Here is a 109636-nt window from a genome sequence, read left to right on the forward strand (position 1 = left end):
TGCTCCGGAACAAGATGACCACACAGGCGAGGCGCTGCCGCAGAAAATCCTCCATGGGCCTGTCCACTACCTTTCTGACAGCCTGGAAGCTGCTCCTCCCAGAAGAGGCACTCACAACCCTTTAAGAACCTGCCCAGACTTGATGAGGGACAAAAAAAATCAGACTCCAGATAAGCAAGACAGGATAGGGTGTGGGAGGGATGCCTACACCTGAGACAAGACATCCTTATCTTTTTTTCCATTTCTTCCCAGTTGCTGGGTTCCACATAGAGACATGTGGTGGTCGCGGTGGGGGTGGAGGGTGGTTTTTTTTTTTTTTTTTTTTTTTTTTGAGACAGAGTTTCACTCTTGTTGCCCAGGCTGGAGTGCAATGATGCGATCTTGGCTCCCCATCACCTCTGTCTCCCGGGTTCAAGCGATTCTCCTGCCTCAGGCTCCAGAATAATTGGGATTTCAGGCATGCGCCACCATGCCTAATTTTGTATTTTCAGTAGAGACAGGGTTCATCCATGTTGGTCAGGCTGGTCTCAAACTCCCAACCTCAGGTGATCTGCCCACCTTGGCCTCCCAAAGAGCTGGGATTACAGGCATGAGCCACCATGCGGTTCAAGCGATTCTCCTGCCTCAGGTTCCCGAGTAGCTGAGATTTCAGGAATGCACTACCACGCCTAATTTTGTAGTTTCAGTAGAGACAGGGTTCCTCCATGCTGGTCAGGCTGGTCTTGAACTCCCGACCTCAGGTGATTCTGCCCACCTCGGCCTCCCAAAGTGCTGGGATTACAGGCATAAGCCACCATGCCTGGCCAAGGGTGTTCTTAGCTGGAGGTTTAGTCCAAGTCCCTGAATTTATAGACAAGTAAATCCAGAAGAATTACTTGACAAGGTCTCTACGCCTCCCCCAAGTGAGAGAGGGGGTCATCTGTTTTCCCAGGGCTGATACACCACACTGTCTTTCTTCCCGAAGACGGAGGACTGGGTGAGGAGGCGTGGGGAAAGGAAGCACGTGCTGTCAGCTTCCGCATTCTTCCTGTCCCTAAGGGAATTCCATACAGTCTCCTTTTTTTTTTTTTTTTTTTTTGAGACGGAGTCTTGCTCTTTCGCCGGGGCTGGAGTGCAGTGGCCGGATCTCAGCTCACTGTAAGCTCCGCCTCCTGGGTTCCCGCCATTCTCTTGCCTCAGCCTCCGGAGTAGCTGGGACTACAGGCCACCTCGCCCGGCTAGTTTTTTGTATTTTTTTAGTAGAGACGGGGTTTCACCGTGTTAGCCAGGATGGTCTCGATCTCCTGACCTCGTGATCCGCCCGTCTCGGCCTCCCAAAGTGCTGGGATTACAGGCTTGAGCCACCGCGCCCGGCCCATACAGTCTCCTTAACTGAGTCCTGCCACATCCTTTTGAGCAGGTGTTCAAGTCCCCGGTGAAGCCAGCATCAACAGCCCCCTAGCCTGCTCCTCAGGCTGCCCAGAGTGCCCCAGGAAGTACGTAGAGACAGTCCCAGCTTGATGCCCTGAACTTTCACTAGGATTGGTTTCTAACTTCGTTCCCTCTCTCCCTGGCCAATGAGCCAGCTTCACTGTGAAGGTGTCAGGGACATGAGAATCATCTACATTTATTACCATCCCTTGGACTCTAATTCTCAGACATCTAAGGCTTTAAGTAGCCACCATCTTTCTCCCACCATAAGTTAGGGCTCCAACTCCTATCTTTCTGCCTCCCACTGGGTTCAACTTAGCTCAGTAACTGAGTATGCACGGGATGGGGTAACCAGGACTGCACGGCATGTGATTAACTCACACCCGGCCGGGCACGGTGGCTCAAGCCTGTAATCCCAGCACTTTGGGAGGCCGAGACGGGCAGATCACGAGGTCAGGAGATCGAGACCATCCTGGCGAACAAGGTGAAACCCCGTCTCTACTAAAAAAATACAAAAAAACTAGCCGGGCGAGGTGGCGGGCGCCTGTAGTCCCAGCTACTCCGGAGGCTGAGGCAGGAGAATGGCGTAAATCCGGGAGGCGGAGCTTGCAGTGAGCTGAGATCCGGCCACTGCACTCCAGCCCGGGCGACAGAGCCAGACTCCGTCTCAAAAAAAAAAAAATAAACATAAAAATAAAAAATAAAAATAAAAATAAAAAAAACTCACACCCTGCCCTCAAAGCCTTATGCACTGGGGGAGCTCCTTCCTGTCACTCTTTGGCATGAACCTTTCACTTTGGTCAGAAGATTCCTGTTCCATGGACACACAGCCTACCCGTGTTGAGTTTTCATCTCTTTTCCATCACTCTGCCTTTCTCCTTAAGCCCCAGCATTAGGGAGCTTGTTACAGTTCTGAGATAGTATGCTGTTCCCCCTGCCTTGTTCCTTCCTGGTCTGTCTGGCCAACTCAGCCTCCAAAATCCACTGCCATTTACTGCAGGTCTGCCCTGCTTGGACTTCAGTCACATTTCTACACATATTTGTCATGTTATATTTTGATTTGTTTAGAGCTTCCCCTTCCTAACTTTGCCCTCTTCCAAACTTAGACACAGAGGGCAAGTAGGTTTCATGCTCCATGTGCTGGGGACGCTCGGCCCCGTCAGGGCTCGGAAGCAGGTGGGAAAATGCATGCTATTGATGGAACTGGGGGCTAGCCTTCACCTGCTTTATCTTACTACTTATTGGTACATTGTCTTTTCAGGGAAATAAAAAGGCCTTCAGTGTGTTTGGAAGATCTTGTTTTAGAAGACCTTGTTTGGGCTGGGCGCAGTGGCTCATGCTTGTAATCCCAGCACTTTGGGAGGCCGAGGCGGGTGGATCACCTGAGGTCAGGGGTTCGAGACCAGCCTGGCCAACATGGCGAAACCCTGTCTCTACTAAAAATACAAAAATTAGCTGGGCGTGGTGGCGGGTGCCTAAAATCCCAGCTACTCAGGAGACTGAGGTAGGGGAATAGCTTGAACCTGCAAGGCTAAGGCAGCAGTGCGCTGAGATTGTACCATTGCACTCCAGCCTGGGCAACAGAGCAAGCCTCAGTCTCAAAAAATAAAAAAATTTAAAAAAGTAAAATGAGATCATAAGGGTAGATTCTAATCCAATAGGACTGATGTCCTCATAAGAGGAGGCAATAAGGACACAGGCCAGAGATGGCCATTTGCAAGCCAAGGAAAGAGGCCTCAGAAGAAACCCACCTGCCAACACATCTTGACTTCGGACTTCTAGCCTCCTAGATGTGAGGCTCATTTCTGTTGTTCAAGACACCTCGTCTGTGGTGCTTTGTTATGCCAAGCCCAGCAGACTACTACATCTAAAACTGAATTCTTCTCCAAGCCCAAATGGGAAACATGGGAGGGAGAACATCTCATGCTGTCCAAGGCAGCAAGTCACCCATGACCCTTCTCCCTGTGTGCCATGTCAACTGGTCACTAAGCGCTGTGACCAACCCTTTTACTCTTCCCTCCCCCATCTCACTGCTGTGGTCCAAGCATTGGTTTTTCACTTTGATTACTACAACAGCCACTATCCCTCTACTGTACTGTGCCCAGAAATCTATCTTCTTGCAACTGTCAAGCAATCCTTTAAGGCAGTATTTCTTTCTTTCTTTTTTTTTTTTTTGAGACAGAGTTTCACTCTTATTGCCCAGGCTGGAGTGCAATGGTGTGATCTCAGCTCATCACAACCTCCGCCTCCCGGGTTCAAGTGATTTTCCTGCCTTAGCCTCCTGAGTAGCTGGGATTACAGGCATGTCCCAACATTTCCCGCTAATTTTTTTTTTTTTTGAGACGGAGTCTCACTCTCTCACCCAGGCTGGAGTGCAGTGGTGCAGTCTCAGCGCAAGCTCCGCCTCCTAGGTTCACGCCATTCTCCTGCCTCAGCCTCCCGAGTAGCTGGGACTATAGGCGCCTACCACCACGCCTGGCTAATTTTTTGTATTTTTAGTAGAGACGGGGTTTCACCATGTTATCCAGGACGGTCTTGATCTCCCCACCTCATGATCCACCCACCTCGGCCTCCCAAAGTGCTGCAATTATGTGAGCCACCACATCCGGCCACAACCAGCTAATTTTTTTTATATTTGTAGTAGAGACAAGGTTTCTCCATGTTGGTCAGGCTGGTCTCGAACTCCCAACCTCAGGTGATCAGCCCACCTCAGCCTCCCAAAGTGCTGGGATTACAGGCGTGAGCCACCGCACCCGGCCTAAGATTTCTTAATTTCAATAGTATTGACATTTCTGGCAGGATAATTCTTTGTGGTGTGGGATGTCTGTTCTGTGCTTTGTAGGACTGAGCCACATCCCTGGTCTCTATAGGCAACACACCAGATCATCCCTACCGGCAGTTGCAACAGTCAAAAACGTCTCTAAACATTGCCAAATGTCCGCTGGAGGGCAAGGGTCCCAGGTTGAGAACCACTGCTTTAAGGACGGGTTATCTCTAAATGCAGGCACCTGAATGCCACTAAACATTTTATACAGGAGAAAGTTAAAATTTCTTTGCTCCCCACAATGGCCCCCTAACATCTAGAATCCATGGCTCATAGGAGGTGCCCAACAAATATTTGAAAAAGAAATCCAAACCAAGGTCATTCAGTCCTGTACCTTTTTCTCTAGTTCCTTCCTCCGTTCCAAATTCCATCTACAAGCTAGTCGAGATCACCCAACTATAACGTGCTCGTGTTTTCCATATTTTTTCCTGTAACAGTCTCTGCCTTGAACCCTGCCCTGTACCCCAACTCATTGTCAGTATCTGGTGCAAGTGCCAGTCCTCCTGGAAAGCTCCCCTCGTCTTGCCTGAGGCTTCCTGTGGCCTCCAGGCACTGAGCATATGTCTCACCCACTCTACTGAGCTTTAAGCAGAGGGAAGACAGAAAAAGAGCAGCTTCCTCACTGCAGGTGGGTGTACTAGTGCAGGACACTGAACGCCTAGAAGCAGCAACATGAGTCACATCACAGGATCTCAGATCTGAAGGTGGGGATACAGGGTAGAGCTGAGAATAGCACAAGTCTTCATGAAGGAAAAGTTAGGCCCCAAGATCCTGTCTTTCACTTTATACAAGCAGACAACTAATGCATCCAACAGAAAACAAGTTTACACCCTGGGGCAGTCAAATCTAAAACTTTGGCCTCAGGTACAGCTCAGGCTACACTCGATCTTAGCCAAAAGGCCGAGAAGCGATACAGCTCAGGCTATAGGTGAGGAACCAGACTGAAAGCTGGGCAGAACTTACTGAGAGTCTGCCCTACAGAGAAAAAGAAACAGTCAAGGTCTCCTGTCCCATCTATGCATTCTTGGAGGTCAGAAATTGTTGGATTTCTAATAGGGACCGGGCACTTTGGAGGTCCTCTGTCTTCTCTTAGGCCACTTCCCCTTAGTTTTCAGTTCTGCATCACCAGAGTAACCACCCTCCTCTACAAGGACTCCATGGAGCCAGCTGAGCATGGGGACCTGGGTCTTGGGGGAGTTATAAATGGAAGCCAATGTGACCTGCAGGAAGTCATCTAGGTTTAGATCTTGTTATGGCCAGGACTAGGACTACAGTCCATCTGCTGCATCCTCCAGTAACAACATCCGTGAGAAAGCCAGCCCAGGAAGGGCAATGCTTACCTATGCTCATGCTTTCAGTAGAACAGTCGACCATTGCACAATATAGGTTTGAGAGGCATGGGTCCACTTAGATGTGGCTTTTTCAATACAAGTTGCATTGAGTGTGCCTGCCTTCCCTTTTACCTCTTCAGCCCTCTTTTGCCTCTGCCACCCCTGAGATAGCAAGAACTCTTCCTCTTCCTACTCAAGGTAAAGATGAGGATGAAGACTTTATAATGATCCATTTCCACTTAATGAAGAGTAAATAAATTTTCTCTTAGATTTTTCTCTAGCTTACTTCTTATAAGAATGTGATATGTAATACATTAATAATATGTTAATTGGTTGTTTATATTATTGGTAAGGCTTCCAGTGAATGGTAGGTTATTAGTTAAGTTTTGGGGCAGACAAAAGTTATACGTCGATTTCTGACTGCAAAGGGTCAGACCCCAACCCGTGTTGTTCAAGGGTCAACTGTGCTTGTTAAGACTCCAACAGTCTCTAACTTTCAGGTCACAACCCCAAGACAAAGAATTTCTCTTCTCCATCCTCACCCTATCAGAGGTTCCATAGTTTGAAAGGAACCCAAGCAAGGCTCCCAAGGGACTGGGCCCTATCTGGGTTTGGAGGTGGGGAGGTGGGAGGTAAGGTCGGGCAAAGACTGAACAAAAACGCTTCCTGTTTATTTCAAAAGTACAAAAAGAAGGATGGGTCATAGATGAGAACATGACTTACCTTCCATTCTATCTGGGGGCCAGGAGAAGAGGTATGGCAGCTGCTAAGTTATCCAAATAAATCGTCGAGCTTGCTACTCTCAGCTTTAACTGACTCATTCTATCTGCTATCTAATCACAGGAGAGTGCTCAGGGTTAGGAGTCCAACCCTCACTGGATGTTCGTCTTCCTGTGGCATGGGGCATGTGCTCTAGGAGGGGTGGTCTCTCTCCCTGATGGATTAAACTGCTAATATGTATGAATTCATGGGCCCAGTGAGAGGAAGAGAAGGAAAGAAAACATCAGCTCACTGGTTTCTGGGTGAAGATACCGGCAGAGCAGACTAGGGGCACCTGCCAAACATCAACAGATCCAGATCCGTTAATAGGCACTTTATTTTATTTACTTATTTTTTGGAGACAGAGTTTTGCTCTTATTGCCCAAGCTGGAGTGCAATGGTATGATCTCAGCTTACTGCAACCTCCGCCTCCTGGGTTCAAGCAATTCTCCTGCCTCAGCCTCCTGAGTAGCTGGGATTACTGGCATGCGCCACCACTCCCGGGTAATTTTTTGTAATTTTAGTAGAGATGGGGGTTTCAACATGTTGGCCAGGCTGGTCTCGAACTCCTGACCTCAGGTGATCCACCCGCCTCAGCCTTCCAAAGTGCTGGGATTACAGGCGTGAGCCACCGCGCCTAGCAATAAGCACTTTAATAGAGCAGGTTTCTTGAACCTCTTTCCCTTCCTTCTGTGCCCTTATTCCACCTCTAACCCCAGTACTAGAGGAACCAGTAGGTTAGGAGTCTCCTAGGAACACCTCTGGAGAAAGACTCTGGAGTAAAATAGAAAAAATCAACCGCTATAGCAAGGGCGACTTGTGTTGCTTACACGAAAGAAACAGGGCACACGTAAGGACACATACCCACGTCAGAGCCATGCTATTAGCGAATTAAGACAAATGAACACAGTAGGTTGAGGCCCTTGTCTTTTGGGGACTAAGGCAAAGGGGGAATACAGCCAAGCAGAAGACTGTCAGACCTCTCTGCTCAGAAATGCAAATACAGAGGAAAATGGTAAAAAAGGAAGAGGGCCAACACGTGGGGACTGACCAGTACACAGGGCCACAGCCTCTCTGGAACTAAGCATGCAGTTCCACGGTAGGGGCAGTCTGTGACCCTGGGCACTATGCTGTAGGCTCTGGGATTCCATCCTCTTGGCAAATACCCTCCCAGGGATCAAGGAGCAAGGCTCACAGATGCTGGGAATAAGTCTCTAGATTAACACTAGCAACCAGTTTCCTGAAGCCAAAGCAAGGCCACGCACCACTGCACTGCAGCCTGGGCGACAGAGCGAGACTCTGTCTCCAAAGAAATAAAATAATAGGCCGGGCGCGGTGGCTCAAGCCTGTAATCCCAGCACTTTGGGAGGCCGAGACGGGCGGATCACGAGGTCAGGAGATCGAGACCATCCTGGCTAACACGGTGAAACCCCGTCTCTACTTAAAAATACAAAAAAAAAAACTAGCCGGGCGATGAGGCGGGCGCCTGTAGTCCCAGCTACTCGGGAGGCTGAGGCAGGAGAATGGTATGAACCCAGGAGGTGGAGCTTGCAGTGAGCTGAGATCCGGCCACTGCACTCCAGCCTGGGCGACAGAGCAAGACTCCGCCTCGAAAAAAAGAAAAAAAAAAAAAAAAAGAAATAAAATAATAATAAAAGCAGCCTCCTTGAACCTGGACTGTTCTAGAAGGGGCCTTTTGTTTAGCCATTAACTACTGCCAGAACCTTCTACTAATACATTGATCTCTGAAACCACATGTGAGCAGAAATGGTATGCCTCTAGAACAATAGTTCCTAATTTCCTCATTAGGAACTCCATTGAGAATAAGAGATATGGATCTTCTTGACTAAAAGTCTCATAGGCACTTTTAAGATTTACTTCATAGCCAAGCATGAGGTGGTGCCTGTAGTCTACCACATGGGGAGGCTGAGGCAGGAGGATGGCTTCAGCCCAGGAGTCCAAGGCTGTAGCATGCTGTGACCACATCTGTGAGAATAACCACTACACTCCAGCTCGAGCAACACAGCGAGACCCTGTCCCTTAAAGTAAGTTGTTTTGAGGCTGGGCACGGTGGCTCATGCCTGTAATCCCAGCACTTTGGGAGGCCAAGGTGGGCAAATCACAAGGTCAGGAGATCGAGACCATCTTGGCTAACACGGTGAAACACCATCTCCACTAAAAATACAAAAAATTCTCCGGGCGTGGTGGCAGGCGCCTGTAGTCCCAGCTACTCCGGAGGCTGAGACAGAAGAATGGCGTAAACCCGGGAGGCAGAGCTTGCAGTGAGCCGAGATGGTGCCACTGCACTCCAGCCTGGGCCACACAGCGAGGCTCTGTCTCAAAAAAAAAAAGAAAAAAAAAAAGTAAGTTGTTTCGCATCTTCATAGTCCCAGGCTGGAGATCACTGTTTTTTTGTTTTTTGGAATCCTATTTCTTGGACCCTGTGTTTGTAAGGCATCAAGACAGAGCCCTCAAGTCTAAGATGGTTGCTGTGGAGAGGCCTGTGGAGACAACCTCTACTGCCCTCTCTTGGTCATCAGACAGGAGGAGTGGTTAGAAGTGCTTGACTCCTTGTGGCACTGAAGTCCAGTAGTTTCTGTCCCAGAATGCTGGGGGCAGAGAAACTTTTGGCAGCTTTCATCAGAACCTCCAGAAGTCTTACTGCTCCTCGAAGTGGGCTGGAGACAAGGGGGTACACATAGGGACCTCTGTGAAGTTCTACAGCCTGGGTGCTGAGCTGGCGAAGAGCTGTCAGGGTGGTCCGCTCACACGGGAGGGAAGCAGTGCCAATCCTATACTAGACATGCCCTGGCTGGAGGCCCTAGCAGCAGAGGCCACCCTGCCCTTTAACTTAGAAAGACATCAAAGGAAGCTGAGAAGCTTAAAGATGGCCCACTGCCTGGGCGGAATTCCACATCACTTGCAACACTCATTGTATTTGTAGGGGGTCAGGGAACAGTGGAATGAGATGCACAACTGTGGTGCGAGAGACCAGGTATTACACGTGCCAGGACCCCTAGAACTCCTCATGCTCATCCTCGCTGTCCAAAGATTCTGTGCCTACTTCATAATCCTTCTCCAGGGCAGCCAGGTCCTCTCCGGCCCAGAGAGCTCCTCTTCCTCCATGCCCTCGTCCACATACCAGTGCATAAATGCCTGCTTGGCATACATCAGGTCAAACTTTGGGTTGAGGCGGGCCCAGGCCTTGGTGACAGCTGTGGTATTGTTTAGCATGCAGACTGCCTGCTGCACCTTGGCTATGGCACTCCCGGGCACCACTGTGGGGGACTGGTAGTTGATGCCAACCTAAGAAGAAACAAAGAAGTATAAGCACCTGGTTCTGTGTTTCCTGGAAGGGTAGTACAGGGATCCCCATAACTGGGGAAGGGGCATTTGTCAACTTGTAAGAAACAAAGATAGAGGAAGATGATCGCCACCACAAGGAAACAAGCAAGTCTAGAATGAGGGAGCTTCTGCAAGACAAGACTAGTGCCTTCACAGTCACAGTCAAGAAAAAGAGGGCCAGGTGCGGTGGCTCATGCCTGTAATCCCAGCACTTTGGGAGGCCAAGGCAGGTGGATCACCTGAGGTCAGGAGTTCGAGACCAGCCCGGCCAACACGATGAAACCCCGACTCTACTAAAAATACAAAAAAAATTAGCTGGCCTGGTGGCAGGCACCTGTAATCCCAGCTACACGGGAAGCTGAGGCAGGAGAATCGCTTGAACCCAGGAGGCAGAGGTTGCAGTGAGCCGATATCGCGCCATTGCACTCCAGCCTGGGGGATGAGTGAGACTTTGTCTCAAAAAAAAAAAAAAAAAAAAAAAAAGGAAAAAAGGGTGGACTCTTATGCTAATAGACAAATAAGCATAATGTCTGCTCCTTGATTAGATCATGATTGAAAAATTGACTATAAAAAACATTTGTGGGCCGGGCACAGTGGCTCACACCTGCAATCCCAGCACTTTGGGAGGCCGAGGTTGGCTGATCACTTTGAGGTCAGGAGTTCAAGACCAGCCTGGCCAACATAGCGAAACCCCGTTCCTACTGAAAATACAAAAAATTAGCCGGGCGTGGTGGCGCATGCCTATAATCCCAGTGACTCGGGAGGCTGAGACAGGAGAATTGTCTGAACCCTGGAGGTTCGGTGAGGTTGCAGTGAGCTGAGACGGCACCACTATACTCCACCCTTGGCAACAGAGCAAGACTCCATCTTCCCCCACCGCCATCCCCCCGCAAAAGTAGTGAGTTTAAATGGGTCAGTAAAGCAAAAATAAAGGAAACAGATCTAGATGTTAAATCCAGGTAGTGGCTATATGGGTGTCAAATGAACTAGTATCCCTACTTTCCTGTAGCCTAAAAAGTGTTAAAGTTAGGGAAGCTCTCCAATTAGACCTACTTTAACCATGTGTCTACCCAGAATATGTTGTTTTATTTTTTAAGAAACAGGGTCTCGCTCTGTTGCTGAGGCTGGAGTCGGGGGTGCAATCATAGCTCACTGCAGCCTCGACCTCCTGGACCCTGGTGATCCTCCCACCTCAGCCTTCTGAGTAGCTAGAACTATAAGCACACACTAGCACGACTGGCTAATTTTTTTTTATATTTTGTACAGATGGAGTCTCACATTGCCCAGGCTGGTCTCAAACTCCTGGGCTCAAGCCATCCTCCCACCTCTGCCTCCCAAAGTGCTGGGATTACAGGCCTGAATCACTGCACCCAGCCCAGAATATATAATACATTTTAGTGTTTCTCATCCTCAAAAAAAAAAAAAAAAGTCAACTTCCCATTAGTGTCTCTGGGGACAACAAGCTGAGCATGTCCTAAAGGCAGTCAGTTCTTCCTTTAAGCAGCTAAAGATCTTCCTAATATGGAAGCAGAAACAGTCTGCTTCCCAAAGATATCCTACCCTTCATTTCCATTTCTGAGCTACAGGACAACTCTTCCACACTAGCAAGCAGCTATTATCCCTGCCTCTCCTCCTATTGTGGTCATGTCCACAGCAGTGTCATGGGGCAGGAAAATTATACATGTTTTCTAATGCCACAGGTACCATCTTCAATCTTTCTGGAGCCTTACCCTAGAACAAAACCCAAAAACCAAACTAGGTCATATGCCCAGCACCCTGGGAAGGTCAACCGGTAACAGGGTGGGGCATAAATGAGTGCTTCTTCCTCATGACTGCAAAATGAAGAGAACGCATTCACAGACGCAGAACACAAGAAGCCTTTGACCTTCTGATCCACACTTTCCCCATCATCTGATAATGGGTCTCTCTGGCTTCTAAAAGCCTTCCCTTCTGAGCAGGCGCCATAGCATGTGGTTATGTCCCTAGCACAAGTGACGAGGAGGCCATTCTCCCCAATGTGACTGGCAGCCCTAGGGAACGCCTTTTTACCAGGCTAAGTAAAATGAAATGGATACTTTTCCTTTCATCAAGGCAATCTTGCAAGTAGAACCCACCCTGGCTTACAGTCCAAAGGCCTGGTTTCTAGACCAGCCAAGATCTATCTAGCTAAAGGCATCCTCTGGCAGGGCACAGTGGCTCATACCCGTAACACTTTGGGAGGCCATCGTAGGTGGATCACCCATGCGCAGGAGTCTGAGACCAGCCTGGGCAATATAGTGAAGCCCCACCTCTACAAAAAAATACAAAGTTAGCAGGGTGTGGTGGCACAAACCTGTGGTCCCAGCTACTGGGGAGGCTGAGACAGGAGGACTGCTTGAGCATTGAGGTCGAGGCTGCAGTGAGCCAAGATCATGCCAGTGTACTCCAGCCTGGGTGACAGAGTGAGATCCTGTGCATTTGTTCCTCACACCTGCTCTGCAGGAAGCTCCCTTCTCAGCAGGTATACAGGCTATGTGCTAACTGCCCTTTACCCCACTTGCCTTGAAACCTGTGGGACATCAGTCCACAAAACGAATATTCACTTGGTTTTAATGGTGGTGATGGTGGCATTCTCATTTTTGGGCAGCACTTCTCCATGGCAGAGCATGCAGCAGGCCATGTACTTGCCGTGGTGAGGTTCACACTTGACCATCTGATTGGAGGGCTCAAAGTAGGCAATAGTGATCTCTGCCACTGAGAGCTGCTCATGGTAGGCCTTCTCCGCTGAGATAATGGGTGAGTAGGTCACCAGGGGAAAGTGGATGCGAGGGTAGGGCATCAGATTGGTCTGGAACTCTGTGAGGTCCACATTGAGGGCACCGTCAAAACGCAAGAAAGTAGTGATGGAGGACACAATCTGGCTGATGAGCCAGTTGAGGTTGCCATAGGTAGGGTACACGTTGTGGCAGCAGAGATCATAGATGGCCTCGTTGTCTACCATGAAGGCAGTCTGAGTGTTCCAGTGTGGTGTGGGTGGTCAAGATGGAGTTATAGGGTTCTACAACTGTCATGGACACTTGGCGGACTGGGTAGATAGAAAATTTCAACTTGAGGCTGGGTGTGGTGGCTCATGCCTGTAATCCCAGCACTTTGGGAGGCTGAGGTGGGCAGATCATCTGAGGTCGGGAGTTTAAGACCAGCCTGACCAACACGGAGAAACCCCGTCTCTACTAAAAATACAAAATTAGCCAGGTGTGGTGGCACATGCCTGTAATCCCAGCTACTAGGGAGGCTGAGGCAGGAGAATCGCTTGAACCTGGGAGGGAGAGGTTGCAGTGAGCCGAGATTGGACTCCAGCCTGGGCAACAAGAGTGAAACTCCGTCTCAAAAAAAAAAAGAAAATTCCAACTTGAACTTCTTGCTATAGTCAACAGAAAGCTGCTCCATCACCAGGAAGGTAAAGCCTGAGCCAGTGCCATCCCCAGAACTATGGAAGATCAGGAAGCCCTGAAGCCTGGTGCACTGGTCTGTCTGGAGTAGGAGATAACATCACTACTCTGGCCTACCAAAGTGCTGGGATGGCAACACCCCATCTCTACGAAAAAATACAAAAATTATCTGGGTATTGTGGTGTGCACCTGTAGTCCTAGCTACTCAGGAGGCTGAGGTGGGAGGACCACTTGAGCCCAGGAGGTGGAGGTTGCAGTGAGTTGTGACTGCACCACTAGTGGCACTCCAGCCTAGGCAACAGAGCAACTCTCTCAAAAAAGGAAAAAAAAAAAAAAAAAAAAAAGAGATCAACTACAAGAGGTTTGGAGTTCCTAGGGAAAAGATGACTTGGAAAGGCAGTGTTGTGTATATACAATGGTAGGGATGAGGCAGGACACAGGATTTGCAGTCAGAGAGCCAGGCCCTCTCTGTTTTGTTGCCATGCCCCCTAGTTACAGCAGAGTGGGAGTGGTGGTGGCATCCTGTTGAACATACAGATTACCAGGCCTCACCCCAGACTGGAACCCAGGAACCTGCAGCTTTAACAAGTACCCCACGTGATTCTGATATAGCTATTCCTTGGGTAAGAAAATCATCAGTCTATACCAGACACATGGGTAGTGACAGTATAAAAGAAGTCTAACGCTAGGAGGTTTTTTGTTTTTGTTTTTGAGACAGAGTCTCGCTCTGTCGCCCAGGCTGGAGTACAGTGGCGCCATCTCGGCTCACCGCAAGCTCCACCTCCTGGGTTCACACCATTCTCCTGCCTCAGCCTCCTGAGTTAGCTGGGACTACAGGCACCTGCCACCGCACCCAGCTAATATTTCATATTTTTAGTAGAGACGGGGTTTCACCGTGTTAGCTAGGATAGTCTTGATCTCCTGAACTCGTGATCTGCCCGACTCAGCCTCCCAAAGTGCTGGGATTACAGGCGTATGCCACCACGCCCGGCCCCTAGGAGATATTTTGTTTTCATTCTTGAGGAAGGGAGCACAGAATCAGGTCACTTCCAAGTCCTCAGTCTCTACTGAGCAGCAGAGAGTAGTCTAGGCAATCCCTCTACAGCAACAGCACCAAAGTCCTGGCTCACAAGTAGCCTCACTCGTAGTTCTCAGTGCCTCAGATAGGGGAAGGGTGAACTGGAGAAATGGTTGAGCGCTCAACAGGAGCCCCTCCCACCTGGACAGATCTGCGTAGGAGTCTAAGAACAGCAAGCTGAGCTGCTGTAGAGATAGATCAAAGATCAAGAAGGTTTGGATCAGACAGACTTGGCAAAGTGAGGAAGCACCAGGGCAGAAGCTTGAGTCCACAAACTCAAGGCAGAGCAGGTTATTCAGGCTTCCAGCCCTAGAACTGCACCCAAGACAGAAAACATATATCCCCTTAGGAGAGAGTGAATGGACTGACAGGCCAGAGGAATGATGTCAGGTGCCAGCCCAGGCTCCTGGTTGCCTCCCAGCCAGGAAGAGGGTTAAGGATGCAATGACTTCCTGTACGTGCCGGAGGCCTGCTCACCAGTTTTCCGATTCACTCCAGCACCAAATTGATGATCTCCTTCCCTGCAGTGTAGTAGCCACAGGCATAGTTGTTGGCAGCATCTTCCACGCCAGATATCAGCTGCCCAGGGTGGAAGAGCTGCCTATAAATGTCAGTTCTTACCCTATCTTGAGGGGAAGAAAGAACAAAGGTAAAACAAGCTGGTTCATTCCCCAAGGGAACGCCAGACACCAGAACCTTTGCTGCTAAGCCTCCCCAGGTACAACTGCCCAACAGAGTGATGATGCACAGCGTCCCAGAGGCCCACGTCTTTTTCTTTTCTTTTCTTTTTTTTTTTTTTTTGAGACAGAGTCTCGCTCTTGTTTCCCAGGCTGGATGCAATTGCGCAATCTTGGCTTACCACAACCTCCTTCTCCCGGGTTCAAGCAATTCTCCTGCCTCAGCCTCCCAACCAGAGACCCACTTCTAAGGCCGGGTCCTGCCTGGGCCTGAGATGGGGAGAGCAGGTGGCACCTTCAGTGGTCCCTTCCCTCTGATCACAGCCACTTCATTGTGCTGGGTGAGGAATCAGAGTGGTGTTAAGGAGAATCTCACTTCATTTTTGAATGGGGTAAGAATACAGCCCAGTGTAAATTTTCACCACAGAAAGAGAAAAAAAAAAAATAAAGAATACAGACTAATGAAGAAACCCAGTCCACCATTTAACATCTAAAATAACAGCTTTAAAAAAATGGAGGAGGGGTAGAATTGTCATGATTAGGGAACTGAGGAGACCCACATGCAGAAGGGAGGAAGCAGGAAAGCCCCCGGAAGCCAGCAACGGCCAAGTTCATGCAGGCCCACATCCTACGTGGGGGCCTATTTCAGTTAAGGCCGAGCAGGGGCCATCATGAATGTTCTCGGCTCCCTGCTTCTTACGTAATGGGCCGCCCTCAAGAGTCTGAGGACAGGGAAAAGCAAGTTTTAAATTTCTGCTTTTACATCTGCTCCTTTCTGCAGTCTGCATTCTAGGCCTGATCCCTGACTCCTATCTGGCAGTTTCCTGGCAGAGCTGTGCTAATGATCTTCCTCTCAATACAGGAAGCCTCCAGGACCCCCTCTGAGGACACAGTCTAGACAAAAGCAATAGACTTCAGACTTCAATGCTGTTCATGGCAGGGGACTGCTTGCATCTCAAGTATTTTCCCCTTAAGCAGACATTGGCGCTAGCAAAAACTATGGCCTAGGGGAAGGGGCCCCCACTCTTCCATCCACTCACCTATGACAGCAGGTTCCAGGTCCACAGACAGCCCAGGATGCATGCTTGCCAGGCTGGGTCTCCCTGAAGAAGGTGTTGAAGGAGTCATCGCTGCTCTCCAGGGCCTTGTGGCTGGGCATGGTGCCACTGGGCTGGATGTCGTGCTTCAGGCAGTATAGCTCCCAGCAGGCATGGTCCATCTGCACTCCGGCCTGGCCCACATGGATGGAGATGCACTCACACCGCAAGGGTGAGCCCTGAGTGGTGCAGAGTGAAAGGTGGGGACCTGAAAAGCCTTCTCTGGGAGCACCCCTTGTCTTTCCTCCCTAAAGGCTGAAACTTAGTGTTACCTAGTCCAAAGTTCAGACGACTGGCCGGGTGCAGTGGCTCACACCTACTTTTTTTTTTTTTTTGAGACGGAGTCTCGCTCTGTCACCCAGGCTGGAGTACAGTGGCGCGATCTCAGCTCACTGCAAGCTCCGCCTCCCGGGTTCACGCCATTCTCCTGCCTCAGCCTTCGAGTAGCTGGGACTACAGGCGCCCGCCACCTCACCCGGCTAGTTTTTTGTATTTTTTAGTAGAGACGGGATTTCGCTGTGTTAGCCAGGATGGTCTCGATCTCCTGACCTCGTGATCCACCCGCCTCAGCCTCCCAAAGTGCTGGGATTACAGGCTTGAGCCACCGCGCACGGCCACACCTACTTATAATATAATCCCAGCACTCTGGGAGGCCCAGGCAGGCAGATCATCTGAGGTCAGGAGTTCGAGATCATCCTGCCCAACATGGTGAAACCCCGTCTCTACTAAAAATACAAAATTAGCCGGACATGGTGGTGGGCGCCTGTAGTCCCAGCTACTCGAGAGGCTGAGGCAGGAGAATCATGTGAACCCAGGAGGCAGAGGTTGCAGGGAGCTGAGATCACAACACTGCACTACAGCCTAGGCAACAGAGAAAGACTCCATCTCAAAAAAAAAAAAAAAAAAAAAAATCAAACCAAAGAACCAAAATCCAGAAGACCCAGTTCTCTTTCCAGGCCTTCCCATGCTTAAAGCCAAACCACCTCCAGGCCCTCATTTTCCTTCATTCCCTCAGAGCTTAAGGTGGTTATGCCTAGGTTTCTGGGGCAGGAACTAGAGAAAGCCAAAACCAAACAGCCAAATCCCACTGCACAATGTCCTCCTTGCTGTTTGGGGTGGCTTGGGAAAGCTCAGAGTCCTGTATTCCAAGACAGGCCCACCAAGAGCTTCTAGACTCAAGCACCGGGGCCTAGAAGAGGAGGTCTCCCATGGGCAGCGACTGTCTCCCCAGCATCCCAAAAGGGCAGAAGACTAAGTTCAGACCTGTGGATCAACTGAGGAAGCAGTCTTGCAGTTAGAGCTAGCCTTCTGAAAGCTCACCCACAAACTCCCCTTTTGGGGGGACAGGCACCTATCCTAGACACCTGTCCCTGCCAACTGCAGTACAAGCAAGCTAATCCATGCAAGTACTCCTTAATTAAGCATCACAGCGGAGACCAAAAGACACACCCCACCTTTCGACTCTTCACTCAGGTAACTCCTATGATGGATAAACCCTCCCTCCCATCTTCTGGTCCTTCACCCCAACCCACAGTCTAGGGGGATCAATTTAAAAGGGCCGCGCACCTCCCAGATGTAGAAGGGATCTTCTAGGGTGACAGTAGGCAACAGTTTAACAGTCTTAGGAACTACCCTCCAAGACAGCCTCAGAGCCTTTAAGGGGGCTGAGAGCAGAGGCAGTGATCAAGAGGTTTCTGGGAGGCACAGGGACCTCTGTGTACGCACCCCAAGTTCTCAGGGTTTGATTATTTGTTTGTTTGAGACGGAGTCTCGCTGTCTCCCAGCCTGGAGTGCAGTGGCTCCATCTCGGCTCACTTGCAAGCTCCGCCTCCCGGGTTCAAGCGATTCTCCTGCCTCAGCCTCCTGAGTAGCTGGGACTACAGGCGCCCGTCACCATGCCCGGCTAATGTTTTGTAGTTTTTAGTAGAGATGGGGTTTCACCGTGTTAGCCAGGATGGTCCTGATCTCTTGACCTTGTGATCCACCCGCCTCGGCCTCCCAAAGTGCTGGGATTACCGGCGTGAGGCACCGCGCCCGGCGTTTTGTTTTGATTTTTTTGAGAGTTTCACTCTTGTTGCCCAGGCTAGAGTGCAATGGCGCGATTTCCGCTCACCGTAACCTCAGCCTCCCGGGTTCAAGAGATTCTTCTGCCTCAGCCTCTCGAGTAGCTGGGATTACAGGCATGCGCCATTACGGCCGGCTAATTTTGTATTTTTAGTAGAGACGGGTTTCTCCATGTTGGTCAGGTGATCCGCCCGCTTCGGCCTTCCAAAGTGCTGGAATTATAGGCGTGAGCCACCGCGCCCGGCCAGTCAAGTTCTCAGTTTTAACAGAGGGACCTTAAGTCCTTGGGTACCAAACAGGAGAAAACTGAAGAACATTGTTTTCAAGGCCCCAAGAGCTTACAGGAATCCCTAGTCAAGTATGGGACCAAAGGTCGAGGACCTCTACCTCTGGCAAGAGTCGGGCATCCAGGACAAAGACATTCAGGGAAACAGGTTCTGAACTGGAGAAACCTGTTAGAGCTTCCCAATCATCCTGGGCCCTGCCTCCTGGGCGGGAGTATGATCTCAGAGGGAGGCGGGGACCGCAGCTACAGGCGGGCACCTCTTTGTCCAGGACCGCAGCGGGAGAAATATGGGGCGGGTCCTAGATCCCCTCCAGGCTCCTGAGCTCGCTCCGCCGCAGAGCCGACTCTGCTGCCCGACCTTGCGCGCAGCGCACAAGCGACCGCACCACTTTCTCGCCCGCGCTTTACTGCTCGCCAGCCTCCCTAGTCCCGCAGCGCTTCTGGAGCGCTCAGAACGTTTCTAGCTCGCACCGCCTCCCGCAGGGGAAGTAGGGTAGAAAAGTTGTGCCGGGACTCCTCGGGCGTCCCCGTGCTTTCTGCAGAGCCCACTTTCGCCTTGAACGTCCAAACACCCCTGGCATCCCCGCGCAGCCCACCCCACACCCTGGACTGCCGGGGCGCCCTTCCTTTCTGCGCTGCAGGACCTTCCCACCGACCCCCCGAGCGCCCCTGGCATCCTCCCCATCGTGCAACACCCTCCCCCGCACAGCATCCCTCTCCGGCACAGCATCCCTCACCACCATGGTTGATCCAGTAGTTGAAGTTGGTGGAGCGTCGCTGACTGCAGACACTCTTCCGGTCTCCAACACCACTACGGGATCAACGCGCGGAGTGTTGGTTGTACCTCCCGGCCGGGGCTCCCATTGGGTCGCAGCTAGACAGAGGTCGTCCCCCACGCGGCTCTCACTGGGCCAGTCCCCCACCGAGGCCCGCCCCTCTCTCCGCTATTGGTCGGCCGCTTAGGAACTATCCCCGCCGCAGAGGGTCATTGGGCAGTTTGTACAGCCAAAGGGAGGTAGAATCTTGGGCGTCCGCGTCCTCCCGGCTAGCTTGACCCTCTGCTCTGTTGGGGTGAGGGCTGGGTCTAAGAGGTGGAATCTTTGGGGAAACACCTTCGTTCTGTTTTGGTTTTAGGACTTTACACCAGTGACACCGCGGACCTGATTCGAAAAATGTGTCGGCCTTGGAGGAGGGTGCATACTTAACTTCAAGAACCGCTAGAGAGGGAAAGATGCTGTGATGAGAACCGACGGCTGGGAGCTTCCAGAGCGGGACAAAATGCGGCTGGGTTGGGTAGCATGGGCAGACAGGCATGGGAAAGGACACTGCAGGCGCCAGTAGTTGACGTTTACTTCCCTTTTGACCGAAGCAACTGCTCAGGTTCAGGTGACTCAGATTCCTGCAAGAGCAAGGGGTCCGGGCTGGCCAAAGCAGACTGAGGGGGGCCTGTGGGGTGGAGGTGAAAAGGAGGCGTGGGGCCTTCAATGCTAGGCTGGAGAGTTTGCATATAATTTCCCTGGCATATAATTTCAAACCATCGAGGGGTTTTGAGCAGAGGAGTGATGCGATCACTGCAGCATTCGGAGCAGTACTGAGATGTTACTTGTGCATTATTTTTTCCAGTGATGGTTTCATATTGTTCCATGCTAAACAGCATTCACATACTTTTCCCTTTTTCCAAACTTTTCCTTAGCTGAGATGTTTTACTTCCAAATACCTAAGTGTAACAAATTAGCCCCTTTCCTTTTGGGAGGGTTAATTAGTGTTTGGTTTATCAAATGATTGGCCACCCTGCCCCGTGATTACCTTTAGTATTCGTGAGGCACATTCCAGAGGAACCCAAAGCATCGCCATCTCCTATTCATCCCCACTTCCCAGTGAACAGGCGATTGCATCCAGTTGGTATAGAATGAGGCTTGGAGACTTGAATTACCTGAGGAAAATCTGCAGCTGATAGGACTTTCTGCTGACAGAACTCAGCAAGACCCTATCATTGGCCAGTGTGACATCAGACCAGCTGTCCCCTGGATGCCTGCACTCATTTTTACACAAGACTCTAGCCATGTCATTCAAAACTGTCCTGAAATGTTTTGAAACGAAAAACTTAAGGAAGGTTTAAGTCCAGGGTGCAGAGGTTAACTTCAAAGTCTGAAAAGTATTATTTGGTCTCAACCCTTGTTAATGGGCTTCATGAGGCTGCCAGCTCTAAAGTGATGCCTCTGGTTAGGGGATAAGGTGAGAGAATGTGGGCAAACATCCAAATAAATGTTTTTTGTAAACCTCATGTATATAAAGAGTTAAGACACGGCTATTCATTGGCTGTCACTACCCCTAGCAGACAACTCAAATGTTGCATTTGAGTTGTTGCCTTTGACTGAAGGCAGGCCTATCAATGATTAAAATAGAGCAACCTAGTAATAAACTCAAAACATCATAAACTCAACACTATCATCTCTTGCTTGCCTCACCTCATGAAGCACTCATTCTACCTGCTGGTAGAGTCAGCCAGTTAAAAATGTCTTCCCCTTCCTAACTTGACTCTAACCCAGGGATTATAAATACATTTGAAACAGTGACATTCAGTGTTATTTATGGAAGTTACACAATCCCCCACCCCTGCCATTGGCAGTATACTTCTTTACATCAAACTGATTAAAACTAATCCTCTTATAAGCTATTTGGAGTTATTTCTGTTATCCAGACTGCCTTCTAGCTTAGAGTTTTATTTCTTTTTTTTTTTTTTTTTGAGACGGAGTCTTGCTCTGTCGCCCAGGCTGGAGTGCAGTGGCCGGATCTCAGCTCACTGCAAGCTCCGCCTCCCGGGTTTACGCCATTCTCCTGCCTCAGCCTTCCGAGTAGCTAGGACTACAGGGACCCGCCACCTTGCCCGGCTAGTTTTTTTGTATTTTTTAGTAGAGATGGGGTTTCACCGGGTTAGCCAGGATGGTCTCGATCTCCTGACCTCGTGATCCGCCCGTCTCGGCCTCCCAAAGTGCTGGGGTTACAGGCTTGAGCCACCGCGCCCAGCCTGATTTTTTAAAATGGCATCACTCTGGCTCTCCTATGCTCCTGTTTCCCTAACATAATCCTCGATTTATAAGAGATCTCTTAATCTTAAGGAGAGATGAGGTGTGAAGGTCATTCATTCTTCTGTAACTTCTTCTTGCTGATTTTATGGGCAAGATTGGAGAAGTACAAATTCTCTGGATGCCCCATCTATGGGCCCAAAGGCAGGATGTCTTTATTTCCTGGGTCAGAAAATGGGATGGGCTGGAAGCCTTGTGCCAGCATCATGTAGAATTGAAATCTAGAAGACACAAACTTCACTAGGAGTAAACAAGTAAGGGGCTAAGATTGGTAATAACCAGACAGCTATCAAAGGCCTTAAGAAGGGCAAAAAACAGTGAGACTCGGGAGGGAGCATCTTTTTGAGATGGAGTCTTGCTGTGTTGCCCAGGCTGGAGTGCAATGGCATGATCTCAGCTCACTGCAGCCTCCACCTCCCGGATTCAAGCAGTTCTCTGCCTCAGACTCCCGAGTAGCTGGGATTACAGGTGCCTGCCACCACACCTGGCTGATTTTTTGTATTTTTAGTAGAGACAGGGGTTCACCATGTTGGCCAGGCTGGTCTCGAACTCCTGATCTCAGGTGATCTGCCTGCGTTGGCCTCCCAAAGTGCTGGGATTACAGGCATGAGCCACCATGCCTGGCCGCAAGGGCACTTTTAATGGTTGAGCAGTTAAGACACAGCCTGTCACTATTCATTGCCTGTCACTACCCCTAGCAAAACAACTCAAATGTTGCATCCAACTGAAGGTGGGCATATCAATGATTAAAATAAAGCTACCTAGTAATGACCTAGGGATTGGTGTCTTGGTTATATTTATGCAACCAGGCAGTTTGTTCATATATTTTCTGTATATCTTCTATGTGACTGGAGGCGTTTATATGAGTGCAGCAGGGTTTACTGATTATAGTACATACTCCCCCTTGTTCAACCAATAAGCAATCTAGTGCAAATCTATTATCCATTGCTATATTTGCTAAGGAATCAAGGAAGAGTTTTGATGTATCTAAAGCCTCCACCATTTTATAAGACAGTCTGTAAAATGAAGTAAAGTTTTGAAGAGTTGCCTTGGGATAGGCAAATTTTCCCTATAGGGCCAATAAGCCATTGGCAGCCCCAGCCCCAGCCAATATAAGGCCAATTGCCTGCTTAGCTCTCAGGTAAGTGATGTTATGTAATTATATATTAAAGAGCTTTGCTTGTCCTATTACACATTGACCCCCGAAACAAACATTGTCAATACACTGGTATCCATGGGTTCCATGATCCCAAATGAGAGACAAGTTATTTATAGGCTGGTTGAATGGGTGACCACATAGCCACAGGTATCCGTTGGGGGTGCAAACCTGTATGGGATGGGAGTTGTTAAGAAGGTTGAGTACCTGTAGGAGGGACTGAGGATGTTACTTATCTCTTTCTTTGCAAAACAACAGCTTTAGGTCTTCTAGGGGTTCACAAGTGTAGGTTGTGGTGTCTTTCTCAGGTGCCTGTGGGGACTCGTAAAAAACAGGTTTAGGCCGGGCACGGTGGCTCACGCCTGTAATCCCAGCACTTTGGGAGGCCGAGGCGGGCGGATCACAAGGTCAGGAGATCGAGACCACAGTGAAACCCTGTCTCTACTAAAAATACAAAAAATTAGCCGGGGGCGGTGGCGGGCGCCTATAGTCCCAGCTACTCAGGAGGCTGAGGCAGGAGAATGGTGTGAACCCAGGAGGCGGAGCTTGCAGTGAGCTGAGATCCGGCCACTGTACTCCAGCCTGGGCGGCAGAGCGAGACTCCGTCTCAAAAAAAGAAAAAACAAACAAACAAACAAAAAAAAAACAAACAAAAAAAAACAGGTTTAATCTTGGACCAGGCATACTCAGCTAGTGAGATCCCAAAGCTTAACAACAGTGGGGGTGCTGTGCTTAACAATACTCCCCAGTAAGAGCCCTTTCATTTTGGTTGCAATTGATTTTGGGGTGATCCTCCTTTCCAAGGTGTTTTTTGGTTTGTTTTTGTTTTTGTTTTGACAGAGTCTTCCTCTGTCACCCAGGCTGGAGTGCAGTGGCATGATCTCGTTTCACTGCCACCTCCATCTCCCAGTGCAAGTGATTCTCCTGCCTCAGCTTCCCAAGTAGCTAGGATTACAGGCACTCACCATCACACCTGGCTAATTTTTGTATTTTTAGTAGAGATGGGGTTTTGCCATGTTGGCCAGGCTGGTCTTGAACTCCTGACCTCAGGTGATCCACCCACCTCAGCCTCCCAAAGTGCTAGGATTACAGGCGTAAGCCACTGTACCCAGCCTTCTTTCCAAGTTTTTAATAAGAGTAAGTCTCCTGGTTGAACAGGGGAGCTATGAATATTTATGGCAGTGGCCTGCCTGACACAGATACATTGAACAAACATGCATGTAACATATGACTATTTACATTGTGGTGAAGACTTAACCCCACGCCCAGTCATAGATCCTCTTTATAATTTGGTATCTTATTGCCATAAATAATGTGTTCTGTAAGTATTATGATCTCTATTTTAATGTGAATGCTGGTCAGTTGTGTCTGAATCCCAAGAGGGGAAATGTATAGTGAGATGTGTCTGACCCCCAGTTTCCCATCATAACCTGAACTAGTTTTTCAGGGTTTTTTTTTTTTTTTTTTTTTTTTGAGACAGAGTCTCGCTCTGTCGCCCAGGCTGGAGTGCAATGTCACGATCTTGGCTCACTGTAAGCTCTGCCTCCCGGGTTCACGCCATTCTCCTGCCTCAGCCTCCCAAGTAGCTGGGACTACAGGCGCCCGCCACCACGCCCAGCTAATTTTTTGTATTTTTAGTAGAGATGGGGTTTCACCGTGTTAGCCAGGATGGTCTCGATCTCCTGACCTTGTGATCCGCCCACCTTGGTCTCCCAAAATGCTGGGATTACAGGCGTGAGCCACCACGCCCAGCTGTTTTCAGGGTATTTTAAAAATTCTCTTTGGCCAAGAGGGGGGTCTGCTCTGTTGAGGGGCTTAGGGTTTTTTTATTTTTTAGTTTATATTCCTCCTTTTCTATCAAGGTATGCCAGAGGCAGTATTAAAAAACGAACCAGGCCAGGCACAGTGGCTCACGCCTCTAATCCCAGCATTTTTGGAGGCCAAGGCAGGCGGATTACCTGAGGTCAGGAGTTTGAAACCAGCCTGACCAACATGGTGAAACCCCGTCTCTACTAAAAATACAAAATTAGCTGGGTGTGGTGGCGCATGCCTGTAAGCCCAGCTACTCGGGAGGCTGAGGCGGGAGAATCACTTGAACGCAGGAGTCAGAGGTTGCAGTGAGCCAAGATCGCACCATTGCACTTCAGCTGGGGCAACAAGAACAAAACTCCATCTCAAAAAAACAAAAAACAAAACTAAACAAAACAAGAAAATAAAACCCCAAGAGTTTACATTTTGTCAAGATAATTCCTATGCTATGTTTATTTGAATTTTGCTTGCTTAAAAAACAGAGATTTAAAGGGTTAAAGCTTTTTTTTCTTTTTTAAAAATACTTTAAGTTCTAGGGTACATGCGCACAATGTGCAGGTTTGTTACATATGTATACATGTGCCATGTTGGTGTGCTGCATCCGTTAACTCATCATTTACATTAGGTATATCTCCTAATGCTATCCCTCCCTGCTCCCCCAACCCCATGACAGGCCCTGGTGTGTGATGTTCCCCACCCTGTGTCCAAGTGTTCTTGTTGTTCAATTCCCACCTATGAGTGAGAACATGCAGTGTTTGGTTTTCTGTCCTTGTGATAGTTTGCTCGAAATGATGGTTTCCAGCTGCATCCATGTCCCCACAAAGGACATAAACTCATCCTTTTTTATGGCTGCATAATATTCCATGGTATATATGTGCCACATTTTCTTAATCCAGTCTGTCATTGATGGACATTTGGGTTGGTTCCAAGTCTTTGCTATTGTGAATAGTGCTGCAATAAACATACGTGTGAATGTGTCTTTATAGCAGCATGAGTTATAATCCTTTGGGTATATACCCAGTAATGGGATGGCTGGGTCAAATGGCATCTCTAGTTCTAGATCCTCAGGGAATTGCCACACTGTCTTCCACAATCGTTGAGCTAGTTTACAGTCCCACCAACAGTGTAAAAGTGTTCCTGTTTCTCCACATCCTCTCCAGCACCTGTTGTTTCCTGACTTTTTAATGATCACCATTCTAACTGGTGTGAGATGGTATCTCATTGTGGTTTTGATTTGCATGTCTCTGATGGCTAGTGATGATGAGCATTTTTTCATGTGTCTGTTGGCTGCATAAATGTCTTCTTTTGAGAAGTGTCTGTTCATATCTTTGTCCACTTTTTGATGGGGTTGTTTGATTTTTTCTTGTAAATTTGTTTAAGTTCTTTGTAGATTCCGGATATTAGCCCTTTGTCAGATGGGTACATTGTCAAAATTTTTCTCCCATTCTGTAGGTTGCCTGTTCACTCTGATGGTAATTTCTTTTGCTGTGCAGAAGCTCTTTAGTTTAATAAGATCCCATTTGTCAATTTTGGCTTTTGTTGCCATTTCTTTTGGTGTTTTAGTCATGAAGTCTTTGCCCATGCCTATGTCCTGGATGGTATTGCCTAGGTTTTCTTCTAGAGTTTTTATAGTTTTAGGTCTAACTTTTTTTTTTTTTGAGAAGGAGTCTTGCTCTGTTGCCCAGGCTGGAGTGCAATGGCGATCTCAGCTCACTGTAAGCTCTGCCTCCTGGGTTCACACTATTTTCCTGCCTCAGCCTCCCGAGTACCTGGGACTACAGGCACCCGCCACCACACCCGGCTAATTTTTTTGTATTTTTAGTAGAGACAGGGTTTCACCGTGTTAGCCAGGATGGTCTCGATTTCCTGACCTTGTGATCCGCCTGCCTCAGCCTCCCAAAGTGCTGGGATTACAGGCTTGAGCCACTGCGCCCAGGTAGGTCTAACATTTAAGTCTTTAATCCATCTTGCATTAATTTTTGTATAATGTGTAAAGAAGGGATCCAGTTTCAGCTTTCTACATATGGCTAGCCAGTTTTCCCAGCACCATTTATTAAATAGGGAATCCTTTCCCCATTTCTTGTTTTTGTCAGGTTTGTCAAAGATCAGATGGTTGTAGATGTGTGGTATTATTTCTGAGGACTCTGTTCTGTTCCATTGGTCTATATCTCTGTTTTGATACCAGTATCATGCTGTTTTCATTACTGTAGCCTTGTAGTATAGTTTGAAGTCAGGTAGCGTGATGCCTCCAGCTTTGTTCTTTTGGCCTAGGATTGTCTTGGCAATGCAGGCTCTTTTTTGGTTCCATATGAACTTTAAAGTAGTTTTTTCCAATTCTGTGAAGAAAGTCATTGGTAGGTTGAGGGGGATGGCACCGAATCTATAAATCACTTTGGGCAGTAGGGCCATTTTCACGATATTGATTCTTCCTATCCATGAACATGGAATATTCTTCCATTTGTTTGTGTCTTTCATTTCGTTGAGCAGTGGTTTGTAGTTCTCCTTGAAGAGGTCCTTCACATCCCTTGTAAGTTGGATTCCAAGGTATTTTATTCTCTTTGTAGCAATTGCGAATGGGAGTTCACTCATGATTTGGCTATTTGTCTGTTATTGGTGTGTAGAAATGCTTGTGATTTTTGCACATTGATTTTGTATTCTGAGATGTTTTTGTAACTGAGATTTAAAGGGTTAAAGCTTTTTTTTTTTTTTTTTTGACAGAGTTTCTCACTCTGTCGCCCAGGCTACAGTGCAATGGCACGATCTTGACTCACTACGACCTCTGCCTCCCGGGTTCAAGCTATTCTCCTGCCTCAGCCTCTTGAGTGGCTTGGATTACAGGCACATGCCACCACTCCTGGCTGAGTTTTATATTTTCAATAGAGGTGGGGTTTCACTATGTTGGCCAGGCTGGTCTTGAACTCCTGACCTGAGGTGATCTGCCTGCCTTGGCCTCCCAAAGTGCTGGGATTATAGGTGTGAACCACTGTGCTTGGCCACTTTTTTTTTTACATAAAATCATCTTCTTTATAACTTGCCTTACCAAAAATACATCTTCGTGTCCAAAACTTTCTTCTTGGGCAGTATCTCTCTCCCCTACCTACTGGTTCCTTTCTACCTTTTTTTCATAAGTAACCATTTTCTTTTCTTGAGATGGTGTTTCGCTCTTGTTGCCCAGGCTGGAGTGCAATGGCACAATCTTGGCTCACCACAACCTCCCAGGTTCAAGCGATTCTCCTGCCTCAGCCTCCCTAGTAGCTGGGATTACAGGCATGTGCTACCACGCCCGGCTAATTTTATATTTTTAGTAGAGATGGGTTTCTCCATATTGGTCAGACTGGTCTTGAACTCCCAGCCTCAGGTGATCCGTCCACCTGGGCCTCCCAAAGTGCTGGGATTACAGGCGTGAGCCACTACGCCCAGCTTTTTTTTTTCCAATATGGAATCTTGCTCTGTTGCCCAGGCTGGAGTGCAGTGGTGTGGTCTTGGCTCACTGCAACCTCTGCCTCCTGGGTTCAAGCGATTCTCCTGCCTCAGCCTCCTGAGTAGCTGGGATTACAGGGGCTGCCACCACACTCAGCTAATTTTTGTGTTTTTAGTAGAGACAGCGTTTCACTATGTTGACCAGACTGGTCTTAAACTTGTGACCTCAGGTGATCCTCCTGCCTTGGCCTCCCAAAGTATTGAGATTACAGGCATGAGCCACTGTGCCCAGCCATAAGTAACCTTTTTTTTTTTTTTTTGAGATGGAGTTTTGCTCGTTCCCCAAGCTGGAGTGCAATGGCATGATCTCAGCTCACCACAACCTCTGCCTCCCGGGTTCAAGTGATTCTCCTGCCTCAGCTTCCTGAGTAGCTGGGATTGCAGGTATGCGCCACCATGCCCGGCTAATTTTGTATTTTTAGTAGAGAGGGAGTTTCTCCATGTTGGTCAAGCTGGTCTCGAACTCCCGACCTCGGGTGATCCGCCCACCTCAGCCTCCCAAAGTGCTGGATTACAGGTGTGAGCCAATGTGTCTGGCCCAAGTAAACATTTTCAAGTCCATAATTTGAATTGACCCTTAGATAGCTTCTGAATTAGACAACATTATTATTTTTCTCAATAAGACTAGTTCCCAGGAGGTTTTTGCCCTCCAATGCCGCCCAGAGAGATGCTGAATTAAACAACCCAAAGAATGAAAACCATCAAGACGAGAAGGAAAATGACAGGTGTAAGTTTAGGGCATACAAGCCGAGGGTGGTGTGTGTCACTAGCGAGGCACAGACAGCAAATATGCAACCGAGAAAGGGGACAAGGGGGACTGAGAACCAGTAGGTGCTGGCAAATATGTCTCTGAACCTCAATTTATCCAACAGCCCTGGGCAGGGGCCGCTAACTCCCAGTTCCCAGTGAATATAAAAGAACATGAGCATCCCATGACTCCTGGGGCTCGGAAGGCTCAGCAGGAAAAGAAACAACACAGGGAAGGAAAGGAACCAAAGGGCACTCACCTGTCTGTGAATCTGAAAACTTAAGAAACAGTTTGTAGAGAAAACCATTCCACAATTCTAGAAACATGTTTTTCCATATCATAAACTTTTCTCAATTGGATATAACCCAGACATGCATCAAGTAATCCAAGGAGAGCTGTGGACCAAAATTGTTGTTAAAATCTTTAGGGAAGTTTGGATTTTTGGGGGTTTTTGTTTGTTTGTTTGTTTGTTGTTGTTGTTTTTGAGATGGAGTCTCACTCTGTTGCCCAGGCTGGAATGCAGTGGTGTGATCATGGCTCACTGCAACCTCCATCTCCCAGGCTTAAGCAATTCTCCTGCCTCAGCCACCTGAGTAGCTGGGATTACAGGCATGTACCACCCTGTCCGGCTAATTTCTGTATTTTTAGTAGTGATGCGGTTTCACCATGTTGGCTAGGCTGGTCTCAAACTCCTGACTTCAAGTGATCCACCCACTTTGACCTCCTAAAGTGCTGGGATTACAGACGTGAGCCACCACACCCGGCCGGAAGTTTGGTTTTTAAAAAGCCTTTTTCACATTTTTTTCCTCAGTGTCAAATGAGTCTCTAATGTTTCCATTTTATCTAGAACTCACTGAACTGCATAAGAAGAACAAAATCTCAGCCAGGTGCAGTGGCTCATGCCTGTAATGCCAGCAGTTTGGGCACCTGTATTCCGAGCTATTCGGGAGGCTGAGGCAGGAGAATCGCTTGAACCTGGGCAGAAGAGGTTGCAGTGAGCTAATATCACGCCACTGAACTCCAGCCTGGGTGACAAGAGCCAAATTCTGTCACACAAAAGAAAAAAAAAGAAAAAAAAAGTTATCCTTGGCATTTGAGTGTGTAAGTACGTCAAAGCATAACTATAACTATTTTTAAAACATATATTGTTATGCAATATTGGATGTTCTGCTGCCACAGGAGTTTGTTCTTGCAGGCATTACTAAAACATCTTCAAAACGTCGTATGGCCATGGGTCGTGACTGGCAAGGAATGTGCCTTGCTAGTTTTAAGCTGGAGTTGATTTTAAAATGGTGTCACCCTGGCTCTCCACGCTCCTGTTTCCCTAACGCCATAGTCAGCTCTAGTTTTGAGGCAATCCAAAGTATCCTGATAAACCTGCGTCCTTTCTCTCTATATATCCTCCCCATCCTCCTCCATCACACAGCAATGAAGTGACACTGTGAACTGAAGTAACACCCATCAGTCTGGGCAAGGGAGGGACAAATGAAGTTGGAGAGGCTTTTGTGGGAACAAGAATATCCTGTTAACCTAGTGGTGACGAATTAAGGTAAACAGTGATAGACCAGTATCATGTTTCAGGATTTATTCTTGAGCCAGTGCCAAGACTGTACATGCAGTACCTGGCTTTCAAATGGTAGAATTTCTTTCTTTTTTTAATTTTTTTTTTTTTTTTTTGACACTGAGTCTTGCTGTGCCACCCAGGCTGTAGTGCAATGTGTGATCTCGGCTCACTGCAACCTCCACCTCCCAGGTTCAAGTGATTCTCCTGCTTCAGCCTTCCAAGTAGCTGGGATTATAGGCACCCACCACCATGCCCGGCTAATTTTTTTTCTATTTTTAGTAGAGATGGGGTTTCACCATGTTGGCCAGGCTGGTCTTGAACTCCTGACCTCAGGTGATCTACCCGCTTCAGCCTCCCAAAGTGCTGGGATTACAGGCGTGAGCCACCACGCTTGGTCTGGAATTTCTTACAAATACCTTAGAACAGTTGCCCAGGCCGAGTGTCGATATGAGCTTTCTTTTCTTACTGTGCTTGAAATTTATTTCCCCTTTGACTCAGGCAACTGCTCCCTAGGATAGGACCCCCAGTTTCCAGCCAATCCCTATTTTACATCTCATTTCAGGGCCCATTCAGGACACAGGAGAGAAGGGATGATGTATAAACCCAGAGCTGCTCACTCTCCTCTTACCTCCTTGGGGCAGTAAGTATTCCCAGCCCACATTCTATCTCCTCAGTAGTTTCCCTGCCATTACACAAGTCGGAGTTTATCCTGATCCCCAACTTGAAATAGACTGTCTGGGGTCACCACGTTTGGATTGTGAAGGGACCCTGTCCTCCCAGCAGCAGAGGCCTTGCTCCTGGCATCCAACGTTAGAATTGTTTGTTATAGTGAGCGCTGTGCTTCCGGTACACATATGGGCTAGTGTCATAGGTTAAAAACTACTCAACATCTATTGTTTCTCTCTGAAGCAAAATGCATTCTGTTTCAACTGACTTCAAGTGAATTTGGTGGACACTCCTGCCACTTAACTGTAAATTTTGACATCTACAGATTCTAGGAATTTAATTTTCCAAACACAAGAAAATCTTGGTCATAACTGAATGGTCAGCACATTAGCTGGGCGTGGTGGCACACGCCTGTAGGCCCAGCTACTCAGGAGGCTGAGGCACGAGAATCTCTTGAACCTGGGAGGTGGAGGTTGCAGTGAGTGGAGATCACGCCACTGCACTCAGCCTAGGCGACAGAGGGAGACTCTTTCTTTTTTTTTTTTTTTTGAGGCGGAGTCTTGCTCTGTCGCCCGGACTGGAGTGCAGTGGCCGGATCTCAGCTCACTGCAAGCTCCGTCTCCCAGGTTTACGCCATTCTCCTGCCTCAGCCTCCCGAGTAGCTGGGACTACAGGCGCCCGCCACCTCGCCCGGCTAGTTTTCGTATTTTTAGTAGAGACGGGGTTTCACCGTGTTAGCCAGGATGGTCTCGATCTCCTGACCTCGTGATCCGCCCGTCTCGGCCTCCCAAAGTGCTGGGATTACAGGCTTGAGCCACCGCGCCCAGCCAGAGGGAGACTCTTTCTAAAAAAAAAAAAAAAAAAAAAGAAAAAAGGCTGGCACTTGCTGAGGTTAACATCTTTATTCCCTTACCCTCTGAAGACACAGCATGGTCACAACCGCATTGAAATACTCTCACTAACCTGTAGAACTGTTTTCATTGTCTTTTTCAAACAGCATTGAAAAAAGTACAGTATTTTTTTTTTTTTTTTTTTTGAGACAGTTTCTGGCACTCAGGCTGGAGTGCAGTGGTGTGATCTTGGCTCACTGTAACCTCAAGCTCCTGGACTCAAGCAATTCTCCCGCCTTGGCCTCCCAAATTGCTGGGATTGCAGGTGTGAACTGCCACACCTGGCCCCCCACTATTCCTGTATCAGAAATGTAACTCACCCACTCACCACCAGCCCACACTCTGGATTCTCCCATCACTCCACTGCCTGCTCCTCTGCTGATCACACTGGAAGAAGAGATCATGGCACTTGTCACTGACAATGGTTCCAGCACATGCAAAGCTGGCTTTGCTGGTTCAGTTCCCCCTGAGCCATGTTCCCCTCCATCATCGGGCATCCCTGGCACCAGGGCATGATGGTGGGCATAGGCCAGAAGGACTCCTACCTGGGTGATGAGGCCCAGAGCAAGTGCACCATCCTGACCCTGAAACTGCCCCCTGGACCACCGCATCATCACCAACAGGGATGATATGGAGAAGATCTGGCACCACACCTTCTACAATTAGCTGCACATGGCTCCCTGAAGGAGCACCCAGTGCTGCTGCCCGAGGCCCCTCTGAACCCCAGGGCCAACAGAAAGGAGATGACTTGGATTGTGTTGAGACCTTCAACACCCCAGCAAGGTACATGGCCATCCAGGCTGTGCTGTCCCTGTACACCTCTGGTCACACCACTGGTATTATCATACACAGCAGAGACCCACACGGTGCCCATCTATAAGGGCTATGCCTTCCCCCATGCCATCCTGCGTCTGGATGACTGGCATCTGACCGACCACCCCATGGAGAGCTTCAGGGAGCCCAGCTACTGCTTCACCACCACAGCCAAACGGGAGATTATGTGCACCATCAAGAAGCTGTGTGGTGCTGCCCCGGACTTTGCAGAGATGGCCACCACAGCATCCTCCTCCTCCCTGGAGAAGATCTAGGAGCTGTCCAAGTGTTTCCAGAGTCTGGAGGCGCTGTTCCAGACCTCCTTCCTGGGTATGGAATCTTGCGGCATCCACCAGGCCGCCTTCAACTCCATAAAGTGTGATGTGCACATCCGCAAGGACTTGTATGTCAACGTGGTGCCGTCTGGTGACACCCCAATGTACCTGGCCATCACCTACAAGATGCAGAAGACCACCATCCTGGTGCCTAGCTCCAAGATCATCACCTCCCCTGAGTGCAAGTCCCTGTGTGGACTGGCAGCTCCATCCTGGCCGCCCTGGCCGCCTTCCAGCAGATATGGATCATCAAGCAGGATTAGGATGAGTCAAGCCCTTCCATCACCCACTGCAAATGCTCCCAAATGGACTGCAAGCAGACGCGTATCATGTGCTTCATGGATTAATGTAGAAGTATAAATTTGCCGCTGGCAAACGCATACACCTCATGCCAGCCTCAAGAAACTAGAATAAGCCTTTGAAAATAAACTGGTCCTTGAAGCTTGTATATCAGCACCGGATTGTAGAACTTGTTGATTTTGACTTTGTCAACTGTTCCCTTGGTATTTAATACCCTGTACATATCTTTGATTTATACTCTTAGTACATGTGGCTCAGTAACTTCATGGCTGACATGAGGACATGCTTGTGGGAGGGAAGTTCGTGAGTTGGTGAGTCTGTGTGACCTGCAGTCTCCTTATCTGTGCAAGTACTAATGTGTCAGAGCTCAGTGTTCCAGGGGTTTCCTTTTTTTTTTTTTTTTTCTGAGACGGAGTTTCGCTAGAGTGCAATGGTGCGATCTCGGCTCACTGCAACCTCCACCTCCTGGGTTCAAGCTATTCTCCTGCATCAGCCTCCCAAGTAGCTGGGATTACAGGCATGCACCACCACACCCAGCTAATTTTGTGTTTTTAGTAGAGACAGGGTTTTTCCATGTTGGTCAGGCTAGTCTCAAACTCCCGACCTCAGGTGATCCACTGTGCCTAGCCATTCCAGGATTTTTCTAGAGCCTGGCAAGAGCTCCTGAACCAGTTTCATTTCTGTCTTGCTGGTCTATTCGTGTTAAGTCTTGAGCTAGAAGTGGTTTGCATTTACACCTGTAAATTTATTCATTCTTTTAATTTATGTAAGTTTTTTGTACCTAATTCTCAATTTTTAAAGAGGTGACCACAAATTTTGGTTTTCCATTATTTGTGTAAAGAAAAATAAAGCTGGGCGCGGTGGCTCAAGCCTGTAATCCCAGCACTTTGGGAGGCCGAGAAGGGTGGATCACGAGGTCAGGAGATCGAGACCATCCTGGCTAACACGGTGAAACCCCGTCTCTACTAAAAAAAAAAAAAAAAAAAAAAAAAAAAAAAAAAAAAAAAGAAAAATAAAGTGCTGCAGTAAACCAAAAAATAAATATAATTTGCTCTAACCTCTAGCTCCATTTTGAAAAATCTGCATGAACTTCTTTAAATTAGTCCCATTAAAATAACAGTATTCAGCACAGTTTATTTTAAATTCTCTTTAAAACTATTTACTGAACTATTATAACTTTGTCAGACACTAGCCATGCACCAAGGGCAAATAAGATATTTATTCTGAGTCCTTATGCTTATGAAATGTATCATCCTTAGAAGTGAGGAAGTAGAGTCAGGCATTTAAGTTTTAAATATGTATACATTTAGGAGATAATGGAAATGAAATGCTATCTGATTTTGAAGGGAAGAACTGATGTTTAGAAAAGTGGGCTTTGTATAGAACCACTACTTACATTCTTTTAAAAATCTTACTGTCACCAGGCATGGTGGCTCACACCTGTAATCCCAGCATTTTGGGAGGTTGAAGCAGGAGGATCACTTGAGGCCAGGAGTTCCAGACCAGCCTGGGGAACACAGTGAGACCCCATCTCTTAAAAAAAAAAAAAAAATAGCCGGGCATGGCAGCATGCACCTATAGTCCCAGCTACTCATAAGGCTAAGAGGCAGGAGGATCATTTGAGCCTGGGAGTTCAAGCTTGCAGTGAGCCACAATCATGCCATTGCGCTCCAGCCTCGGTGACAGAGGCCCTATCCTCCCAAAAATAAAAACCTTATTGTGAAAATATATGTTCAGAAAAGTGCGCAGATGTACAGCTCAATTTATTACATAGCGACTATCAAGATTTTAAAATATAGAATATTACCAGCATTGCAGAAGCTCTCCTCATGCCCCCTCCAAATCATTACTCCTACCTTTATCATAAATCAAGTGTCCATATATATGCATAGGTCTGTTTCTGAGCTCTTTTGTTCCATTAGTCTATTTGTCTATCCTTGTGAGAAGCTACACTGTCTGTCCAATAGAATAATTCTCCCACCGTGTTTTTCTCCATGACTGTCTCGGCTACTCCTGGTCCTCTGCATTTTCATTTAACTTTTACAATCAGTTTGTTGAATTTCACACACACAAACTTGTTGAGTTTTTGACTGGGATTTACTGAATTCATATATCAGTTTGAAGTTGAGATTGTTAACAATATTAGGAGGTAATAAACTTTTTTCTTAAAGGGTTAGATAAGTATTCTAAGCTTTGTGGGCTGAGGCAGAATTGGAGATATTATGTATTTATAAAACCATTTACAAAACATAAAAACCGGCCAGGTGCGGTGGCTCACACCTGTAATTCCAGCACTTTGGGAGGCCAAGGTGGGAGGATCACTTGAGCCCAGGAGTTTGAGGCCAGCCTGGGCAACATGGCAAAACCCTGGCTCTACCAAAAATAAAATTAGCCGGGTGCACTGGCACGTGCCCGTGTTCCCAGCTACTCAGGAGGCTGGGGTGGGAAGCTCACCTGAGCCTGGGAGGCTGAAGCTGCAGTGATCTGTGACTGTGCCATTGTACTCCAGGCTAGACAACAGAGTAAGACCCTGTCTCAAAAAAAAAGTAAAAACTATTTTTAGCTTGAAAGTTTCTGAGCCTTAATAGGTACTGGCTGAATGAATTTGGCCTGTGGACTGTAGTTTCCTGGCCTCATGAATTTCTTTTCTTTTTTTTTTTTTTTTGAGACGGAGTCTCGCGCTGTCACCCAGGCTGGAGTGCTGTGGCCGGATCTCAGCTCACTGCAAGCTCCGCCTCCCGGGTTCACGCCATTCTCCTGCCTCAGCCTCCCGAGTAGCTGGGACTACAGGCGCCGCCACCTCGCCCGGCTAGTTTTTTTTTTTTTTGGAGTTTTTAGTAGAGACGGGGTTTCACCGTGTTAGTCAGGATGGTCTCGATCTCCTGACCTCGTGATCCGCCCGTCTCGGCCTCCCAAAGTGCTAGGATTACAGGCTTGAGCCACCGCGCCCGGCCTATGAATTTCTTTTACTTTCTCTCAGAAATGTCATATAAGGTTTTGTGTTGTGGTCTTACACATCTACTGTTAGTTATATCTAGCCCCTAGTTTTCTAGTTCTCTCCTCAGTTGTGCCTAACCTGCTGTTAAAACGTTCCAGTGAACTTTACATTTACAGACAGGGGCTCACTCTTGCCCTGGCTTGAATATAGTGGCGTCATCATAGCTCACTGAAGCTTCTAACTCCTGGGCTCAAGTGATCCTCCCACCTCAGCCTCGAAAGTAGCTGGGACTACAGGCAGGTGCCGCCACACCCAGCTATTTTATTTATTTGTAGAGACAGACTCTCACTATGTTGCCCATGCTGGTTCCACTGTATTCTTTCTTTCTTTTTTTGCGATGGAATCTCGCCCTGTCCCAGGCTGGAGTACAGTGGCGCAATCTCAGTTCACTGCAACCTCTGCTTCCTGGGTTCAAGCAATTCTCCAGCCTCAGCCTTCTGAGTAGCTGGGATTACAGCTGTGCACTACACCTGGCTAATTTTTGTATTTTTAATAGAGACAGGGTTTCACCACGTTGGCTAGGGTGGTCTTGAACTCCTGAACTCGTGATCCGCTGGCCCTGGCCTCCCAAAGTGCTGGGATTACGGGCGTGAACTACCACGACTGGTCAAGTTTCCACTGTGTTCTTAATTTTGATTATTGGATTCTTACAAATTCTAGAATTCACTTTAAAAAAAAACATGTCCATGTAGCTGCTGAAATTCCCAAACTGGTATCTCTCCTTGAAGATGGTAAGCAGTTATTTTAGTCTGTTTGATAGCACCAATATCTCTAGCTACTATGGGCCTGCTATCTTGTCTCACATGCCTGCTTACATCTTGTTGTACTCAGGATATTGTATTAGCAAAATTGTTTGTAGAAATAATCTGAATTTTAGGATAATAATAATATCCTCTAGAGAGGGTTTTTGTTTGCTTATCCAAAGAGTTTGGGCAAACTACCACTCTGGGATCACCTTAATCAAATTTCAAAGATTAAGATCCATAATCAGAAGCTTGGCTGCAGTCCTGAGAGCCTGTTTCCTACACTGCCTCACCCTTATTCCTGGGGTGCAAAAGACTGAGGGCTTCAACCAAAAGAGAGGGACACCACCAAGTCCATCGCCCTTTCACAGGCCCTGCCCCCTGCTTCTGAAAGGCTGCTAAAATCACTGCTAAGCCTCTGAATCGCCTCCAAGTTTGGCAAATGCTCCCAGGAGAACGGTGGCCCATCACACCAAGCCCACCTCCCAGGGTGTCCAGCTCCTCTGCCGTCCTCGTTTAGCAATTCTTCAGAGTCATGTTGGCTCTCTTGGTGCCTTCAAACCAAGATTCTGAAGTATTTTGTCCAGCCTTTCTAGTTAACCAGTGAGCTGCTCAGTCCAAAGGACCTATCCACCATTACCAGAAGCAGAAGTCCTCATAGCTACTTAGTTACATGTGTAGCCTCATATACAACATGGTGACAATTTGTGAAATGTCACTACATCATTGTCCATCTTTGATTCTGTTTTTGTAAAACAACAGATGCTTACGTGGAAACAATCAGGCCTTCGCAAAATCAACTGCTCTCCCCAATAGAAAACGGAAGTTTCGGCCGGGCGCGGTGGCTCAAGCCTGTAATCCCAGCACTTTGGGAGGCCGAGACGGGCGGATCACGAGGTCAGGAGATCGAGACCATCCTGGCTAATACGGTGAAACCCCGTCTCTACTAAAAATACAAAAACTAGCGGGCGAGGTGGCGGGCGCCTGTAGTCCCAGCTACTCGGAAAGCTGAGGCAGGAGAATGGCGGAAACCCAGGAGGCGGAGCTTGCAGTGAGCTGAGATCTGGCCACTGCACTCCAGTCCGGGCGACAGAGCGAGACTCCGCCTCAAAAAAAAAAAAAAAAAAAAAAAAAAAAAAAAAAAAGAAAACGGAAGTTTCTATACTCGGAGCAGAAAGCACAGGTTGCCTCTATCTACCTACAGCAAACAGCAGCTGATTCACAAGTATGCACTGAGAGCCTACTATGTGTGAGGGAAATGAAGAAATGACATTTGCATTTCATAGCAGACTAGATAGTTGGTTGACCTTAAGCTAAACCCCAAGGTTCAGGTTTCAGCTCTCCTCTGTTTTTTCAATTTATATATTCTTCCCAAGGACATGCAGAAATCTAATTTCCATTGCTTAAATGCCTTTATTTCTTTCAGATCAAACTGAAAAGGCAGAATAGCAACTTGATATTTTTGGCTACTAGGGCAACATTTGGCAGTTTTCAAAAAAGGAAACAGAAATGACCGATATGTACATAAAAGTTTCACTAGAAATAAAATAAATGCAAATTAAAACAAAGAAATGCTATGGTTTCCTATTCAAGTCGATATATATATATGTATTTGCAGTTGTTGTTTGAGACAGGGTCTCACTCTGTTGCCCAGGCTGGAGTGCCAGTGGTGTGATCTTGGCTTACTTGCAGCCACCATCTCTGGGGCTCAAGTGATCCTCCCACCTTAGCATCCCAAGGAGCAGGGACTACAGGTATACACCACCGTGCCCAGGTAATTCTGTTCATTTTTTTAATAGAGATGGGGTCTCACTATGTTGCCCAGGTTAGTCTCAAACTCATTTTAAAAAATGCTTAGCTTAGGTTCTGGCTTGTGATGTGAGAGGCCATGTGCCCCTAGAGACATCTACTTGGGTTATGCTCCTGACTTGAGTGGATAACTGTTTTTCTCCAGATGCCGTAACAATGGATATGTGACCGTTTGTCGGAAAAACACAGTTCTCTCAATTGCTTACTGAAGCTCATTCAGGCTGACTGGAGGAGGAAGCCACCTTTCCAGGGGAGTAGGTTGGTTGCAAAAGTGTGCCCAAGGTCAGCTTGCACTGCAGTGGGGGAGCCCTTAGAAAGTCTGGGGGTAAAGGAAGGAGGAAGCAACTAGGAAACAACGGAAGGGACTTCAGATGGTGAGGTTTCTATTTAGTACTTATTTCAACTTTAGGCCTCCTGAATGGTAGAGGTGGTGACAGGAGGATACCTGAAACCTTGGTTATATAATAACCTTCCTTCTATGACGGTGAGTCATTTCAGAATAGAAATGATGGAATAATTGGAAATCAAGTTGAAGACTTAAACAAGTCTGCTGATATCAAACTGCTGGAGCAGCCCTGGAGCTATGGAAATAGAGGAATCTGCATGGAAGTTTGTATCCTGGGTTGGCACAGAGATTCCAGTTGAACCAAAACTCCATGAGGACCACGCCTAGTAGGTTCAGTAAATGATACTATCCATTAAAGAAGTTCTTGACTATGAACAAAGGAAGAAAGTTACCTGTCCAGATAAAGCGAATTATAAACTTACGTGTAATCTGGCAAAGGCCTAACCCTCATATCCTACACCCTCCACTCTCATTCCAAGAGAGCCTGGGTAAACAGCCAGGGCTGGGTTTTCCTCTGGCTGCCAGATGGGGTTAAAAATCTGTTTCTCGGCCGGGCGCGGTGGCTCAAGCCTGTAATCCCAGCACTTTGGGAGGCCGAGACGGGTGGATCACGAGGTCAGGAGATCGAGACCATCCTGGCTAACACGGTGAAACCCCGTCTCTACTAAAAAAAATACAAAAAATTAGCCGGGCGAGATGGCGGGCGCCTGTAGTCCCAGCTACTCGGGAGGCTGAGGCAGGAGAATGGCGTAAACCCGGGAGGCGGAGCTTGCAGTGAGCCGAGATCGCGCCACTGCACTCCAGCCTGGGTGACAGAGCGAGACTCTGTCTCAAAAAAAAAAAAAAAAAAAAAAAAAAAATCTGCTTCTCACCTTCTAGGCTGTAGCAGTGGGGAGTTAATATAAAAAGAAACCATAAGATTTCAAGGGAAGAGGGACCACACCCATCTTCACAATAAAATGTCATTCTCAATCTAGAGAATAGGCGCTCAAACATGGTACTGGAGATGCATCCCAAGTAATGTTTCTGGTTAGTGGTTTAAATACTGAGTTTTGTAAATGCTTTACTTTTAGAATGATTAAATTACTGTAGATCACAAGGGTAGCTATACAACAAAGTCACTCTCAGATATTTGTATGCCTTCTTGAATGAGAAAAAGGCAGACTTTCAACTATTAGTACCTAAGCATCTTTTGTTACGTGTTGTCATAGCTAAAAGGTTGAATACTGCTCTTCTAGAGCAAGAAAAAGAGGGAGCCCCTGGGCAAAACAGAGCCTAGGCAGAATGCAAGGGAAGAGATGAGATTTGTGGAGGTAAGCAGTGTCCCAAAACTGGGGGAAAAAGGAGCTTAGGAAATGTGATGCAAAGTGAACTAGGCAGGAGGCATGTACATGAGGCTTTAGGAAGCAGGATTAACCCTCTGCATGTTCAAGTGGACATGCTGGTACTCAGTATTTATATTAGCACAGAGAAGAAGGCAGCAGAACAGTGAGACCACATTAAAGGCCAGTTCTTGTGGGGAGCAGGTTTATCTTTGGAGGTGGAGCTGGGTATCCTTCCCCTCAGTTACTCATGGGAAACTCGTTCCAAGGCCACATAGAAACTGTTCTTGTCATCTAGGCAATGCCAACCAATTGGTCCAATTTCACAGTCTGCACAGACCAGAAACTTGATGTTGCCCACGTCCTTGGTGAAGCCCACATTCTCGAAAATGAACATGTCCTCAACCAGCCAGTGTTCCTGCAGGAGATCACCATCAGGATTGCTGCCGTCACACAGAGCTGGCTTCTTTCTCATGGAGGGAAGGAAAAGCTGCAGTGGGAGAGAACATAAAGAATGCAGAAGTTGAACTGGCCCAGTTCCATCAACACCCCCATTCTAGGTACACTTCACATTGCTCCCTAGCAGGAATGACAAACTAAAAAAGAGAAGCCATCTCGTTAAGCTGTAGACGATAATGCTGGGTGGCTCTTCCTTGCCTCTGGTCTCTGCCCTGATTCTTTTTTTTTTCTTTTTTGAGACAGATTCTCCCACTGTCGCTCAGGCTGGAGTGCAGTGGCGCGATCTGAGCTCACTGCAACCTCCGCCTCCCAGATTCACACCATTCTTCTGCCTCAGCCTCCCGAGTAGCTGGGACTACAGGCGCCCGCCACCAAGTCCGGCTAATTTTTTGTTTTTTTGTTTTTTTTAGTAGACACGGGGTTTCGCTGTTAGCCAGGATGGTCTCGATCTCCTGACCTCGTGACCTGCTTGCCTCAGCCTCCCAAAGTGCTGGGATTACAGGCGTGAACCTGATTCTTAAGAGAAATGAAAGAGGGGCACCAGCTGGGTGGTCTGGGAACTGGGTCTCACTGCTGACCTCAATATGGGCCCCACATGGTCCTAGTTTCCCTGGCTCATTATGCTTCAGACACACTGGCTTTCTTGCCTTCCTCAAACAGCATTAGTCTGTTCTGCCCTCAGATCTTGGCATGGCTAGCTGCTCCTCGGCAGTCAGCTCAAATGTAGCCTTCTTAGGAGGTCTTATCTAACCAAACAACCTGAATTAGCTTTACTTACTGCTCACTATATATGTATTTTTTAATAGCTTGAGGTAAAACTGACATATGAACTGCACATATTTTAAATGCACATCAGCCTGGGCAACATAATAAGACCTAGTCTATACAAAAAGCAGTTTGAAAAAATCAGCCGGGGCTGGGCGCAGTGGTACATGCCTGTAATCCCAGCACTTTGGGAGGCTGAAGCAGGAGGATTGGCTGAGCTCAGGAGTTCAAGACCAGCCTAGGCAATGTAGTGAGACCCCTATCTCTACAAAAAACACAAAAATTAGTTGGCTGTGGTGGTGCACACCTGTAGTCCCAGCTACTCACAGGGCTGAGGTAAGAGAATCATTTGAGCCCAGGAGGTTTTTGAGGCTGCAGTGAGCTGAGATTGCACTGCTGCTCTCCAGACTGGGCAACAGAGCGAGACTCTGTCTCAAAAAAAGAAAAAAAAAAAAAGCTGGGCATGGTGGCAAGTGTCTGTAGTCCCAGCTACTCAGGAGGCTGAGGTGGGAGGCTCACTTGAGCCGGGGAGATTGAGATTGCAGTGAGCCAAGATCATGCCACTGTACTCCAATCTGGGTGACAGAGTGAGATCCTGTCTCAAAAAGTAATAAAGTAAAACGCACAGTTTATTTCACTTTAGCACATGTATACCAGTGAAACCATTATCATAATCAAGATAATGAACACATTCATTTCCCCTGGAAGTCTCCTCATCATGCCACTCCTACTTGTTTACTTATTGCTTATTTTCTGAAATTAGAAAATCAGCTCCTGGAAAGCAAGGAGCTTACCTTGTTCATTACTCGATCTCTAGTGGTTAGAATAGCAACTGGTATACAGTAGGATCTCAATGATTTGTTAAGAGAATGAGCACAGAATATCTGGCTTTGATCTATTCCACCACTGTTAGGGATATACTAGATTTATCTTATAAAAAGGAAAATCTAGTTCTACAGTTTGGAATTAGCAGCTCTAGGATGCTTGTACCCTCCAACCTATATGACTCCTCAATCATTAGGAGAAGGCCTCTCTGGCACACACAAAATTGCTTTAATTTCTTCCATATGGATAGTGTATACACTCTTAGCTGTCCCAGACTACTGCAAAATATCATGCCAGCCAAGTTTGTTACCCCTCTGCTCCTCATACGGCTGCTGTCATATCACTTATTTCCCATTTCCCACCCCACGATATACTTTTTTGGTTTTTCGTAATTAGAGACGGGGTTTCTCCACATTGCCCGGGCTGGGTTTGAATTCGTGGGCTCAAGCAATCCTCCAGCCTCAGTCTCCCAAGTAACTGGGGTTACAGTGCAAGCCACTGTGTAATACTGCTACTTCACTCATTCTTTATGCTTCATGTTCAAGGTGTCCTTAACACTTTGTTCTACCTTAAACAAAAACAGAAACAAGTAGAGACAAAGAGAGTTAGGAATCAAAATTAAGGAACCGGGAAACCTGAATTCTGGTCCCATCTGTAACTTTCTGTGAGCCTCAATTTTCCTATATATATTTCTGGCTTATCCCCTCTACTGTAGGAATGAAATCTCACACATCTTCACACAGATGGAGTAAACTTCAGTGGACAAGTTAAGACATCTAACCAATCAACCAAGAATTTGATGTGTCCAACAAAACAAAAGGAAAACTGACTAAAACATTAGTGTTCAGGAGGTGCCCAAAAAAAGATCACCACCTTCCCTCTCTCAGTTCCCATTTGTGGCACAAAGTGTCACCTGTCCAGTTGTCTCTCCTTTGATCTGTGATTTAAAGGTACTACCATAATTAACAATCCATTCAAGACATCATATTGGGTCCTGTTTGCTCTATTCCTCAACATTCCCATTTTAACTTAGACCCTCTAAGTCAGGCCCACAAGAGTAAACTCATATGTATGCATATGTATGTGCATCTCTGCCTGGATCTCAACCTATTTACTGCAAGGCCAAGGACAACTGCTAGGGCCAGGAGATAGCTATAACACCTGGCATATAATGAGGCTTTCTGGATAGGCTACTGGGGGTGGCAACAAAAAAATTAGTGATTTGAGGCAAACTCAACTTGGTGTGAAGTTGCCAGTGAGATCCCTGACCAGATGGGTTACCTTTGTTCTGTCAGGACCCCAGCGAATCCTGGACGGCCTCTTTAAAAATAGACAGAACACCACAACTCAGTGAGACTCTGCTGATATACTACTAACAGCACCCTTTTAAAAACAAAATACTACCTTTCTCATTGTAAAAACACATTTTCGGCCGGGTGCGGTGGCTCAAGCCTGTAATCCCAGCACTTTGGGAGGCCGAGAAGGGCGGATCACGAGGTCAGGAGATCAAGACTATCCTGGGTAACACGGTGAAACCCCATCTCTACTGAAAATACAAAAAACTAGCCGGGCGAGGTGGCGGGCGTCTGTAGTCCCAGCTACTCGGGAGGCTGAGGCAGGAGAATGGCGTAAACCCGGGAGGCGGAGCTTGCAGTGAGCTGAGATCCGGCCACTGCACTCCAGCCAGGGCGACAGAGCAAGACTCCGTCTCAAAAAAAAAACAAAACAAAACAAAAAAAACACATTTTCATTATAGAAAACTTGGCAAACATGCTATAATATAGATGAGAATAAAAACTGTTACAATACAGAGTACACTTCTGTTAACTTTTTCGTAATTTTTTCCCTTCTGGGAGTTACTTGTGGTGGTTTCAGAACACATCCGAAAATTCTCTGATAATCCTTCCACCTAGAGTGGAGTCCATACCCCTCTCCTTTGGTCTGGGCAGGCCATGGTGATTGCTTGATGAATGTATGTGGTGGTAGTGACAGGCTGGTTAGAAAATGGCATGCAACTTTTGCCATTTCTCATGGGACACTTGTGCTGGGAGCCTTCAGTCACTGTGTCATAAGTCCGGCTATCCTGAGGGTGCCATGTGGAGATCAGGCTGGGGGGGGGTCCATGTAGGGACACAGGTGGCCCCAAATCCTGTTCCAGTGCTCAGGTGTATGAGGCCTCCCAGCCCACAGGCAGACGCATGACGGAATGACCTTTCTGACTGCCATCACATCAGAGACCCCCAGTGAGAACTGCCTGGCTAAACCCAGTCGACCCCTAAATTCCTGAGCAAAATACATCACTGTTTGGGCTGGGCACAGTGGCTCACACCTGTAATCCCAGCACTTTGGGAGGCCGAGGTGGCCGGATCATCTGAGGTCAGGAGTTCAAGACCAGTCTGGCCAACATGGTGAAACCCCCATCTCTATTAAAAAATGCAAAACATTAGCTGGGCATGGTGGGGGCACCTGTAATCCCAGCTACTTGGGAGGCTGAGGCTGGAGAACTACTTGAACCCGGGAGGCAGAGATTAGGTGAGCAGAGATCGTGCCACTGCACTCTAGCCTTTTTTTTGTTTTTTTGTTTTGTTTGAAAGGGAGTAAGACAGCATCCCTGGCTTCTACCCACTAGATGCCAGTAGCACACCTCCCTCATTCTGACAACCAAAAATGTCTCCAGATATTGCTAAATGTCCTCTGGAGGTCTGGGGGTGTGGGAGGAATCGAGAAACATACTGCTTTAGACTAAAGTACTCTGGAACATAAGATATAGTAAGTGCTAGGCCCTGGATCACCTCAAGGTAGGACTGGCAGTCTAGTTCTCCAATTGTTCCCATCTGCAGACTACTAGGCTATTCCACTGGGTGGAGTGAGAGAGAAAGCTGTAGGCCACCTCTAACCAGACTCCGTACATACCTTTCTCCAGGCTTAATGGCTGGAAGTGCCCCTTTAACACCTGCAGAGATGATTAACAGCCCTGCTGTAATTGCCCTAATGGTGGTTTATCTGCAATATGTCACAGTGATGACAAAAAAAAGAGCTACCCCAAACCTTTACGGGGTTTACCCCAAAGCTTTAGTTAAGGAGCTCGGCATCTCAGAAGCTGCTTGTTCTCTGTAAGGATGGAACTGTTTTTCCCCACCTTAAAATGTGTGACACAGAGCAGGGAAAGGACTAATAAATAACTGGTTAGAATCTTCCATGAAATTTTCTACCTTCTATTTACATCACGTCCTAGAAGTTATATTTTTGCTGAACTTAGTATTTGAGAAAAGAAAGGAGAAAACTATTAGGACTGAGAGTAAGGAGAACACTGGGTTGGATTACAGCTGAGTTGTTCGAGTCCAGAAAAAGGGACAGGATTCTTCCAACAGTTCTTTCTCAAGAAATAGGAAATTTCCAGAAACACTGAAGCCATTGTTAAAAAACACAACAACAAAAAAACACCTTTTTGCGTTTTTAAAAGAGGGAAAACATTTTAAAACATACAAAATGCATTAAAGAAAATTCTTAGGCCTCTTTCTAGAATAGGGGCCACTGTGTTAGTTGAGAAACAAAAATAAATGTAACGTATATAATTTAATTTGCTCACACAGTTTTTGGCAGATCAGTTTAAAATAGTATCAAACAAGAATTAAGAATTTTGGCTGGTTGGAAGTTGCAGTGAGCCATGCTTGTGACAGAGCACAACAGGGAATGGGGAGGGAAGAGGAGGGGAGAAGGGAAGGGGAGAAGGGAAGGGGGGAACGGAGGGGAGGGGGAGGGGGAGGGGAAGGGAGAGGACGGAAGGGGAGGGGGAGGGGAAGGGAGGGCAGGGCAGAAGGTAGGTCTTGTAGGACGTGGCGGCTCACCTGGCCAACATGCTGAAACCCCATCTCTACTAAAAACACAAAAATTAGCTGGGCATGGTGGCATGCACCTGTAATCCCAGCTACTTGGGAAGCTGAGGTAGGACAATCACTTGAACCCGGGAGGCAGAGGTTGCAGTGAGCTGAGACCGTGCCACTACACTCCAGCCTAGACAACAGAGTGAGACTCATCTCAAAAACAAAACAAAACAAAACAAAACAAAAAAGAAAGATCCTGGCCAGGCCCGGTGGCTCATACCTGTAATCCCATCACTTTGGGAGGCCAAGGTGGATGAATCACTTGAGCCCAGGAGTTGGAGACCAACACAGTGAGTTTATGTTTTTTGTTTTTTTTGTTGTTGTTGTTTTGTTTTTTGAGATGGACTCTCGCTCTGTCACCCAGGCTGGAGTGCAGTGGTGCAATCTTGGCCTACTGAAACCTCTGCCTCCCAGGTTCAAGGGATTCTTGTGCCTCAGCCTCCCAAGTAGCTGCGATTACAGGTGCCCACTAACACGCCCAGATAATTTTTGTATTTTTAGTAGAGATGAGATTTCACCATGTTGGCCAAGCCAGTGTTCAACTCCTGACCTCAAGTGATCCGCCCAACTCAGCTTCCCAAAGAGCTGGGATTACAGGCGTGGGCTATGTTTTTGTTGTTGTTGTTGTTGTTTTTTTTTTTTTTTTTTTTTTTTTTTTTTTTGAGACGGAGTCTCGCTCTGCCACCCATGCTGGAGTGCAGTGGCCGGATCTCAGCTCACTGCAAGCTCCGCCTCCCGGGTTTCCGCCATTCTCCTGCCTCAGCCTCCCGAGTAGCTGGGACTACAGGCGCCCGCTTCGTCGCCCGGCTAGTTTTTTTTTTTGTATTTTTAAGTAGAGACAGGGTTTCACCGTATTAGCCAGGATGGTCTCGATCTCCTGACCTCGTGATCCGCCCGTCTCGGCCTCCCAAAGTGCTGGGATTACAGGCTTGAGCCACCGCGCCCGGCCGGTTTTTTTTTTTTTAAGAAAAAAAAATTAAGAATTTTAAAACAAACTATAAACTCCATTTAGAAGTCTCTTAATTTATGTCAGTTTATAAAATTAGACAAAACCTTGCCATGGAAAAGATGGGAATCAGCCTATATTATGGGCTATATACTAGGCACAGTGCTAAGTGCTTTTATACAAATTCTTCCATCTATCATCATCTTCATTTTTACAACAAGCTTGTCCAACCCGCGACCGGGATATGGCTCAGAACGGCTTTGAATGCGGCCAACACAAATTCGGAAACTTTCTTAAAACATTATGGGATTTTTTTTTGCAATTTTTTTTTTTTTAGTTCATCAGCTATCGTTAGTGTATTTTGTGTGGCCCAAGACAAACCTTCCAATATGGCCCAGGGAAGCCAAAAGACTGCACACCCCTGTTTTACACAATAAGCAACCTGTATCTCATGGAGGTTAACTTTTTTTTTTTTTTTGAGATGGAGTCTCTCTCTGTCGCCCAGGCTGGAGTGCAGTGACTCAATCTCGGCTCCCAGGTTCAAGCGATTCTCCTGCCTCAGCCTCCCGAGTAGCTGGGATTCCAGGCGTGTGCCACCACGCCCAGCTAATTTCTGTATTTCTTTTTTAGTAGAGATGGGGTTTTGCCATGTTGGCCAGGCTGGTCTCGCACTCCTGACCTCAGGTGTGCCGCCCGCCTAGGCCTCCCAAAGTGCTGGGATTACAGGCATGCCGCGCCCAGCCTAACTCTTTGAATGTTAATGAATGGTAAAGTCAGGACTCAATTCCATGTATGTTTTAATTCCAAGATCCATGTTCTTTCCATTGACTCCATAACGCCACTAACTTCGTAAGATTAATTGAGAACTCTACTCCCAAACCTTGGAAGCCTTAAAAGAACCCCGGGACCTCCACCAATCTCTAGATCAAAAGTCATCAAAACACCTACAAAACAACAGATATAGATTCCTTTTTTTCCTCCTTTGATGGAAGGCTGTTTTGGAGGAATGGGTGCTTCTTGCTCTTCTACTAGACATTACACTTCACGATCTGTTCAACCACATGGAATAATAAAATGGTCTGCATATTTTTAGAAATAATTTGAATGATAGGATGTTCCTATGGTTGAAATAATATATTTGCACTTCAACACAGAGTTTACCAAAATAATTTTTTTTTTCAACGTTCTCACTTGCGATGATGGTGGTAGGAAGGGTATTAAAATCCCCAGACTGACGGGAAATAGTTTTTCTTCGAAATTTAATTCCAGGACGTCAGGGATCTAAGCACTTCAAATATGATTCATCTGGAAAACCAGAGGCTTCCAGTGCCTCGGTAAAGTGGTTTGGTTACCAGGGTTATTTTGCCGCGTCCCCTACACCAGTTGTTTCTGGGGCTCCTCTGTGGAGCAGATAGGTGCCTGTCATAAATAAGACGGTGAATTCAGGACTGGCGGGTGGGGTATGAAGTGGGACAGGAACCCGGCCACACTCGCGGTGAGCCGCGGCCGAGAGGTACCTGCCAGGTCCTACAAGCCGGCGGGAGCTCCGGAAGCCGGAATGGGGCGCCTCCCTTCCACGCGTCCGCGGAGCAGCGGCCCTGAACTGCGGCAGGGCGCACGGCTCGCGCTCGAAGCCGCCCCAGGGGCGGAGGGCCGGGTGGCCCAGGGAAAGGTTCCCGCGGCAAAAGATGCCGGGGCGGGACCAGGTTCCCTCCCTTGCCTCCGGCGGCCCCAGGGGCGGAGCCTCGCCGAGCGGAGGCCCGAGGGGCGGGGCTTAAGGCCGCGCGAGGAGGGCGCGGTCTCCGGAAATTGAGGAGCCTGGGTTCAGATACTGCCCACGGCAGCTCGTCCGGAAGACTGCGGGTGTAAACGGCCTCCAACCTGCCTCCCTACCTGTCGGCGAGAGAAGAGAGCGGTCCCTGGCTGCAGCACCCGGGAGCCGCAACGCTGGCACAGCACCGCCTTCCGGTTTCGGCCCTCGGCTGACACTAACTCGCTCAGCTGCTCCGCTGGTTCCATTGCCGCTGCCGCCACAGGCTCCTCAGCCACGGCTGCGCAGGCGCTGTTTCTGTTGGCTCGTTCTTCACTGCGCTGGCGCGGCTTGGCGTGAAGCGGACGGTCACCACGTCTGTGCGCAGGCGCCCGCTTCCCCGCTCCGGATTCTACTGCGCAAGCGCCTTCATTCATTGCCTAACCTTGAGTGGCAGGCTTTGTGACAGGGACACTTCTTGGGACCAGTGACATATATCCGTACCCACCTGGCCACTGGGCTTCACTTAATATTAAAACCTAGACAAATCATTAGGTTGACCTGTTTAGTTTTCTGAGATCTGAATTTAGTCTCGGGAATGAATGGGGACATTATTGGAGGCAATGTGAAGGGAATCTGGGTCGGACTTCCCATCAAGTTTTAGCCACATTAGCTTATTCTATGGGAAACTGCTTAGAGGGGCATGTATCTTTTCGGTATTGGAAAAAGATGCGTGGAAGCTTTAATTGCTGGTCTCTTCTACTCATTGTGACCATTTACTATGCGGCAAAATGTCAAAGCGCCTTTAAAAACTTACTAAATTATCACAGTTTCTTTACGGAATCGGCACTCTTGTGCATGAAATGAGAAAGATAAAGGTCAGAAAGGTTGCAGCGTAACTCTAAAGCCGCTGCTCTTAATTAACTAGGATTGTCAGGAAAGCAAGATTATTTCAGACAGAACAGTATTATATATGAACAAAGGTGAGAACAAATTTAGGAATGGTTAGTAGACCACTGTGGCTGATCCACATTACACCTGGGGAGAAGCGGTAGTAGAGGTAGGTAAGATCAGGAGATATTTACTGTCTGAAGTACTTTAATGGTCCTATCTGTGCTTCAGAGAGCTAACCTATGACTAAATGGAGAGAATAGATTGAAGAGAGGAAAAAGAGTCGAGGTAAGGGTATCAGTGGCTATTACCTCATGAGTCTAGCTGAGAAAGGCCCTGAAGCTAGCAGAGGGAACAAAGATATGGGAATGGACTTGGAACAATTAAAATTGTACAGAACTTAGAAACTAGCTGGATGTCTGTGTTGTGATGAGGTGATACAAAGCAACTGCTGGTTTTCCTGGGTTACATAACTAAGTAGCTGGTTGTCAGTTATGGGAGCTTGAAAAAATAAGATGAACCACCAAATTAGGGGTATTTCTGTGTATATATGTGAGCACATGAAAGTGTGTACAATTGTGAATAAGAGTGAAAAAGGAGCTCTAAGTTTTACATGTTGATTTTTCTGTAGAACATTCCATTGTAGCTTCAGTGTATGAACTACTTGTGAAGTTGGTCTGAAACTCATTAGCACTGAAGACAGCATAGGAGCCATCAGTCCTTCACCCTCCCCTGGATTTATTCCTGAGATAGGAAAAGCCACGTTTTATAGGCTGTGGTTTAATTAGCAGGCGCAATCCATCTGCCAAAGTTGGCAGGAATCTTTAAGGAAAATAACTTCCTCATGTGGTTGCTCCTCCCTTTTGCTCTGGAAGCATCAGGATTGTTGCAGTTTTGCAGGCCTTCTGCATAGCTGTTTATATCACATGCCATAATTCAAAGCAAATGGAAAAAAGGACTAGTGTGACTGAAACCCTAAAATTCAAGTGGGTGCTAAGTGAATTCAAGATGTCTCTTCTTTGTTCCTTTGGTTTTCAAGTAACTCCAAGCATGAGAGGGAATAATGAATATAGCAAATCAGGAAAATATTTTACTGAAGAGAATCTCCAAAGTGTAAAGTGGCTACCTCTTGTCTGTGTCTATTTCTCTAACAGAGAAATAGCAGAACTAGTTGGCAAACACACAAGATGAACAGGTTGAAGAGACAGGAGCTACGGCTGATCCCTACATCTTTCCCTCCCAAATATCTGCTAAAGGCAATGCTGATTAGCCACAAACTCTCGGCACTTGACACCATTGATTTTTAATATTTTCTTAAAAAAATACAAAGGAAATTAACTCTGTAGGTCAATACAATTCAAGGAAAGAGGGGAAAATGGAATTTCAGAGCAAAGATTGTTTAGGTTATCACATTCCCACACTCCCAATACCCATAAAACAAGAATTTCACTCCATGACACAGAGGAACATTGAATGATAGCTCAGAAATGTTGATAGCTGAGGTACTGAAACTAACAAAAGGATTTTGGCTGTCCTTGATTATTCTGTCCTGTGATGAATAAAATCTACACTAAAGGACACGTAAGGAAAACTTATAGCAGAAAAAAAGACCAAATGTACCAAACACAGCAGTACAAACCACTCCTTGGCAGAAGTGTGCTTCTAAAAGAATGGGGCAGCAATCAGTTAGCTTAACTACTAGGCTACTGTCACTCCCAGCCCATCCCCAAATAAATAGTGTGGAAGTGTAATAGTGTAGTAGTATTTGATTCAACAAAGAAAGGCTTTCACCCCCATTCAAGGCAAACATCGCCATGGCTAGATGAGCCCTGGCAGGTGATAAGACGACTGTAAAATCACAGGTACTTCTAGTTTATCCCCAGTTATACTGAACTCCCACATTGATGTCATCTTCTCTCATCCCAACATTTGTTCACTCTTTTATGCTGTCTCCAGTGCGAAAGACCTTGGGGAAATAAAAAGATCCTTCAAATGATATACCCTTCTCAGTCTTCCAGGTTATGTCATACTTCAGTGCTGTTCTAGGTTCACTCACATTCCATCACATTGAGTTTAATTCACTTATTCTAACTTCAATTCTGATATACAAACCCTGACCTCCAAAAGAAGTGTCAGATGAGTCTCTCTCTCCCTTGCCCCCAAAGTTTTGTGGGGCTCTCCCTTTGGTTTCCCTCTAGAATGGAACTGTGTTGCCCCTAGCTACCTGTAGATGAGAAAATGTAGTTGTTCCTGGAAAAAAAAGAAAAAAAAAAGACTTGGATTTTACCAAGCTTACTTAAATTGGTATCTTTCCAATCATCTAGGCTGGATATTACCCACATCTAGTAGGCTATACTCACCTTAGTTCTTTGCAACATATGAGGCACAACATACATATAGTACACGAAGCACGTGGTAAGTTAGAAATGACAGGAAAGTGCTCCCCAAAGCAGTGGGAGAGGCAATGTGGTCTCTCACATCCATTCAATGTGCATTCTTTTCTGTGGAGTATCTGTTACCCACCCTTCTCAGGAGCAAGAACCAGGACAACGGGGAGTACATGTCAAATAAGTACAATCATCACTGCACTGGTGCCTGTAATCAACCTGTGCACGTAGTGAGAAACAGACATTCTGGAAAGGATTCTTGATTCTCCCACTAACTGTCCACTGGACTGGAATAGCTCTGGATGGTGCTCCAACAATGGTCACTTCTCACGGAGAACACACACACCAGCATCACAGCGCTGGGTTCCCATGGATGTCACGACTTCCCAGCTGTCGATGATAGGGTCGTAACATTCAATGCTACTTAGCAGGGAATTACCATCATATCTGAGTGGGAAAGAAGCAAAAGAAAGAAATGAGTCAGCTGTGTGCAGTGGCACGTGCCTGTAATCCCAACTACGCAGGAGGCTGAGGTAAGAGGATTGCTTAAGTCAAGGAGGCAATTTGAGACCAGCCTAGGCAATATGGTGAGACCCCATCTCAATAAAATTTAAAGAAAGAAAGAAATCTGCCTTCTATTCCTTTCCACACAAGTCCTTCATTAAGGCTGCCACTGGAGGCCAGGCATGGTGACTCTCGCCTGTAATCCTAGCACTTTAGGAGGCTGAGGTGGGAGGATTGCTTAAGCCCAGGAGTTGGAGACCAGCCTAGGCAACATAAAAAACTAGTCTGGCACAGTGGCATGCACCTGTGGTCCCAACTACTCTACTCAAGACTCCAGCCTGGGTGACAGAGCAAAACTCTGTCTCTAAAAACTAAAAAAAACTAATAAAAAATACCAAGTTGCCACTGGAGATATCTACCCCTACCCAAGTCTTGTCTCCATCCAAAAATGAGGATCAGATCACATAGACTCTTGCTTTGGCTACATACTGAGTCTGGATTCGTTTCTAAATCCTCACCCTGCAATTGCATAAAGTCTCCCCCGAAGCACTGTGGCCCCTACATAGCATCGTGGAGTGGTCATACTGGTGACAGTTGTCCAGGAATCAGTGCGAATGTTGTATGCTTCAACGGAAGAAAGGTGGGCTGTACCATCAAATCCTCCCACCACATAAATATGGTCATTCAGCAGGGCTACTCCTGCACCTGGGGAAAATGAAGGCATTAGCAAATGAATGGTACTAAGCCTAGAATCTGAATTATAAAAATAAACTATCGTCACTAATGACTAGCTGAGTTCTAGAGTAGATGAGAGATATGGACTGGGTCCACATGGGCCTAGAATAATCTAGTCCAGCACAAGTTATTCCACCTATAAACCCTTTGGCTTGGACTTGAAATGATAAAAGATAAATAAAAATTGTTCTCTTTACTTTCATTAACTCAGAGCCCAACCCTTCTAATTAGGAGAAAGGGAGGAAGTGAAAAAAAGGCAGCAATAAAGGTCGATGGAGGGAAAGGAGTTGTGATTATGGTTCTGAAGCAATTTTTACCCAGAATAAGTGAACCAGAACGGCACAGTGTTTTCTCCTTTTCTACATCCCAGCCTGCTCCACTTCAAAAAGCTCTCGGTGAAGGTAAGTAGCTACTCTTTTGTCCTTATGCATTAGAGACTTTATTTAACATTTATTTAACATGTACTACACAGACAAAATTGTACTAGATATTCTAAAAAGTAGGGAGAGAACAAAGACATGAAGGCTTTTGCTTCCAAATGTATAATCTAGTTGTTAAGTATCAACTGTCTTTATCCTCACTAATATTTAGAGAAAAGAGAGACAAGGAGGAGAGCAGAATCTCATTTTTACATTAATCTACAGTTTGCCCCATGCACCACCATTATATAAGCAAATGTCTGACAGTACCGTCTATTGTCCCCTCCCTCAGATCTAGTCTTACCAGAACGCTTGGTGGCCATTGGTGTAACATTAGTCCAATGTCCTGTATGAGGGTCATATTTCTCAACTGAATTTAAGATATTCAAGCCGTCATATCCTCCTGGAAGACAGAGATCATTCCAGAAAGAGTGGTAAATCCTCATGCCCATTTCTGGTCGGTCTTTCTCTGAGTGCTTCAACTATTTTAGTTTCAATTTTCCCCCAAGAGTTCCAATAACTCTAAGAGAAATCTGACAGTACCCTACTTCCTGCTTTTAAGAAAAAGATAATCCCAATTAATGGAAAATATATTAACACACACCAGGGTTTTAGTTGAAGGGAAGTCTATGAACTTCATCCTGGTAAAGAGGAATCCTTACTCACAGTCCACTACCCATTGAGTTCTCTCCCATTCCTGCATCCCAGACTCGATACCTAGACAGTAGATCACTCCGCTGGCCACTACGAGTCCAGCACCTTCCCGGGCTGTCTGCATATCTCCCAGCATGCTCCACTGGTCAATGTTTGGATCATACCGCTCCATACTGGTGTGACGCCTGCTTCCATCAAAGCCCCCAGAGACATAGATCATATCTGCTCAGAATAAACAAATTACAGACTATTACAGAATGACAGATTTCTAAGAACTCTTTCCTCTACAAATTTTCCAAGGATTCTTTAAAAGTCTGGGAGCAAAAACAAAGTATTTTTTAATGAGATAAGTCAATTAAGTTTTATAGACAAGGAAGACATCCAAAAAGAATGGGGTAAAATAAAATCCTTAAAAGCATTCAAAGACCACCTGGGAGTTTGCAAAAATACAACTAGTGCCAGTTCCCCACCCAGCACATTGGAACTTGATTTGCCAACTTTGTAGTCAGTACTGAAATATCCATGAATATTGAACAGCTTCTATTACAATGATATTTCTGAAAGCAAAAAGGAATATTTGTCAGCTGGGCACAGTGGCTCACACCTGTAATCCCAGCACCTTGGGAGGCCGAGGCGGGTGAATCACTTGAGCTCAGGAGTAAGACATCAGCCTGGGCAACATGGCGAAACCCTGTCTCTACTAAACATACAAAAAAATAGCTGGGCATGGTGGTGCATGCCTATAGTCCCAGCTACTCAGGAAGCTGAGGTGGGAGGATCGCTTGAGCTTGGGGAGGTTGAGGCTGCAGTGAGCCGTGATGGCACCACTGCACTCCAGCCTGGGCAACAGAGAGAGACCCTATCTCAAATAATAATAACATTTGACCTTAATTTTTTCTCCATATTTCATGCTCCTGCCAGACAACAGGAGAGGTTAAAAACCCTGGTCCAGCCACAGTAAGATGGAAATAATTGCCCTGCACATCCAGCCTACCTCCCAGGGTGGTGGCTCCAGCAAGACCTCGTCGGACATTCATAGGGGCCACAGAATACCAGACACCATCCTCATCTGCTGTGTAGTCTAGACATTCCACTGAACTAAGGCGGGAACGGCCATCATAGCCACCAATGACGTAGATCCGGTCATGTAGGGACACTGAGGCCACATAACGTCTCTTACGAGTGATGCTCTATGGATTTGGAGAGAAGAGGTACAGAGCATTTCAGTTAGGCAAGTTTTGGGCCTTACCTTTTGCTATCTTCCCTGTTGCATCTGCACACCTCTATGCTTCTTCACCTGTTATCATGAACCCTCCCTGAGTGGTTCATCCTCAAGTGGCTCCCAAACAGCTATCTACTGAACGAAACGCTTGTGGTGCTCTTACAGATACAAGCTTTCTGCACATCTGCCTCTTTCCAAGGCTTCCAAAAGATTTAACAGCCTTCTGTTATCCGGTATCTGACTCCTTTCTTTTCCATAAGGCACTGGGCTAAGAGACTGATATCCTTCCATAAAGTGGAAAAGTATTCCCACACTGCTAATCAAAGGGCCAGGATTTATTACAAGAACCTTAAAAGGTAGGAGGGTTGGAGTTCCATGTTTTCTTAGAAATTACTATTGTTCATTCAGCACTGAAAGAGACATGCTGAGGGAGACAGATACAAACTTTTTTTTTTTTTCTGAGTTGGGCTCTCACTATCACCCAGGCTGGAGTGCAGTGGCACAATCACAGCTCATTGCAACCTCGAACTCCTGGGCTCAAGCAATCCTCTGCCACAGCCTCCCAAGTAGCTAAGGACTACGGGCATGCACCACCATGCCTGGCTAATTTTTTTGTTTACTTTTTTGTAGAGACAGAGTCTCACCATATTGCCCAGGCTGGTCTTGAACTCCTGGCCTCAAGAGATCCTCCCATCTCAGCCTCCCAAAGGGCTGGGATTACAGGTGTGAGCTACCACGCCCAGCCCAAACTTCTGAGCTCAACTGAACACTAGGTTCAATTAAACACAATTTAACATTCAGTTCAGTTTAACACAGCATGACCAATGAAATGTGCTGGGAATTATACAGACAGCTTGGAAAGGCACCTAACTAGTGGTGGCCATCTGAGTTTACCCTGACACAGGGCCACTGACATAATCTTCTAATCTAAACAGTCAAAAACTGTTTAGTGAGTACCTACTATGTGCACAAGACTGCTGTAAGAAACATGATCCTGTTATTAGGCTTTTCTACTCTTAAGGCTGGATTAGCTATGATCTGGAGCCAGAGACTGAGGACATTTAAGCTCTCTCCCACCGAATGGCTTTTCTACTCCTAAGGCTGGATTAGCCATGATCTGGAGCCAGAGACTGAGGACATTTAAGCTCCCTCCCACCGAATAGTTTCACCATTATTTACTGGCAAAAAGCTCCACTCCTGAGTCTTGGGGTCATATTTCTCTACCACGTCGATGGGAGACTGCTGGCTTCCGAAGCCCCCAACCACCAAAAGCACTTCATTGGCTCCTGAAGACAAAGGCAGAAAAAAGATGGGTTAGTTCAGCATCCCTGGATGGGTAGCTAGTCACAGGGAAGTGTCAACAGGAACAGTTCTAGGATGTCTTGTTTTATGTGGCTGAGAGATGCAATCTGAAATGGGAGATAATCATAAGGCTGTCAAATGGGGAGTTATTTCTCCTTGAGGCTGTAGCTCTCAAGTCTCTGAAACTTAAATTTCTGGACAACATTAAAACTCTAGAAAGCAAACTTCAACATGACACTGCACCATTTCTTTTTTTTTTTTTTTTTTTTGGAGACAGAGTTTCGCTCTTGTTGCTCAAGCTGGAGTGCAACGGCACAATCTCGGCTTACCACAACCTCCACCTCCTGGGCTCAAGCGATTCTCCTGCCTCAGCCTCCTAAGTAGCTGGGATTACAGGCATATGCCACCATGCCTAGCTAATTTTGTATTTTTAGTAGAAATGGGATTTCTCCACGTTGGTCAGGCTGGTCCTGAACTCCTGACCTCAGGTGATCTGCCAGCCTCGACCTCCCAAAGTGCTGGGATTACAGGCGTGAGCCACCATGCCCGGCAACACTGCACCATTTCAACCTATTGAGATGACTGGCTGACATAATACTTGAGGTCTTAAGTGCAGGTGAGAGGCTAAAGGCACTCTCTGCACTTCTCAGCCTGAAAAAACCCAAATTGGGAGGTTTTTTTTGTTGTAATGGGGGAAAGAACTCTCCTAACCTTGTCACACAAAAAAGCTGCATGTTGAAACTTAGGATCCATGTGATGGATTTAAAATCTCTTTTTCTGAATTGAGAAAGGGTCTCGCTATATTGCCTAGGCTGATCTCAAACTCCTAGCCTAAAGTGATTCTCCTGCCTCAGCCTCCCAAAGTGCTCGGATACAGGAATGAGCCACTGTGCCTGGCCTAAAATCTCTTTTTCATGAACATTTCCTTCTCCAATGTAGTCAACTATATGATCACATTCCCTGCCAATTCATCAAAATCACAAGGCCACAAAAGACTAGAGTTTTAAAGGAAAAGTCTTTTTCTCTATTTTCCCAAAGAAGCCATTCTGATAGCCTTTATATCTTCCCCTTCCCCTAAGGCCTTACTCTGATAAAATACTTCCTACCTTGGCTCTTGGAGACAGGGTCTTGCTATATTGCCCAGGCTGGTCTCAAACTCCTGGCCTCAAGCGATATTTCTGCCTTGGCCTCCCAAGTAGCTGGGATTACAGGTATGAGCCATAGCACCTGGCTTGGCTTTTTTCAAAGAGCAAAGTCTCTTTGAGAAAATCCCCTGTGCATGTGCTCCATTAGAACTCATGGAGAGAATAGTTAGCTGGAGCTTTGGAAAATTCAATCACTAGGAAGCATCTAGGAGACCAAAGTGATCTTACAAGTAACCTGGACTTGAAAGAGCAAATGTAGTACCTTGAAGCTGACAGGAAACACAGATAAACCCCTAATGAAGTAATGGATTTGACAATTATCATCAATTGCTGGGCTAGAATCATTATTTCAAAAGCTAACATATTACTATGAGACATTGTGTGCTTCCTAATGGTGATGAACAGGAAGGACCACACACCATCTAATGAGTCTTTTTTCCAAAAAATTGAGGCTGACTCTTAACAAACCTCTAGTCCAACCACTAGTTTACAGGCAATACATGGGAGAAGAACATGTTAAATGACACTATAAAGATGCCAACAGCAGAGTCCAGAATGTGGGAAATTCTACAAGTTGAATAGCTTGGTTTCTTCAAGAAATAAATTGGTTAGGAAAAACCAAAATAGGATGGAAACCTTTTGGATTAAAAAGAGACTGAAGAGAGACATGAAATCACTAGCAATGTGTGGACTTTGGCTCCTGATTTGAACAATGTAAGTACTCAAAAACAAATAAAAAATTATGCAAAAAAAGTTACACAAACACGTACTTATGACAATAAGGAACCGTGTGATTTTAAACAGTGATAATGGCATTCTAGATGTGTCAAAAATTTTATCCTTTTTAGAGACACACGTGGAAGTATGACACATAGTGATGGAATTATATCCAGTCTGGAATTTGCTTCAAAATAGCCTGGGCACAGTGGCTCACGCCTGTAATGCCAACACTTTGGGAGGCCAAGGCTGCCAGATCACTTGAGGTAAGGAGTTCGAGACCAGCCTAGCCAACAAGGCAAAACCCCGTCTCTACTAAAAATACAAAAATTATCTGAGTGTGGTGGTGCACACCTGAAATCTCAACTACTGGGGTGGCTCAGGTACAAGAATGCTTGAACTCAGGAAGTGGAGCTTGTAGTGAGCTGAGATGGCGCCACTACACTCCAGCCTGGGCCACGGCGAAACTCCATCTCAAAAAAAAAAAAAAAGCTATGTGTTGATACTTGTTAAAATTGAGTGATGGGTATGGGAGATCATTGTATTACTGTTTTTATGTTTGAGATTTTTCTTAATAAAACATATACACCCACACATAAACCGTGGAGTTTTTCTAAGAGGGCATTTGTCTTACGTACTTGCCAAATAAAGTGGACCCTCTCCAAAGTGAGCCAGCAAGTAGGTCTCAGGAGTCAGCTCCTTCGAAAATCAAAGCATGGCCAGGCGCGGTGGCTCACGCCTATAGTCTCAGCACTCTGGGAGGCTGAAGCAGGTAGATCATCTGAGGTCAGGAGTTCAAGACCAGCCTGGCTAACATGGCGAAACCCCGTCTCTACTAAAAATACAAAAATTAGCCGGGTGCGGTGTGCACACCTGTAGTCTCAGCTACTTGGGAGGCTGAGGCAGCAGAATCACTTGAACCCAGGAGGCAGAGGTTGCAGTAAGCCGAGATCGCGCCACTGCACTCCAGACTAGGCAATAGAGCAAGACTCCATCTCAAAAAAAAAAAAAAAATTCAAAGCATATGAATGAAGGGTTCTTTAGTGATTGAACTCATTTATGTCTGCCTAAGATTACTTCAAATTGGGAGAAGCCAGGACCACAAGTTATTTGTTTTTTCTTTGGGAACACTATTCCCCTACATATTCCTTTTTCTTACTCCACCTCTTCTCTTCCTGACTTGAATAGACAAGGTAAGTGTGATCCTTCTATCCAGACACATTTCCCATGTAGATGAATATGATGCCAGCAGATGATATATGTATGAATAAAAATTCCCACACCAACCAAGAGGTACTTCCTGTGCTATGCAAATTTTAAAGTTTTCTCCTGATTTTTCAGCTCTTATTTCTGTTGCTTTATATGACTCCCTGCCCCACCCCGCCAACCAAAAAAAAAAAAAAAAAAAAAATATATATATATATATATATGTAAAAAGAGATCACTGTGTGGCTCATGACTATAATCCTAGCACCTTGGGAGGCCAACGTGGGCAGATTTCTTGTGCCCAGGGCTTCAAGGACACTTTGGGTAACATGGTAAGACTCCCATATCTAAAAAAAAATAGCCAGGTGTGGTGGCAAATGCCTGTAGTTCCAGCTCCTCCTGAGGCTGACATGGGAGGATCACTTAAGCCCAGGAGGTTAAGGCTGCAGTGAGCAAGGTTGTTCCACTGCACTTTAGCCTGGGGAACAGAGTGAGAACTTGTCTCAAAAAATAAAGTAACATAAAATAAAGAAGGCTGGGAGCAGTGGCTCATGCCTGCAATCACAGCATTTTGGGAGGCCGAGGCGGATGGATCACTTGAGGTCAGGAGTTCGAGGCCAGCCTGACCAACATGGTGAAACCCCGTCTCTATGAAAAATACAAAAATTAGCCAGGTGTGGTGGCACACACCTGTAGTCCCAGCTACTCGGGAGGGTGAGGCACAAGAATCACTTGAACCTGGGAGATGCAGGTTGCAGTGAGCAGAGATTGTACCACTGTACCCCAGCCTGGGTGACACAGCGAGACTTTGTCTCAAAAAAACTAAATACAAATACAACACAAAAATTAGCCGGGTGTGGTGGTGTGTGTTTGTAGTCCCAGCTACTCTGGAGGCTGAGGCAGGAGAATCACTTGAACCTAGGAGGTGGAGGTTGCAGTGAGCTGAGATCAAGCCACTGCACTCCAGCCTGGGTGACAAAGCAAGAATGTCTCAACAATAAAATAAAATAAAATAAAATAAAATAAAATAAAATAAAATAAAATAAAGAAAAAACCCCTCTCTTTCTTGATATTTCATTCAGGTACCTTTTGAAGGGTGGGAGAAAATAAGTAGAAAGGAAATAGATTATATTAAAAACCCAGAGAACGGACAGTAATTGCTGTTGGCTGAAATTTTCCCAACAAACATTCTGGTAACTATATGTCTACGGTGGAACTTGGTAAGAGGTGTTGGTATGATTTGCAAAGGAGTTTGTTTTGTTTTGTTTAAAAGACAGGGACTTCCTCTGTCACCTAGGCTGGAGTGCAGTGGCACAATCTCAGCTCACCACAGCATCAACCTTCCAGGCTCAAGCAATCCTCCTACCTCAGCCTCCCGAGTAGCTGGGAGCACAGTGTGTACCACCAAACCCAGCTATTTTTTTTTTTTTTAAATTTTTTACAGAGAGGAGGTCTCACTATGTTGCTCAGGCTGGTCTCTTAACTCCTGAAGCTCAAGCGATGCTCCTGCTTTGGCCTCCTCAAGTGCTGGGATTACAGACATAGGTTTTATGGCTCTAAATGGCTGGGATCCTTCGATCACCGATTCTCAAACTTCTTTGCTGTGAAGGACTCTCTTCATTATTTTCCCCTGACAGATCCTGTGTTTTGACAGACTGTCTACCAAAGTAATTAACTTCCCCGGCAACTGCCAAAAGAGCTTTTGATAACTATGAGAACAACAGTGTTTCACAGTGAATGGATACAATGTTAGCTAAATCTGGTCTTTATTTTGCCTGTTCAGCTTTTTCTAGCACAAAAATGATTTTCTTTTAGAATATTTAAAAATAACTCAAGGACTAGTATAATCACCATCCCCACTCACATATTACCCCTCCCTGTTAAAAAGACTTGAAAAGTTTTTTCCTTGTGATTATAAAACATATAATATATATTTTTACTGCTAAAAAACTTGGAAAATACAGACAAGTATTATGAAAAAAATTACCCACAGTTCCACAATACAAAGACACACCAAAATATAACATAATTTCCTTCCAGCCTTGTTTCTACACATTTATAAAACACAAATGGGGGCCTGGCGCAGTGGCTCGCACCTGTAATCCCAGCACTTTGGGAGGCTGAGGCAGGTAGATCACTAAGCCAGGAGTTTAAGACCAGCCTGGCCAACATGGTGAAACCCCATCTCTGGTGAAAATACAAAAATTAGCCGGACGTGGTGGCACATGCCTGTAATCCCAGCTACTCGGGAGGTTGAGGCAGGAGAATAGCTTGAACTCGGGAAGCAGAGATTGCAGTGAGCCGAGATGGCACCATTGCACTCCAGCCTGGGTGACAGAACGAGACTCCATCAAAAAACAAAAACAAAAAAAATCCAAAAATAAACAAACAAAAAATCCCACAAATGTGACCATATTATATTATATGCTGATGTTTTTCATTTTCCAAATATATGAAGAAGTCTTTTTTTTTTTTTTTTTTGAGACGGAGTCTTGCTCTATCTCCTGGGCTGGAGTGCAGTGGCCGGATCTCAGCTCACTGCAAGCTCCGCCTCCCAGGTTTACGCCATTCTCCTGCCTCAGCCTCCCAATCAGCTGGGACTACAGGCGCCCGCCACCTCGCCCAGATAGTTTTTTTTTTTTTTGTATTTTTTAGTAGAGACGGGGTTTCACCGTGTTAGCCAGGATGGTCTCGATCTCCTGACCTCGTGATCTGCCCGTCTCGGCCTCCCAAAGTGCTGGGATTACAGGCTTGAGCCACCGCGCCCAGCTTGAATAAGTCTTTTAGTACATGGTTATAATATTCTTAGGCATTTCGAGGTTCATAATTTTGGGTTATAAACAATCACATAAATAACCCTGTGATAAATATCCTGAACGTGAAACTTTTCCTGGTTGTTTTCTTAAAGAAATGGGAAGAATGCTGAGTAATGAATATGAATTAGAAAAAAAGTTTTTGAGCCAGGCATGGTGGCTTACACCTGTAACCCTAGCACTTTGGGAGGCCAAAGCAGGCGGATTGCACAAGCCCAGGAGATCAAGACCAGCCTGAGCAGCATGGTAAAACCTGTCTCTACTAAAAATACAAAAAATTAGCCAGGTCTGGTGGTGCACACCTGTAGTCCCAAGTCCCAGATACCTGGGAGGCTGAGGTGGGAGGATCACTTGAGCCCAGGAAGTGGATGCAGCAGTAAGCCAAGATCATGCCACTGCACTATAGCGACAGAGTGAGAACTTGTATCAAAACAAACAAACAAACAAAATAGACGACCATGGTGGCACATGCCTGTAGTCCTAGCTACTGAGGAGGCTGAGGTGGGAGGATTGCTTGAGCCCAGGAAGTGGAGTTTCAGTGAGCCAAGATCATGCCACTGCACTCTAGCCTAGGAGGCAGAGTGAGACCCTGTCTCAAAAAAAAAAGAAAAAAAAATTTTTTTATATATAAGGTGACTTTTTGAAGCTGTTACCAATTATACTCCCACCAACACTACAAAGGTGCCAACTCATTCTATTTTCTGAGGCACTGGATAGTTTTCAAATCTCTGATACTCTGGTAGGCAAAAAACTATATGTTTAATTCTTTATTACTAAGACCCTATTATTAATTAGGTTGCACTCTCTCCCTTATATCTAGTAGCCAGCTTTACTTGCCCTTCTGCAAACTGTACACTCAAATCTATATTGTTTCTCTCATGCATTCTTGTTTCTTTTTAGATACAAGGTCTTGCTCTGTTGCCCAGGCTGGAGTGCACTGGTGCAATCATGGCTCACTGCAGCCTCAGCCTTGACCTCCTGGCTCAAGCATCCTCCCAGCCTCCCACTTCAGCTTCCCTAGTAGCTGGGACCACTGATTTTTTTTCTTTTTCTTTTTCTTTTTTTTTTGAGACAGAGTCTTACTCTGTGGCCCAGGATGGAGTGCAGTGGTGTGATCTCAGCTCACTGCAACCTCTGCTTCCTGGGCTAAAATGATTCTCCTGCCTCAACCTCCCTAGTAGCTGGGATTACAGGCGTGTGTCACCATGCCCGGCTAATTTTCATATTTTTAGTAGAGACAGAGTTTCACCCAGTTGGCCACGCTGCTCTTGAATTCCTGGGCTCCATCGCCCACCTCAGCCTCTCAAAGTGCTGGGATTACAGGTATGAGCCACTGCTCTTGGCCCTGTCTCATGCATTCTTATGAGCTCTTTGCACACAAATGGTTTTAACCCTTTAACCCTTTATTTATCTATCTATCTATCTATTTATGAGATAAGAGTTTTGTTCTTGTTGCCCAGGTTGGAGTGCAATGGCGCGATCTTGGTTCACTGCAATCTCCACCTCCCGGGTTCAAGCGATTCTCCTGAGTAGCTGGGATTACAGGCATGTGCCACCACGCCCAGCTAATTTTGTAGTTTTAGTAGAGACGGGATTTCTCCATTTGGTAAGGCTGGTCTCGAACTCCTGACCTCTGGTGATCTGCCCGCCTCAGCCTCCCAAAGTGCTGGGATTAAAGGCTTGAGCCACCCCGCCGGCCAACCCTTTAACCCTTTAAAGGGTTGTTCCAAACCTATGTTCCTAATTTGTCATCATTTTGTATATTTTTTTATTTATTCAAATATGTTTTTATTCTTTGTCATTTCTTCCACTATATTGTGCCTAGAAAGTCTTTCTCCTCCAGAAGAACTCCTAAGGTTTTAATGTTTTAACCCTAGTTGGAGACCAATACTTAAACAATCTGACTCGTGTAAAAATAAGTTAATAAAAAGTCAACCAGAAAGAAGCCTGTTTGTTCTCTGCCAATGATAGAGTACTTGTTAAGTGAGATTTTTATCTTTTTAATGAGAAAAGCTTGTCTAGGACATCTGACAAGAACAGGGTGAAAAAGCACATTTCTAAAACTGAAGAACCTGGCAGTGGCATGGTCATTATTTTTAGGAGGGGAAGGGGAGTGTGTGTATGCTGTGATACATTTTAGAGGAATAGGTGCTGTGATATGCTGTTAGAGGAATAGGGCAGATGCAGGACTGCTAAATAACAGGGTTCAGAGACTCACATTTCCATTTGCATTGATCTTTAGTTCAAAAAAGGAGACAGCCACAAATTAGAAAAGCAATTTCCATTATATCTTCTTTGAGACAGTAATGGGTAAGGTTAATAACTAAAAATCCCTTATTTGGCAAACTATTTTAACTTGGCTGTCAATTTAGTTTCCTTCTGCTGTATGCAGAAGAGTCATTATCCTGGTAGCTGGTTTAGCAGCCAATATGATAGAGATGGGTAGAGGACATGATGGTAAGAACAATCTACTTTCTAAGGCACTGACAAAGCGATACTAAGCATCTAATTGGAAAGTGCTTCAGCATTTCCCTTCTAGAACTTCTGAAAAATAACCTCAAGACTATGAAGATAGTAGATTCACAGCCTAATCCTTTAAGGTCAGGGGAATAAGCAAGTTCTCTAACCAAGCAGAAGCCCCTTTTGCTGCCTGTTCAGATATATGCAGGAAATGTACCTTCAAAGAATCTTCTGGGTTTACTGATTCACAAAAACTTTCATTAGCTTTTAGTTCAATTTAATAAGCAAATAATGAGTACTATCATGCAAAAAGGAAACATTTTTCTATGTTTGAAAGTACCTTAGTGATTGAACGTTAACTCTCTTGATATAAAGAACTAGTAACCCAGAGAAGTTAAAGGACTTGTCCAAACAGCAAGTTACTAGAGTGAGTGACGGACATGGGAGTAAAAATAAAAGTAAGCAAAATGTCTTATCTCCTAGTGCCAGGTTCTTTCCACTACGTCACTGGCTCTCCTGGTATAGGTTGAGTAACCCTTATCTGAAATGCTTAGGACAAGAAGTGCTTCAGATTTCAGACATTTTTGGATTTTTGTAATATCTGCATTATCTATTTGCATAACTATTTGCACATCCCTAATTCAGAAACCCCAAATTCAAAATGTTTCAATGAGCATTTTCTTTGAGCATTACGTTTGCACTCAAACTTTTAGATTTTGGAGCATTCTGAATTTCAGATTAGGGATACTCAACCCGATTTTTTTTTTTTTTTTTTTGAGACAGAGTCTTGCTCTGTTGCCCAGGCAGGAGTGCAGTGGCGTGATCCTGGCTCACTGCAGGCTCTGTCTCCTGGGTTCAGGCCATTCTCCTGTCTCAGCCTCCCGAGTAGCTTGGACTACAGGCGCCCACCAGCACGCCTGGCTAATTTTTTTTTTTTTTGTATTTTTAGTAGAGACGGGGTTTTACCGTGTTAGGCAGGATGGTCTACGATCTCCTGACCTCGTGATCCACCCGCCTCGGCCTCCCAAAGTGCTGGGATTACAGGCGTGAGCTACCGTGCCCGGCCACCCAACCTGATTTTTAAAAATAGTAATTATTTTTTAAAAAACAAAAGTAGGCCAGGTGCAGTGGCTCATGCCTGTAATCCCAGCACTTTGGGAGGCTGAGGTGGGCGGATCACGAGGTCAGGAGATTGACACCATCCTGGCTAACAGGGTGAAACCCCATCTCTACTAAAAACACAAAAAATTAGATGGCCATGGTGGCGGGCTCATGTAGTCCTAGCTACTCGGGAGGCTGTGGCAGGAGAATGGTGTGAACCCAGAAGGCGGAGCTTGCAGTGAGCCGAGATAGTGCCACTGCACTCCAGCCTGGGCGACACAGTAAGACTCCATCTCAAAAAAAAAAAAAAAAAATACAAAAAATTAGCCAAGCATGGTGGCACACACCTGTAATTCCAGCTAGTTGGGAGGCTGAGGCAGGAGAATCACTTGAACCTAGTAGGCAGACGTTGCAGTGAGCGAAGATTATGCCACTGCACTCCAGCCTGCGTAACAAGAGCAAAACACCATCTTAAAAAAAAAAAAAGGCCGGGCGCGGTGGCTCAAGCCTGTAATCCCAGCACTTTGGGAGGCCGAGACGGGCGGATCACGAGGTCAGGAGATCGAGACCATCCTGGCGAACACAGTGAAACCCCGTCTCTACTAAAAATACAAAAAACTAGCTGGGCGAGGTGGCGGGCGCCTGTAGTCCCAGCTACTCGGGTGGCTGAGGCAGGAGAATGGCGTAAACCCGGGAGGCGGAGCTTGCAGTGAGCTGAGATCCGGCCACTGCACTCCAGCCTGGGCGACAGAGCAAGACTCCGTCTCAACAAAAAAAAAAAAAAAAAAAAAAAAAAGTTCCTACCCTGGGAGGAAAGGGAGAATTGGGAGTTATTGTTTAATGGGTACAGAGTTTTAGTCTTGTTAAGATGAAAAGAGTTATAGAGATTGTATAACAACGTAAGTATATTTAACATGATTCAACTGTACATGTAAAAATCGTTAAGATGCTAAATTTTATGCTAAATATACTTTATTTATTTAATTTATTTGAGATGGAGTGCAATGGCACAATCTCGGCTCACTGCAACCTCTGCCTCCCAGGTTCAAGTGAGTCTCCTGCCTCAGCCTCCGAAGTAGCTGGGATTACAGGTGTGCGCCACCATACTCTGCTAATTTTTGTATTTTTAGTACAGATGGGGTTGTCCCATGTTGGCCAGGCTGGTCTCGAACTACCGACCTCAAGTGATCTGCCCACCTTGGCCTCCCAAAGTGCTAAGATTACAGGTGTGAGACACAGTGCCTGGCCTATTACATATATTTTACAAAAAAGAAAAAAAGACTTCCATCCAGAAGGTATACAAATATTTTCCTACAATTTCTTCTAATATTTTCTTTCTTTTTTTTTTTTTTGAGACGGAGTCTCGCTCTGTCGCCCAGGCTGGAGTGCAATGGCCGGATCTCAGCTCACTGCAAGCTCCGCCTCCTGGGTTTACGCCATTCTCCTGCCTCAGCCTCCCGAGTAGCTGGGACTACAGGCGCCTGCCACCTCGCCCGGCTAGTTTTTTGTATTCTTTAGTAAAGACGGGGTTTCACCGTGTTAGCCAGGATGGTCTCGATCTCCTGACCTTGTGATTCGCCCGCCTCGGCCTCCCAAAGTGCTGGGATTACAGGCTTGAGCCACCGTGCCCGGCCCATTCTTCTAATATTTTCATAGTTTTTCAACATTCAGTCCTTCAGTCTATCTTGTGTTGGTATGTATCTTTGTATGAAGCATACGAAACACTGATCATATTTTGTCATCTTGCAGTAATAGAAAATACCATCAACAATGCCCTTTCTAAAAGTTCTCTTTTTAAAATACAGTATCTTTTTGAGTGGTAAGATTATGGATGATTTTTATTTATTTTTTGGTTCTCTGTTATTTCTAAAGTTCTACATTGAACATACAGTACTTATGCCATTAAAAAATATAGGGGAGCTAGCCACGCATGGTGGCTCATGCCTGTAATCCCAGCACTTTAGGAGGCCGAGGTGGGTGGATCAGTTGCAGCCAGGAGTTTGAGACCAACATGCAGAAACCCTGTTTCTACTAAAAATACAAAAATTAGCCAGGGATGGTGGCAGTCGCCTGTTGTCCCACCTACTCGGGAGGCTGAGGCACAAGCATTGCTTGAACCTGGGAGAGGTTGTAGTGAGCCAAGATTGCTCCACTGCACTCCAGCCTGGGTGGCAGAGCAAGACTGTCTCAAAAAAAAAAAAAAAAAAATTATATATATATATGGGACACCTGTAATCCCAGCACTTTGGGAAGCCAAGGCAGGTGAACTGTTTGAGTCCAGGAGTTCAAGACCCAGCCTGGGCAACAAAGGAAGGCTCTGTCTCTACAGAAAAATACAAAAATTAGCCAGGCATAGTGGCCCGTGCCTGTGGTCCCAGCTACTTGGGAGGCTGAGGTAGGAAGACTGCTTGAGTCCAGGAGGCTAAGGCTGCAGTGAACCGAGATCATGCCACTGCACTCCACCCTGGGCAACATAGTGAGACCCCATTTCTATTAGAAAAAATAAAATATAGGGGATAAATCACCACTCTACCTAAATCCATCAGTGAGCTGCTTAATTATCAACTAACACCTTAGCATGCATGATAAGTCCTCAGTCAGATAAAAGGAAACAATAAAACAAAATACCACCCCATACATATAGAGTAATTCATAACTTATAAAATGCTTTTATACATTATACACCTAGGCTCTTGGTACAGTGAAGCAGAGAGAATAGGAAATGGAAAGTATGGTCAATATCTGAGTATTTAGTGTGTGCCAGCTGTAGTGTTAGATATCTTATATACATTATCTCATTTAATCCTCCCAACAGCTCGAGATAAGGCACTAACTCTCATCTTAGTGGTAGATGCATAGGCTCAGATAAATTGATATCTTGCCCAACCAGTCACTGCTGGGGCTTGGATGTGAACGTAAGTCTATTTGCTAAGATAATAGCTAATACACATAGTTATTATGTGCCAAGAACTGTATTAAGGCTTTACATAAGTAACTTTATTTACTTTTCATAACAATGTTACAGGCAGGTGCTATGATGATTCCATTTACAGATGAGGCAATTGAAGCACACAGAGGTTAAGGTTCCTGCCCAAGTTAATATACCTAGTACGAGGTAAACTGGTACCTGCACTGACAGTCACTGCCAAAACCCATGTACTTTCTACCATACTGGGGTCCTTTTCTTCCTCTCTTCATTCCAGAATGGAAAAACCACGTAAGGGGAAGTGAAGAGCTAGGTGGAAGCACTACGTGGCACTAAAATTATCTGATTGACAGAATCTAAATAATATTGTCAAAAAATTGTAACATGTTATGTAATGCTTGACAATGTATAAAGTGCTTTTAGATTTTATCTCATTTAATTTCCAAATAGTTATGTGAAGTAGATAAAGAAGATATCCTTGATTATAGGAAAGAAAGCTTAGAGTGGTAAAGTGACTTGTCTGAGATGACAGAAGAAAAGATCTGAAACAAGGTCTCTTTACTTCTTATAGAGTGTTATTTTCAACTACGTTGTCACCTGCAAGAAGTAGCTGAAAAGCATCCCCTCATTCTGCCAAGGTATCAGCTTACCTAGGCGAGCCCTTGTCCTGGGTCCCTGCATCTGACTCCGAAGTTCAGGCCTCAGATGAAACTTCTTTGCTTCATCAACCAGATCCCTGCATTGTAAACTACAGCGGATGAAAGGCTGAAATACAGCAGACAGTAGAGTGAGGCACAGGGGATACCTATAATACTATAAGAGTACAAATGGCACATGCAAAGAATTAACTTCTGACTATAGAAAACCAGTTTCCAAAGCCCTGTGATTCCAGGAGTACTGCTGGTAGTAACTATACTGAGTTTCCAGAATGATTTTTAAAATTTACTTGAAAAATAGATAATATACGAGATGAATCAAAAATCAAATGATCTAAACATATATGTTGAGAAGTATTTCCCATCTATCTCAGCGCTTACATTTAACTATTTTTACATAGTTTGTACGCCCTTTCAGGGATTATGCAAACATAAGTACATAATAACTAATAAGAATTTTAAGGGGGAAACCAAAAAGATTCTGATATTTTCTGGGTGACAGGAAGAATCATATTTTGTCTGAAATATCTCCCCACAGTCTTGTAGTAATTACCATGTCTGTTTCTGATAGCTCTGTACTAGACATCTTTCATTTGCCTCCCAACTTGCTCTGTACCCTTTTCCACTCTGCTCTCTGGCTCAGAAGACTGGCCTATATGAACTGTGTCAATAGAGCTTCCTATGCCTTCTAGCTTCTGGTTGGGATCAGCCCAACCAAAGGTCAAGGTTTCTCTCAAGGAAGTGACTCTCCGTGATTCTCTTTCCTTTCAGGTTCTACTAACCACTCCTCAACCCTGTCCCTTCAGGCTTAGGGGTTGTTAATAGCTTGTGTCCTAGATCCAGGTTATTTCACTGTCTTTTGTTGTTTCTCTGAACTTGCACCTTTGTAAACAGCTACTTTATTTTAAAAAACTCTTCTAAAATTGTCCTGTTTTAGAGTATAGCATCTGTTTCCTGTTGGGACCCTAAAGGACACAGCTGTAATTAAATAGCACCTCTAGTAACCTGACCCAAGAAGTTCTCAGTTGAACTGGAAAGGAAAACAAACAATAAATAGTAGTAAACACTTATGTAGAAAGACATGGTTTTAAAAGCTTTCACATAGTAACTTACTCAATGCTAACAATAACCTATGAGGAAGGTACTATTATCATCTCTGTTTTACAGATAAGAAAGCTGAGGCACAAATATATTAAGACATCTGCTGAAAGTTCACAGAATAAGTGGTGAATTTGGGATTTCAGGCCCGAGTGTGGTTCCAGAGTCTGTGCTCCTAACCACAATGTAAAGAACTGACACAAGGGATATGTGAATTGGTTGTAAGAAAGACAGAAATCACAAGGAGAAAAAGAGTTTCAGATGTGACACTAACTATCCTGCAACTTTTCTAATGTGAACAACTGAAGAACTGTTTGTAGCTAACTAAGAGATCTAGGGCTAGGCCAGCAAGAGGAACTCTCTTGCTGGCTTACCTACATGTTATAAATCAGTGCTCCCTCGAAGTATGGTCCAGGCAACATAGGTGGCATATATGGTAAAAATTATGAAAAAGTATCACAGAGAACTTAAGTTGGAGAAACACTTTTATAAATAAACTCAACATGATATGACTGAAGTTGACACTAAAACACATCAAACTCCTTTCATGCTGGCTAAGTGTGGCATAAGCGCAATTTGGAACAATTTATGTTTAATGGAGAAGGGGACAAAGTTTATTATCAGGTGTTTATATAAAACACTTAGGGGCATGTAAAAAAAATACAGCAAAACACAAAATTGAACCACAGATTTTCATTTGTGTCAAGAGTCTGCTAAGAAATTCACTTTTCTTAGAAATATGCTTGGGAACTACCCAGCACCACTCTCACTGGCATTCCTAGAGAGGCAAACCAGGAGACTCTGTGCCTACGTTAAAAGAATCAATTTTGAATACATAACACTAAGGTAAGAGTTTGTCAAGGTTTTGGATCCTGAGAGTGTTGCACTACTTACCTCAGCATCTATTACATCCGTGATATACCTGGGGGTTAGCAGGGGCATACGCACATACTGTAGCAGGTTAGGCAAGGATTCTTCCCGCTCTTTCTTGGCATGCTTCACCCAGTTGATGACAGCCTCAAAGACTGGCTCTTCAGAATCCACCTGTAAATGTGTAATTACACACTGTGGATCCTACTTTTCCAATTAGCTCACCATCTCAAAAAGTAACCACGTTCACTTTCTCCTTCCTGCTTTCCCATTGCCCATCACCATTATTTCCCATCTTCCAGAAATAGCTAGGCTCTTGGGAAAACAACATTTTTTGCAGACACAGCTAACAGACCAGGAAAAGAATTATAGTCAATTTGGGTTTTATATACACACACAAACACACACACACACATATATATGAATAGTACGTAAAAAACCACCAGTCACATATTGGCCTTCGTTTCAGAATTTTTCCCATTCCTGAATTGCTTCTGGTCATCTCTCTAACTTTAGGGAAGGTAGGTGGGGGAATCTGTTGCCTTATTGAAAATCAGCTCTTGAAATAATTTTTAGTCATAATTGTTATCTAATGATCTCCAGGCTCACCCCTCAAATTGTTCATCCAAGCCTCTGAAGCAGGAGCTTCTCTAGCATCATTAGTTGCTGTTTTCAAAAGCATTATCACCTTTCTGCCCGTGGATGCTGCCAAAGAAGCATCTTTAAAGTCTGTCTTCTCCCTGCCCTCAGGTCTAAGTCAGAGTCTCCTAAAGAGCCGGAACAGCTGAGGAAGCTCTTCATTGGAGGGTTGAGCTTTGAAATAACCAATGAGAGCCTGAGGAGTCATTTTGAGCAATGGGGAATGCTCATGGACTGTGTGGTAATGAGAGATCCAAATACCAAGTGCTCAGGGGCTGTGGGTTTGTCACATACGTCACTGTGGAGAAGGTGGATGCAGCCATGAATGCAAGGCCTCACAAGGTGGATGGAAGAGTTGCGGAACCAAAGAGAGCTATCTCAAAAGAAGATTCTCAAAAGACCAGGTGCCCACTTAACTGTGAAAAAGGGATTTGTTGGCAGCATTAAAGAAGACACTGAAGAACATCACATAAGAAATTTTTGAACAGTTTGGAAAAATTGAAGTGATTGAAATCATGACTGACCGAGGCAGTGGCAAGAAAAGGGGCTTTGCCTTTGTAACCTTTGACGACCATGACTCCGTGGATAAGACTGTCATTCAGAAATAACATCCTATGAATGGTCACAACTGTGAAGTTAGGAGAGCCCTGTCAAAGTAAGAGATGGCTAGTGCTTCCTCCAGCCAAAGAAGTTGAAGTGGTTCTGGAAACTTTGCTGGTGGTCGTGGAGGTGGTTTCGGTAGGAATGACAACTTCGGTCGTGGAGGAAACTTCAGTGGTCGTGGTGGCTTTGGTGGCAGCCGTGGTGGTGGTGGATAGGCGGCAGTGGGAATGGCTATAATGGATTTGGTAATGATGGAAGCAATTTTGAAGGTGGTGGAAGCTACAGTGATTTTGGCAATTACAAGAATCAGTCTTCAAATGTTGGACCCATGAAGGGAGGAAACTTTGGAGGCCGAAGCTCTGGGCCCCTATGGTGGTGGAGGCTAATACTTTGCCAAACCACGAAACCAAGGTGGCTATGGTGGTTCCAATAGCAGCAGTAGCTATGGCAGTGGCAGAAGATTTTAATTAGGAAATAAAGCTTAGCTGGAGAGGGGAGCCAGAGAAGTGACAGGGAAGCTACAGGTTACAACAGATTTGTGAACTTAGCCAAGCACATTGGTGGCAGGGCCTAACTGCTACAAAGCAGACATGTTTTACACAAATACCCATGTGTATGGGCAAAAAACTCGAGGACTGTATTTGTGACTAATTGTATAACAGGTTATTTTAGTTTCTGTTCTGTGGAAAGTGTAAAGCATTCCAACAAATATCTGTTTTAATGCAGATTTTTTTTTTTTTTTTGCAGCCATGCTGTTGACTGCTAAATGTAATAGTCTGATCATGATGCTGAATAAATGTCTTAAAAAAAAATAAAAAGGAGGCCGGGCACGGTGGCTCAAGCCTGTAATCCCAGCACTTTGGGAGGCCGAGGCGGGCGGATCACGAGGTCAGGAGATCGAGACCATCCTGGCTAACACGGTGAAACCCCGTCTCTATTAAAAATACAAAAAACTAGCCAGGCGAGGTGGCGGGCGCCTGTAGTCCCAGCTACTCAGAGGCTGAGGCAGGAGAATGGTGGTAAACCCGGGAGGCGGAGCTTGCAATGAGCTGAGATCCAGCCACTGCATTCCAGCCCGGGGGACAGAGCGAGACTCCGTCTCAAAAAAAATAAATAAATAAAAAATTAAAAAAATAAAAAGAATAAAAAGGAAAAGCATTATCAATTAGCCTTCAAGGAACTACTGTGTATTAGGCACTATGCTATTTGAAAAGATATAATTAATTAATCATCTGGGGAACTTAGGTCTAAGTTTACATATGACCAATTAGATAATGTGAGATACACTCTAAAAAAAAAACCTATGCTGGCCGGGCGCGGTGGCTCAAGCCTGTAATCCCAGCACTTTGGGAGGCCGAGACGGGCGGATCACGAGGTCAGGAGATCGAGACCATCCTGGCTAATACGGTGAAACCCCGTCTCTACTAAAAAAATACAAAAAACTAGCCGGGCGACGAGGCGGGCGCCTGTAGTCCCAGCTACTCGGAGGCTGAGACAGGAGAATGGCGTGAACCCGGGAGGCGGAGCTTGCAGTGAGCTGAGAGCCGGCCACTGCACTCCAGCCTGGGCGGCAGAGCAAGACTCCGTCTCAAAAAAAAAAAAAAACTGTAATCCCAGCACTTTGGGAGGCCGAGACGGGCGGATCACGAGGTCAGGAGATCGAGACCATCCTGGCTAACATGGTGAAACCCCGTCTCTACTAAAAAATACAAAAAACTAGCCGGGCGAGGTGGCGGGCGCCTGTAGTCCCAGCTACTCGGGAGGCTGAGGCAGGAGAATGGCGTAAACCCGGGAGGCGGAGCTTGCAGTGAGCTGAGATCCGCCACTGCACTCCAGCCTGGGCGGCAGAGCGAGACTCCGTCTCAAAAAAAAAAAAAAAAAAAAAAACCTATGCTACATTACTGGAAGGACCTAGGTATATAATAACACCTAGAACTTCCCAAGACAGACACCTGAATACAGGTCCTGTGTCCCTTCTACAAGCCCCTAGAGAGTACATATTCTGGGAGATACCTTTCAGAGTGTCACTGTGACTAGACAAAAAAAAAATCACCCTGTAAACTTTTCCCAAAAACTGTGATACTCTAAAAATGCAGGAAGTGTTTCAAAAAATGCATTCATTTGAGAGAGTTACTGAACTCCATTCTTAAGTGCCAGGCACTGCCCTGGAAACTGATTACACAATGGTGAACAAATCAGATATGGTGAACAAATCAGATATGATCCTTGCTCTTAAGTGGGGAGTCAAACTGCTAAATCAGAAAAATGAAAAAACTCACTATTATTACATACTACATAGGAAAGGTACTGGGGCTATGAGACAGAACATGAGATTTTCTAGTTTAGATTGGTGAGGCAGGGAAGGCCTCCTTGAAGAAGCAACAAATTGAAATCTGATGGATGAGTAGCAGTTAGCCAGGGGGAGTAAGAGTAGTCCCAGGCAGGGCCCGGTGCAGTAGCTCACGCCTGTAATCCCAGCACTTTGGGAGGCCGAGGCAGGCGGATCACGAGGTCAGGAGATCGAGACCATCCTGGCTAACACAGTGAAACTCCATCTCTATTAAAAATACAAAAAATTAACCAGGCGTGGTGGCGGGCGCCTGTAGTCCCAGCTACTCGGAAGGCTGAGGCAGGAGAATGGCGTGAACCCGGGAGGCGGAGCTTGCAGCGAGCCAAGGTCGCACCACTGCACTTCAGCCTGGGTGACAGAGTGAGAGACTGTCTCAAAAAAAAAAAAAAAGAGAGAGTGTACTCCCAGGCAGAGAGAAGAGCACACTCAAAAGCACCAGAAATGCATTGTCCAATACACTACCCATGTGTGGCTATTTACATTCAACATAATTAAAATTAAATTAAAAATCAGCTTCTCAGTTGCATTAGCTACATTTCAAGTGTGCGATAGCAACATGGGGCTAGCAGGAGCAAACTAAACAGTATAGATATAGAGTACTTCCATCTTCGTAGAATGTTCTATTGAACAGCTCTGTCCTACAGCAAAAAAGAACTGGCAGCTTGAGGAAGTGACTAGAAGGCTAGTGTAGCAGAGTGAATGAGGGTGATAGAGGAGTAAAATATGAAGCTGGAGAGTTAAGCAAGGGCCAGATACACAGAGCATTAGAATACTGGATTTGACTCTAAGTGCAACTTGAAATCATCTGAAGGTTTCAAGCAGGCTACTGATATGATCATATTGATGTTTTGTAAACATTATCCTGGCTACTGTGGATAGAACAGTTTAAAGGGCCAAGAGCTAGAAGAGGTTAGATGCTGCTCTGGTATATTAGGCAAAATGTGAAGGTGCTTACAGGACTATAGTTGTGGCAGCGGTGAGAGAGAAATAGACACACTGGAGAAATACTTGGGAGGTCAAACTAACCCAGGCAATTGTTGGATAAGATGCAGGGGAGGGTACAGAAGGTGTCCTTGATCTTAATTTAAAACTTTTATATGATTGGCTAATAGTTTTAAGCAGATACATGCTAGACTCTGACACATTCTGGGTTAAATTAGATACACCAATTTAAAGATGGAGTTTTTCAATCATGAGCAGAGGTTTTTTTTTTTTTTTTTTTTGAGGCGGAGTCTCGCTCTGTCGCCCGGGCTGGAGTGCAGTGGCCGGATCTCAGCTCACTGCAAGCTCCGCCTCCCGGGTTCACGCCATTCTCCTGCCTCAGCCTCCCGAGTAGCTGGGACTACAGGCGCCCGCCACCTCGCCCGGCTAGTTTTTTGTATTTTTAGTAGAGACGGGGTTTCACCGTGTTAGCCAGGATGGTCTCGATCTCCTGACCTCGTGATCCGCCCGCCTCGGCCTCCCAAAGTGCTGGGATTACAGGCTTGAGCCACCGCGCCCGGCCGTGAGCAGAGGTTTTTTAGTTTTTTTTTTTTAAGACTAATCAAGGCCGGGTGCAGTGGCTCACGCTTGTAATCCCAGCACTTTGGGAGGCCGAGGAGGGCATATTACGAGGTCAGGAGATCAAGACCACGGTGAAATCCCATCTCTACTAAAAGTATAAAAAATTAGCCGGGCATGGTGGCGGGCACCTGTAGTCCCAGCTACTTGGAGAGGCTAAGGCAGGAGAATGGTGTGAACCTGGGAGGCGGAGCTTGCAGTGAGCCAAGACTGCACTACTGCACTCCAGCCTGGGCAACAGAGCGAGACTCCGCCTCAAAAAAAAAAAAAAAAAAAGACTAATCAAATGAAGCAGCAGGTGTGGAGCAGGAACAAAGAAATCTGTAACTGAGTGTGATCAACAGCTGTAAACACCACTGCCCTCAGACCAGCCATGAGCAGATAATCATGAGCAGAATTTAGAATAAATTAGAATTGCAGAAAAACAGCTAATGGGGAAGAAAAAACACAAACATTAATGCCTCACTACAGAGAAAAATAGATTTTCTCCACAATAGATTTTCACAAAGAATTCTCCTGTGTATTAGGTACTGGCGTTCTTATTTTATGCTCGGAACAGTCTCGTGTACTCAGTACTAATATTATCTACATTTTATAGAAGAGGAAACTGAAGATTAGTGGTTAGGTAACACATACCACCCAGCCAAGACTAAATCCCAGTTGTACTCTAAAACCCATGCTGTTTTAACCAACATGACATCCTGCTTCCCATTGTTTTAAGTACTATTATTTTATTTAATAAGAGGAAGCATAAGCAACTGGAAGTCAGACATCTGGTTCCTATTTCTGGCTGGTATATGGAACAGAAAACAATATGTCACTTGCTTTCTTTCCAGAAAAAAAGCAAAGGGCAGTCTTGACACACACTTAAAAAAAAAACTATACATAAGAGTTCTCAAGCTGTTTTTCATTTCAGCTTCTAAATAAGGTTAGTTATTTGTTCTCTCTGGCCCCATCCAGTTTTATTCCAAAGCCTGTATAGTTCTAAAAGAAATGACTTCTGTGATTGTTTCCTGACTTGGACAATTAGAAACAAAATGAAAACATGACCAGCTCATAGTTGAGTGATTAAGAGAATAGACTCTGGAGTCAGACTACTCGAATTTGAAACCTGGCTCTACCACTTACTAGTGGTGGTATGATGGTTAAACTCCAATCTTCACTTTCCTCCTGTGAAAAATGAAGATGTGAGAATTAAATGAGATAAAAATACCAAGAATGGTGCCATTAGAATGGAAGTTCCAGTGGACAGGGATTTTTGTTTTGTTCATAATTTGATCTCCAGCACCTGGAAATGTTCTGGGCACACAGTAAGTGTTCAACAAATATTTAGTAAGTGAACCAACAGTAAATGCTGAGTAAGTATTAGCTATTACATGTAGTGAATGTCAAATCTGTAGTGCTCATTCTATTCACTGTATTTTCCAATATGTGGACAAATCAAGAAAAATCAAGATATTCTAGTGAATTGCCAGTTTCCAAGTCTGATGAATATGTTTTTTGGCTGTGGCTGTGATTTCAGCATAAGGATACAACGTCCTGCACTAAGAGGCTGAGAACTACGATTTTACCAAATTCTTGACTCAACAGCATTTGGAACAGCAGCTTCTCTGGGCTGATACAGAGCCCAGTATGTCAGGCTAGAAAATAATTCCTCTACAGTTGGAACCAATGTCACTAACGTGCTCTAATCCTTTTTCCCTCAGAGCAGTCACTAGAGAAAGGTGTAAAGAACCACTTGGCTAAAATTTGATAAGAAATATACTTAAGGCCAGGAGCAGTGGTTCACGCCTATAATCCCAGCATTTTGGGAGGTCGAGGTGGGTGGATGACCTGAGGTCAGGAGTTCCAGAGCAGCCTGTCCACAATAGTGAAACTCCGTCTCTACTAAAAATACAAAAATGAGCTGGCATGGTGGCAGGCGCCTGTAGTCCCAGCTACTTGGGAAGCCGAGGAGGAGAATCACTTGAACCCAGAAGGTGAAGGTTACAATGAGCTGAGATCACATCACTGCATGCTCCAGCCTGGAAGAAGTATACTTAAGACCTGTTATTCTATTACACAAATATCCTAGTTTTAACAAAATAAATCAGGAGAGAGTAATCATTTAGTTTACAGAAGTATATTATAGGCTTTCTTTAAATGGTATTGCCTGAGCCTAGTATTGCTTGAGCCCAGCAGTTTAAGACCAGCCTGGGCAACATAGTGAGACCCCATCTCAACAAAAATTTTTAAAAATTAGCCAGTGTGGTGATGTGCAGTTGCAGCTACACAGGAAGATGAGGTGGGAGAGTTGCTTGAGCTCAGACATCCAGGCTGCAGTGAGCCACAAATGCACCACTGCACTCCAGCCTGGGTGACAGAGTGAGACTGTCTCAAAACAAACAAAAAAAAAAAAATTAAAGAATTGGGCCACTGGAGATCAATACTACGGGCTTCAAAGACATCTAATAACTATATTGGACTTCTCACTCCAATTCTTAGCCTCACTACAGACCTATATGCATTAAAAACTCTACTACTGGTACTCTGATTTAGAATTAGGATTGACTTTTCCTCTGTATAGGTTACGTCACCGAATGCCTGCCTGGCACAGGTAGTATCCCCTGGTAGGTGAAGTATTATTCCTTTTTCTTCGCCTGCAAGAGACAGGGTCTCCCTCTGTTGCCTAGGCTAGAGTGCAGTGGTGTGATCATGGCTCACCGCAGCCTCAACCTCCTGGGCTCAAGAGATCCTCCCACTTCAGTCTCCCAAGTAGCTGGGACCACAGGTGCTCACCACTATGCCAGGCTAATTTTATTTTTTTGTAGAGACAGGGTTTTGTCATGTTGCCCAGGCTAGTATCAAACTCCTAGGCTCAAGAAGTTCTCCTGCCTCAGCCTCCCAAAGTGCTGGGATTAACAGGCACAGGTCACTGTGCCTGGCCTACTATTCCTTTAACATCCAGTTTGCGTGTCCCTTCCTTCCATCCCCTACGCCCTCACAAGACAGTTATGATTTGGCTCCCGCTTCTGTAGATCCTTACTTCCACACTTTTGTCTCTTCATTCTTGATCCACTCCTGAGCAAAGGTTTATTCTTCTTTCTTCTACATAATGTCCTTACTTTGTATAGGCGCATTATTCTTATTATCCTCTTTATTTTATTTTTATATATATAGTCTATATCTCTGTCTCTACTAGCAGGTTGTGAATTTTCTGAAAGCAAGAACTACAGTTACCCATTTGGGGATCTGTAGCACCTGGCATAGTAATTGCTACACAGTAGATACTCTTAGTAAATGTTTGCGAAATGAGTGAATGGGTAACAGAGAAGTGGTCTACAGATATCTACTTTACTTCTAATTTCTGCTTATTCTATACTCTGTTTAATAGTGATTCTTACCCACTGGGATCATATATCTAACTGAAGAAAGTGGCAAACTCCCTCTCCATAAAAATGCAAATAAATTTGGTACAGGAGGGGTTAATGAAATCTTTGAGCCAAAATACACACTTGATTATGAAGCCCTAATGGTAAGTAACTGCATCCTACTTTGCAAGTTTTGTAACTGCCCAATCTTGAAGAAACCATAACATCAAGACAAATCTGTACCTGAATTTCATCGCACTTGATTAGTTTTTCCACCTCTCCTTGACTCAGAAGAATGAACTCTTCATGCTGTACCACTTCAGGAAAATGCTTCTGGCTAAAAACCTCAGCTGCTTGCATCAGGTCAACACAATTGTGGGTTTCTGCAAAATCCCTAATGCCCAGGCAATTAGAAGGGTCCAACTGACTTTCTAAGAACTCACAGCAGGCTTGTTTCACACCTAGGACGGACACAGGGAGCAAACACTTTAGAACAGTTGGACAGGTGTGATCTAGTCTATATTCTTGTATCTCAACATCTTCTCTACATGTTATCAGATGAACCCTTGTTTCAACACCTAAGAAACAGATTAGAAATTCTTTGCTTAAGGAACTTAAACCCTATTTCTGGCTTATGTACTGCGCCACTTTCAGCAAGACCTTTATATACCTGTCTCTGTTTAATCTTTAAAGTGAATATTGCAAGATGAATCACATCCAGGGGCCTGGCACAATTCAACAAAAATGCCTATAAAACTCTTGGGAATCAAACTATAAAACTAATTACTAATTCAGCATAATGTACCCATTTTTCTACCCTACATGAAAACTTACTAAAAGACTAGAGTGAAAGAAAAGCAGAAGATAATAACAAATCTCATATTCATCTAATTGAAAAGTTCAGGGTATTTTAATTTTATGACTATGCACTAATGCAAAAGCTTCACACTGTTTAAATCATGTATTAAAAACTAAAAATGTGTCAATTATGTATATATAAAAACCAAAAACATAACTGAATTTTAAAAAGGAAAAACTGAGGACCAGGAATGGTGGCTCATGCCTATAATCCCAGCACTCTGGGAAGCAAGGTGGGAGGATCACTCGAGTCCATGAACTTGAGACCAGCCTGAGCAACACAGAGAGAACCCGTCTCCACAAAAAAAAATTTTTTTTTTTTTAAGACGGAGTCTCGCTCTGTCACCCAGGCTAGAGTGTAACGGCCGGATCTCAGCTCACTGCAAGCTCCACCTCCCGGGTTTACGCCATTCTCCTGCCTCAGCCTCCCGAGTAGCTGGGACTACAGGCGCCCACCACCTCGCCCGGCTAGCTTTTTGTATTTTTTTTTAGTAGAGACGGGGTTTCACCGGGTTAGCCAGGATGGTCTCGATCCCCTGACCTCGTGATCCGCCCCTCGGCCTCCCAAAGTGCTGGGATTACAGGTTCGAGCCACCACGCCTGGCCAAAAAATTTTTTTTTAAAATGAGCTGGGTAGGGTGGCATGTGCCTGTGGTCCCAGTTACTCAGGACGCTGAGGTGGGAGAATTGCTTGAGCCCAAGAATTCAAGGATACACTGAGCTGTGACTGCACCATTGTGCTCTAATCTGGGTGACAGAGTGAGACTCTGTCTCAAAAACAAAACAAAAAGTCTAAAAAACCTGGGAATTGTAAGGGAAAACAAACCACCTGTAATCCTGTGAAAACATACTTTAATATTTTGTGCATCAATTTAAATTTCATTTATCTTAATGAAATACTACCACTTAATGGCCAGATAAAGAGTATCCATGTAGACTATGTATAGTATTAGTTTTTATTATATTTCCTTATAGGTGTGTTATATACATGCATGTAAGAAAACACATAATTTCTCCTTCCTACATTTTTTTTAAAAACAGAAAAGGTGCAAATGCTCTCTTTTATAGTGCCAAATACTCATATCTGGAGAAGTTCCTTTATAGTGCTATTGACATCTGATCTCTTACTGCTCAATGAGACAAAAGCCATGGCTAGTAAACATAAGCATCCATAGTTTGTCTCCAAAATGTTCATGATTAAGTTTACACTATTAATTTTCAATCTTTCCAGGGCTATTTCAGCATAAACAATAGCAAGTTTTAATGTCTATACCTTTCAACTGAAGCAGACAGGCTGCAGGAAGCAGTTCTTGTACATTCTCCACTGTCACATGTACTGTTTCTGTGTACACAAAGTCCAGTAAAATTTCCATGGTAGAGGCAGTCAAACCTTGGATGTCAACATAAGGTTTCCCCTTCTCTGAAAGCTGAAAATTTGAAAGGTAAAAAAGAATGATGGTTATAATACCACAAGATAAAGGCAGAATCTCATACCTAAGAACTTAGAGATGTTAATATTATTAACTGAACATATATTTTTAAAAATTATAGGCCAGGCATGGTGGCTCACACCTGTAATCCCAGCACTTTGAGAGGCCAAGGCAGGCAGATCACCTGAGGTCAGGAATTCAAGTTCAGCCTGGCCAACATGGTGAAACCCTATCTCCACTAGAAATACAAAACTTAGTCGGGCATGGTGGCACATGCCTGTAGTCCCAGCTACTCAGGAGGCTGAGGCAGGAGAAGTGCTTCAATCCAGGAGGCAGAGGTTGCAGTGAGCCAAGATGGTGCCACTGCACTCCAGCCTGGGCACCAGAGTGAGACTCTTTCAAAAAAAAAAGTAGGAAAATAAAAAAACAAAAGTATGCTCTATTTTGTTGGATTTTAATAAAGCAAATATGGCACAATATCTGTAGTTTTCCAAACGAAGTGGGTAGTTATCTATACCCCAGGAGTAAGTAATAGGTGACACCTTCCTGGAATAGCAATTTTGCCAGTGAATAACTTTAAAAATCAATTTCATATTAAAATACAGATGTATTACAGAATAGAACGCAAAAGTTTCCATGAACATAACACTGTCCACGAATTTTTAAGATAAGACACAAAATTTCAAAGAAATTTCATGTTTGTAGAGGACCTTGTGGGTTATAACTTCAGTCTCTCCAGGATTACCTAGTTCCTATCATCTGTCCTTAGATCACATTTTTTTCTTCCTTGAGATAGGGTCTCACTCTGTTCCCCAGGCTGAAGTGCAGTGGTGCGATCTCAGCTCCCTGCAACCTCTTCCTCCCAGGTTCAAGTGATTCTCATGCCTCAGCCTCCCAAGTAGCTGGGATCACAGGAGTGCACCACCACATCCAGTTAATTTTTTTTTTTTTTGAGACACAGTCTTGCTCTGTTGCCCAGGCTGGAAAGAAGTGGCACAATCTCGGCTCACTTCAAGCTCCACCTCCCAGGTTCAAGTGATTCTCCTGCCTCAGCTTCCTGAGTAGCTGGGACTACAGGAAAGTGCCACCATGCCTGGCTAATTTTTATATTTTTAGTAGAGATGGGGCTTCACCATGTTGGCTAGGCTGGTCTCCAACTCCTGACCTCAAGTGATCTGCCCACCTCAGCCTCTCAAAATGCTGGGATTACAGGCGTGAGCCGCCATGCCTAGCCCTTAGACTACATTTGGTAATGATGAAAAATAACATGTAGATCATCCTAAGGGACTTTCTTATGTAACACCATCTGAATACAAATAAACTTTTCAAAATATTGAGTTAGACTAACTTAATTGCTACCAGAATATTTAGTCTGAATTGTAAGTAGTATATCTTCTTGAAGCCATGAGTACTGATGAGGCCAGATAATCATAGAAAACTGTTTAGCTGGCCGGGCGCGATGGCTCAAGCCTGTAATCCCAGCACTTTGGGAGGCCAAGACGGGTGGATCACGAGGTCAGGAGATCGAGGCCATCCTGGCTAACACGGTGAAACCCCGTCTCTACTAAAAACTACAAAAAACTAGCCGGGCGAGGTGGCGGCGCCTGTAGTCCCAGCTACCCGGGAGGCTGAGGCAGGAGAATGGCGTGAACCCGGGAGGCGGAGCTTGCAGTGAGCTGAGATCCGGCCACAGCACTCCAGCCTGGGTGACAGAGCGAGACTCCGTCTCAAAAAAAAAAAAAAAAAAAGAAAACTGTTTAGCTAAGAGAAGAAATCTTCAACTTTACAGGAAACTATCTGAAAATACCTTATGAAAATTTTACTAGATCTTAATCTTAGTTTAGAAGTTCATTTTACTCACGAAAGTCTGGTGCATCTCCATTATTAACTAAATGGCTTTATTATTTTTGATTTCTCCATCAGCCAGAGAATAACCACAAAGCACTCTCTACCAAAGCCAAGAACAAAATCAGTCCCTAACAGTAAAAAAGTCACTAGCACATCATTTTGAAAAAACATATTAGGTTTTATTTACATTTAATACAGTACTAATATTCATAAACAATTACTGTCCCAACACATTAAATGCATTCAATAATTATGATACTGAAATATGTAAGTATATGTATTCCAGATATTTCTCATTCAATAAACTATATTTCCATCGAATAGTTTAAATATGGAGACAATTTCACTATGTAAGAACTTAGAGCAATTATACATTTTACATTTATATTTTGCTTTAGAATTTTTCAGCATGCTTCTCATTTACTACTATTTCATCTGATTGTCACAGCAACCTGGTAAGGTAGTTAGGTCTGATATTATTACTATTTAAGGGATAAAGGGTCTAAGGATCAAAAAAAGATGCAAGACTTAACCAGTCATTTAGATAGTAAGAGACAGCCGGGCGCGGTGGCTCAAGCCTGTAATCCCAGCACTTTGGGAGGCCGAGACGGGCGGATCACGAGGTCAGGAGATCGAGACCATCCTGGCTAACACGGTGAAACCCCGTCTCTACTAAAAACTACAAAAAACTAGCCGGGCGAGGTGGCGGCGCCTGTAGTCCCAGCTACCCGGGAGGCTGAGGCAGGAGAATGGCGTGAACCCGGGAGGCCGAGCTTGCAGTGAGCTGAGATCCGGCCACTGCACTCCAGCCCGGGCGACAGAGCGAGACTCCGTCTCAAAAAAAAAAAAAAAAAAAAAAAAAAAAAAAAAGATAGTAAGAGACAGATATCATTCCTATCAAAGTATTTCACAAAAAAAAAAAAAAAGAGAGAGAGAGACATAAAATCCAGGTCCTCTTGCCTCAATCTTGTGATCTTTCAATCAGATGACATTTGAGGAGCATTTCATGGCTGAAGAGAACAAGGAAACCATCTAGTTCAACTGCTTTATTTTACAGATCAACCCAGTGAAGTGAGATGGTTCCCAGGGTTTATACAGAATTGCTGAGAGAACTAAGCCTAGAATCCAGGTCTCTGGACTCCCTCCTTTAAATAATTACTCTTAAAAATAAAGACAAAACCATCTAGCATTTTCTTGCCTGATGTCAGTTTTTAAAGAAGAAATCATCACTGATGAGAAAAAAAGAAATTTCCAAATAACTAAAGAGTAAAGACAGACTATTTTCAAGCTGACAAAAAACAGGATGCACAATATATAACTAGCAATCAGCAGTTCCAGTGCATTTCATGCTCAGCAGCTGCTGGGTGACACTCTCTTTACCCAGTTAAATTCCAAATGCTTCTGATGATCTTGGGTATATCTCATGGCGAACAGTATAGGACAGGGATCTGCCTTGTGATATCACACAAGTTCATTTAAAAATTAGCCTGGATTAGCTGGAATGACCTGTCAGGTTCCTGTTTTCCCTACTAGCCACGGGACTGAGCATTGGCTCATAGTATTTTTAACTATACCGGTTTTAAAATTAGATTGTAGGACATAAAATTCATACTTCGGAGGCTAAGATGGCACAAGAGTTAAAAACTGTTCGGGCTTTAGAGTCAGAAAATATATAATTAAATCCCACCTCTAGCACTTACAAGCCATGGGACTTTGGGCAAGTGATTTAATATCTGAAACCCTGTTCCTTCATTTGTAAAATGAGATGGTAATACCTACCCCTAGGGTGAGTCAGATATGCACAACAATCACTAGCATAGTACCTGACCCATAAAAGGTAGTTATCACCATTATACCATTCTGATCCAGCAGCAATATCTTCACTAAGATGATAGAACTAAAAAAAAAAATACTTGTGCTTAAAAAGACTTAAAAAAGTGTTTTCTTTTTTTTTTTCTTTTTCTTTTTTTTGAGGCGGAGTCTCGCTCTGTCACCCAGGCTGGAGTGCAGTGGCGCAATCTCGGCTCACTGCAAGCTCCGCCTCCCGGGTTCACGCCATTCTCCTGCCTCAGCCTCCCAAGTAGCTGGGACTACAGGCGCCCGCCACCTCGCCCGGCTAGTTTTTTGTATTTTTAGTAGAGACGGGGTTTCACCATGTTAGCCAGGATGGTCTCGATCTCCTGACCTCGTGATCCACCCGTCTCGGCCTCCCAAAGTGCTGGGATTACAGGCTTGAGCCACCGCGCCCGGCCAAAAAGTGTTTTCATAATGAAATATTTCAGGCATACATGTAAGTGTAAATTATATAATAAACAGTGGTGCACCCACAACTGAGCTTTGAAAAAATAAATCAAGATAATTTATTTAAATCTGCTCTCAAAATCAGACTTGGGATCTTGAAAAACAAGGACTTGCAATGTTCTTTTCTGTTCAGCTTTCTAAGAGTATTTAACACAATATATTCAACAGCCTTACACCACAATTCAGGTATTTTGTCAGGCAATTACTAAGCAGTTTTTCTTAATACTTTGTGAGCACTACCTGTATTCTCTCAAGCCAACCTTTTCCTAATTCCCTTTGTTAAGTGCTTATGAGTTAACATCTTTTTTCAGGTTATACACTCTATGCCTGCACAGCTATTCATTAAAAACTCTTCTTCCTTTCATTTGAAGTTATCCTAACATCTACACTGATTTTCTTCACATATTGTTAGGAGGAGTGGGGTGAGGTCTGAATCCTACTCTTCTCTCCTTCCTTCCTCCTCATCCCTCTGGTACCCACTTAAAAATTTTTAGACTTTAGAAGGAGAAAAGGCCGGGTGCAGTGGCTCACACCTGTAATGCCAGGTGTGGCCACTCTGGGAGGCCAAGGTGGGAGGATTGTTTGAGCCCAGGAGTTCAAGACCAGCCTAGGCAACACAGTGAGACCCTGTCTCTACAAATAAATACATAAACAAATAAATAAAATTAAAAACAAGAAAAGGAGAAAAATTGGAAGACAAATTTAAGAAACAGTAAAATCCAATAGCTGACATTTGTATGTTTTACTGCATATTAAACTATTCTAAGCACTTCGTACGTTATTTCATAAAATAATCCTCACAATAACCTTAATAACCACTGTTATTACATATTACTATTATTCCTAATTTAAAGATGAGAAAACTAAGGCATAGTCATCTAAGTGGTAGATCTTATCCAGAATCTGCCAAAACATGACACTGAAAAAATTCACGATTGGCCGGGCGCGGTGGCTCAAGCCTGTAATCCCAGCACTTTGGGAGGCCGAGACGGGCGGATCACGAGGTCAGGAGATCGAGACCATCCTGGCTAACACTGTGAAACCCCGTCTCTACTAAAAATAAAAAAATACAAAAAACTAGCCGGGCGAGGTGGCGGCGCCTGTAGTCCCAGCTACTCGGGAGGCTGAGGCAGGAGAATGGCGGGAACCCGGGAGGCGGAGCTTGCAGTGAGCTGAGATCCGGCCACTGCACTCCAGTCCGGGTGACAGAGCGAGACTCCGTCTCAAAAAAAAAAAAAAAAATTCACGATTATATCAAAGTTCTACTATTTTATTCAGTGAAATAAGACAACTAGAGTACCCCAGAAGTTTCATTTCTGTGGGGCTAACTTACCACTTACCTCACTAGTGAACATGGCACAGAAGTAATCACTACAGGCAGCCAGCACAATCCGATGGGCAGGGAAGTCTTTCTGCTCTACTCTCAATGTCACATCACAGAGGGTATTGCTCTTCCTGAGGGAGTTCATTGAATTGAGGATGGATTTAGCGTGAGTATTTGTCATTATGTCTTTGGGGGCCATAATGCCTCCCATAAAGCAGTGCGGAGAAAAAACAAAACGGGTCCTTGGATTCTGAAGCTACAAGAGAAAAAAAACAATGAGCATATTCAAAGAACTAGGGAAACTGAACATATTTAATTAGCTTTACAAATTAAGAACCTAAGAGGCTTCCCTCAGACCCAAACATACACAAGTTGAGGGCACTCCTATGCCTGGCATCACCACCACTATCTAGCCACTATCTAGTACATGTAAAAGTTCTCTCTTCTTTCTCTGAATTCCTCTGTCACGGAGTGTCCCTACCACTTGACATTTATTATGATCAATGCTGAAACGTAAGTAAAGATAAACAATATATGTCCTATAAATCTTCACAAGGTTCTTGTCTCAAATGACAAATTGAAAATATAAAATTTCTTAAAGGTGTTATATCATTACTATTTAATATCCTTAAGTAGATAAGTATTTAGAGGCTGAGGATCCTGCTTTATATGTTTTCTATCCTAGAAGTTGCACAATGAATGTTTAGAATTTAATATAAAAAAAGTGTGTATTCAACTTCAACTTAGAGCAAGAAAGGCCAGTCAGTAAAAATAAACTTTTTTTCTAAAGAAGTAGCCAAATAATTATGTCTGATGACTTTCAACTACATCTGGATTTCTTCTTAAAACGAAACTTCAGGCCAGGCCCAGTAGCTCACGCCTGTAATCCCAGCACTTTAGGAGGCTGAAGTGGGTGTATCAGTTGAGGTCAGGAGTTTGAGACCAGTCTGGCCAACATGGTGAAACCTAGTCTCCACTAAAAATACAAAAAATAGCCAGGCGTGGTGACGCATGCCTGTAATCCTAGCTACCAAGGAGGCTGAGGCACGAGAATCGCTTGAACCCAGGAGGTGGAGGTTGAATTGAGATGAGATCACACCACTGCACTCCAGCCTGGGCAACAGGGCAAGACTCTGTCTCAAAAAAAAAAAAGAAAGAAACTTCAATTGACCTATTACCCTAACTGAATAGTGGAAACCACCCAAGTTATCAATGGACTTACACTTGCTTAAGATATTGAAGCTCCTCAACAAGAGGGTATTCCTACTCTACATCTGTAAATGTCCATTACTGTTAACGAATCAATATTGGAATCCAAAACTTTCTGAAATGATCCGGCGGAGGGGTGGGGGGACGGCAGGAAATCAAACTGTGGTCTCCAGAAGTTCGCAACTCAAAATTAATTTTTCTTTTTTTTTTTTTTTTTGAGACGGAGTCTTGCTCTGTCGCCCAGGCTGGAGTGCAGTGGCGCGATCTCCACTCACTGCAAGCTCCACCTCCCGGGTTCACGCCATTCTCCTGCCTCAGCCTCCCGTGTAGCTGGGACTACAGGCGCCCGCCACCGCACCAGGCTAATTTCTTTGTATTTTTAGTAGAGGCGGGGTTTCACCGTGTTAGCCAGGATAGTCTGGATCTCCTGACCTCGTGATCCGCCCGTCTCGGCCTCCCAAAGTGCTGGGATTACAGGCGTGAGCCACCGCGCCCGGCCACAATTAATTTTTCTTTTCTTTTTTTTTTTTTTTTTTTTTTTTTTTGAGACGGAGTCTTGCTCTTTCGCCCGGGCTGGAGTGCAGTGGCCGGATCTCAGCTCACTGCAAGCTCCGCCTCCCGGGTTTTACGCCATTCTCCTGCCTCAGCCTCCGGAGTAGCTGGGACTACAGGCGCCCGCCACCTCGCCCGGCTAGTTTTTTTTTTTATTTTTAATAGACACGGGGTTTCACCGTGTTAGCCAGGATGGTCTCGATCTCCTGACCTCGTGATCCGCCCGTCTCGGCCTCCCAAAGTGCTGGGATTACAGGCTTGAGCCACCGCGCCCGGCCCACAATTAATTTTTCAACAGGAAAAATGAGATCCTAAATTCTCATCTACTTCTGTTTATAGTTGGCATTTTACTCTATAAGCACTACAGATAATCCCTCCAACAACTCTGCATGACCCATTTTACAGAAAAGGGGGTGATTCATCAAAGCATATGTTTTTCAAAAAGACTTAAGTCAACTTAGTTTCAACTCTAGTGGTGTAAAAAGAGTCTGGAACAAACGTCCATTTACTGTGAAGACAGCCTGGGGGGTATTTTATCGTTTCCGTGCCAAAATGACAGTCACCCTAGCGCAGAGTGGCTGGCCTTCCTTCTAGGGGATTCCTGCCTCAACACTCCAAGTCTCTGCATATCCTTCACCCTCACCCTTCTGAAGTTACCTATTTTCTAGAACTTCCGTTAACATCTGAATAGAGGGATTCCACTTCGGGAGATTCGGGGCAGGAATGGGGTAGTAAATTCGGGAAAGACTACATTCTAGAGAAGGAAACGAACTCCTTCCTTCTGATATCACCAGGCATACGACCGGCGCCGCCAGATGGAGGTATCGGAGGGGGGCAATTCAGGGGAGAGTTGAGAGGGCGACCGAGGCCAGCCTTCCTCCTCTCTCGGGCATGTCTCCCATTCTGCCTCACAGGGAGACCAAGGATGGGGGGTAGGGCCATAACCCGGAGTTGACGGACAGGAAGGGAAGGGCTGACTGCCATCACTTCCGCGCAACTCACCTCCGCACCCGAGCCCACACAGCAGCGCCGGGCCCGTCCCCAGCCTGTGGGGATGGAGTGGGGCGCGGGGCCAGCAGGCGGCTCAGGAAGAGCGGAAGAGCCGCCGCCGCCGCCGCCGCCGCCCGGACCCGGAGGCTCTGGAGCCGTCCAGGTCTGGTCCCTGCGGCCGCGCGACGTGATGACGCAAGGCAGCTGGAGCACCGCCCTCCTCCCGCTCGAGTCTGCGTCACGTGAGGAGGTGGTGTCACGTGACCTGCCTGTACGCTGGTGCCGGGCCTCTGCACGTTGCTAGGAAGCCGAATTAGAAAAAGGTCGGGTGGGCAGGGCATGGTCGCTCACGCCTGTAATCCTGGCACTTTGGCAGGCCGAGGCGAGCGAATTACCTGAGCTCCGGAGTTCCAGACCCGCCTGGGGAACACGGCAAAACCCCGTTTCTACAAAAAAAAAAAAAAAAATTAGCCCGGCGTGGTGGCCCCGCCTGTAGTCCCAGCTACTCGGGAGGCTGAGGCAGGAGGATCACTTGAGCCAGGCAGCAGAGGTTGCAGTGAGCCGGAGTAGTCACTGCACTCCAGCCTGGGCCACAGAATGAGACCCTGTTAAAAAAAAAAAAAAAAAGTCCGGGTGTGGTGGCTCACGCCTATAATCCCTGCACTTTGGGAGGCGGAGTCGGGTGTATTACCTGCGGTCAGGAATTTGAGACCAGCCTGGCCAACATGGTGAAACCCCATCTCTACTAAAAATACAAAAAAAAAATTAGCTGGGCGTTGTCTCACTCGTCTGTAATCCCAGCTACTCAGGAGGCTAAGGCAGGAGAATCGCTAGAACCCGGGAGGCGGAGGTTGCAGTGAGCCGAGATCGCGCCGCTGCACTCGATCCTGGGCGACCGACTGAAACGCCGTCTCCAAAAAAAAAAAAAAAAAGAAAGAAAAAACAAAAAAGGCCGGATGTTGTGGGGTCCGGCAGGGAGCCTGGGAATGTATGAATGTATCTACAGCTCGGCGACTGGCTGAACTTGAGTTCCTCCCTACTGCTCACGAGGCAGGGCAGACAGAGAGAATTCCAACGCTTAATATGCCAAGCATCTGATTGCAGCAAGTATGTTTTACCTTCCAGGTACTCAGAAACTTTTTGACATCGAGAAAACCCACAGAGGCCTCAAATTTCTTCACGTCCATTGTCCACTATGGCCTTTTCGTGCCGAACAACGCTGCGGCGAGAATCCTCTGAGCCCTGCGACCCGCAGACCTCAGTATATACTCTGCATCATAATGGGCCCTGTCATCACCACTGAATCTAAGGAAATTCTAATTGATTCAGTAAATTCTAATTGATTTTGGTGCACTTATCTTAGTGACTGAAAAGGCAAAGAGGTTAATTAGTTCAGCTTATCTGAATGTCTAGACAAATTGTGTTTGGTAATACTATTTTCCTCTGTGAGCCCTTTGATTCTTTTTTTCTTTTTTTTGAGACGGATTCTCGCTCTGTAGCCTAGGCTGGAATGCACTAGCGCGATCTCAGCTCACTGCTACCTGCGCCTCCCGGGTTCAAGCGATTCTTCTGCCTCAGCCTCCCGGAGTAGCTGGGACTACAGGCGCAGGGCACCACGCCGGACTAATTTTTGTATTTTTAGTAGAGACAGTGTTTCGCCATCTTGGCCGGGCTGGTCTCGAATTCCTGACCTCGTGATCTGCCCGCCTTGGCCTCCTAAAGTGCTGGGATTACAGACGGAAGCCACAGCGCCTGGCCCTCTGATTCTTAAGAATTCTAAAACCATAGTCAAGTGGGTAGCATTCTAAATTTACACTGTGTCCCCATCTTCCATATCATACCTTCCTGATCTAAAACTGTCCCTGACTTACATATTGTAGAGAAGAGTGCAAGATTGGTATAAAATTTATTGGGGGCATTTTGGAAATATTTGTCGATTTTAATAAAATTTTCCTTCACATATACTCGTGCACATGTAAAACCATGTATGTACAAGATTGCTAACTGCAGCATTGTTTGTAGATTAGATTGACAACAACCTTAAATGTCCATTAGTAGGGGACTGATTCAATAAAGTATAGTACATCCGTAAAATCCAATACCATGAAGCTGTGAACAATGTATATACTCTATTATTGGTGCAAAAAAGGTGGAAGATATATTCATATTTACACGTGTATGTGTAAACTGTATTTGAAAAGACAAAATAAAGTGGTAACATTGGTTTCTTTGGGGAAAGGAACTGTCTGGTTGTGAGACAGGGTAGGAAGGAGATTTTTGCCCTTTATAATTTAGTTTGCCTTTTGAATTTTGCATCATGTTAATTAAAAATAATGTTCAGAGCCTGGTGCGGTGGTGTGCACCAGTTGTCCTATCTACTTTGGAGACTGAAGCGGGAAGATTGCTTGAGCCCCGAAGTTCATGACCAGCCTGGGCAACATAGCAAGACCACGCCTCAAAATATATTTATATGTTCAATTTTTTTGAAAAGTAAAAATAGACTGGGCACAGTGGCTCATGCCTGTAATCCTAACACCTTGGGAGGCCGAGGCGGGTGCATCACCTGAGGTCAGGAGTACCAGACCAGCCTGGGCAACATGGCAAAACCCCGTCTCTACTAAAAATAAAAAAATTAGCCGTTCATGGTGGCGTGAGACTGAAATCCCAGCTACTCGGGAGGCCAAGGCCAGATAATCGCTTGAACGTGGGGAGCAGAGGTTGCAGTGAGTTGAGGTCACCCCACTGCACTCCAGCCTGGGCAACAGGGCAAGACTCCATCTCAAATAAATAATTAAATAAAATGAAAAGTAAAAATACTTCCTTGTTTTCAGGATGTAAAATAGTACTTTAATGATATTGCCTAATTCCTGGCGGCTAAATTAAGGATTTTTCCAAATATGAAAAGGCACTTAATAAAAGAAACTTTGGCCGGGCACGGTGGCTCAAGCCTGTAATCCCAGCACTTTGGGAGGCCGAGACGGGCGAATCACAAGGTCAGGAGATCGAGACCATCCTGGCTAACACGGTGAAACCCCGTCTCTACTAAAAAATACAAAAAACTAGCCGGGCGAGGTGGCGGGCGCCTGTAGTCCCAGCTACTCGGGAGGCTGAGGCAGGAGAATGGCGTAAATCCAGGAGGCGGAGCTTGCAGTGAGCTGAGATCCGGCCGTTGCACTCCAGCCCGGGCGACAGAGGGAGACTCCGTCTCAAAAAAAAAATAAATAAAAATAAAAATAAAAGAAACTTTGTTTAGAGTATGCCCACTCCTTTTATTCACAAAATAAAAGATGAAGAAGCTGTTAGCAAGAATATCACACCAAAGGAACTAGTTCAGACTTCTGACTTTTTTCTTCTTCTTTTTTCTCTTTTTAATATTTGTGTATACATAGTAGGTGTATATATTTAGGGGGTACAAGAGGGATTTTGATACAGGCATGTAATGTGTACGAATCACATCATAGAAAGTTGGGTATCCATCCCCTCAAGCGTTTATCCTTGTGTTACAAATAATCCAAGTATACTTTTAGTCATTTTAAAATGTACAATTCAATTATTATTGACTGTACTCACCCTGTTCTATCAAATACTAGATCTTATTCATTCTTGCTACTTTTTTGGTACCCATTACCCTCCCCACCTTCACCCAGCCCCCACTGTCCTTCCCAGCCTCTGGTAATCATCCTTCTACTTTCTGTCTCCATGAGTTTGAATGGTTTGATTTTTAGATCCCACAAATAAGTGAGAACATGCTATGTTTGTCTTTCTGTGCCTGGTTTATTTCACTTAATGACCTTCAGTTTGATCCATGTTGTTGCAAATGACAGAATCTCATTCTTTTTAATGACTGAATAGTACTCCATCATGAATAAGTACCACATTTTCTTTATCCATTCATCTAACCTAAGTTGATGGACACTTAGGTTGCTTCCAAATCTTTGTGAACATGCTGCAACAAACATGGGAGTGCAGATATCTCTACAACACACTGATTTACTGTATTTCTTTTTTTTTTTTTTTGAGACAGGGTCTCGCTCTGTTGCCCAGGCTGGAGTGTGGTGGTGCTCTCTCAGCTCACTGCAACCTCCGCCTCCCAGGTTCAAGCAATTTTTCTGCCTCAGCCTCTCAAGTAGCTGGGACTACAGGTGCGCACTACCACGCCTGCTAATTTTTGTATTTTTAGTAGAGACAAGGTTTCACATATTGGCCAGACTGGTCTTGAACTCCTGACCTCGTGATCCACCCACCTCAGCCTCCCAAAGTGCTGGGATTACAGGCATGAGCAACCACACACAGCTGATTTACTTTCTTTTGGGTATATACATAGTAGTGGGATTGCTGGATTGTATGGTAGTTCTAGGTTTAGTTTTTTGAGGAGCCTCCAAAATGTTCTCCATAGTGGTTGCACTAATTTACATTTCCACCAATAGTGTACAAGGGTTCCCTTTTCTCCATATTGTTGCCAGCATTTGTTATTGCCTGACTTCTGGATAAAAGCCATTTTAACTGGGATGAGATGATACCTCATGTAATTTTGATTTGCATTTCTCTGATTAATGATATTGAGCACCTCTTCACATGCCTGTTTGCCATTTTTATGTCTTTTTTTGAGAAATGTCTAAATATTTTGCCCACTTCTATTTTTTAAATATTTATTTATTTATTTATTTTGAGACAGGGTGTTATTCTGTCATCCAGACTGGAGTGCAGTGGTATGATCTTGGTTCACTGCAACTGCTGCTCCCCTATGTCAGGCTCTAGTGATCCTCCCACCTCAGCCTCCTGAGTAGCTAGTATTACAGGTGCATGCCACCACGCTCTGTTAATTTAAAAAAATTTTTTTTATGAGAAGAGGTCTCACTATATTGCCCAGGCTGATGTGGAACTCTGGACTCAAGTGATGTACCTGCCTCAGCCCCCCAAAGTTGGGATTACAGGTGTGAACCACCACACCTGGCCTTAACCAGATATAATCAGATTATTAGATTTTTTTCTATAGAGTTGTTTGAGCCCCTTATGTATTCTGTTGATTCATCCCTTGTCAGATGAGTAATTTGCAAATATTTTCTCCCATTCTGTGGACTGTCTCTTCACTTTGTTGATTGTTTCTTTTGCTGTGCAGAATCTTTTTAACTTGATGGGATCCCATTTACCCATTTTTGCTTTGGTTTCTTGTGCTCATACAGTATTACTCAAGAAATTTTTTCCAACCCCACTGGAAACAAGAATTAAAAAAAAAAAAAAAAGAAATTTTTGCCCAGACCAATGTCCTGGAAATTTTCCCCAAAGTTTTCTTATCGTGGTTTCATAGTTTGAGGTCTTAGATTTAAGTCTTTAATCCATGTTGATTTGGTTTTTGTATACGGTGACAGATACGGGTCTAATTTCGTTCTTCTGCATGTGGATATCCAGTTTCCCCAATACCATTTATTGAAGACACTCTTTCCCCCAGTGTATGTTCTTTGGGAGCTTTGTGGAACATGAGTTCACCATAGGTATGGAGATTTGTTTCTGGATTCTCTGTTGTGTTCCATTGTTTTCTCTGTGTGTTTTTATGACAGTACCATGCTGTTTTGGTTACTATAGCTCTGTAGTATAATTTGAAGTCAGGTAATGTGATTCCTCCCATTTTATTCTTTTTGCTCAGGATAGATTTGTCTACTCTAGGTCTTTTGTGCTGTCATATACATTTTAGGTTTGTTTTTTATGTTTCCATGAAGAATGTTATTGGTATTTTAGAGATTGCATTGAATCTGTAGATTGCTTTGGGTAATATGGACATTTTAACAATATCAATTCTCCCAATCCATTAACATGGAATATCTTTTTATTTTTTGACATTTTTCTTCTATTTCTTTCATCAGTGTTTTATAGTTTTCATTGTAGAGATTTTTATTTTTATTTATTTATTTATTTATTTTTCCCTGAGATGGAGTCTCACTCTGTCGCCCAGGCTGGAGTGCAGTGATGCAATCTTGTACTGCAAATTTCGCCTCCCAGGTTCATGCCATTCTCCTGCCTTAGCCTCCCAAGTAGCTGGGACTACAGATGCCTGCCACCATGCCCGGCTAATATTTTGTATTTTTAGTAGAGATGGGGTTTCACCGTGTTAGCCAGGATTATCTCGATCTCCTGACCTCATGATTCACCTGCCTCGGCCTCCCAAAGTGCTGGGATTACAGGCGTGAGCCACCGCACCTGGCAGAGACTTTTCATTTCTTTGGTTAATTCCTCAGTATTTTAAATTTGTGGTTATTGTAAATGGGATTACTTTTTTTAAATTTCTTTTTCAGATTGTTCGCTATTGGCATATAGAAATGCTACTGATTTTTGTATGTTGATTTTGTATCCTGCAACTTTACTGAATTTATCAGTTCTAATAGTTTTTTGGTGGAATCTTTAGGTTTTTCCAAATGTAAGATCATGTCATCTGCATACAAAGATAATTTCTTTATTTCTTTCTCTTGTCTGATTGCTCTAACTAGGATGTCCAGTACTATGTTGAATAACAGTGGTGAAAGTGGGCATCTTTTCAGGTTCCAGACCTAAGAGGAAAGGCTCTCAGTTCAATACAGCTGTAGGTCTGTCATATATGGCTTTTATTATGTTGAAGTATGTTCCTTCTATCCTTAGTCTTTTGAGAATTTTTTTCATGAAGGGATGTTGAACTTTATCAAATGCTTTTTCAGCATTAATTGGAAGGATCATATGATTTCATTCATTTGACATGATGTATCACATTGACTGATTTGCATATGTTGAATCATCCTTACAATCCCTTGGAAAACCCCACTTGGTCATGATGAATGATCTTTTAAATGTATGGTTGAATTTGGTTTGCAAGTATTTTGTTGAGAATGTTTGCATCAATATTCATCAGATATGTTGGCCTGTAGTTTTTTTTTTTTTTTTGATGTGTCTTTGTCTGGTTTTGGTATCAGGGTAATACTGGCCTTGTAGAATGAATTTGGAAGTATTCCCTCCTCCTCTATTTTTTGGAACAGTTTGAGTAGGATAGGTATTACTCTCATTACAAATGTTTGGTAGAATTCATCAGTGAAGCCATCAGGTCCCAGGCTTTTCTTTACTGACAGACTTTTTATTACAGATTTGATCTTGTTACTTCTTACTTGTCTGTCCAGGTTTTGGATTTCTTCATGGTTCAATCTTGGAAGTTTTATGTGTCTAGGAATTTATCCATTTCTTCTAGGTTTTCCAATTTATTGGCATATAGTTGCTCATAGTAGCCATTTTTTGTTGTTGTTGTTGATCTTTTGTATTGTTTTCTTCATTTCAAATTCACTTATTTCTGCTCTGATTGTTATTATTTCTTCTACAATTTTGGGCTCTGTTTGCTCTTGCTTTTCTAATTCTTTAAGATGCATTGTTAGGTTTTTTATTTGACGTTTTTCTTCTTTTTTGATGTAGGCACTTTTAGCTATAAATTTCCTTCTTAATACTGCTTTCACCATATCCTATAGGTTTTGGCATATTGTCCTTCCATTATCATTTAATAAATTTTTCAATTTCCTTCTTAATTTCTTCATTGACCCACTGGTCATTCAGGAGCATGTTGTTTGATTTCCATGTGTTTACATAATCTCCCAAACTCCTCTTGTTATTGATTTCTAGTTTTATTCCATTGTGGTCAGAGAAGATGCTTCATATTATTTCAATTTTTTTGAGTCTTTTAAGACTTGTTTTGTGATCTAACATATGGTCTGTCCTTGAGAATGATCCATATGCTGAGGATAAGAATGTGTGTTCCGCAGCCACTGGATGAAATGTTCCGTAAATATCTATTAGGTTAATTTATTCTATAGTGCAGATTAAGTTCAATGTTTCTTTGTTGGTATGCTGTCTGGGAGATCTGTCCAGTACTGAAAGCGGAATGTTGAAGTCTTCAGCTATTATTGTGTTGGGGCCTATCTCTGTCTTTAGCTCTAATAATATTTGCTTTATATACCTGGGTACTTCAGTGTTAGATGCATATATGTTTACAAGCATTATATCCTCTTACTGAATTGTCCTGTTCATCATTATATAATGATCTTCTTTGTCTCTTCTTGTTTTTGTCTTAAAATCTATTTTATGTGATACGAGTATGGCTACTCCTGCTCAAGTTTCTATTGGCATGGAGTATTTTTTATCCCATTATTTTTAGTCTCTGTGTATCTTTATAGGTGAAGTGTGCTTTCCGTAGGCAACAGATCATTGGGTCTTGTTTTTTCATCCATTCAGCCACTCTATGTCTTTGATTGAAGAGTTTATCCATTTACATTTAATGTTGTTATTGATAGGTAGAGACTTACTCCTGCTGTTTTATTATTTGTTTTCTGGTCTTCTCTTCCTTCTTTCCTTCCTTCCTGTCTTTCTTTCAGCGAAGGTGATTTTCTCTGGTGGTATGCTTTAATGTCTTGCTTTTTATCTTTTGTGTATTCATTGTATGTTTTCAGTTTGAGGTTACCACAAAGCTTGCAAATACCATATTCTAACCCATTATTTTAAACTGATGATGACTTAACACTTATTGCATAAACATGCAAAAACTAGTAAAAACTCTACACTTTTTCATCCCACACTCTCTTTAACTTTTTGTTGTTTTCCTTTATGTCTTATTGTACTATCCATGTCTTGAAAGTTGTTGTAGTTATTATTTTGGATTGATTCATCATTTAGCCTTTCTACTTAAGAGTAGTTTACACACCACAATTACAGTGTTATACTGTTTTTCTGTGTTCTATTACCAGTGAGTTTTATACCCGCAGATGATTTCTTCTTGCTCGTTCACATCCTTTTCTTTCAGATTGAAGAATTCCCTTTAGCATTTCTTGTAGGATGGTCTGGTGTTGATGAAATCCCTCAATTTTTGTTTGTCTGGGGAGGCCTTTATTTTTCCTTCACGCTTAAAGGATATTTTTGCCAGATATGCTATTCTAGAGTAATTTGTTTCCTTTAGCACTTTAAATATGTCATGCCATGCTCTCCTGGAGTGTAAGGTTTCCACTGAAAAGTCTGCTGCCAGGTGTATTGGAGCCACACTGTATGTTGTTTCTTTTCTCTTGCTGCTTTTAGGATTCTTTCTTTATCCTTGACCTTTGGGAGTTTGATTATTAAATGTCTTGAGTTAGTCTTTGGGTTAAATCTGCTTGGTGTTCTATAACCTTCTTGTACTGGAATGCTAGTATCATTCTCTAGGTTTGAGAAGTTCTCTGATATTATCCCTTTGAATAAACTTTCTAACCCTATCTTTTTCTCTACCTCCTCTTTAACACCAATAACTCTTAGAATTGCCCTTTTGAAGCTATTTTCTAGATCTTGTAGGCATGCTTCATTTTTTTTCTCTTTTCTTTTGGTTCCTCTGTGTATTTTCTTTCTTTTTTCTTTCTTTTTTTTCTTTTCTTTTCTTTCTTTGAGATCGATTCTCACTCTGTTGCCAGGCTGGAGTACAATGGCATGATCTTGGCTCACAGCAACCTCTGTCTCCCGGGTTCAAGTGATTCTCCTGCCTCAGCCTTCCGAGTAGCTGGGACTACAGTCACGCACCACCACGCCCAGCTAATTTTTGTATTTGTAGTACAGACGGGGTTTCACCATGTTGGCCAGGAGGGTCTTGGTCTCCTGACCTCATGATCTACCCGCCATGGCCTCCCAAAGTGCTGGAATTACAGGCATGAGCCACCGCACCTGGCCTGACTGTGTATTTTCTTTTTTTTTTTTTTTTTTGAGACGGAGTCTTGCTCTGCCACCCAGGCTGGAGTGCAGTGGCCGGATCTCAGCTCACTGCAAGCTCCGCCTCCCGGGTTTACGCCATTCTCCTGCCTCAGCCTCCGAGTAGCTGGGACTACAGGCGCCCGCCTCGTCGCCCGCTAGTTTTTTGTATTTTTAAGTAGAGACAGGGTTTCACCGTATTAGCCAGGATGGTCTTGATCTCCTGACCTCGTGATCCGCCCGTCTCGGCCTCCCAAAGTGCTGGGATTACAGGCTTGAGCCACCGCGCCCGGCCGACTGTGTATTTTCAAACAGCCTGTCTGCAAGCGCACTAATTCTTTCTTCTGCTTGATCAGTTCTGCTATTAAGAGACACTGATATATTCTTCAGCATGTCAATTGCACTTTTCAACTCTAGAATATCTGGTTGATTCTTTTTAATACTTTCAATCTCTTTGTTAAATTTATCTGATAGAATTCTGAATTCCTTCTCTGTGTTATCTTGAATTTCTTAGCGTTTCCTCAAAACAGCTATTTTGAACTCTCTGTCTGAAAGGTCATGTATCTCTTTTTCTCCAGAATTGGTCCCTGGTGCCTTACTTAATTCATTTGGTGAGGTTATGTTTTCCTGGATGGTGCTGATGCTTGTCAATGTTTCTCAGTGTTTGGGCATTAACAAGTTAGGTATTTATTATAATCTTCACTGTCTGGGCTTGTTTGTGCCTGTCCTTCTTGGGGAGGCTTTCCAAGTATTTTAAGGGACTTGGACCCCAAGCCCAGTAATTCTGTGTTGTTTGCAGACTCATAGAGGTACTGCCTTGGTGGTCTTGCATAAGATCCAGAAAAATTCTCTGGATTATCAGGCAGAGACTCTTGTTCTTTTCCCTTACTTTCTCCCAAATAAACAGAGTGTCTCGGGGGTGTGGTGATGCAAGGACCCTGTGGCCATCACTGTTGGGACTGTGCTTGGTCAGACCTGAAGCCAGTCCAGCACTAAGTCTTTTCTAAGGCCCTTCCCTTCAGGGCAGTGAGCTTCCCCAGGCACCAGGTGTGTCCAGAGATGCTGTCTGGGAGCCAGGGACTGGAGTTCAAAACCTCAACAGTTTACTTGATGTTTATTCTACTGCAGCTAGGTTGGCACTCAACTACAATACAAAGTCCTTCTCACTCTTCCCTCCCCTTTACACAGGCATAGGAGCTTCTCCCTGTGGCCACCACAACCAACATTCCATGGGTTCTTCCAGGCCACCACCCATGTTCACTTAAAGCCCAAGGACTCTTCCATCTGCTTGTGGTAAATGCTGCCAGGCCTGGGACTCACCCTTCATGGTGGTGTGCTCCATTCTGGCCCAGGGCAGGTCCAGAAATATTGTTCAAGAGCCTAGGCCTGGACTTGGGGACCCCAAAATGCTGCTTGTTGCTCTGCCCCACTGTGCCTGAGCTAGTACCTAAGGTGTATGACAAAGTCCCTTTACTTTTCCCTCTGCTGTTTCTCAAGCAGAAGGAGTCTTTCACTGTAGCCATCACAGCTTGGGATGTGCTGGGTCACACCTGAAACCAGCACATCTCAGAGCCCAAGGCCCACAGTGTACTCCCTGGATATCACTGCTGGTTATTCAAAGCTCAAGGGCTCTTTAGTTAGCAGGTAATCAGTCTTGCCAGGACTGGGTCCTTTCTTTCAAGGAAGTGGGTTTCCTTTTGACCCAGAGTCTGGCTAGAAATGTCACTCAGGAGCTAAGGTCTTGAATGGGGGCTCCACAGCTCTGCCTGGTGCCCTAACCTACTGTGCTCAGCTGATATCCAAGATGCAAGGCAAAGTCCTCTTTACTCTTTGCCCTTCTCTCCTTAAGCAGAAAGAAGGAGTCCCTTTTATTGCTGGAAGCTGCAATGAAGCAAGGGAGGATGGCGCAAGCAATCCCTCAGCAGCTATAGATATTGTCTCCTTAGGTCACGTGCCATACTAGTCCACTGGCTCTAAGCTCAGCCCAGCACTAAGGACTGCCTAGGGATTGTAGTCCTCATGTCCTAGACTGCCTTTCAAGTTTAGCTAGAACCACAGAGCACTTCAGCTCACGGTGGTGAGGCTTGCAGAGAAACTCAAGTTGTAACTGCTGTGATGGGTGATTCTCTTCTGGTTCAGGCTAGTCCAAATGCTCCCTCTATACATGGGCACTGGCTGAGCCCTGCATGGTTTTATTCCCCACTGTGACAGGGCAGCACTAGTTCAATGTACAGTCTCCTGGTTGCTGTGTTCTCCCTCCCCCAAGTGCAGATTCCATCTCCATGTTGCATGGTTACTGCTGGGGGATGGAGGGTAACGTTGGCAATTCAAGACTGTCTCTCTTGCCTTCCTCAATGCCTCTTACAGCAATATGTAGTTAAAACCAGGTACAGCAATTGCTCTCCTGATTTTCTGTTCTTGTGAGTGCTTTTCTGTGTGCAGATATTGGTTAAAATTTGGTGTTCTGGCTGGGCACAGTGGCTCATGCCTGTAAGCCCAGCACTTTGGGAGACTGAGGCGGGTGGATCACGAGATCAGGAGTTCAAGACCAGCCTGGCCAAATGGTGAAACCCCGTCTCTAACAAAAACACAAAAAAATAAAATTAGCTGGGCACGGTGGCAGGCGCCCATAATCCCAGCTGCTTGGGAGGCTGAGGCAGGAGAATCGCTTGAACTCGGAGGGCAGAGGTTGCAGTGAGCCGAGATGGCGCCACTGCACTCCAGCCTGGGCGACAGAGACTCTGTCTCAAAAAAAAAAAAAAAAAAAAAAATTTGGTGTTCTGGGGGGAGGAATGGTATAGACTTCTATTCTGCCATCTTGCTCCACCTCCTTCTCCTGACTCTTGTGTCCTTCAGTCCTGGCATATATTTGGGTCTTTCTCTCACAGGACACTATCCTTCCCATACAAGAATATTCCCAGTCATTTGGATATCCGACGCAATACTCCACATCCCAGAATTCTGAGTTTCTTAGGTCTATTCTGGAGGGGTGGGTCTGGATAAGGTGTCACTCAGGTTCTATACATCATCTTGCCTTTATGGTTTGGACATTTGGTGTGATTCTGAGAGTTCATAGCTACTGAAGTGAGGGAAAATGGAGTTTTCCTTGCAACTCTAGATCAAGTATATACAGTGTAGATGGAATCTGCAAACCCACCAGGCAAAGTACATTGCATTTTTGTACTGCCAGAGTATGGCAGACATGAGGATGCACCTCTCAGTTACTCACTGGGTGTAATCCAAGCAGTGCCTCTGTTGCTGCTTAGGACTTCATTCCCTGAATTTGCACCCAGGCCAAGGTTATGCCCCCCAAAGGCTGCTGAGATATGCAGACAAACCCATTTCAGGGGAGATGGGACTCCTTTTCAGTGAAGGGGCTTGTCAACAGATCAAGGACCTCCCCGAAACAACTTTGCTGAACCTTCCTTAGATTGCAAGGCAGCTTAGAACGCTGTTCCCTGTTCTCTTTTCCTCAAGGTCTAATGGCTGTCCCAGTCTTCTCTGGGCCCCTTCCTATTTTCCTTTACATATAAGCATTTCCCCTAATAAAATATATGCACATTTAATTTCATCTTAGCAAGTGCTTTCCTGAGAACTAACACTCAGGACATGTGAGAATTTCTTTGGGTCCTATTCATTTGCAATAATCCAAATTTACTAATGTTCCCAAAGTTATATTTTCTAAAAATTAAAAATGGATGGTGTATTAGTCTGTTCTCTGGCTGCTAACAAAGGTATTCCCCAGACTGGATAATTTATAAAGGAAAAAAATTTTTTTTGGAGATGGAATCTTGCTCTGTTGCCCAGGCTGGACTGCAGTGGTGCAATCTCAGCTCGCTGCAACCTCCACCTCCCAGGTTCAAGAAATTCTCCTGCCTCATCCTCCCACGTAGCTGGGATTACAGGCATGAACCACCATGCCTGGCTGGTTTTTGTTTGTTTGTTTGTTTGAGACGGAGTCTCACTCTGTCACCCAGGTTGGAGTGCAGTGGTGTAATCTTGGCTCACTGCCACCTCTGCCTCCCAGGTTCAAGTGATTCTTGTGACTCAGCCTCCTAAGTAGCTGGGATTACAGGTGTCTGCCACCACACTCAGCTAACTTTTTTGTATTTTTAGTAGAGATGGGGTTTCACCATATTAGCCAGGCTGTTCTTGAACTCCTGACCTCAAGTGATCCACCCAGCTTGGCCTCCCAAAGTGCTAGGATTACAGGGGTGAGCCACTGCGCCTGGCCAGCCTGGCTGATTTTTGTATTTTTAGTAGAGATGGGGTTTCAGCATGTTGGCCAGGCTGGTACTGAACTCCTGACCTCAAGTGATCCACCCGCCTCGGCATCCCAACGTGTTGGGATTATAGGCGTGAGCCACCGTGCCCAGCCAGGAAAGAGGTTTAATTGGCTCACGTTTCAGCATTCCTGGGGAAGCCTAGGGAAACTTACAATCGTGGTGGAAGGGGAAGCAAACACATCCTTCTTCACATGGCGATGGCAGGAAGTGCCAAGTAAAAGGGGGAAAACCCCTTATAAAACCATCAGGTCTCGTGGGAATTCACTCACTTTCATGAGAACAGCATGAGGGTAACCACCCCTATGATTAAATTACCTCCCACTAGATCTATCCCACGACAGATGGGGACTATGGGAACTACAATTCAAAACGAGATTTGGGTGAGGACACAGCCAAACCGTTATCAGTCAATAGAAAACACACACACACACACACACACCCCTCAAATTAAAAAAAAAAAATTTAAAAAGAAAATGGATGACTTATAGAGATAAGTTAGGATCTCCCCTAATTTTTGATTTAGTGATAGGAAAAGGGGTAAAATCAGATTCTTAGCTTTTATTCTTCACCTTTCTTTAATCCAAGTTCATCAGTGTTTTTGTTATTTGTTCTGTAATGCCTAGCACATAACAGGTCCTCAAGCATTTAGAAAGTAAGTGAATGGGCCGGGCGCGGTGGCTCAAGCCTGTAATCCCAGCACTTTGGGAGGCCGAGACGGGCGGATCACGAGGTCAGGAGATCGAGACCATCCTGGCTAATACGGTGAAACCCCGTCTCTACTAAAAAATACAAAAAACTAGCCGGGCGACGAGGCGGGCGCCTGTAGTCCCAGCTACTCGGGAGGCTGAGACAGGAGAATGGCGTGAACCCGGGAGGCGGAGCTTGCAGTGAGCTGAGATCCGGCCACTGCACTCCAGCCTGGGCGACAGAGCAAGACTCCGTCTCAAAAAAAAAAAAAAAAAAAAAAAAAAAAAAAAAGAAAGTAAGTGAATGAACCAGAAGTATGCAATTAGAGAAAGAAGGTAATAGTTACTTGCTGCTAGTTAGCAGTTCTAACAAAAGCAAGGGAAGATGTTGAAAACAGGAGCAAAAGGAATTGTTAAATGACCTGAGTCTTTATAACATGGGCTTTAAATGAGAATGACCTGGATTCGGATACTGGCTCCAATCTTGTCCCTCACCTTAGGAAAAATTATTAGTTTCCTGGAGGGATCTGAATTTGCAGCCACTAGTATTGAACTGGAAGGAAACCTAGATATCACACCTGATATAACTCCATCCATTTTCTAGATGAGGCAATGAGCAGATCCATAGCAGCTGAAATCCAGTGTGGTCCTCAAACCTGTTAGGTGCTAGGCACTATGGAATAAGTAAATGACAGAAACACTGATGAACTGTCATTAAAGAAAGGCCGAGGTGGGCAGATCACTTGAGGTCAGGAGTTTGAGACCAGCCCCCGGCCAGCATGGTGAAACCCCATCTCTACTAAAAATACAAAAATTAGCTGGGCTTTGTGGCATGTGCCTGTAATCCCAGCTACTTGGGAGGCTGAGGCAGGACAATCGCTTGAACCCCAGTGAGCCAGGTTGCAGTGGGCCAAGATTGCACCATGGCACTCCAGCCTGGGTAACAGAGCAAGACTCGGTCTCAAAAAAGAAAAAAAAAAAAAAGGCCAAGAATGAAAGCTGAGAATCTGATTCTATCCCTTGCCTATTAGTGAATAAAGAACTAAGGGAAAGACTAACTTATTTTCTACCTACACTTACTATATATTCCACAGAGTCAACGATACAAAATGACATACTAAAAGTACCAAATAGGTGCTCAATAAATGTTATCTCTTAGATCCTCTTTCCCTGATCTCGTCTAGTACGGGAAAATGAAGAAACGCACATTAGGTTGTTTTTTAATTTATTTTATTTTATGTTTTTAAGAGATAGGCTCTTGCTCTGTCACCCAGACTAGAGTGCAGTGGTGTGGTAACAGCTCACTGCAGCCTCCAACTCCTGGACTCGTGCAATCCTCCCACACACACTAAGCCTTCTGAACGGCTATGGATCTCATTTCCTCATCTAGAACATGGAGTTGGATCAGATACGATCCCTAGGTTTACTTCCATTTCTTTTTTTTTTTTTTTTTTTTTTTTTTTTTGAGACGGAGTCTCGCTCTGTCGCCCAGGCTGGAGTGCAGTGGCCGGATCTCAGCTCACTGCAAGCTCCGCCTCCCGGGTTTACGCCATTCTCTCGCCTCAGCCTCCCGAGTAGCTGGGACTACAGGCGCCCGCCACCTCGCCCGGCTAGTTTTTTGTAGTTTTTAGTAGAGACGGGGTTTCACTGTGTTAGCCAGGATGGTCTCGATCTCCTGACCTCGTGATCCGCCCGTCTCGGCCTCCCAAAGTGCTGGGATTACAGGCTTGAGCCACCGCGCCCGGCCCTTCCATTTCTTATACTAGCGGCTGCAAACTCAGATGCCTGCAGGGGCCAGCAGATGACTGCACTGAGACCATCATTCTAGGCAGGGACCATGAACTGGAGAGCACCAGCCTTCTATAAAGGACATACATAGCTGCTTTTGAGCCACCGTTGATGATTCTCACTGTGCAAGGCCAAACATGTCTATGGATGTTTTTGATGTACAGGTCATCAGTTTGTGACTTCTGCCAACAGTTCCTTAAGCATTTTTTAAGACTTAAAATGGTTTTGGATTAAACATATAAAACACTCATTGTATAAAGGCAGTAAGTATCACATGATCCTAGGCACAAGGATCACACATATGGTCACCACCTAACTTCAAATAACATAAACTTTAAAGATTCTTAGTCCTTCAGAGGTAAACATTATTCTGAATTAACATTCCCTCTTTAAAGTTTTTATCATGTTTGTATCCTTAAACCTATCATTAATTTAGCAAGTTTCTTAATTTTACATACATGCAATTATGCAAATGTATTGTTGCTTCCCTCCCTTCCTGCCAATCTTATTTCTGAGGCTCAACCGTCTTGTTGCTTGTCACTGTAATTCATTTTCACCAGTAGTGTTTCTTTTTTTTTTTTTTTGAGACGGAGTCTTGCTCTGTCGCCCGGGCTGGAGTGCAGTGGCCGGATCTCAGCTCACTGCAAGCTCCACCTCCCGGGTTTACACCATTCTCCTGCCTCAGCCTCCCAAGTAGCTGGGACTACAGGCGCCCGCCACCTCGCCCGGCTAGTTTTTTTGTATTTTTAGTAGAGACGGGGTTTCACCGTGTTAGCCAGGATGGTCTCGATCTCCTGACCTCGTGATCCGCCTGTCTCGGCCTCCCAAAGTGCTGGGATTACAGGCTTGAGCCACCGCGCCCGGCCAGTAGTGTTTCATTATATGAATACACCAAGATATATTTTTCCATTCAACAGTTTTGGACATTGGGCTTGTTTGCAGTATTTTGCTACTAGACAGTTGCAATGAACCCTTTGGCACAAGCCAGGTTTTTCAAGCGCAGTGTGTTTCAAAGCGTGAGTAGTGACCCATTACTGAGTCATGAGAACAATTTAGTGGATCAGCCAGCACTGTTTTTAAGTGAAGTAACCTAGGGTAGGTATCAGATGCATTTCATATTGTATAGCGTCGTTTCACAAAATGTTTGAATGTTGTAACATGTATATACTCTTTGTGTGTCCACATAAGTGGTCCTGCCAATGTATACTTCTACCAGCAGCATCTGGTCTGCTCCACATCTGTACCAACACTCAATATTAGGCTTCTAATTTGGTTTCAGTCTGGTCGGAGTGAGACAGTTTATCATTTTGGTTTTAATTTACATTTCCCTGGTTACCACTTGAGGCAGAGAAACTTTTCCTATTGGTGTAGGTGGATTATTTTTTTAAAAGGATAATTTGTTCTTCCACTGTAGAAACTTGACCCTTGATGTGAACCCAACCTTAACTCAAGAAGACTGCCCTTAAACTGCCTGTATTAGCTGAGAAGTGATTACTGCTATCTTGTGCTATATAATGAACAGCATTCATGTCAGGTTGAGCACAATTCACAACAGCACTGAAAGGCATAGAATGACCCCTGGATGAGACCACCTTAGGCAACGTGGGATATATCCCTAAACTTTGGGATATATTCCAACACTTTTGATAATCTTCTTATTATTACTACTATTACTTTTTTTTTTTTTTTTTGAGATGGAGTATCACTCTGTTGCCCAGGCTGGAATGCAGTGGCACCATCTTGGCTCACTGCAACGTCCGCCTCCCAGCTTCAAGCAACGAGTAGCTGGGATTACATGGGCCTGCCACCATGTCTGGCTAATTTTTTTATTTTTAGTAGAGACAGGGTTTCACCATCTTGGCCAGGCTGGTCTTGAACTCCTGACCTTGTGATCCACCCACCTCAGCCTCCCAAAGTGCTTGGATTAAAGGCGTGAGTCACCGTGTCCAGCCTATTACTATTATTTTTTGAGACAGTCTTGATCGGTTGCCCAGGTGAGTGCAGTGGTGTGATCTCAGCTCACTGCAACCTCTACCTCCCGGGTTCAAGTGATTC

General features: G+C 45.0%; 2 protein-coding genes and 2 pseudogenes across 3 annotated transcripts; 1 reads left to right on the top strand and 3 right to left on the bottom strand.

The window, feature by feature from the left end:
* Positions 1-9240: 9240 nt before the first annotated feature.
* On the bottom strand, positions 9241-19189 carry LOC117075095 (annotated as a pseudogene).
* Positions 19190-31855: 12666 nt separating this feature from the next.
* LOC117074877 lies at positions 31856-33260 on the top strand (annotated as a pseudogene).
* Positions 33261-40065: 6805 nt separating this feature from the next.
* RABIF (RAB interacting factor) lies at positions 40066-49504 on the bottom strand. 2 transcript variants are annotated; one of them, XM_033200244.1, is made up of 3 exons: positions 49137-49504; positions 45327-45366; positions 40717-40854 (listed from the first exon to the last, which is right to left on the bottom strand). In XM_033200244.1, exons 1-3 carry the CDS (start codon positions 49428-49430, stop codon positions 40814-40816), a joined length of 375 nt encoding a protein of 124 aa, XP_033056135.1. In that variant the 5' UTR covers positions 49431-49504; the 3' UTR covers positions 40717-40813. The 2 variants fall into 2 exon arrangements, with proteins under 2 accessions (XP_033056134.1, XP_033056135.1); XM_033200243.1 differs by lacking the exon at positions 45327-45366 and having other exon boundaries at positions 40066-40854; positions 49137-49411.
* Positions 49505-51166: 1662 nt separating this feature from the next.
* Positions 51167-92325, bottom strand: KLHL12 (kelch like family member 12). Its single transcript, XM_033200245.1, has 14 exons — positions 92232-92325; positions 91509-91559; positions 91126-91413; positions 88379-88618; positions 82733-82886; positions 80845-81062; positions 72124-72273; positions 70126-70240; positions 56985-57091; positions 55578-55773; positions 54647-54805; positions 54234-54332; positions 53294-53480; positions 51167-52718 (listed from the first exon to the last, which is right to left on the bottom strand). The coding sequence occupies exons 1-14, from the start codon at positions 92298-92300 to the stop codon at positions 52592-52594; spliced, it is 2160 nt and encodes a 719-aa protein (XP_033056136.1). The 5' UTR covers positions 92301-92325; the 3' UTR covers positions 51167-52591.
* Between the last annotated feature and the right edge of the window lie 17311 nt (positions 92326-109636).

The sequence above is a fragment of the Trachypithecus francoisi genome, unplaced genomic scaffold, assembly GCF_009764315.1.
Source record: "Trachypithecus francoisi isolate TF-2019V2 unplaced genomic scaffold, Tfra_2.0 Lachesis_group5, whole genome shotgun sequence".
Classification (NCBI taxonomy): Eukaryota; Metazoa; Chordata; class Mammalia; order Primates; family Cercopithecidae; genus Trachypithecus; species Trachypithecus francoisi.

Bases quoted from the DNA above. Each gene is read 5' to 3' on its own strand.
- RABIF (XM_033200244.1), bottom strand. From the start codon at position 49,430: ATGAATGAAGGCGCTTGCGCAGTAGAATCCGGAGCGGGGAAGCGGGCG. The intron at 45,367-49,136 runs GTAGGGAGGCAG...TCATCTCTGCAG, and splicing joins CTCTCTTCTCTCGCCGACAG to GTGTTAAAGGGGCACTTCCA. The intron at 40,855-45,326 runs GTATGTACGGAG...CTCCCACTGCAG, and splicing joins GCCATTAAGCCTGGAGAAAG to CTTTTCCTTCCCTCCATGAG.
- KLHL12 (XM_033200245.1), bottom strand. From the start codon at position 92,300: ATGGACGTGAAGAAATTTGAGGCCTCTGTGGGTTTTCTCGATGTCAAA. The intron at 81,063-82,732 runs GTATAGACATTA...TGTCCGTCCTAG, and splicing joins CTGTCTGCTTCAGTTGAAAG to GTGTGAAACAAGCCTGCTGT. The intron at 53,481-54,233 runs GTAAGACTAGAT...CATTTTCCCCAG, and splicing joins AATGGCCACCAAGCGTTCTG to GTGCAGGAGTAGCCCTGCTG.